General features: G+C 38.2%; 1 protein-coding gene across 1 annotated transcript; it reads left to right on the top strand.

Annotated features, from left to right (window-relative positions):
* Positions 1 to 41,569: 41,569 nt before the first annotated feature.
* Positions 41,570 to 82,303, top strand: LOC127807398 (calcium-transporting ATPase 1). The gene is made up of 7 exons (XM_052345216.1): positions 41,570 to 42,171; positions 69,289 to 69,343; positions 69,428 to 71,367; positions 79,595 to 79,753; positions 80,595 to 80,766; positions 80,877 to 81,175; positions 81,661 to 82,303. Exons 1-7 carry the CDS (start codon positions 41,995 to 41,997, stop codon positions 81,907 to 81,909), a joined length of 3,051 nt encoding a protein of 1,016 aa, XP_052201176.1. The 5' UTR covers positions 41,570 to 41,994; the 3' UTR covers positions 81,910 to 82,303.
* Positions 82,304 to 144,179: the final 61,876 nt, after the last annotated feature.

The raw sequence follows: 144,179 nt of genomic DNA, 5'->3' as shown, positions 1-144,179 counted from the left end.
TTTTCCCAATTAAAGTTAGGATTTTAACTAGGGGTGTGCAATGGTCAGGTTGGACGGTTTAAAAAGTGTTTTTCAAACCAAACCAATAATGATAGTTTAGCTATTTCTCAAATCATAATTAAACCATTATGTGCTTAAATCCACCCAAACTATAACTTTGTGATTTGGGTAGTTTGAAAGAACATAGCATAATGATAGTTAGTGTGTGTTATGTGTCATAGATAATATAGAGTTGCATGATAATTAATTGTCAATGAACATGAGAAAAAGAAAGTAAATAAAAATTATTCAATCATGTGTAAGAAGTATGCCAAGATACAAAGACTCTTCAATTCTTAAAATTATCTTAATATATCACTAATAGTTAGTTTGTAATGCAAATCATATTTATAATTTAAAATTGTGATTTTCTTGCTTATATGACAATTAATTAGAATTCCTAACTTTATGACTAAATAGAAATTTTAAACAATAAAACATCGTGTTTTATTGGGGTGGCCAATTAGTTTTGTGATTTGCCAAAGCACAAAAGTTAAACCAAATCACCTTGACTTGGTTTTAAAATTGTCAAACTATAATTGACCAAAGGGGCGAAGGCAAGATATTTAAGTAGGGGGCAAACAATGATGACAAACAACGTAAAACTTAAAGTTATACAATAATTATTCATATTGATAAAAAAATATTATAATATAATGTCAAAATATTATATCAAACATCATTATAGTATTTCTACATAAATCCAAACACATGTTTTCCAAAAAAATTCTTTAGTTTCAAAAGCAAAAATATTATACTTACATTTAAGTCTTCACAAAATTATAGATGCTTTCACCGAGTCTTCATATTTTGAAACCGCTGCATAATTTTTTCATTGTCAATTGTATCAAATGTTTCATTTTCAATACAAGTAACCAAACAATCATTCATCAATTGATCACCAATTCGACTGCGGAAATGATTCTTAACGAGATTCATGGTTGAGAAAGCTCTTTCAATAGTTGTAGTAGCAACAGGAAGAATTAAAGCTAACTTCACAAGCATATACACCAATGGATATACAATATTCTTTTTCATTTGGACTAATTTCTTGCAAAACCACCAATCCTGTTAACTTTTAAAAATTCATTATCAGACCGGATATCAATTATATAAGTTTCCAACTGATTCTTAAGTCACATAAGATCAACTTTAGAAAATTCTAATAAATAAAACTGAGTAAGACGAACCAACTTATCGTTGTAAAAAACATGAAAAGAGTTATTTGGATTCAAACATGCCACACAAAGAAGTAACTCAGTATGTCTCTGTGAAACAATTGTTGAGCTCATGAAGTTGTTTGTCTATCATCCAATAAAAAAGTTCAACTCTATAATGATGCATATTAGAATGATGTTCAGGCCCCAAAACAACATAAACATCATCCATGTTCAGAATTACAATCCATGTTTTTCACAAAAAGATGAAAGCTTATCAAGTAACAATTCCCATCCATTATCTCTCATTATTTGTAAACGTTGTTTGGCTAATTTAACCAATATCATAGCATTTACAATATCCTGATATTTTCTTTGCAATACTTGTGACAACTCATTTTTAATGCCCAAGATATTTTTAATCAAATGCAAGTTGAATATAAACTCTAGAGATTGAATTGAACTCAATAAAGCACAAGTTTCACCTTTTTGCTTTGAACTTGTACCATCTTATTGAATAATTTTCAGTACATCAATAATAGAGGAATATGAAATAATCAAGTTCATCAATGTACCATAATGTGATCCCCACCGTGTATCACCAGATCTTTGGAGACTACTTTCTTGATTTAAACCACGTCGACTTGTAATTTCCCTATTACTCAATGCTTCAATGACTCTTTTTCGCTTGCTTTTCTCTTAAAATATCTTGACGTTTGCACAAACCTTCAACAACATTCATAACATTACTAAGAGAATGGAAAGAAGAGCAATTTGACTATGACTTTTTTTCAACTGCTACAAGAGCCAACTAAAGTTGATGAACAAAACAATAAATATATAAAGCAAATTGATTCTCTCTTAAAATATGAATTTTAAGACCGTTGAATTCTCCCCTCATATTACTAGCTCCATCATAGCCTTGACCACGTAATTTTGACAAACTCAATCCATGCTTTGAGAACAATGATTGTATTGCTGTTTTAAGTGATAATGAAGTTGTGTTAATAACATGAACTATACCAAGAAATAGTTCAATGACACTTTTTTCTTTATTCACATAACGTAATAGAACGATCATTTGCTCTTTGACTACCACATCACGAGACTCATCAACTAAGATAGAAAAGAAATCATCTCCAAGATCATGAATGATTGCATTACTAGTTTCAGTTGCTACCGTATTCAGAATTTCTTTTTGGATATCATGAGCTGTTACTTAAAGATCTTTTTGGAGCATTATTAACACAACATTGTGGATACTTTCATTGTGATCAGCAAAAAATTTTAGAAGTTCCAAAAAGTTACCTTAGTTTAATGAACTTTGGGACTCATTGTGATCACAAAATGTCAATCCTTAAAGCAAAAGAAATCGAACATAGTCTATTGTTGCAGTCAAACGAATTCGATAGTCCTTTCGATCTTGTTCGAATTGTCTAGAATAAAGAGTTTCAATCACATCAGCGAAAGCAAGATCGAAACCTCAATGATATATAATCGACAAATTCCTTTTACAATCAAATAACCAAATCGATGTTTCACATGAAATTGTCAAAATATAACATAACCTCTGAACATCGTAATCATAAACAAAAACCTACGAAAACTAAACATAACGGCTACATCTCGATCACGTGCTTTCCTTTGGCATCACTGTTTTCACCTGGAACGTTTGAATATTCCAGAGATATAATCCAAATTAGATACTGAATCATCTAAGTGAGAGTTCAAAAATATCTTCATTCTCTTTTGTCAGGCAATATACTCGTCCGGTACGAGGTCCTGACATCATGTTTATCTTCCCGAGTTGATCCATCTTTTGTCTTTTCGAACATTCATTAGCGTAGTGACCGGGTTCATTGCACGAGTAGCATGTGATCCCTATTCAATTCCCAATCGGAGGTGCCTCTTTGTTCTTGGGGCAGTCCTTCTTCTTATGTCCTTTTTCTCCGTATGAAAAACACGTGATATACGCTTGAGAATAATTTCTTCTTGGGTGTTCTCTATTGCATCGAGGACACGGTTTACTGTCTTTGAAATTTTTCCCCCTGATTTATGCTCCATGCCTTTCAAATATCTTTTCTTTTCATCAGATCTTATCAGTCTTACACGCAATAGGTTCATCTTAGTGGTCAGAGCCTTGTCCAATGCCTCGTTGTAAGTTCTGATAGTACATGAGTTGAGAGCTTGTTGTAGATCCACCATTAATCCACCCATAAATTTCTGCACCTTCTACCTCTCGTCGGTTTTGTACATAGGTACGTACCTGATCAGTTGGGTAAACTTGACATCATACTGGGACACTGACATTTCTTCCGTCTACCTTAATTTCATAAACTCCTAAGTCTTCTCTTCCCTCCAGCTTTGGGGAAAGTACTTAGCATTGAAAACTTCTTTGAATGCTTCCCAGGTTATTGGCTGAGCTTGTCTCAGCCTTAGATCTTGCGTTGCTTGCCTGAGTGTCCTTTGCAGGGCTTGCTTAATCGATTGCCACCATCTTCCAACTTCTTCTTCTAACATGAATGTGGCATAATTGACGTTCTCCTCATCACTGCATTGCAGATGCTAGAGCAACTTCTCAGTTTGCTCCATCCAGTACTTAGCTACACTAGGGTCATCTCCCACTCTTCCTCTAAATATCGGGGGTCTTTGTCGGTGATATTGATTTAGCACATGGGGGGTGTGCCTTGGTAGCTCGTTTCTTGCTACACAATTCAGCATATTCTCTAGAATCATGTCCATTCGGTCAAGTTTACTCTCACTAGGACCTGGTTGCTCTTCTTGTCATCCATCGCTCACGGCGCAATTTGTCGAACGACTACGGTGATTACTCGTAGCCGAATTCGTAAAACGACTACGGCGACTTCTCTTGGCGTGACTCACAGAGCGACCCCGATGACTGCTACAACTGTTTTCCTCATCTCGTTCATTGAGATCCATGATTCTTCGAGTTTTCACCATCTGAAAAGGAAACACTAACACTTTCTTAGAGGTAACCTCAATTTCGATTTACCTATCATCAGAATCCCTAAAGTCTATTCTTAATAACACCAACCAAACCATCCTAGGTTTCTCATTTCCCTAGGATCCTTGGTTAATACTAAATCATTTTAATACTTGAACCTCAATGATTCATATCACCTATTTACAAACCCAACTTGATAGCAACATTTCAAACTAACCATTAATGACTCAGTCATTCTCAATTTCCATTAGTACCCCGAGTCTCCAATCGGGGTTTTTGCTAGTTTGCTTTGATACCAACTGTAACGCCCCACTTTTCCTAAGCGTGCATTACCTTTAGATTTCTGGAATATATATATATATTTTCAACATCATATGCACAACATAAGTCTCTCGATATACATACCCTCAATATAATCATTTCCTGACAATCCCGATTATATCTTCTCAGCATATCAAATTTAATAATTAATAGACTAAGACAAGAAATATCAATCACAACTGCGAAAGCAAAATCAAAACCTCAATGATATATAATCGACAATTTTTTTTTACAATCGAATAACCAAATCAATGTTTCACTTGAAAATATCAAAATATAACATAACCTCTGAACATCGTAATCATAGACAAGGACCTACGAAAACTAAACATAACGGCTACATCTCGATCACGTCTTTTCCTTTGGCGTCGCTGTTTTCACCTAGAACGTTTAAATATTCCAGGGACGTAATCCAAAGTAGATGTTGAATCATCTAAGTGAGAGTTCAAAAACAATTTCATGATATATGTAAGACAATGAAATAAACCGACATAACTAGACACACCCAAGCCCAAGAGAATCTCATATAATGCTTAACCCATACCACGGGGAAAGAGCAAATCTCTCTAGAGGCAACCAGACCACACTGACATATTGGTATAACATAACCCTAGCTTAAGAAGGGCAACAGCAATGCATGAACCCAGGAATCACCCCGTCATCATTACGTTTCCACTCAAAGGCATTCCGGGTCTCATCAACACAAACCCTGGCCACCAGATGATACTATCCCTGGGTATCCACATTTACTTTGGAAACAATGCTATAGCTCAAAAAAACCTGGGGTGGTGTCCACTCTTAGTCCCGCCACTTGAGTCGACCCGGGGTGGTGTACATTCTCAGCCCCGCCACTTTTAACTAGCAAGGGTGGTGTCCATTCTCAACCCCCGTCATAGGTGGGCATTGATCATTGACACGTTTCCCTAGTGCTATCACTCACGTGCCGTAACACAGGTTGATATCCCAACATCCCACATGAATAATACAAAAGATATGCCAATGCCATAATCACAACATATATCAATGAATTACGAACAACAACATTTCAATGCGCATGCAAAAACATTTTTGGATGAACCATCCACATGAAATCAACCTATCACGGGTCAACCATTTGTATGCAACAAAATCGAGTATAGGGTCGTACCACCCACAATAAATCAAGTTTTAGATAGGAACAAACACAATAACCAAGCTGTAGGTAGAATCAAACAAGTGCTTAGGATAGAACCGCTCACATGCCAAAACCAATTTTTGATAGAAACACTCACAATAAGTCAAAAGTAACAAGAATATGCACAAGAATTGGATTGAACAACTCACATTTGGCTAAATTCAATATTTCTTGAAATACGTGCATGACCTCGATTTTCGTGCTAGAAGCACTATAGTTCAACCTCGAGCCTCAATGATAATGTAGACATCATATGCATTCAAAGGAAAATCAATATCTATTCTCCCATTTTTCTCATAATTTTCCTCTAATTTCTTCATATTTTTCTCTCGATAATTCTAAATAAATACCTCTTCAAGCATTTTTCAAAAATTTTTCTCCAAAAAATTGATAAAATAGTATTTATAAGCCTCTGGAATTTTCTGGAAATTTTTTAGATTTTTCTCCTATTTTCTCCAATTTCCATAATTACTTTTCCTTGAGAAAATTTATTTCTCCTTGATTTCCTTCGAATTTCCTCCATGAAAATCACCAAAACTCATAAAATAAATTTCTTATCCTTCTGGAATTTTCTTAGAATTTTCAAAAACTCCCTCATATTTATTTTCCATTTACCTTTCATTTCAAAAATCCAAAATAATTATGTCATCAAGAAATTTCCAAGATACAAATTCATAAAAATAAACTATTCTTTTTTCCTTAATTTCTGGACATTTTTCCAGAATTTTATTTATTTTAATTCTATTTTTCTTGAATTTCTTCTTTTTAGCATTTAAAAAATACATAAATTACCATCGGTCATCCTCTCCGACGCCGGTACACCGGAAAAATCAAACCGTCGACATCGGGCTGCTCCTCTCCCTTTGTAGATTCCAATGGTACCTCTCTTTGTCAGAAAACATCACCGAAAGCCTTCCAATTTGGCTAAAAACAGTCCGCTTAAGTCACCCGCCACCGAACTCCGACGAACCAAATTGGCCTCCGATTCAAACTCCGATTGACACGAAACTTTCCAGACTAGTTGCCCATAGCCTCACGACCAAAAGCCTCTTATTATATCCTTCAATCCTTCACTCTACAAACTGATTTAAACCCTCACTCAATATGTATACATATATATATATATAGGTGGCCAACTATATAACTGCGAAAACACCCCTTGGCCTATACCACTCCAAAAACTCTCAAGATCTCTAGAATTTCTTCTCACAACTTGGAGAACAAAAACCCCTTATCAAAACGCTCCAATTCCTTCCCAAACTCTCAATTTAAGCCTATGAATTTCGATGGAAACTCTCGACCAAAACTTGGTTATTTATAGCCAAATCTGAGCCTCTCTCAACCAATCACAAGGGCTAATGTGAGCTAGAGACCACCCCCACGCCCATGCAAGGCTTGGCCATGCCCTGGTCTTTGATTTGACGGTGACGATGACGGTGGCAGGTATGGCGGCTATGCCTCAGGCTACAAATTCTAATTTTTTTTTTTAACATGATAAAACACAATATTTTTTATTAAAAACAACTATAACCTATATAAGACATTCTCGGGACGCTCTTCAATAATATATCCTTTCTTTTAAACATCTAAGTTCCGAGGCATTCCCTACCGACAATTTAGTTTTTTAGCTTGAACCGAAACTGTATCGGAAACTAACTCCGATCCAATTTCTTTCGATACTAAAAATCCTATCTCGGGATGTTTAACAATGACATATCATTTTCCTTTCAAATCTCAACCTCGGGACATTCCCTGCAGTTGATTCGGCGACTTATTGTCCTTTCCAGCCACTTTTTGTGTATCTCAAACTCCTCGAAATTACGTGGCAATCTTATGCCAATACAAGGTATTACAACACTCATGGGGCGTCATACATGCTTTTAAAATGTGTCTTTTTTCTTCCAATTTTTGAACCCTGTTGAAACAAAAGATGCATTGTTCGCCAACATACTATCTCATAAGATAACAACACAAACTAAATGTAGTATCTTTTTCAATACTATACTCTAACCAATTATTAAACTCATCAACCCATTCTGGTTGGAAATGATGCCTTGCATTTCCTTATTTTTTTTGTGGAAACTAGTGCCCTCGTGGTTGACATGGACCTCTCAATAAATAGGCTCGTTGAATTTCATCTCTTTTATTAGAATGATAATTAGAAATACTTTTTTGCAATTCTAGATCTATTTCAAGATTGTCTAAATCAACACGTTTATACTTATAATGTTCTCAATCCCCACTTGATTCAGAAATTGAATTTCGCTTTGACCTTTTTTTTTATGAGAAAATTTTTCGTATCTAAATAAAAAATAAATTATTATAATTCATGTAAAGAAATGCTAATGTTGTTATTTAGTTCCTATAGCCTGACACGATCGAATCTCCATAACACTAAGATTAAACTTTTGACCTTGCTCAAACTGCGTGTATATACATATATATCATAGATTTGTACTAAAAAAGTAAAAATAATTACTAATAAAATTAAAAGATTTATTTTCTTATAGATCAGAGTCACTTTCATAGTGAAAATAAGATCAAATTTAAAATCAAACAGTTGGATTTTACAAAATCAATAGTTTATAAATGTAATCTTGAGAGAAAATGAAAATGAGAGAGATTTGGGCAGAAAAATGGAGTTTTGAGAGAGCTTCCAGATTTTCGGTGGGGGGGGGGGGGGGGGGGGGTGAGATAGATTAGTGGGGGGACAAAGAATGTTTTGTTTAAAATTTTGTTTGGGAGAGGGATGGCGCTTTTCAGATTTTATGGGGGGGGGGGGGGTATGAGAGAAAAAATAGGGGTAAAAACATAAAATTAAAATTAAAATAATAATTTTTAGAAAAAATTAATTTGGATTGGTGCCCCCTTGCCCCCAGGGTGGATCCGCCCCTGTTCGACCATTACTTTTGTGAAATCATGTTTTGAGATGGTTTAGTTTGGTTGGTCTGAACTCTTTGTTTGTTTGTTTTTTTTTTTTTTTTTTTTCATAGCTCTTTTTCAAATTTTAAGAGGGTTTTTGAAAATTAAGGTTTCTAGCATAAGAATTTCGTTTTTAGAAATTAAGTTTTCCAACTCTAAAATTAGGATTTCAGAATTTAAGACTATTCCATTTTAGAAAATATTTTTTAATTTTCAACTCTAATTTTATAACTAAGAATGTTCTAATAATTTATATTGTAAAAAATCCTAGCATTCCTTTTAAGAAAATTAAAAAAATTGAGTTTCTATTTTCTATTGGGAGATTCAATTATTCTATGGAAAATTAGAGATAGAAAACCAAAAAAGTATGTATGAAAGTTACCTTTACGACTCGCCGCCGGGGGGGGGGGGGGGGGGGGGGTTGAATTGGGTGTATTCAAACTTTTGTTATTTTTGAAATTTCTAGCATAAATACTGATTTTGAGTGAATTTAAATCTAAACAAAAACAGTTATTGAGGATAATGTATAACCATGATAAAAATTTATGATTATAAATTTCATATTTCTTGAGAAAATATTTATGCTTAAAATTTAAAGACAAAGCTTAAGTTTTGATGTGAAATTGTGTAGCAAGTAAAAATCAAATATAAAGGAAAACAAAAAGCAAACACAAGACACAACATATATGGTGGTTTAGCCAAAATGGATTTAAAACACTCCACTAAATAAATACTTTTTCAAGGGATCAACTATAATCCATACACAACTTCTACAGGTTTAACTAGAATCTTAATTTTTACAAAATAAGTTGGAACCTCAACTTTTCAAGATTAAGTTGGGACCTTTGCTGTAATATTCCAAAAATTTGGAAATAGGTAGTAATAATTAATTTTAGTATTTGAAGATATTTTGAGGTATTTGAAAATTTTGGAGAAATGATTTATTGAGGATTCAAGGTTTAAGGAATATATTTAAGGGTATTAAAGTAATCATATTTATGAATAAAAAGAAATTGGAAAATTTGGATTTAATATTATATTAAAAAAATAATAATAAAAAAAATTAGTAATATGGAGATAAAGAAACTACTCACACGTGAATGCATGGATATAGGCATATAATTAATATATATATATATATACACATATAAGTTATGGTAGTAAAAAAATATATTATATAATAGAAAAGAAATAATTTTATTTAATATTATATCAATATGTTTTAAAAATTGGGAGCATCAGCGTAGGACGCAAGGCCGACTTCAACTTTCATTTAATTTCCTTTAAATTTCAATTACTTTGCAATTAAGTCAATATGTTATGATTAACCTTGGGAATGAAATCAACAATATGTGGAGGAGATTAATTATGAATTATAACAATTAAATTAAAAAGAATTTACCTATAAAAGGGTGGTGGCTTCTGTGGACGTGAAATCTGGGAATAGAAGATGAAGAAAAAATGGGAGGGAAGCAAGGGCCGCGAGCAGTGAAGGAAGGATGAGAGAAAAATGGGGGAAGTTGAAGAAAAATTAGGAGATTTTGGGATTATTTGATGTTAAAGGTAATCAGGTGAGTGGATAAAATTATTTAGAGATATCGTATATATAAATTATGATTTTTTTTCACGGTTAAATTATATAGTTAGATTTAATTAAATTGAGCTATCATCTTATTATTTTATGTAGAACATTTTACTTTACAACGGGAGAGCAAGGAAAGTCAGAATCAGCCAAATAAAGGCAAGCTCCTAACCCTCTCCTCGCGTTATTTATTTCCCCTGAAAGTCTTTGAGGTTTCTTGTACTCTAAACCCTCTCTCACCGTGACTCGGTTCTACGCATAAATAATAATAATCCGCGTAGTAACCATTTTATGACTTTTATTTTATTAATGAGCTTATTGTTGATGGGATAAGCCAAGTAAGGATGTCATAGCGTCTTTTATCTCGACCGTCACGGAGCTTCGTATCGCTCCGCTTCCCTTGGGAATGATGTCGAACCCGTTGGGGTTAGGTTCTTAGAGAAATTGGTTATGGTCAGAATTATGAAAATGTGTTAAAGAGTCTATTATGTATGTTGAGATGGTTTTCTATGAATGAGGAAGAATGAGAATGATGTCATGATGCTATGTGATTATGTACATAAAAAGTTATGGAGAAATGTTGTGTAATGTTAAGTTTAGAGAATCTAAAGTCAATAGTGTTAGTAAGTGTGTCTAAGGGTATGGGTACAAAGCCACTGACTGTTGATCGTGGGTCGTGGCAGTTGATGGCTGGATGTATGGGCGCCAGTCATTGGTTGTTACGATAAGCGCTAGATGGCCAGAAGAGCTGGTACTCCAGATTCCCGTCTTGGTTTGTGCATTTCATGATGTGTGTGCTTCGAGGGGCCGGGTTGCATTCACGTGGGGACATGCTTTGTGTGTGATGGGATGTATGAGCATTTGCATGACCCGGTTGGTCCAAGAGCCAATTTGGGTATCCTAGATGAGCATATGCATTTAGAGCATGTCGCATGTGTGAACTCTTATGTGTGGGCGTAGCAGGGCCTGATGCTTGGTTTATGGGGGCCTTGTCATCACGTTTATGCTACAAAAGCCCTTGCATTTCTTATGTGTTGCATTGCATGATTCTAATGTTACTGTTATTCTGGACGGGAGTACCGTGCCAGGTGTTGGGAGTACCGACTCATGTGAGCTTCGGCTCAGCTTAGATTTTAGCTCGGGGTTGGCCTGAGGGAAGACCAAGATCGTGGAAGTATATGATTATGTGATGTTTGACATGATGAGCACATGAGAATATGATGGGAATCAGGAAAAGTATGTAACAAGTATCAGGAAAAGACAAATGTTGAATGTCAGGAAAAGCCGACCATGTCAGGAAAAGACTGGTCTAAGAGAATGATGAAATGGTAGCCTATGTTAGGCTGCAGCAGGTTTGTATGCGGAACCTGGGTGGCAATGTGTGAGTCATGTGGGTCCCTGATTCCTTATGTGCAGTTAATTTTATGCTATGCATGTAGAAGTAAGATACGTATGGATCATGACATGACGTGATTGCATTGGCATGAATTGCATGGGGTGTTATGGGAAGAGTCCTACCCTAAACCCTCAGCCTTTCTTTTACAAGCTTGCTGAGTCTCGTGACTCATGGTTGTTTTACATCATTCCAGGTCAGCATATCCTGAGATCGCAGGTGCGTTCAGCGGGGTTTGTGTCCAGATCGTCAAGTCATGATAGCAAGTGTAGAGCTCTCTCGAATCTAGGTCCTGGGTATTTTTGTGTAAGATTTATAATTTTGAATTAGATATATGTTATGTAAGCCAGATGGGTTCAAGTGGTGATTGGCTATGTAAAACGATAATGAGATGTTATATAAAAAAATATGATTTTAATAAGGGGTGTATGTGAGTTGTAGTTATATTATTGTTCGGTATCATTTTAGTAATGACCCTCTCACGGATCCTCTATGCTAGCGGAGGTTCCGGGAGGCGAGCCGTTACATCTGCTTTAATAGGTTTAGTAGTAATTAACCTTAGCTTTTATGGAGAAAATAGTAACCCTAGATACCTTCTATGGGATGAAAAAAAACCATTTCATCACTTGGTTGAGAAGAAATAAGAAATAAATCTCACAACAAAAAATATCCCTCAAAGAATAAGAAACAAGTCTCGTGATGGTTTATACAAGAAGAGTGTAAAGAATAAGAATTGAAACACTCCACTCTCTTCATGTTTGCTAGTTTTGAAAGAATTAATGTATGGCACAACCAAATAAAGACTTGAGCTAAATCAAAAAATATAGGCTTTTAGAAGCACTACTTAAGTGGCCATAGTAGCATAATTTGGGTAGGAATCAACAGCTTGATCTCATGTGGCTCATGGCCTTATATAGAAGCTTTAAGTTTCTTTGAATGTCTGTCACCTGCACATCTTAACAACTTCTTTGATTTGACTGATAATAGTCAAATTTGTTATACAAAATATGCATATGTTAAAGAGAAATCATTTTGCACAACATATGTAAGCATATATTTTTTTCCTGTTAAAATAGAAAGTAGTTACATCACATAAAATAATGAAAGAAAACTCAAACAATCGAAACTCCCTATCTGATTATTCTGGGTAATAAGTAGTTAATTATTATATTTTCCAATTTTGTCACATAGATACTTGAGTGAAAAATAATGATTGAGTGAAAAATAATGATACTTGATTGGATTTGGCATATAGTCAAGTGGACTTGAACAACAGTCAATTAAGCACAAGCTTCACTCAATTGTACGAATTCTCAATCGATTACTTCTTAGATTACAAAGACCAACTCTCTATCCAAGCTAATTCACATGACTGGGTCATACTATATACTCAATTACATAATAACATAACATTTACTCGAATAATAAATAGGACAATTGATTATCGTAAATACTTTATAGAAAACATTTGATTGAACAATTTTGGTACTCAATAGAATTATGCTATTACTCAAGTATTAAATACTCAAGTATTAAATACCTAATAGAGACCTGTTCTCTATTCTTTTCAAAGTATTTGACTATCGTATTAAGCCTACTTGATTCAATGAATCAAGATACTCGATTTAGCATATACTTCAGTTGATTACTATCATAGTCTAGAGATTTATGTAGTTTATCTATCACTCATTTGCAAGAATCTTTTAACCAATTTAAGATATAAGCACAATGACTTGATGTAACGACTCGTTATTGGGTTTATGCCATTAATAATATTTTAATTTATTTTTGGTACATTATATATCTTGGCATTATTAAAAATTAAAGAGTGGAGATAATTTATGTGACCTATGAATCAAAAGTAATAAAAGTCTAGCTGATGGGAAATTAATTTAGGTGTAATTCCTAAAGTAAATTTATGAGATATTATGGCTTGAGCATTTAATGTGTATATGTGTGGGTAAATTAGAAATGAAAGGCCCAATAAGTGGAGGTTGAAAATTAAATAAAATGGGTTGAGAATGTAATGAAGTAGGGTTGAGCCAATGTGAAAAAACCCAAAGCAAATGATAGCTAAAGTTTAAATAAAATAATTTTTAATGGGTTGGGCCTAATACATGTGTGGATTGTGTATTTAATTACATTTAAATGGAATGCGTTGGGGCAAGTTAGAAAATAAATTCTTTGGACCTTAAGTGAGTTGGGCTTAATTCATATGTATTGAATTAATGGGTTGAGCTTCAGCCCGTTTGTAAAATGATGTTGTAAATTTTAAAAGGAAACGAAATGAATTGTAAAATGACAATCAAGGGTTTAATAAATGTATTTGAGGAAGGAAAAAGTAAAGGATAATTGTGGAAAAAAGAATATGAAGAATAAAAAAAGGATAAATAAAAATTAAAAGGATGGCAAAAGACTAAAAAGGCATGCGATAATTGTATGTTGTGTGTGTGAGTGAAGGGCATTTTGGAAACAAAAAAAGTGGGAATGGAATCCCACGCCACTTTCCTTTCCTCCCCCATTCTTCTATTTTCTTCTTCTTTCTCTCCTTCTTCTTCTCCCACAACATCTTTTTCTTTATCTTCTTCATTTTCTTCTACTTGTTCCTCCATTTTCATCAAGGTTAAAGCTCCAAGTTGCAGCCTATTTGGATTTACTCAAGGCAAGTTCTCTTTTCTTCTCCATTTCTTTTGTGCAAGTTCTTCTTCATTGTTCCTTTTCATTTTAAGCACATTTTTCTCCTCCATTGCTATAATACCTTCTCTTGATAAAATAGGCCTTTCTTTTTGGTTACAAACATTTTTGTAAAAAATTCTTTAATATTAATGGGTCTTTTTGAGGTGTTCTTTTGGGATTTGATTCACTCCAAAATCCTTCAAGAAATGACATTTTATTGGTTAGATTAGCATGATGTAATTATTTTTGATTTGCATTGCATTCTGTTCGTATTTTTGTTTCTAGGATTTCAAGAGTTGACTTTCATTGTTTCAAGAGTTGACTTTCATCACTTTAAAAGTTGACTTTCCTGTTTTCAAGAGTCGACTTTCACCTTTTCAAGGGTCGACTTTCTAGCTTCTAGGAGTCGACTTTCAGTGCGCATAATTGAATTTTTCGATCCAGAATTGTTGAAAAGTAATCTATCAGTAAATCATAATGAGATAGAGGCTGTAATTCGCATATTAATTACAACATTCTTTTGTTGATTACGTAATCTAAAAATAAGGGGAAAATAGAGCAATGAGTCCATACGTACGAAATGGGCAAGTCTTGCTATTGTTGCATGATGTTATAATTGTATTGAAATGCCTAAGTGTTGCATGATAGATATTTGTGCACTTATTATTTTACGCAATGATTATGTCCACAGGTGAGAAAATGGTATTTTATGAGCGTTTGACGCGGGTTGAGGAGGCCACAAGCCTTGTAACACCCCACATTTTCATGATGTGTTATGTTTTGGGAAATTTGGGACTTATTTTTTTTTTTCATGCTAGATTATATTATTCTCGAAATTCCCTTAAACCTATCTAGTGCCAAGCGAAACAATTCATGCACTTGATTTAAATAAAATTTTATAAAGTGGAAGCTGAAATTGAACCTGATCATAGCATCTCATACATTGATAACTGAACATAGTTCATAATACCAAATTCTCAATACAATACAAATGCTTTTAAAATATACATTCTTGCTATTCATAATATTTGAAATATTCATGCTACAACAAAATGGGGTACAACTTGCTCGTTACTCGACAACTCATGTCGTTACGCATTTTCGATTTTCGTACCATCATTGCAAGTCCCAACTGGAACGTTTGAATATTCCAGGGAAAAAAATCCAATTAGATGATGAACCATCTAAGTAAGGGTAGAAAATGTTTTATCATGTGTGTATGCAACGTCTTACTCATCGTAGGTGTCAACTGCACCTTTCATGCTACCTACCATTTTTACAGCCATCTTTTTCGAAACTGGGGTGTGTAGGGGCACCCTTGGTAAGGTAATAACGCTAGTTCGTACTCCTTACGACTACGATGCGTGTGATCAATGATATCAACGTGTACGTATGTATTTTCATAGCATGTCATGTGCGTAGTCTACGTGATGGATACATATCAGAGGATGTCAATATGATAAAAGCATTCCTGAAGATCGGGGTTAAACATAAACATTTATAACCGCACTAATCTTGTAATAGTACACTTACGTTTTACAATTAAGCTGCTTCGATAAACGTGACGACCTCGATAAACGTGTCAAACGAGTTATTTCCCAACCCTCAGGCCTCAATGGTTCCTAAAACATTGAATTTCTTCCATATTATAAATTTCCTATTTTTCTCATAATTCTCATAATTTCCACTATTTCACCTTATTTCTAAGTCTTATTTCCTCAAAAAAATCATAATAAATACCTAAACCCTTATTTAACCCCATTTTTCTTTATTAATATTCTTAAAATAACATTTCTAGCCTTCTGGAAATTTCTTGTAATTTTTCAGATTAAATTCCTATTTTTCCTTATTTTCATAATAACAAAATCATTTAAATAATTAATTAATTTAGCATTTTTCAGAAAATTTTTCCCAAAATAAGGCATAAATGAAATTCTAGATTTTCTGGAATTTTTTTTTCAAAATTTTTGCAAAACTTTTCCTATTCTATTTTAATTTTTTTTTCTTTTTCCTTTAATTTCCACCTGGCGAGCGCGCGCAGGCCACGTGTCGCCTCCTCACACACTGGTGCGTGCCGCCACGTGCCCGACCCACTTGGTCATCTTCTCCGACAGCCAATTCGCCGCCGGCGAGCCTCATGAGCCCCCAAGCTTCAAAAAAAGCTTCCCTTCCCCCTAAATCCAACCTCCCGAACCCAAATATAGCCTTAGAATTTAGAAAAAACAACAAAAATACCTCGATTTGCTGGTTGAAGCCTCGGCTCCGGCGAAGGTGCGATTTTCCGGCGAGCTTCGTTTCTCCTCTTCCTCTGCTCCGTTGGCCACCAAACGTTCCAGAAATCTTGTCCATGACTCAAGAACTAAAACCCTACTCACTAATCTCTCAAACACTACCCCAATCACCCGCTTTTTTAAGTAAGATTTTCGATGAAAGGGGTTGCTTGAACGCGGCTATTTATAGCCCAAATCGGCCACAAGTTGTCCCATCAAGGGCGGCCACGCGTCCTGAAGACCATCCATTCGGCCATTGTGGCATTAATGCCGCCCTTCTCCCTTTGATAGCTTGTTGTAGGCGCGACCAGAGCATGGCCATTGCGCCTGCTTCGATTTTTTCTTGATTTTTTTTAATTTTATTATATATACATATATGAATTTATACACTTAAAATATTGAAATAAAATTCTAATTTTTAATACCTAAACCTTATGATTTGTGGTATTTTTTACTATGATTATATACTTTATACAATATAAATAAATGTATACATACCTAACCCTATTAAATTTACTGATAAACACTAAAATTCTAATAATTCCACTAGGGTTCAAAATACGAAAATTACGATTATTATTCACGATGTTTTAGGGTATTACAAGCCTGGTAGGAGAGGCTTAAATTTTAAATTGCTTGTTGATTTATTTTCATGATGTATGTATACATGTATGGATGTGGTGGCTTTGGGAGCCATGTGGAAACTTCTTTACTTTTAATACATGTGCATGAGTATAGAAATTAATACATGATATATATGATGATCACGACATGGAATGGGTGGTGAATGGAAACATATGAGTTGTGTCCTACTTACACATTTTTGTAGAGTCATTATTTACTCTATCTTGGTTATTCATGCATTTGATTCTATCTCTCCATGCTATATATATATATATATATATATACTTACTGAGCCTCATGACTCACATTGTTTATTCGTATGTCATTCAAGATAAATGTAAAGCAGTGATTGAGGGTGAGTCCAATGGGGTTAGAGTCTGGCTCTAGAGGTGTATAGAGACATCCCAAACTAGGAGGTGCTCGTTAGTAGTTTTGTTTCGATGAGTGTATGTTGTGAGGAGATCTTATTTTGATATTTACATTAATTAGTGCCCTTGTATAGATTTTGTATAGGTCATGGTGCCAAGATGATGTAAACTAAGGATGATATAAACTTTTATTTTGACTTCCTTTGATATTATCTATGGATATAAATCTAGTGTTGAAATTTTATTGTTTTGTATAATCTTTGTGATGACCTCCTTTCGGATATCCTATATTAGAGGGATTATCTAGGAGTGAGTCTTTACACTTGATGTTTTAGTTCCTTATTTCCAATCGATTGGTGGATGTGATTCACTCGATTTTCTATATAGATACTCAAAAACTATTTGATCACTTGATTGGACAATTTTCAAAGAGACATTTGCAACGGCTCACCTCCCGGAGCCTCTGTGCATTAAGAGGATTCGTGAGAGGGTCATTACTAAAATGATACCGAATAATAACGCAACTACAACTCAAACACCTCCCCTATTTAAACCATACCTTTTTAATCACAAAGCATCTCACAGTCATTCTTACATAAACATTCTTATCGTGAGCCCACCTGGCTTACATAACATATATTTAATTCAAAATTTTATACATTACACAAACACACCCAGGACCTAGATTCGAGAGAGGTCTGCACTTGCTATCACGACTCGATGGTCTGAACCCAAATCCCGCTGAACGTACCTGCTATCATAGACGAATCCTTAACCTGAAATGATGGAAAACAAACATGAGTCGCAAGACTCAGCAAGCTCATGAAAAAAAGGTTACAGGTTTAAGATATGACTCTTCTCATGACACCCCATGCAATTCATGCCAATGCAACCACACCATGTCATGATCCATACGTGCCTTACTTCTACATGCATAACATAAAGTTAACTGCACATAAGGAACCAGGGGCTCACATAAGTCACACATTGGCACCCAGGTCCCGTATACAAACCTGTTGCAGCCTAACATAGGCTACCATTTCATCATTCACTAGGACCCGCCTTTTCCTGACCATGGTCAGCTTTTCCAAACATTCAACGTTTGACTTTTCCTGATACTCATTACATGCTCTTCCTGATACCCATCATACCCTCATATGTTCTTCCTGTCATTCATCACATTATTATATATTTTCGCGATCTTGGTCTTCCCTCGGGCCACCACTGAGCTAATATCTAAGCCAAGCCGAAGCTCACCGAGTCGGTACTCTCGACACCTGGCACGATACTCCCGCCCAGAATAACAATAACAATAGAACCATGCAATGCAACACATAAGAAATGCAATGGCATCTATAGCATAAACGTGATGACGTGGCCCCCCATAAACCAAGCATCAAGCCCTACTATGCTTACATAGGAATACACACATACGGCATGCTCTAAGTGCATATGCTCACCTAGGATACCCAAGTTGGCTCTTAGGCCAACTGAGTTATGCAAATGCTCACGCATCCCATCACACACAAAGCATGTCCCCACGTGAATGCAACCCAGTCCCTATGCAGAGCACACATCATGATATGCACAAGCCAAGGCGAGAATCTGGCAGTACTAGCTCTTCTAGCCCGTCTAGTGCTTATCGTAACAATCGATGACTGGTGCCCATACATCCAGCTATCAACTACCACGACCCATGGTCGACAGACAGCGGCTTTGTACCCCATACCCTTAGACACAATTACTGACACTATTAACTTTATATCTTCTAAACTTAACATTACACAACATTTCTCCATAACTCTTCATGTACATAATCCCATGAACATCATAATACCGTTCTCATTCTCATCTCTTATAAACATGGAAATGAACCACTTACTTTTTCAAATAAACTCTTTAACATAACCCCATAAATCATACAAACTCTTCTAAGAACCTAACCCATCGGGTTTGACATCATTTTCAAGGAAAACGGAGTGATACAAAGCTCCATAACGGTCAAAATAAAAGACACCAAGACGTCATTGTTTAGCTCATTCCATTACCAATAAACTCATTAATAAAATAAAAGTCATAAATTGGATACTACACGGATTATTATTATTTATGTGTAGAACCGAGTCACGGTGAGAGAGGGTTTAAAATATGAAAAATAACGAAGACTCTCATAGGAAATGAAGAACATGAGGAGAGGGTTAAGAGCTTGCCTTGTATTAGCAGATTCCCACCTCCTTGCTCAGTTGTGGCGCAAATTAACAATTTTTACTAATTATACTAAATACTAATACAAAGCCTATACGCGAATCCCCAATAATTTGATTAAATCGATCTAAAATCGAAGCTATTACGGGTATATGAGGTCACTAAAAATTAAAAACTAAAAAAAACTTGCCTTATTTTGCAGATTTTTGGTTTTAAATGCCCATGCACTGCAAAGTAATATTAACACTAAAATAAATCAAAACACAGCCTAAAAATACGATTTAATCCGTAAAAAATGTTTAATACAAGCTAATTAACCTACCTTGCCCTTCAGATTTTCAATTACACGAAATAAAAATCAACTTCTAAAATTTTTCCTCTAATTTCTCCATTCTTTGCGTTTTTCCTTCTCCTGAACGCTCTCTGTTTCCTTTTAATTTAGCTTATATTGAAGCCTTAATTAGTAGCAGAAATTGGCTACAAAGCATGGCCAATTTGGCCATAAAAATCGAGCAGAAATAGAGAATGAGAAGGCAGCAACGCGAGCGCACTAGCGTGCTCCACGTAACAGCTAAGGGCTGCTCATCGCCTTGCCGAAACGACGCCGTTTTGGTGTCCATAGGCTGGAAAAATTCTAGCAAACCCTTCACTTCGTGCACGCACAGCCAGCCTCGAACCCGCGATCGCGCGCGATCGCCTGATCCAGTTGCTCCTTCATACATATAATGCACCCATTTAATTTTATAATGACTTTCGGCCAATTTCACAAATCACTTTTCAGCACCCACCATTGGTCCCTTGACACAATACAATGACAACTCAAGAGGGGGGTGAATTGAGTTTATAGAATATTAGGTCTAATTTTCGTTTATTTTGAAAACTCTTGAATAAACTTTATACATAAAAAATACTTTGATATATGTGTATATTCCACCAATTCCAAGATGAGAATTTAAATGCGCAAGAATCATCAAGAGTAAAAACAGCAAAGCACACAGACATATAGTTGTTCGGCAATCCCACGCCTACTCCACTCTCCTAAGGTATTAACAACCCTTAGGGTTCCACTATTCTCAATCACCCTTAGATTTTACCTTAGCTAACCTCGGAAACTATTACACTTAGATTTTGTAATGGTTCTAGGAAACCAACCAACGACCACAAAGATAAAGTTTGAGTATTACAATTATGTCCACCTTTGGACAACACAATAAAGCACAACAAGATGCAAAGATACAACTGTACTATACAAGATACAACATAGATTATGCAAATACAGTTGACCTCAAGCGGATTTGCAAGATGGCTTTTCGATTCCTTGCTTGCAAGAGCCCAAGAACAAATGAACAGTGTAGATCCGTGAGCTTGAGTGCTTCTTGAATAGGTTTGAAAGATTTGAGCACTTGCTTGCTTTTCTTAAAAGATAGATCTTGAGAGAGCACCTCTTTTTTTTTTATCTGGACAAAAGATATATATATATATATATATGGAACAAGAAGCGAGCAGAGATTGGGCTATAAATCCGAACGTTGGACTAGAACAGTCGACTGTCCTATCCAACAGTCGATTGCAACTTGAAAGGAGTCGACTCTAGGAAAACCTAGAGCCAACTTCCTTTCAAAGGGAGTCGACTGTTGAAACATAGCTCTTGGCTATCTCGACTCTGTAAAACCCAAGCTTCGGCTATATCGACTGTGGATAAGCCCCAATCAACTGGCAAAAGAGGAGTCGATTGTTCCCATACGGGAGTCGACTGTTCCCATATGGGAGTCGACTTTTGGTCCAGAAAATGTGACAAACACTTAAAGAAAATCTATACAAGCTTTATAAAAATGTTGCAATATGAAAAACTATATTAACATTTATATAATACTATAGATAAAATCATGTGAATTAATTAAATAACATTTAGGGGCCTCAAATAGGGTTTTAATACATAAATATGTTTTTGTTATCCATCAAAACTGGAATTAGATTGAATGGAGCAAGTTGGCTCAACATTCTCCCCTTTTTTGGTAATGACAAAAACCTTTACAATATCAAGGAGAAAATATAAAAGCTACTCCCCCTAAATTTTACACTAAAACATTTTTTTAATTTTTTTTTTAAAATAGATTTTTGAAAAAAAACTTGTAGAGAAAGACTTATAGAGTAAAAAAAAATGGACCACTTTAATAGCTCAAGATGCTAATAGCCAAGAAGATATAAACAAGCATACTAAGAAACATTACAATAAGAATTCATGCTTATTAATTTTTTTATAAAAAAAATTACCCTGCATGAATGATATTAGCTTGCTTGGACTTTTTCTCCCCCTTTTTTGTCATGAGAAAAAGGAAATAGAGATTAGAGAGAATAAGTAAGATAAAAAAACAATAAGCATCATATAAAGGAGTATTAACAACCTAATCATTAGATGTTGTACACCGACAACAACAAAAAAAATGTCACATCTCTAGGAGGTAAAAGGGTTTTTGAGAAAGGGAAAAGGGTTTTACATGTAAAAGCTATGTTTTCCAAATAAAACTTAGGGTTTCTAAACATTGTTTTTAGTTTTAAATCAATATATAAGCATACATTGATTTGATATAAATATGGCTATCGTTAAATGTATGATGATTTCAAAAGATGATATAAACTTAGAAATTGAGTGAGGGAAACAAGTATTCTATTAAAAAAGGGTTTTATGGCTTGTTTTTTTGTTTCGAAGAAAACATACCTTGCCATCCTCCCTTGAATTACATTCATTGGTGTTTACTTTTCATCTTCTTGTTTGTGATCTTTATTATCTACCTTTCTCAAACAAACCATCTTCCTCCCCCTTTCCCTTTCTCCCCTCTACCTTGCTCAATATGTTAATCTCTACTGATAAATTGAGTGTTAGCAAACCTTTTTTATTCATTATGTTGGGTGTTTAATCTGTTGCACAACCTCTCATTAGATAGATTTTAATGCTTAACAAACATGGTTTAAATGTTTAAATGAAATCTCAACGGTAAGAAAAAGAAAAATTGAATTAGAAAGTGTAAGAACATGTTTTAGGACACACGTGAATGATTTGAAATGAAATTATAAAGGTTCAAACATGTCTCAATTGAGTAATACATAGGTTAAGTTTGATTTTAACTCATTATAGTCGAGTATCAAATATCATTACTCGAGTAATCTCATTGAATCTTAAGGATTAAAAGCTTGAAGGGTGTGTTAGTGTTAACAAAAAAAATTTAAAGGCTATGAAATGAACTCTCAAGCTTTTACCTTTTTTTATTCTTATAGCCTGATAGAAATTTGAGTGATACTCAAAGTGTTAAAAGAAACAAATCATATATAAAAGACTAAACAAATGAATTAATCGAGTATCTAAACTATAGGAAATATTAATTGAGTATTTTCCCAAGCAAAAATATATTACTTGAGTAACTTAAGCAAATTTCAAGACAAGTGTTATAAAGGCAAAGTCTTGCTCAAGTATTGAAATATATTACTTGAGTATTTTATTAAGAAATCAAGAAGGTTGAAAAAATAATCGGATATCAAACAATGGATCATATGTTAATCGAGTATTGTCTATGGAAATCTAGTTTAGCCTTCATTTGAGGATATTATTAGCGTATCAAAGTTTATTAGTTAAGCAATTGCATTCATAAATTAAGGTGATAAAGTATAAGTAAAAAGTTAGTTGAGTAATGCCTTACCTTATTTGAGTAATATGTAAAGAAACTAAGGCTGCGTTCTCTTTGTTATTTTCAAATCATTTTTAGTTTTCAGTTTTCTAAAATAAAGAAAACTCATTCTCTTTACTGTTTTTAAAAATACATTTTTGAAAACAATAAAAAAAAATTACAAAGAAAACTCAAAACAACAAAAAGTTGTTTTCAGTGTTTTCATCCAAAACAAACTCAAAACTCAAAATACATTTATTTATTTGTATTTTATTATTATAATAGGAAAAAATATTATAAAATTCATTAACTTTAAAATGTATATATTTTTTAATAATATATTAACATTGAATATTTTTAATTTACTGAATAATCAAATTTATTGAATAAAATATTATTAAAAACTTATTTTCAAAAGTTCAAAGAGAACGCGTTTTCTAATTTTCTATTTTGAGAAATAGTTTTTCAAAATGATAAAGAGAACGCATTTTCAATTTTCTAAAAATAGACTATCAAAACAGAAAACTGAAAATAAATTCAAAACTCAAAATTAAAAATTGAAAAGTAAAGAGAATACAACCTAAGAGTTTCATAGTATTAGTGAAGTAATGTTTTACACTACTTGAGTAACCTATAGAGAAATAGAGAGACTCAAAGAATTAGTTGAGAAACATGTATTTATTACTCAAATAACTTGGAGAGAAACAAAGAGGTTAAAAAAATTAGTCGAGTAACATATATTTATTGCTTAGGTAACCTAAACAAAATTTAAAGTGTGTTCAAAACATTACTCAACTAATAGCTATATATTACTCGAGTGAAATGACTTGAGAAACTTTAAATTCAATTTTTTTAACCATTGAGTTGAATTTAATAAAGTCTGAAACAACATTTAATGCTTTCAAATAAAATCTCTAATGCATTTCTCTTTACTATACTTTTAATTTCTTAGAGATTACTAGTTCTAATATGTTTTACTTGCAAATGTAATGTTTTATTTAATCATCTACAAGAAAAAAAGTTGTTATTGTTGATTTGTATCTTAAAAAATGTTGAGAAGGTTTACATATATATATATATATATCCACATTAGTTGCACAAAAAAGATGATGAGAAAAAGAATAGGAGAGTAAGAAAATAGTTGAAAAAGAATAAAGCCTAAGTGATTCTCATCCTTTTCATTCACAAAGAAAGTTCTTCAATCTTATTCATTTATTGTGTTTGTGAGAAAACCTAGAGTATCCTTCTATTTAGGTTGAGGCTATTTTTTAAGGACCCCTAGTATTAAGAGTTTTTCTCTCCATTTGTATATAATTTTTATTTTTTTTAACTTGTAAGCTTATTGTTTTAATCTTGAAAAAACTTTATATGTGAGTTATTGCTTCATCTATTTAAAAAGCATTGTAAAAAGGTTAGTGCTTGATCAATTGAAAAAGCACAAATTAAAGAAGATTAGTGCTTGAGCTTATATAAAAAGCACAAGATCATTGAAGAGTGATTGTATAGAGGATAGTGCTTGCCTCTTCAAAAAAACACTTCAATAGTGGATTTGAAAATCCTTAGTGATGAGTCATGGTAGTGGACATAGGAAATTCTTGAACCACTATAAATACCAATGTCTTCTTTGTTGGCTTTCTTCTTTTTTATTTATCTTTATTATGTACTTTAATTTTGCAATATTTTGTGAAGCTCATTTCACAAATATCTCAAAATTGAATTCTTGATTATTTGTATTTGAGATTTTTGCTTCTTTATTTTACTCACAACATACATAATTTACTCTACAATTAGAAATAAAAGTAAATATTTTAAAAAACTCAATTCACTCCTTTCTTGAGTTGTCTTATTACTTGGGCCAACATTGGGTTCACAAGTTGATCTTAGGATGATGACATTTTTGTTATTTGGGTTGAAAATGTTTGTCTCTCCTAGGCTATGTTTGGGAGAGATTCAATAATAAAATGGAATAAATTATAAACAAGAGAAAAGGAATGAAAAAAAGATGGAATAAAAGTTATCTTTCCTCTAAGTTTAAGATAGGATAATGTTCCTTCCGGACCAACAGGGTTGGCAAGTCTGGTTACAATGGCGACGTAATGTCTCAATCTGGTGAAGGTGGATGGCATCTGCAAGCACTCCGATACATAAGTCAGTGAGGGTTCAAAATAAGAAAGTATGGGTAAGGCTTAGAAAGAGCATACCTTGGCCTGTGATCAGGCTGGTTTATATAAAGATGAAGGTGCCTTGCGTGTCGTCAACAATCGTGGAAGGATAAAAGGTTGAGAGACATGGTAGTGACAGGGAATATCTTTGAGGATCTCGGATTCGATAAAGATTACGGGTTTATGAGCATCAGCATGCCAGTTGCTCGGAGTTGATTGGATCTGTTACTAGCATAAGGATCTCAGCTTATATGGAAAGGCTATCGAGCTTCTTGGGCTGAGCTCTAGTCAGGGGGCTGGGCTCGGTATTAAGCTGTGGGCCCGTGACCCAATATATCAGTACGGTCCAGAGCCCCCCAGGTTGGGTGTTCGCAGGGGCGAGCATCCGAGCTCGAAGTGTAACCGAGGTGGTGGTGAAGCTTTAATTTAAATCAATGTTAAACCGAGTTTGTTGGAGTCGAGCTTGCTAAGGCCGTGCCTAACGAGGACGAGCTTTATATGGCTGAACTCAATAACTCTAAGGGGCATTTTTTGAGTTTTTGACAAATAGCGCACGTGGTGTTGAAATTTGAGGCGTCCGTTTAGGAAGGTGTGACGCTGTGGGCGGACAGGGACTTATTTCACCATTTTACCTTAAAGTGTTTAATGCGTGCCATGTGGCCTGATCTGTAACGACCATCCTCTCGGTGCACAAAGAAGATCCATGAGAGGGTCATTACTTAAATAATACCGAACAATAACACAAGCCAAAACACTCACAACCCTTATTGAAACCATACCTTTTCTTTTACATCATATAACTCATAATAACCATCCTTACTTAACTGTTTACATCATAAGCCTACCTGGGCTTACATAACATACATCCATCTCAAAAATATAAACATTAACCTTAACCCAGGCATTATGACACTTAGGATCTAATTTCGGGAGAACTCTGCACTTGCTATTATGACTTGACGATCTGGACCCAACTCTGTCATACGCACCTACGATCTCAGGATACTCTTACTTGGAATGATGGAAAGCAAACGTTAGTCACAAGACTCAGCAAGCCCTAGAAAGGATGACTGTAGGTTAAAGTCAGAACTGTCCCATAACACCCCATGTAATTCAAATCAACGCAACAACATACCATGCCATGAACCATACATGTTTCTACCTTGAATGCATAACATAAAGTAACTTTGCGCATAAACGGTCCTTGGGACCCACATAAGATACACATTGGCGCCCAAGTCCCACATACAAACCTGTTGCAGCCTTATATAGGTTACCATATCATCATTCCTGACCTGTCTTTTCTTGTCCTTCATAACATGTGTATACCATGAGACCATTCAACCTTAAGTTCGGAACTCGCATTTCCTGGCTAATCTACCGGGTTGTGCCTCGCAATCCACCCATATCATAGCCTTGCACTCCCCGGGTAACCTACCGGGTCCGTGCCATCATCAAAGTCTCTCTCCTCACCATGCAATGCAACACATAAGAAATACAATGGCATCTATAGCATAAACATGATGTCAAGGCCCCCATAAATCATGCATCAGACCATGCTATGCCCACATAAGAATACACACATGCGAAATGCTTCTAAATGCACCGGCTCACCTAGGGAACCCAAATTAGCTCTTAGACCAACCGAGTCAGGCAAATGCTCACACATCCCCTCACATACAAAGCATTTCCCCCAAATGAATGCAACCCAGTCCCTATGCAACACACACATCATGATATGCACAAACTAAAGCGGGAATCAAGTTGTACTAGGTCTTCTAGCCCGTCTAATGCTTATCGAGATAGCCGATGACTAGTGCCTATATATTCAGCCATCAACTGCCATGACCCACGGTCGACAGTCAGTGGCTTTGTACCCCATACCCTTAAGACACACATAAACACTATTAACTTTATATCTTCTAAAATTAGCATCACATAACATATCTCCATAACTCTTCATGTACATAGCCATATAGACATCATGATATTGTTCTCATTCTCGCATTTTCTCAAACATAGAAAGCTATCTCAATACACATTTTACCGATCACCACACTTTTCTCATTAAGACTCTTAAGATAGCCCCATTAAGCCATAATTAACTCTTCCAACAACCTAGCTCCAACGGGTTCGACATCATTCCCAAGGAAGCAAAGCAATACAAGGCTCCGTAATGGACATGCGAGATGACACCAACGCATTATTTGCCTACTTTATTTTGTCACCAATAGACCCACCATTAGCATATAAATCATTGAATGGTTGTCATGCGGATTATTATTATTAATGCTTGGAACCGAGTCACGGTGAGTGAGGGTTTAAAATACAAGAAACCACGAAGACTTTCACAGGAAATAGAGGATATGAGGAGAGGGTTAGGAGCTTGCCTGTAATCGACTGATTCCAGCCTCTTTTGTGCTCCCGTTATGAAGTAAAATGTTTCCTAACAATTAATAAAATTATGGCTTAAATTAATTAAACCCAACCGCATAGAATACATAATCCATTCATATAAAATTTATAATTTAGATATATAGCACTTCTAGTAATTTTACTCACTTATCGGGGTATTTTTAAACGTCGAATAACTCATTAATCCCTAATTTGCTCCCATTTCTTCCCATTCTTTCCTCCATTTCCTGCTGGCTGAGCTCCATCTTCTTCTTCCATTTCTTCCCCTCAATTCTCTTCTTATTCCTCTCGATATGGCCTGAAAAATAGCCAAATTTGGCCTTTAAAATCATAGCAAAACGTTGCTTGGAGTTCAAGGCGCAGTAAGAGGCCTAAGGCCCGCCACGTGGCCCGGTCTGTGACTGCTGTGTCGCCCCCATCGTCTTCGGCAAAATAGCGTCGTTTCGGGCGCCTTAAGGCTGATTAAAAATCAACCAATTTTTCCAGCGTGCATGAGCCTCCCAAGGGATTAAACCCGCGACAGCTGCCTCCCCACGCATGCCAGCAACCACTCACGCCAGCCATCACCTGCAATATGTATATACACCTAAATATATTTATGGTACTTGCGGCCCACTTCTTAAAATCACAGCAGTGCCCCACAACTTCTGAATTTCACTTACACGCTCCACTACTCATTTCTCTTTATTACACTTATACCCTAAAACTTTCAAAAATTCACTAATTTAATTTATTTTATTCTTTGATTAGTTTCATAAATACCCCTAAATAAAATTATTAATTTCCTATTTCCTCAAATAACATAAATAAATGCTTTCTCATAAATCTCCAGATATTCAATAATGACCTCAACACTGGTATTTATAATTATTATCTATCTCCAAATTTCGGGATGTTACATGATCTCCCCCGGTGTTTGGCGATGCTTGATCTCCATCCATTGGATGCGTTGTGCAATGCCTATATAAAGGCTCCTACAGGCCGTTTTTCTGCTTCTCACTTTTGCGACTAATTTTTAAACCCTGGTTTTCGAGAGCTTCGGCATTCTTCCAGCACTCTATCTGTTAGATGCGTGTTACGATGCCTACATAAAGGCTCCTGCAGGCCGTTTTCCTGCTTCTCACTTTTGTGACTAATTTTTGAACCCTAATTTTCGAGAGCTTTGGCATTTTTCCTGCACTCTATCGCTCGTGAGTTTGGGTCAAGTTCCCCTCTTGCTTCTTCTTCCACAGATTTGCTCGTATCCAAAGGTAACTTCACTGAATCAACTATTTTTTATTTCTAATCTCTTTTGCTTTTTGCAGCTTTTTTTTTCCTTTTTATTGAGTGTTGTGACGATTCTGGGGAGGGAATATAGGGATGGGATGTTAGTTCCAAATGATGACAATTATATCCCAAAAGAGGGGTGAATTGGGATTAGGGTTAATTCTTCGATAACTTAAAGATCTATTGTTTGCAGAATACTATGTTTCGAAATATAGAGAAGTGTGTTTCAAAATCAACCTTTCTATTAAGTATGTTTCTAAATATAAATGAGTATGTTTCTAAATCAACTTTTCTGTTAAGTATGTTTCGAAACCTTTCTCTCTGTTTTGCTTATTTCGTAACTTTTGGCTTTTGAAAAATGATTCTTTTGAAAGCTTAAATAATGAGAATAGACAAATAAATTGTAAAGCAAGTGCACATAAGATTTATAGTGGTTCGGCACCCCGCCTAATCCACTATTTTCAAGTTTACCCATTTGAAGGATTTTCAAATACAATCACTTTCACTAGTGATCAACCACAATAAGGGTTTTACCACAGTTCACCCTAAAACCTTGTACAAGATCAGTTTAATGGCTCAACTCGAACCTTGACACACTGAGTTTTGAGGTTTAACTCAAACCTTACGCTACAATAAGTTTTAAGCCTAAACTCAAACCTTATAAACCTTATCCAGATAAATAAACCTTATCTTTTACAACCCAACAGATTGAACACAATAAAATGCCTTACCAAATGGATGCACAAACCTTTTTGGGTTTGAGATGAGGAGATCTAGAAAGATGAGACTCAGTTTTCTTCTCTTTTTCGCACCACAATACACATCAAGGATTGTGTGTATAGATCTTCTTTGAGAGCTTATCAAAACAATGTTGTTCATTTGTGCTTATGTATGTATCTTGTGTCTCTTATATGTGTGTTTTCATGTATATGCTTGTAAGTTCTTCTATTTGTCTTCAAAGAGCTGCTATATATACCAAGAGATAAAGATTTGACTGATTACAGTCGTTAGAGACAAGATATTAAAGTAGGTTTTGAAACACAGCTCATTGGTTACGAAACAACATAATTTTCCTCTATGGTTGCGAAACATACTCCTCAAATTTTGAAACATCCAACATTTACAGCTGGTTTTGCACTCAGAGACAGAATGAGTAGGAGACAATGCTTTATGCTTACTATGATTTTGTTTTGTTCTCCACTTTCAAAATTTTGAAATTGAAATCATAGAGTATTTAGATTAAATAAAAAGTAAACTTTTAAATAGCTTTTGGATGTAAAGAAAATGAAAAGCAAAAGCATCTTGGGTTTTTAAATATTCTGCTGACAGAGTCAGATGTTTCGAAATATGCTATGAAGGTTTCGAAAAATACTTTAAAAACTTATTTCAAAACATATGCAACTCAAATTTTAAATGCTCTGCTAACAGAATTATTAGAGGTTTCGAAACATACCATATAGGTTTCGAAACATATGTTTAAATCTCAAATAGGTTTCGAAATATGACATACAGACTTAACAAACATTGAAACCTTTTCAAAAAGCATTTCCAAACAAGTATAAAAACATGGAAGAATGATGTTTTGCAACATAGAGACTAAGTTTTGAAACATGATGCATGAACTTTGGATTTTTCAAAGATTTAAACATTCGCGCCAAACACTATTAATGCATGTTTCTTTGAGTTGACTTCTGAAGCGGTTGCTGAGCCCGTGGCTGAGCTTGCCCTTGGACCTGCTGGACCCTGACTCATTTCTTCTTTTTCTTTCTATTGTAAATTTTGTAGTATAAGTTGGCATTCTTTCTGTAATTTTGACTTTAATGCAATGGAGAATGTTTCCTTAGCTTGTTGCCTTGTTGATACTATTTGTTTTGTTAGCTGCCTCTCCTCTGTTGCTTTCTGTTTTCTTTCTAAGGGTAAGTCTAAAAACTTAATAATTCTTGTTTAGTGTAAGGCTGAACTGCAATTGATTTTGTGTGCCGGTTTATTTTTGTTGCTTTCTTTTTCTTTCCAAGATTAGGTCGAGTGAGTACGTTTGTTTCTTAGGCGATGATGAGGAGATCGAGATGACTAGAGGTTCACCCGCTAGGATTGGCCTGGGCGTAGGTGAGCTGACTAACTAAGCCTGGCTCGGCAGAGCATAACTTAGAAGATAGGGATGACCCGAGGTCTACCCACCAAGACTGGCTTGGGCATAGGTGGGCGGACTGACCAAGCTTAGCTAAGCAACGCACGACTTTGGAATGTAAGGAAATCGATCCTCAAAACATTTGATTTTTTTGACAAAAGAAGCTCGGTATGGAATGGAATAATATAACATCCGATTTCGTTTAATAGGAAAACCTCAGTGCAGAACCGAATAATATAACATCTGATGTCATTGATAAGAAAACCTCAATATAAAACTGAATAATATAACATTTGATGTTATTGATAAGAAAACCTTGGTGTAAAATCGAATAATATGCCCAATAATAGAACTAAATAAACAATGACATAATCAAAGAATAGATTGAATCTAGATAAGAAACACGAAATCAAACTATAACATAAATTAATTTTAAACCATAGGCAATTCGCGAGGACGATCATGAGATAATTACTTAATTGTTATACTTCCGTAGGTAGGTTGTGTTCTACGACCTCGACAAGGGTTGTCCTGAGAGCTCGACGAGGTGGTAAGCTCCATTGCTGAGGTTGCGAGTGACTCAGTAGGGGCCTTTCTGGTTGGCGCCGAGCTTTCCTTCTCCGGGTTGCTGCCTTGCAATTTCTATCTATCTTAGGACTAGGTCTCATTCCTGAAAACCTCGAGGCCTAACCCCATAATTGTACTTTTAGGCTACCCTTTGCTTAGCTGCTTGTTCTTGGATATTGGTTAAGTCTCATACTTTCTAAAGGAGATCTAGATTAATCCTTTGCTTATTGCCATTGGAATATTCTTGGAAGTGTTGCCTTCAGGGGCTCGGCTCCTCGACTTTCATCGAAATCATTGCTTCCGACCCATAGGTGAGCCTGAAAAGGGTCTCCATCGTTGATGTTTGTATTATGGTATGGTATGACCATAGCACCATAGGGAACTCTTTTACCCATACCCCATTTGCCTGGTTCAATTGCTTCTTGAGCCCGGCGAGGATGACTTTGTTGGCGGCCTTAGTTGGTCCGTTTGCCTGAGGATGCTCGACCGAGGTGAAGTCCTGATGAATGCTGAGCTCCTTACAGCATTCTCGGAACTTTGCATTGGTAAACTGAGTGTCGTTATTGAAAATGATTAAATCGGGTAAGCCGTATCTACAAATAACATTTTTCCAAAATAAACTTTTTAACTTTTTTCTGTCGTAATTGTTGCTAGGGGTTGAACTTCGATCCATTTGGTGAAGTAATCTATGGCCACCACAATGAACTTGAGCTGGCCTGAGGCCAATAGGAAAGGTGCGAGTAGGTCAATCCCCCACTTGTAGAAAAGCCAAGATACATCGAGGCTGTGTAGTTCTTCTGGTAGGGAGTGATGTTAATTCGCATACTTTTGGCACTTATCGCATCTTTTCACATATTTCTGACATTCTTTGTGCATGGTTGGCTAATAGTACCTTGCTCACAGTATTTTTGTTGTTAAGTATTGGCCCCTGATGTGGCTTCCGCAGACCTTTTCATGGACTTCGGACATCATGTAAGTGATTTGCCTCCCATCCACGCACTTGAGAAGTGGCATGGTAAAGCTTCTTTTGTATAGTTGATCCCCGATCATGGTGTAAAGGTTGGTCGTCCTCTTTAACTTCTTGGCCTCCTTCGGGTTGTCGGGTAACACTTCTTCCTTGAAAAACCAAATGATGGGGATTTCTTAGAACCTGGGGTTTACCTCCATGGCATGTACTTCTAAGTTAACAGGTGGTGAATTCAAAGTTTCCTGTATGACCAATTGGTTATTTCCTAGAGCCTTAGTGCTAGCAAGCTTTGAGAGCAAGTTTGCTATTGAATTTTGCTCCCTTGGAATGTATTCAATGTCAAAAGATTTGAACGCTTCGAATAGAATTCGACCTTGTTCAGATACTTGCCAAGCTGGGATCTTTTAACTGAAATTTACCTTTAACTTGATTAGCCACCAATTGTGAATCACTTCTTGCGATTAGCCTAGTGGCTTCAACTTTTTTGGCTAAGCCTAGCCCGGCGATGAGGGCTTCATACTCGGCTTAGTTGTTGCTCACCTTGAAGTTGAAGTGGAGGGACTATTTGATCAAAAGCCTATTTGGTCTCTCCAAGATTATTTTTGCCCTGCTTTGCTCGATGTTTAAGGCTCCGTCAACCAACAAAATCCAAGGGTTACTATCGAAACTTTGAGTAGGTAAAGATAACTCAACATAGAAGTTAGACAGTACCTGAGATTTAATGTGTTTATGGGGTTGGTATTGTTTGTTGAACTCATAAGTTCCACTGACCATACAATCATTATGCCTGAAAGCTCGGGCTTCAGGAACACCTGCCTGATTGGTTGATCGGTTAGCACTGTGATTTGGTGACTCTGGAAATAGGGCCTAGGCTTCTGAGCTGTTGTAACCAGGGCTAGGGCTAGATTTTCTATCTTTTGATATAGGATTTCAAGGCCCTGTAAAACTTTGCTAATGAAATAGATTGGTTGCTGTATTTTCCCGTCTTTTCCTACTAACACCGAGTTGAGCACACCTTTGGAGACGGAGAGGTAGAGCATAAGCTCTTTGCCAGGCTTTGGCTTAGAGAGAATGAGAGGGGTGGTTAGGAAGTGCTTCAACTCTTGGAAATCGGCCTTACATTGTTCCATCCACTGGAACTCAGATGGCTTTTTTAAACATTGGAAGAACGGTTGAGCTTGGTCTGGTGACTTCGAGAGAAAGAGGGAGAGGGCAGCTATTTAGCCTGTTAGTTGTTGGAATTCTTTCACATTGATGGTGCTACACATTTCAAGGATAACTAGGCATTTTGGAGGGTTGGCTTCTATTCCCGGACTTGTGAGCATGAATCTGAGGAACTTTCCAGCTTACACACCAAAAATGCATTTTTTTGGATTCAGCCTCATGTGGTGTCATTGGATTTGCTTGAAGGTCTCGGCCAGATTTGAGCAATGATCTTCGATGTTACGCCCTATTTGATCAGCAAATACCTTGTTCATTAGCTGTTGGTATGTAGCCCTTGCGTTTTTTATTCCAAATGGCATGACCCTGTAAGATAAATTTGTATCATTGGTGATGAAAGCTGTATTTTCTTTGTCATTCGGGTGCGTTTGGATTTGATTGTACGCTGAGTAGGCATCCACAAAGCTAAAATATCTATACCTCGTGGCTTTGTCCACAAGCTGGTCGATATTTGGTAATTGGTAAGAATCCTTTAGATATGCTTTGTTTAGGTTGGTGAAGTCTATACACATTTTCTATTTTCCCAAGGATTTATTCACTATCACCATGTTTGACAACCAGGTGGTAAAATGCATTTTCCTTATGAATCTGGCCTAAAGGAGCTTTGACATATCCTCAGCTACTGCCTGTTGCCTGCCGCATTTTCTCACCCAATTTTGTTTTTCTTTTCGCGATCGGTCTCGCATTAGAATTTATAGCCAACTTATGGCAGATGAAGGACATAACGATACCTGGCATGCTTGTGAGTATCTTGGCAAAAAATTCGACGTTTCGTTGAAGCAACGTGGTTAAATGCTCATTGAGGTCATGGGGAAGCGTGGTGTTGACCCAAGTTATCTGCTCTAGGTGGGGCCCGAAATTCACGGGAATTGGCTCATCCGTGGCTTATGGACAATTGTTTGAGAACTCATTCTATGGATCCATGTAATACACGATATTACATAGTGATGGAAAAGATATAATTTGCAATGATTTTGAAGGACATTGAATGGTTCGGAAAGCCAAAAAAGTTGGTTTCGAGTAATTAATTAATAAAATTTATCGAATCGGCAATATAGAATATCTCGGGACTTGAATGTCTAGGGAAGAGGGTTTGAGATTGGTGAGCATCTTGAGATGAAGCTAATGACGTTGAAAACAATTAGATCGAAAATAATTTTCAGAATAATTTTTATATAAGGCCGAATGGTTGCTTGAACCGAATAGTTATAGGGGACTTTTGGGAAATTGATAAGACTCTAAGGGTGGTCTGGTTTGACGAGTGAGGCAATTTTGAAGTGTTTTCAGGTAGAAAAAAGGTTCCATGTAGGCTCAGGGTTGAGATTGGCCTTTATCGAGTAATTCTTTATAATTAATTTTGAAAAATAAAAATTTTGGGTGGTTTGATGGTATTAATTAAAGGCCTTAGAGTGTCTAAGTGTAAATAATAAGAATTTTTATGTGAAATTTAATGATAGGGTCTAAGTGTAAATAATAAGAATTTTTATGTGTAATTTAATGAGAAATTGAAGGAGAAATGTGCAATATATATATATATATATATTTTTGGCTCGAGGGGGAAGTGAGAAACAGTGCCCCTATGTGTCTCTGAAATTCAGAACACAGAGAGAGGAGGGCTCGGGAGAAGCAGAGGGGCCGAGAGATTGCAGTGAGGAAGGGAGAGATGAGAGATCGGGAGTGAGATGGGCCGGCCGGAGGCGTCCTGAAGCGGCGACGTCACTGGACAGAGGTAGCAATCGACGAGCTGCGGCCATGGCTGTGCGCGATGGAGGTCGGGCGGAGCTGGAGCTGCAGCGGGGGCTGGCGATAGAGACCGGTCGGGGCAGCAGCGGCGGGCGGGAGACGGGGCTATCAGTAGCAGGTGGCGATGGCCATTGGCTGGAAGCGGTGGCGTCGGTGCCAGCAGCCGCAGCAGCAGCAACGCGCAGGCAGTGTGCGGGGGGAAAGCAAGCCGCGGTGGCGGCAGTAGGTGGCCGGCGGTCGCGCAGCAGTCAGCAGCGGCCGGCGGTGGCAAGCAGGCTGGCGGGGGAGGCAGAGGCCAGGGGCGGCCGGTGGCTGTGAGCTTGTAGTGGCCGGACGAACGCGGGGAAGGAGGAGGAAGGAGGAAGAAGATGGGGAAAAGAAAAAGAAAAAACAAAAGAAAATGAAAGAAAATGAAAGATTTGGAAAAATGGGAAAATTGAGGAAAAATGTCGGAAAATTTTAAAAAATTATGGAATTTATTTTGGACCTCAAGTAGTGTGTCAGATGGTCGGAAATGGGATTTTGAGCTCAAGGTGGTAGTCCATGAGACAACACCGATATGGGTGTTTGGCTGAATTTCTCCTCCAGATTGATCGGGGTAAATAAATTATTTCTTTTCGAATTATTTGTATTTTGTGAGATGATGTAGAATAGTGTAATGTGAAGTGATGGTTGGATTGTGCCTGTGGTTGGGGTTGTTTGGAAGTTGTTGTCAGGTGATTTTTATGGTGTATGGCAAAAATTAAGGCTCAGGTTTAATGTTTGATTGTTGGGTTTTGTGTGGCTTCTAGGTTCTACTGAGGAGACAATAATCCTATAAGAGTTTGGAGTTTAGTTAGGCATTTTCGCTCGTGACAGAGATGAGGCTCAGAGATAGGTAAGGGACGACCCCAATGGTGGTGACCTTGCGAATGTTTAGTAAACTTTGATAAATATATGTTGTATGTGGTTGCATGTTGTGCATGTTTTATAGGTGGTCTAGTGAAGTCCTATAGCCATAGGAGAGACTAGATGCATGCTAAGGGTAATTTGGGAGGTTATGCCTCGAATAAGTGGGTTCAGAGGGCAGTGATGTCTCGCCATTCATGCATACATATTTGTTATTGCATCGCATATATTATCTTGTTTACATTCATTTGCACCCTTATTGAGTCTTTATGACTCATGAGGGTTTATCTCGTATTGTAGATGTTGCAAGTCCATAAGTAAGTCGGGATGCCGGGAGAATGATGTGGCGACTAGCGGTGTTACCCGAGTTATATGTTATATATATATATTTGCATGTATTTGCTGGTGTTGCTTGTATATATTTATTCTCGTGATGGAATGTATATGTTGTTGGGCGCTGGAGGGTATCCAATTGGTTATAATCAGTTTAGCGTAGTTGTATTCCGCATAGTGTATGTGAGATTGTGTAGGCTTTTGGTTGGGAGTGGCTTGTTGGTGGAGCCAAGTTTTCGGATCGTGTAAAGATTGAAAAGGTATTTCCCATAAATCCCCAGTACTTAGCGGATGTTTAATGTGCTAGTTTGTGCCTGGGTCACCTTTGGCTTGTTGTGAGGTGAGCTGAAGAAATGTGAAGCTCACTCGGGTTTTGGGTCCCGTTTCGCTGTGTTTCCTTGTCTGTGTTAGGACTGATTCCTCAAGTGAAGTGGAGTGGAGAGAGGGACGGAGCCTAGTGCCCACCTAGGGTGTTTCTTGTTGAAACATAGTCAATTTATTCAGTTATTGGCTTGGTGTGTGAGTAATTCAGTCGATTATTTATTGTTGACGCTCGTAGGTGGGAGCGAATCGTAACAATCCAGCTTGTTCATGTTTATGCTGTGATTTGCAGATTGGTTACTGGTAGTAGTGATTTGGTTGTCGCGGCTCCTCCTGCCAAACGGGCATCGTTGAACTCTCAGGTTGTCGTTGTAGCATCGCCGGGCCTCTTTTTGGTCAGCATGGACCACTTCGACCTCGGTGGTTGAGATTAGGAATTTCATGGCCAGATGTGGAGTAGAACAAGCAACCCAATAGGGCGTTGTAAGGTGTTTGACAATCAACCATCAAGTACTTGACGCCTATTGTTTTAAGTAGCGGAGTTGACCTAAATGTAGTAAGCAATTCAATGTACCCTTTTATGTTCACCTGCTCCCTGAGAAACCGAATAGGTTTCTGTTAAACGACCTCAAATCCTCTTTTGGTATCCATAACTTCTTTAAAGTTGACAAGTATAGTAAGTCGACCAAGCTTCTCTAGTCTATGAAGACCTTCTCGATGACAAAGTTGGCTGCGACCATAGATATTACCATGGGATTGTCTAAGTTCCGGTCGATCCCTACATAATCTTCATCGATGAAAGAGATTTTTGGGTGCCAGGCCATCATTCTCGGCCGATGTTCAGGGCTTCTAATGGTCATCACCGCCCTTAGGTGTCGTCTTCTTGTCGAATTGGAATCTCCTTCGCACATGAAGCCTTGGGAAACTGTGTCGATAACCCCTCGTATTTGTTCTGGGTGGGTTGCCCTGGCTTCATGACCTCCTTTAGGCCTAAGTCTCTTTTGCGGGCTACCGCTTCTCTTCGGGCGTTGGTCATCACGCAGCTCTCTGCTTTGACTTTGCCTCCTATAAACATACTGGAGGAGATGGCCTTCTCTGAACAACTTCTCGATCTGGTCCTTGAGGGCGGTACATTCTTCGGTCGTGTGGCCGAACATGCGATGATAATCACAACGCTTGTTGGTGTCCACATTGGGGTCGGGGTTAGGTTGGGCTCCCACCTCGGGAAGTGGAATTATTCTTGAATTGTAGACTTTTTGGAAAATTCGATCTTTCCTTGTCGTCAGCGGGGTGTAAGCGTCATAGCGCAGCCGGGGTGGCTCGGGACCCCTGGCTGGCTATCTTCACCTCTTGGCTAGCTCTCTTCGCCCATTGGCTCGGTTTTTGTTCTCTCTTCTACAGTCGAGGTCTCTCTCAGGGTGGCAGTGATGCTCTGTGGATGGCCTTAGCTGCGAATTCGATTGTGGCTAGGAGCTATTGCGTCTAGCAACTGACACTTCTTCCACATTTATATAGCCGGTTGCTTGTACCTGGAGTTCGTCAAGGTCAGCGGGAGGCTTCTGAGCCAGAGAATCGGTGAAAGGCCTAGGCTTTAGCCCTGCCATGATGGCTTGTAGGGAGATAGCCAGATTGAGATTCTTGATTTGGATGGCCTCTTGGATAAACTGGCGCTTGAAAGCTCGGAGCGGCTCGTTCTCTCCTTGCTTCAAGTTAATCAGGCTGGCTGAATTTTTATGATGAGCTCGCTTTGGAGAAGTGGATGAGGAAATATGTGGCGAGCTTAGAAAAGTCGTGGATGGAGCCAGGCTCCAGGGTGGAGAATCACAGCAAGGCAGACTTCTTCAGGGTGTTAGGGAAAGCACGTCACATAATCCGATCAGTTCCCCCACTTAACAACATTAAAGAGTTGAACATAGTCAAATGCTCTTGGGGGTTGGAGGTTCCGTTATACAGCTCCAATGTTCCAGGGAGGTAGAATCCTTCTTGCAGGGGCATGAACATAATGAACTTCGAGAAAGGGTGACTGGGTATAAGGATGCTGACGGTGGAGGAGCAGAGGTGTGGATGGCCTGAAGCTGTTGGTGATGGTTGATCTCTGTGTCATCGTCAACCCGCTCATTGTGTTGGTCACGTGTTAACTCGACAACCTGGTCTTGAAGCTATCAGATGGTTTGGAGGAGGGCCTCCATGGTTGCTGGATTCTTTGGCTGATGGTTGACGATTATGTTTGGAATCTCCTGGTTTGGGGTCATGTTGTTGTGGCATTGAGTTCTGTCAACGTTCAGAATCAGCTGACCGTGATTCGTAGGCCCGCAATGAATAAATAAACCGAAATGCAAAGAAGAAGAATAAAATAGAATGTACAGGGGAATTTTTACGTGGTTCGGGCAGAAAGATGCTTATTCCATGACTGTATTCTGGGTATTCCGACAGAGTAATAGTATGTTATTGTTGTTGTTGTTATCTCTTATAATGGTGTTTTTGACCCCTATTTATAGTGATGGGTGTTTACAATTGCATAAATTCAAAAGTGGTAGAATGACATCATGAAGACAATGTCTTTATCAAGTCCATAAAATTGGGAGTGGGCTCCGTATTACCAGGGATCTGGTTTGTATTAGATAAAGTAGGTGGGTCCCTGCCTCCGGTTATTCAGCAACAATGTTGTTATGCGAGCTGAATAGTTTGACCAGCGAGTTGAACGGTTAGGCCAGTGAGTTGTAAGCACTGCTGGGAGCTCGTTGGGCATATCGCTGAGAGCTCGCTGGAAGTCTTGTCGTAAGCTTGTTGGCAGTTCGCTTGATTCCGCGATTCGAGCTCGAGTTTTAACAATGTATGAGCTTGCTCTGATGAGCTCGGACCTATTTGGGTCCAAGCGATTGGGCCAGCCTATTGGATTGAATCTAACCCATAAGAAGTGGTGCGAGAAATATATATAACAAGTTTTGACCATGGATAGTTCGTAGAGAAGACTGTAAGGATTCGATGTGTAGGGTAGGTAAGTTTTATCGAGCTTCACGGTGGGCGCTAAATGTTCCTTTCGGCCTAACAGGGTTGGCAAGTTTAGTTGCAATGGTGGCGGAATGTCGTAGTTAGGCAATGGTAATTGGCCGCTGCAAGCACTTCGACGCTCAAGTTATTGAGGGTTCAAAATAACAGAGTGTGGGCAAGACTTAGAAAGAATATACCTTGGCCTGTGATCAAGCTAGTTTATATGGAGATGAAGGTTCTTTGCATGTCGCTAGTCATCGTGAGAGGATAGAGGGTCGAGATACACGGTAGTGATAGAGATCATCTTCAAGAATTTCGAATTCAATGAAAATTACGGACTAATGAAAATCAGCGTGCGAGTTGCTCGGAGTTGATAGGATCTATTACTGACGCAAGGATCTTGATTTATATGGAAAGACTATTCGAGCTACGTAGGTTGAGCTCTAGCTAGGGGGTTGGGTTTGGTATCAAGCTGTGGGCCCCTAGCCCAATAGATCAGTATGGTCCAAATAAAATGAAAAGTTGTGAAATTGAATGGAAGTAATAGATAGGAAAATTTATCACATGGCCTTTGAGAGAGTTTTGGTAATGAAATGAATTATAAATGGGTAAAAGAAAATAAGAAAAATTTTGAAATAAAAGATTATTATTTTTTATTTAAAGAAAGATATAATAAAAAATAATAAATAAGATGAATCTCATTTCAATTTGTAAAAGGTCAAAAGAAATGCTTCCCATCTGGATTCCATTACTAAAGCCTTCTTTAGCAAAAAGAATCCATTTTTATTTTGTTGTCATTTACTATTCAGTTTAATTTTATTACTTTTCACTCTCGTAAATGCATTCTTTGGGATGATATATATATATTTTTTAAATGGAGGGTGCACTTTGACTTTGTTAATTAAAGAAGAAAGTTGTCGGAGATTTAGTAAATTTATTCTGAGTTTTAATAAATTTTAATATTTAATAATTAATTTTAAAATATTAAACTAATTAAAAAATTATAGGTGGTGGGCGGCGGGCGGCGGTCAGTGGAGCAGCCAGCAACTGGTACTTTTAAGTAGGAATAAATTCTACACGTGTCAACGTGATACAGCCGTTTAGTTAAAAAATCATGTTAGGTGTACATATTTTGGTACATTTTGAGTTACAAAAGGACAAAAAGGAGGGAGTGGTGATGACGTTATACTGTTTCTTGTTTAACATGACACAGCTCACAATTTTAATGCTGGTTTGTCAGAGATCAAAGTATCTGACTGAGAGCAGAGAACTCTCTCAGTCCACTCCTCTCTTCAAACCAATCCATCCATTTCCCCTCTCGTTGGCTGCCACAGCGACGATTTACAGAGAAGAAGAATAAGAAAAAGAAGAAGTTTTGCACGGGAAGACTCTCTGTTAACTTTAACTTCAAACAGTTCTCGATCTCTGCTTTTCTGAGAGCTAGCAGCGAATAAAGGAAGGACAATCAGAAATTCGATCTGTGAATATCAGGCTCTTGGAATTCGATTCTTTGCCCGCCATTGCGACTTCGATTGTATGTAAAGAGGAAGCGAGATCGTTGTTGCTGGCCTCTGTCGGAGGAGGTAGGACTACGAGGTTTGGGCGTTTGGTGGTGTAAAGAAAAGGATCGGGAGATGGAGAACTATTTGAAAGAGAACTTTGGGGAGGTGAAACCGAAGAACTCGTCGGAGGAGGCGCTTCAGAGATGGAGGAAGCTCTGTTGGATTGTTAAGAACCGTAAGCGCAGGTTTCGCTTCACTGCCAATCTCTCCAAGCGTTTCGAAGCTCGCGCTATCCAACGCTCCAATCAGGTCTCCCCCCCCCCCCCCCCCCCCCAACTCCGTGTTGGTTTGTGCTTTCTGTTTGGTTTTTGAGAAAGTTCTGAGGAATGAATTCGGTCGTGTGTGTGTCTTTGTTCTATCTTCTTGTTAAATCAGCTGTTGAAACGCAAGGTTTAAACAGTTGCCATTTTTGTGATTTTATGCTGCGTTCAGTGTTCTGAGCATCGCCAGCTTATCAGTTTCTGATTGAATTAGCGTCCTGAAGATTAATATAGAATGTAGACCCTCCACATAATTGTCGAACGGAAGATTGGTTAACTTTCTTGCTTCATCGGAAGCGAAAATAAAAACAGAGCAATTTAATGCTTTTAAACAATAGAAATAAGTCCTTTATATCAAGTTCAATTTGTGTGTGGGTCTATACTCCACTCTTTATTGTTGTTACTCGTAAAAACCAAAAGATTGAAATGGTGGGTGGATCTTCAGGAATTTTTCTGACCTATAATTAAGCAGCTATACTTAACATGTATGAATTGCAGGCTATAGGGTATAGGGATAGATATTGGACACTTAGCCCTATTAAAGTTGTCGCCTATAAATAGGGCCCCCTAATGTATTTGTTGCTTGACCACCAATAATCTGTGAGATGATGTTACTATATTATTGTAGTTGTTTCTCCATATTGTCTGCAAAAGTCAGATAAGTAGAGCCCTTCTTGAGATTATCTTAAATTCTGATTTGGATAACTCAACCCAAAGTACGATAAAGATAGGTTTTTTTTTTTTTTTTTAATTTTTATATTAAACTTAGTGAGTTTAGGATTTATGATCTATCTATTCTGTATTCACTCCATAAAATATAGCTGCCTATCTGATTATTAGATGGCAATGGGGCACATCATTCAAGATGCTGTTTAGAGAGTAGTGAGTTTGGGTGTAACAGGGTTATGGGGTTCTGTGTGTGAGTTTTATATCTTTTGTAACGCAGTATTCACATAGTGGATTTTTGTTCTTCCTTCGTGGATGGACATTGGCAATCTGTCAAAAACTACATTAAATATGCGTGTGTCTAATTTTGATCCTGTGTGGGTGTGATATAATATATTTTGGGCTTGTGTTTGGTGTTTATCCCAATAATTGGTATCAAAATTGATTACCTAATAGTCCTTGGAGTGTGTGTAACTAGTTATTTGGAGTTGTGAGGATTGAGATGGTTTCTAGTTTTGTCAGTGCAAAATCTGTGCTATTGGAGGATTTTGTAGTTTTTCTGTACAAAATTATAAATCGAGTTATCCTATTGTTGTGGGATTGTGGAGGTAAAACTTGAGGCCAAACCACATTAAATTTATGCGTCTCATTTTCTTTTGGTTTTTGTGCATGGTGTGTGTGATCCTATCTTAAGAAGTGTTATCAAGGCCATGAAAATTTTATAAATTGTGAAAAAACATTAAAGAATTTAATTCAACTAAACTCAAGTCAAGCCAGCCTAAGCCTTGAGTTGTGGCTTGCACATTTTGTCTCCATGCAACAAGAAAAGAAGCCATGCGTGGGGTGTTACTGGAAGACTTTAGACTTTTTTTTAGCTCTTAAAGAGAGTCTTAGATTTTTCTAGAAGGTTCTGGAGATTTCTTGATGATACTACACCTTGTACACTCTCTTCTCTTCAGTAATAAGGGCTTCCTATTCAAACTCTTTTGCTCCTCTTGTTTTGTGTGCATTGGCTTTAGGCATTGAAGGCTGACATAGCATTCGTTGAAGTGGTGATAAGCACCAAGTATCGGCATGATAGACTTGGAAGGCCAAGGCCTAGACAACATGATGTTAGAGTAGGTTTGTGAAGGATGTGAACTAGGCATGATGTTAAATGTGACACAGGATGCACACATTGAGAATAACATGAGTAGTATAAACCCCACTAATAAGGCTATAAGGCCTGAAACTATAGCAAACCAAGGGGAAAGGAGATGGCATCTCTAGAGTTATGGATTTCATAATGAAAAATGCTTTGGGGAGCATGGATAACCTGGGGAGAAGATTTATCATGATGTATAGACCCTTAAGTCTAACATGCTAGAGCAACTTGACCAATTCAAAGGAGACCTTGAGTCTACCCTTCTCATCAAGGAGGAGAGGTTAAATTGCGCGAATGTCTTGGAATGCAGGGTCTTGGCTGCTACTAGTGCTCTGCCAGTCCAACTTGCAACCTTAGGACATCTCTTGAGGAGACCTAAGTGTGAACAATGCATATCGCATATTGCAAGCATGATTGGGATGCATGAGACTCGAGGGTTGATTTATACAAGCCAAAGGAGTTTATAGGTTTGAGGGACACTAAGAGGTGGACAACTTCATATGGTAAATGGAACAATATTTTGAGGGCTAGGCTTGGAGGACGAGATAGCCATGGTACACATGCATCCTATTTCTTAACTAAGAATACTACCTTACGGTGGTGATGGAAGCATGTAGGCCTTGAGAAAGGCCTTTGTGTCATATGCGTGTGGGATGACTTAAAGAGGGACTTGAAATCTTGAAAAGGCAATTCTTTCCAAGGAATTCTATGAGGTAAGGGAGAGACTACATAACTTAAGCACAAGACCATCAACCACAATTATGTGAGGGAGTTCACGAAGCTCATGCAACAAATCTTGAACGTGGATCTTGATAACCTCCTTTTTATTAATAGGGTTCAACCTTAGGCTAAATAGGAGCTCCAACGACATGGGGGTCAAAGATATGGATGAAGCCATTGCCACTGTTGAGTCCATTTGGAAGTTCCAACCTTGTGAATCTTATCCCTAGGACAAGTGCTTTTTGAATAGGCATCATGCTTGTTAGCTTTATAGTGTTGTACATAGTTATGTTTCCTTAGTTGTACCTTGTAGCAGTGTTCTAAAAGGCAGCCTAGGTAGCCCCTGGCCACCGCGAATACCTTCAAATTGACCTCTTAGGCGCCCAGCCTGATTAATCAGGCCCGGGTGGCGCCTAGGTGGCTGATGCGGCCAAGGCGACGCCTCTCAGACGTGTTTTTTGTGCTCGATTTTCCCCTCCCTTTTATATCCTCTCCTCTTGTGACTGTGGTTTGGGCTCGTTTGTCGCTCGACTCTATCTCCATCCCAGATCAGATGGATGGATCTAACATCTGACAACCGAATCTGAGTGACGATGATGGAGCAACTGGATCTAGCGATGCTATAGGAAGGAGACGGCGATGGATTAGCGGCAAAGCAGTGGCGATGATGGCCAATTGGCATGGGTTGGCTTGGGTTGTGGTCGCACTATAGTGGACAATGGTAGTGATCACCCTGCTAGGCTCTGATGAGAGCCGAGAATTTGCTAATAACTTTATATATATATATATATATATGCATACTATTATGAAGAAATCTTCTTTTTGGGAAGAATAATACTCTGTCCATTATTCCCTTGAGAATGCTACAAATATATACACAGTGGATTCTAAGAATTCTCCTAAGAATTTTCTTAAACTTTAGAGATTAGATTCCTACTTTGTAGGAATAGATTATAATAACCTTAAATACAAACAAATCTAATAAAAGCAAGATAAGATATAACAGTAATATAAATCAAGATAAATCATAGAGGATAAATTAGCTGATAATGAGCTTAGTAGCTCAGCAACTCGGCCATTAGCTCGGCCTCCATTAGCTCGCCAGATCGGCCTTCCATTAGCTCGCCAGATCGGCCTTCCATTAGCTCATCAGCTCAGCCTACATTAGCTCGCAGATCAGCCTTCCATCAGCTCGCCAGATTGGCCTTTCATTAGCTCATCAGCTCGACCTTTCATTAGCTCGGCAGTTCGACCTCATCAACTCGGCAGCTCGGCCTTCCATCAGCTCGGCCTTCCATCAGCTCGGCCTCCCAACACTCCCCCTCAAGCTGAGGAATAGATACAAGTCATTCCCAGCTTGCCAATTAGTAACTCGAACTCTGGCCTTGCAACAGTTTTTGTAAAAATATCAGCTACTTGATTAGTAGTTGGAATGTAGGATAAGCTGATTCCTCCTTCTTCAATTTCTCTCTTTATAAAACTCCTGTCAATTCTTACATGTTTCATTCGGTCATGCTGAATCGGATTCTTCACAATACTAATAGCAGACTTGCTATCACTATAAACTTCTGTTGGTTGTGATAAGAATATCCCTATCAGTGTTCTAAAAAGCGCTAGGCGCTAGTCGGGCGCCAAGCTTGGGCCTAGCGCCTAGGGCGCCTAGGCGAGGCTTAGGTGGAGCCTAGAAAACTGTTATTTTTTAAATTTTGTAATGTAATTTGATGTTATTTTTAATTAAATCAAAGTTGAAAAGTATTAATAATGCAACATAAACCAATAATAAAAACATCAATATACTATAAGCAAGTAGCAGATTTTTTGCAAATATTATAGAATATATATAATTAATAATAAAAATTAAATATAAATCTAATAATTATATATAAATAGAAAAGAAAATGAAATAAAATAAAAAATAAAAAACATAAAAAACAAACCAGAAACGCAGCAAAAACGCACAACCCACAGAGAGAGAGAGAGAGAGAGAGGTTACGAGTCGACGGAGATGGAGCCTGCCGCGGCGGAGATGGAGCTCGATGGCGAGGACGGGGGCGGGGGCGACAACGCTGAGGCAACGAGGACGAGGAGGATGCGACAGATAAAGAGGCGGTGACGATGAAGCTTGGCGGCGAGGATGGAGCTGGACGCAGTAACGACGGTGAGCTACTGGCGGGCCGATGAAGCTTGGCGACGTTGAGGCAGCAGCGTTGAGGTGAGAAGAGAGTGAAGAGGGGGAGACGCTAACATGTTCGATTTATGATTTAGCAAAAAAAGCCCTAAAAAGCCCTAGGCGCGTTGGCCGACTAGGCGTTCCCTGGGCGCCCAAGCCGGACGTTTACTCGGGCCGGTGCCTAGGAGGCCTGACTAGGGCAATTTTGGGGCGGCCAGCAGCCGCCTAGCGGCTAGGCGGCGCCTAGGCGGGCGCCTAGCCCGATTTTTAGAACACTGATCCCTATGTCCTCCATTATCTTTTCCAACCAAATAACTTCACATATCCCTTAAGCAATGGCACGAAATTCAGCCTCAGCATTGCTTCGAGCCACTACGGATTGCTTTTTGCTTCTCCAAGTAACCACATTACCCCATAGCATGGTGTAATAACCTGAAGTTGACCTGTTATCCTCATGTGAACCAGCCCAATCAGCATCCACAAAACATTTGATTCTTCTTTCATTAGTTTTACTAAACATCAGCCCTTTCCCAGCCATTCCCTTGAGGTATCTTAGAACATGGAACATTGCATTCATATGTTTTTGAGTAGGAGAATGCATGTATTGACTTATGACACTTACTGTATAGGCTATGTTTGGCCTTGTAAGTGACAAATAAATTAATCCACCAACCAACCTTTGGTACCTTTCTTTTTCAACAGGAGTATCTTCTTTTTCTTCGACATTCCAACCCTTTTCTAGAGGTGTACCAGCCGGTCTGCATGCTAACATCCCAGTTTCTTGTAACAAATCAAGTGTGTACTTCCTTTGAGAGATGAATAGCCCTTCTTTACTCTGAGCTACTTCCATTCCTAGAAAGTATCTCATGACTCCTAGGTCTTTCACTTCAAATTCATTTTTTTTAATTGCTTCTTCAAATTTTCAATTTCCTGTAAGTCGTCACCTGTCACAATAATGTCATCAATATAAACAATTAATATAGCATTTTTACCTTCTACTATAGACTTTATAAACAGGGTATTGTCAGCTTGCCCTTGCTTATATTCCAAATGATTGAGAGTCATGCTAAATTTCTTAAACCAAGCCCATGAAGATTGCTTTAATCCATATAGGGATTTCTTTAATTTGCACACATTTCCACTGCCAATTTCCTGTTCAAATCCTGGGGGTATTCTCATATATATCTCCTCATCCAAGTCACCATTCAAAAAGGCATTTTTAATATCAAATTGAAATAGAGGCTAATCAAGATTAACAACAAGAGAAATTAATACCCAAATTGAGTTGAGTTTGGCCATAGGAGCAAAAGTCTCCTCATAGTCAATCCCATATGTTTGAGTAAACTCTTGTGCAACCAATCTTGCCTTGTATCTTTCAACACTTCCATCTGCATTATGTTTTACTGTGAAAACCCATCTACAACCAACCATCCTTTTGTTTGAAAGTAGTTTAACAATCTCCCATGTGTTATTTTTCTCCAAGGCACTCGTCTCTTCCATAGTTGCAACTTTCCACTTAGGATCACTCATAGCCTCTTGAATATTCTTTGGAATGACATTGCCGTTAATACTTGCAACAAATCCCTTGTACTGAGGAGATAACTTAGCATAAGTCAAGTGATTAGACATAGGATACTTGACACGAGATCTTACCCCCTTCCTTAGAGCAATAGGCATAGCCCAATCCAAATTATCACTGCTGGTAGACTCATTCTCAATGTTGTTTTCTGATAGACCAGCATTTGAAAGAGCAATAGGCATAGCCCAATCCAAATTATCACTGCTGGTAGACTCATTCTCAATGTTGTTTTCTGATAGACCAGCATTTGAAAGTGATGATTGGTTTTGTTGTCCCTCAGGATAGGCCTTTGAACGTCTAGAATACACTTGCAGAGGATTTTTAGCAGCTGAATATGGAGTTGGAACATGAGGTTCAGTTGTAGTTTCTGGCTGAGAGGATGGCAGAGAAGATGGATTAGGAGAAATAGGAGAAGAGCTTGAAGGATCTGCCCTTATGCTTTCGGAACTTGAAGGCCTAACTTGTGGAGAGGCCAGAAATTCTCCCCCCTGAGAGCATAAGGGCAGAGGAGCATCAAGGAAAGGAAATAGGATTAGGATCCGGGAAGGATGGAGATGCAGCAACTGAAACTGGTGAGGGGTAAAATGATTGGTCTTCATAGAATGTGACATCGGTGGAGACTAAGAATTGTCTTCTGAGAGGGTTATAGCATTTATAACCTTTTTGGGAGGGAGAGTACCCAATAAAGATACATTTAAGGGCCTTGGAGTCTAACTTTGTACGGTTAAGCTGATTATTGTGAACATACCACCGGGCAGCCGAAAATTTTTGATGGAAGAGAATGTAAATGGCTAACAGTTGGGTAGAGAGAACAAAGGACAGCAAGAGGGGTCTGAAAATTTAGGGTCTTTGAGGGAAGTCTATCGATCAAATATGCAGCTGTAAGTACTGCTTCCCCCCAATAGAAATGTGGAACATGGGTGGTGAACATCATAACGCGAGCCATTTCTAGAAGATGACGGTTTTTTCTTTTTGTTACACCATTTTGCTGTGGTGTGTATGGATAAGAGTTTTGATGTAAAATGCCATGTTCGGATAAATAATTGGTAAAGTCATGAGAGAAATATTCTTGACCATTATCAGTACTAAGAATTTGGATGGAAGTTTGAAACATATTTAAGATGAGTTTATGAAATTTCTTAAAAATGTTGCAAGCTTTAGATTTTTCCCTCATAAGATACACTCAACATGTCCTAGAATGATCATCAATAAAGATTATAAACCACTTAGAACCAGAAATATTAGGGGTTTTAGATGGTTCCCAAATATCACTATGAATTAAATGGAATGGTTTAGATGGCTTATATGATTGAATTGGATGAGAAGAACGAGACTGTTTGTCAGTGGTACACTGTTCACATGAGAAAGTTTGATTTTTATTGATGAAAAAATGTGGATATAAGAATTTAAGATAAGGAAAACTTGGGTGACCTAAACGATTATGCCACAACAAAATCTTGGCATTGGTTGTGGTTGTCAAAACAGCCTTATTTGTAGAAGAAAAAATCCTATTCTCTGTCAAATAATAAAGCCCATCCTTAGCTTTAGCATTGCCAATCGTCGTCCTCGATACTTAGTCCTGAAATAAGCAATATGAAGGAAAGAAGGTCACACAACAATTCATATCTTGAGTAATCTTATGGATTGACAGTAAATTGCATCTTAAACCAAGAACATGTAGAACTGATTTAAGTTTTAAACCAGAAATACAAACTGTTCCATGTCCTTTGGCTAGAGAGGTGGTACAATCAGCCATTGAAATGTTTATAGAGTTGTCACCCGGGGTGTATTCTGTCATTGAAATGGCTGAACATGCCATATGGTCGGAAGCACCCGTATCTACTATCCATGTATTCTTAGAGAGTTTGCTGGAACTTGGAAAGTAATGGGGATTACCTTGTAAAGCAATAGCCGCCATGGGAGGACTTGGAGAGGATATACCTTGATTCAACAGCTTATACAAGGTTTGAATTTGCTCCTTTGATAGGTTAAGGCTGGTACTGCTTCCTGCTTCCTTTGGTGCATCAACTATGTAGGCAGTCCTTCCACTCTCCTTCTTTCCTCTTGGCTTCTAATTAGCTGGTTTCCCATGAATTTTCCAACATGTTTCTTTGGTATGATATGGCCTTTTACAGTGGTCACACCACTGCATCTCTCGTCCTAGATTCCTTGGTTGACTCTTTTCTTGTTTAAAACTTGCTAAAGCAAAATTTTGGTGAGTTAAAGGGGACTCACCTTGCTGATTTAGCATTACCTTTCTTCGGCTTTCCTCTTTTTGAACCTCAGCAAAAACTTCTCGAAGTGAAGGCAGAGGTTTTGTACCCAAGATTCTGCCTCTTACTTCATCCAAATCATGGTTAAGGCCATGTAGGAAATCAAACACCTGATCCTTCTCGATCATCTTACTATATTTTGTACTATCCGCAGAACATTCCCAATTAATGGTGTGAAACAGATCCATCTCATGCCAAAGTTCAACCAAAACATTAAAGTAATCCATAACATTTAGATTACCTTGTCGTGTGGTCCTAATGGCAGATCTAATCTCAAAGCATTGAGATGAGTTCTCCAAATCTGAGTACATATCTTGGACCAAATCCCATATCTCCTTTGCGGTTTTATAGAATAGGTAAGTTCTTCCTATTCTAGGCTCCATCGAATTGATCAGACAGGCCATTATGGTGGAATTCTCGGCTTCCCAGGTACCATATGTGGCTGCTGTGCTCGATGGAGAAGGAGTAGAGCTTGTTAAGTAACCAGCCTTGCCTTTTCCCTTGATAACCAGCATAATTGACTGAAACCATTCCCTAAAGTTACTCCCATTCAACTTATGGTGAGTAATCTGTATAGGATAATGATCAATTGAGTTGTTGGAAAGAGACGGATTGATCAGAGAACTTGTGGCAGAAGCCTCGGTTAGAGTGGAATTAGGTTGAGTATCAACCATTGATGAAACATGGTGTAGATTGATGAAGCAAGGTGTGGACGGAAAAATAGAATAGCGGTTGCTTTAGGATCGAAGAGCAGGCTCTAATACCATGAAGAAATCTTCTTTTTGGGAAGAATAATACTCCGTCCATTATTTCCTTGAGAATGCCACAAATATATATAGTGGATCCTAAGAATTCTCCTAAACTTTAGAGATTTGATTCCTACTTTGTAGGACTAGATTACAACAACCTTAATACAAACAAATCTAATAAAAGCAAGATAAGATATAACAGTAATATAAATCAAGATAAATCATAGAGGATAAATTAGCCGATAATGAGCTTTGTAGCTCGGCAACTTGGCCTCCATCAGCTTGCCAGATCGGCCTTCCATTAGCTCGGAAGCTCGGCCTCATCAGCTCGGCCTTTCATTAGCTCGGTAGTTCGGCCTCATTAGCTCGGCAGCTCCGCCTTCCATCAGCTCGGCCTCCCAACATATTATACATATAATATCTGTTTATAACTTTATATATGAACAGAATTTAACACCTAACTAAACTGTTAGGTTGAAGAGAACTTAGGAAAAAATATCCCACGTTATCATGTATTGAGCCATAGGCCAATCTCTTATACAAAAGGTTTCCTACTTAATTTAGAACTACCTAGCTTCAAACACTATAAAGATATACCCATTCTAAGATACTTATACTACTTTATATTATCTCTATTATTTAGGTAACTTATCTTCACAATCTTATCTCTTATAATTTTTTCGCTTATCTAAGAACTCTCTTCTTCTTCTTTATCCTCATCATCTCGACTTTATCTCTATCTTCATCTCTTTCTTTTGTAGCACGTTAATAACCTTTTCTTCTTTATCATAAGCATACATATTCCTAACAATATATATATGATTTGTTTATATATATATGAACATATATGTATGTATGTGTATTTGAGATAATATAAATTTTATTTAAATAATTTTTTATGCACTGCCTAGGCGGCCTTGGTGCTAGGCCCCAGCCTGGCACTCGACTAGCACCTAGTGTGTTTTAGAACACTGCCTTGTAGAACTGTATACATATACACATAATTATAAATAAAATAATCACACTTTTCTTTCCTCAAAATACGGTACCAGAGCCAAGTTACGCCAATGTTACAAAACCCCAACCCTAATCTTTAGTCAACCAATATCTTCACCGTCCATTACTAGTCCCTTAGACCAATGACCTTTAGATTTGCGTTTGCCTCAGTTAGTCATGGTCTCATGTTGATTTTCCTTCAAATTTGGTTTAGGTTTGCTTTTGTTGGTTTGGGTTTGTTATCATTGTTGCTTAAGCTTTGATTTGCCATTTAGTTTGTGAGATATGGCATCATCCAATCCTAGTGCATTAAATCGTAGAGTGGTGAGTTCATCTTCTCCTATAATTATACCTGTGATCGTGCCATTGTTTTTTGGTATTCTTTCCATTATATCTAAAAAATTGAATGACAAGAATTGTTTATCATGGTCAACTTCTATTTGCATGTGGTTTCAAGGACACAGTCTGAATGACCATTCGACTACGAAGCTCTCTAACATTGCTAAATTTGATAGGACTCTATGGGATTGTGTGGATGCATAGTTGGTTATATTGTTGTGCAGTTGATAGATGTAAATTTAATCCTTCTATTTTCGTGTCTGAGAATTGTTTTGTCCATCATCTTTCCCCTGGTCGTGATAAATTGTCTCCTCGCTTGATTAACGTGTGTTTCTGTGTTACTTTCATCTTTAGAAAGGTTACAAGTGCTACTCACCCAATCTTGGTAGATACTCTCTCTTTTGATGTCACCTTCTTCAAGTCTGCTCCCTTTTTCTCTTCTTCATATGTTTCTTCTTTCTCTCTTCATGAGGTTCTTCATGTCCCATCTTTTCCTTCTCTAGTCCCAATCCATTTTCTTGTTCTTGCCCTCTCTTTATACTTATCAATGCCGTTTTAAGCAGCCATCAACGCCTCTTGTAGTACCTCCACCTCCATCTATTGTAGATGATGATGGTCCATTAAATGGTGCTAGTTACTGTGCTAGCTAACACGAGTTGGGATCTTGTTCCTCTCCTTCTGGGAAAGTCTACCGTTGGTTGTCTACGAGTGTTTATTGTGAAGGTTGGCCTAGATGGCACCTTTGATTGCTTGAAAGCCTGGTTGGTTATAAAAGGCTATACTCAGATTTTTGGACTTGATTATGATGATGCATTCTCTCTAGTGGCTAAGATTGCTTTTGTTTGTGTATTTCTTGCTATGGCCGCTATTTAGAAGTGGCATTTTTATTAGCTGGATATCAAGAATGCTTTTCTTCATGGTAATCTTCAAGAGGAGGTGTATATGGAGCAACCACTTGGGTTTGTTTCTTAGGGGGAGTCTAGATTGTTATGTCACTTGAGAAAATGTCATGATCGTCCCTTAATAGCGAGAATTTTAATTTCTTTTGCATTGTAAGTTTCTATTTTGCTTTACTGCTTTCATTTTCTGGTTATTATTATAATTCCTAGAATCAGTTTGTTAGCTAAGATTCCCCATGTGGAAGGGGGGGGGGGGGGGTTGAGGATCGCCTATGGATGCCGCCAACCAGTTATATCATCCCCAGGACTCTCTTGGAGAGGCATCGAATATGAACTCTAAATTCTGATTTCTATCCATCTTCTCTTCTTCTTGATCTTCCTTCTCTTCTTCCTAACTTTCTCTCTCAATCTTCCCCATTTCTTTGTTAACGCTGATTACATCTCCTCAATACCATTTGGATTGAGTGTCATCCACATTCGTGACATTAATTGGTATAAGAGCCACCGGTTCTTGGCCAAAACTCTCTTGCATCTAGAACGATGGCGGATGGTACCCGCATGAAGAGCCTGGAGACGTAGCTCCAGCAAGTCAGCTCAACTGTGGCGGATTTCCAAAATCGAGCCGATCAACTGGAGTTAGGAGCTACCCGGAATCATGAGGCGATCATGGCAATGGATTGCAAGTTGGAGAGTTCCATGGAGGGATTGGAACGAAGGTTAGATGTTTCGATCGCGAGGGTGCGAGATGAACTAGGAGCTCAAATGCAGCAGTTCATGGTGATGTTTACTCACCAGAACCATCACCATGAACTCGATAAGGTTATCCCCTGACTTTCCTCCTGGGGGGAGAAATGAGCCAATTCTGCAAGGAAATAGAATGAACTGGGGAATTGGGACCTTTGAAATTGAGGTTACCTCGGAGGAAAAGTTGGAGAGGATGTTGGGTAGGGACAGGGTAGAACCACCCAATCATCATCATTCGGGGTACCCTATGCCTCGGATGGAGATTTCGACATTTGAGGGAGTTAATCCCCGTTGGTGGTTAAGGAAATTCGAGAGGCTGTTCGAGTGGTACAACATACCGAGGGTATCCCTACCTACTGGTTATTTCAATGAAACAGTGGATGCGTGGTTCCAAGGGTGTCTTAGTGTGAGAAGGGAGTATACATGGGGATGAGGAATTCTCTGAAAAGTTATGCTAGAGATTTAGAGAAAGGAGCATGATGGATACTATAGAGGAATTCAACAAACTCAAGCAAGTAGGAAGTGTAGAATCCTATTTGCAAAAGTTTGAGGAGTTAAGGTCATTCATGATCCGCCACAACCCCCACCTGTCAGAAGCTTATTTCGTGTCAAGCTTCATGAGTGGCCTTAGTGAACAATTGCGGCCAATGGTGAAAATGATGAGGCCAAGAACAGTGGAACAGAACTCGAAGAGTACCCGATTACAAGAAACATTGGTAGAGGCGATGATGAAGAAACAGAGGCAGCAACAACGAGGAATAGTTCCGGGCACATCTAATGTGCGGGTTGGGGGGGGGGGGGGGAACTACAACTGGAAAGTGATGAAGGGAAAATAAGTAGGGGGATCAAGTTCAGTACCATATAGGGAACAATTGAGAGAACAAAGGAGGTTGGCGGGCCTCTGTTTTTGTTATGGAGATAAATACTATCAGGGACACCAATGTAAAAGGCAAATCCTCCTATTAGAGGGTGATGAGGAGGAGGATCAAGGAGAGACAAGGGAATTGAATCTTGAGGAGGACGATAGGGAGGACAATGGGGAAATTTCGATTCACGCTCTGAAGGGGGTAGCTAATAATAAGATTATGAAGGTGGAGGGTCGAGCTAATGGGTGTAACTTGATGATTCTAATCGACAGTGGGAGTTCCCTCAACTTTCTTGATGAAAGCACAGCTAAGAGACTTGAATGTCAACCCACGAGAACCTACTCTTGAGTGTGACGGTGGCAAATGGGGGTAGGGTGTTGAGCAAATTGGCTTGTAATGGTTTTGGCTGGGAAATGTAAGGAGAGATGTTTGAGGCAGACCTAAGACTCCTGCAACTTGGAGGCTGTGATGTTGTCCTAGGTGTAGATTGGATGAAAGGGGTGAGCCCCATAAGCTTTGATTTTAATAGAATGAAGGTTTCCTTTGAAAAGGAAGGGAAAATGATGACTTTGATAAGAGGGAAGGAAACGAGTAGTTGCAAAATGATCAATGGAAGAAGGCTGCAGAGGATGTTAAAAGGGAAGTGGAACCAGTTGGCACACTTATTCTGGATTGTGGTCATCGACGAGGCCAAAGAAGGACAGAAGGCACAAGGAGAGATGTTCCTGACAATTAGCACATCTCAAGATATGGCTGACCAGGTATATTACTTAGACCTTCTTAATACATTGCTAGTAGAGTATGAGGATCTATTATTGGAACCTACATCCCTTCCCCCTACCAGAGTTCATGACCACACAATCAACCTCAAACCTAACATAGAACTAGTTAACATCCGGTCTTACTGATACCCCCCTGTCCAAAAGAATAAAATTGAAAGAATGGTTAGGGATATGCTTCAACAATCCATAATCCATCCTAGCCAAAGTCGTTTTGCTTCCCCAGTTTTATTAGTAAAAAAGAAGTATAGAACATGGCGGTTTTGTGTGGATTATCGCCAACTAAATGCCTTAATCATCAAAGATAAGTTTCCCATACCCCTTGTTGAGGACCTTTTGGATGAATTATACAATGCCCAATTCTTTTCTAAGCTGGACCTACGTTCAGGGTATCACCAAATTCGAATGAAACCAGAGGATATCCCAAAAACAGCCTTTAGAATCCACCATGAGCATTTTGAATTCTTAGTGATGCCCTTTGGACTCACCAATGCCCTCGACCACCTTCCAATCTCTCATGAATCGTATCTTCGAGCCTTACCTTCGCGAGTTTATACTTGTATTCTTTGATGATATACTTATCTATAGCCCCACCTTCGACCAACACTTAACTCACCTAAAAATCACTTTTGATATCCTCAAATCTAACCATCTTTTTATTAAGAAGTCTAAGTGTGCTTTTAGTCAAGGGCAAGTGGAGTATTTGGACCATATCATATCTAAAGAAGGGGTCAGTACTGACCCGAGAAAGGTAGAGTCTATGGTAGCTTGGCCAAGGCCTAATTCAGTAAAGGCTCTGAGGGGATTTTTGGGATTAACTGGTTACTACAGGTGGTTTGTGAAGGGTTACGGGGCCATCAACAAGCCTTTGACAGACTTATTAAGGAAGGGAGGGTTTGATTGGGGACAAACTGTAGAGGAAGCTCTGGCTAAGTTGAAAGAAGCTATGAGTAATGTGCCGGTCTTAAGGCTACCAGACTTTAGCAAACCCTTCATCCTAGAGACAGATGCAAGTGGAACGGGTATTGGGGCAGTGTTTGCTCAAGAGGGAAGGCCCTTGGCTTTTTTAAGTCAGGCCTTGAGCCCTAAGCATTTGGAGCTTAGTATTTATGAAAAGGAGTTTATAGCTATTTTGATGGCGGTGGACAAGTGGAGGCATTACTTGGAAGGGGGAAAATTCATATTCAAAACCGATCATGAAAGCCTAAAGTTCATATTACAACAGAAACTTCAAACCCAGTTGCAAAAAAAAGGTATGTCCAAATTGATGGGGCTGGATTATACCATATAATATAGGAAATGGAAGGAAAATACAGCTGCTGATGCACTATCAAGGTGCCACGAGGAAGGAAGTGTGGCAGCCATATCCCAGGTGGTCCCGGAATGGTACAATGAGGTGATTGATAGCTATGGGGAGGATACAAAAATAAAGGGGTTGTTAGAAAAATTGACAATGGGGAGCTATGAGGAAGGAGGATATACCTTGAGTGGGGGACTGTTGAGACGTCACGGAAGATTGGTGATTGGGGATGATACCGGGCTTAAGAATAAGATCATGTAATCCTTGCATGAATCTCCGTTAGGGGGGGCACTCTGGGGTGTAGAACACTTACTTGCGTGTTAAAAGGTTGTTTCATTGGCCAGGGATGAAGGCTGAAATTGGAAGATATGTGTTGTCCTGTGACACTTGCAAGAGGTGCAAGTCTGAAAACGTAGCCTATCCCGGACTGCTATAGCCATTACCCATCCCCAACCAAGCTTGGACAAGCATGTTAATGGATTTTGTGAAAGGGCTACTGAAATCGGAGGGAAGGGATGGTATACTGGTAGTAGTAGATTGATTGACCAAATTTGCTCATTTCATAGGGCTAACTCACCCTTATACCGCTCAAGAGGTAGCCCGGGTCTTCCTGGACCGAGTGGTTAAGTTGTATGGGACCCCTAAGTACATTATCTTAGATCGGGATAGGATTTTTACAAGTCTGATGTGGCAGGAACTCATGAAGGCCTTGGGAACCAAGCTAAGCATGTCTACCACCTACCACCCTCAATCAGACGAGAAAATGGAGAGAGTAAACCAAAGTTTGGAAACCTATTTGAGGTGAGTTTGCCTCTTACAACCCAAGGAGTGGCAGCGATGGTTGTCCCTAGCTCGATGGTGGTATAATACCAACCACCATTCCTCTATCAAAATGTCACCATTCGAGGCCCTATTTGGATATCAACCACCAACCTTGCCGGCTGTTGAAAGAGAATCCAATGTAGTAACAGTGGAAGAATACCTACAACAACGAAGACGGGTAACTCAACAGCTTAAGCAAGAGTTGGCATCGGCTAGGAGTAGGATAAAGCAAGTAGTCGATCGAAAGAGAAGTGAGAGAGAGTTTGCGGTGGGAGATAATGTGTATTTGAGACTGTGGTATCCACATCTCAAGTCAATCACTAAGGGAAAGGTGACTAAACTCAACCCTAAGTACTTTGGTCCATTTGCCATAGAAGCTAAAGTAGGACCGGTGGCATATTGTCTAAAGCTACCGGAGGGGACCCAGTTTCATCCAGTATTTCATGTGTCCCTTCTCAAGGAATCCGTGGGAACTCAACCAGTAAGCAAAGCCCTACCTACATTCCCTAAAGAAGCCACCAGTGTGGTGGAACCAGAGACTAAATTCGAGAGGAGGGTGGTGTACAAGCAGGGAGCTCCGCTGATTCAAGTGTTAGTCAAGTGGCGTGGTAGCTCTTCGGATTGCAGCACTTGGGAGTACCTCCCAGATCTCCTAAAACAATTTCCTAGAACGACCAGTCTTCTTAGCATTTCTTGAGGACAAGAAATTGGTTAAGGAGAGGGAAATTGTCACGATCGTCCCTTAATGGTAGGAATTTTAATTTCTTTTGCATTGTAATTTTTTGTTTTGCTTTACTGCTTTCATTTTCTGGTTATTATTTTAATTCCTAGAATTAGTGTGTTAGCTAAGATTCCCCACGTGTGGGGGGGGGGGGGGCGGGGCTAGAATAGGAACCGTTGGGGGGGGGGGGGGGTGAGGATCGCCTATGGACGTGGCCACCCAGCTATATCAGCCCCAGGACTCTTTTGGAGAGGCATCGAATATGAATTCTAAATTTTGATTTCTATCTATCTTCTCTTCTTCTTGATCTTCCTTCTCTTCTTCCTAACTTTCTCTCCCAATCTTCCCCATTTCTCTGTTAATGCTGATTACATCTCCTCAACAACATCTGGATTGAGAGTGTAATCCTATTGTCACCCACATTCGTGACAAAAAATCCTTATATGGTCTAAAGTAGTCTCCCTAGGGTTAGTTTGGTCACTTCAGTTCTATCATCCAATCTTTTGGTATGACTAGTAGTGAAGTTGATCATTTTTCTTTTTATCACCATTCTATTGGTGGAGTAATACTCTTGGTGATGTATGTAGATGATATCGTTATTACAAACAATGATGAGGTTGGTGTTGGGTAGTTGAAGACTCGTTCTTACTCTCATCTTTTGACCAAGGATTTGGGTAGGTTGAAGTATTTCCTTGACATTAAGGTAGCTTAATTTTATATGGCGTGTGCATCTCTCAACAGAAGTATGCGTTGGATATTTTGGAGGAGATTGGTATGCTTGATTCCCAACCTATAGATATGCCTATGGACCCTAATGTCAAGCTTGTACCAAGATAGGGGAGCCATTGGAGGATCCTTATCAATATAGGAGATTGGTTGGGATGCTTAATTACCTTAGCATTACAAGACTTGACATCTCTTTTGTTATTAGTGTGGTGAGTCAGTTCTTGGACATCTCTTGTGGTAGTCACTGGCATGCTTTAATGCGTATCTTGAGGCACATTAAGAGTGCTCCTAGTAGAGGCTTGTTTGAGAATAAAGACATAATTAGGTTGTTGGATATACCAATGCAGATTAGGTTGGTTGTCTTGCAGATTGGTGCTATACCTTGGGCTATTGTATCTTAGTTGGAGGTAATTTAATGTCTTGGAAGAGCAAGAAACAAAGTATTGTAGCTAGATCTAGCGTTGAAGCAAAGTACCATCCCATGGCTTTAGCCACTTGTGAGTTGGTTTAGCTCAAGTGACTTCTTAAGGAGTTGAGATTTGGAGATTCAAGGTCTATGCAACTTATTTGTGATAATCAAACAACTTTTCATATTACTTCTAATCCAGTATTTTATGAGTGTAAACATATAGAGATAGACTCTCGCTTTATGAGACATAAGTTGATTTATGGAAAGATTAGTACATCATTTGTTGGCTTTGATGATTAGCTGGCTAATCTTCTTACAAAGGCATTACGGGGTCCACGACTTGACTACATTTGTACCAAGCTAGGCACATATGATGTATATGTGCCTGCTTGAGGAGGAGTGTTAGCTTTATAGTGTTGTACATTGTTATGTGTTTTTCTTAGTCATATCTTGTAGAATAGTATATATATACCTAGTTATGAATAAAATAATCACACTTTTCTTTTCCTTGAAGCAATACTAAATGCGACGGAGATAAGAGCAAGGAACCACGAAAGGATGAAGGCATGCCTCACTATTAAGGCAAGTCTCATAGGAGGGACTACATGGAAAAGAAGAAATCCTATGTGCCAAAGTTTGGATGCTATATTTGCAAGGGTCAACACCCTATGAGGGAGTAGCCGAAGTTTAGCTCATTGGCAACCTTGGTTGAAAAGCAAGAGGTCCAGGGGATCAAGGGAAGGGAAGGAGCATGTTGGTTCCTTATAGCTTCTCAAAGCTTTGATGGCCAAGCTTATGCCACAAGTAGTAAAGAGCAAAATATTCATGTATGTTGAAGTATTAGCAAACGAGGAGGCCAATGCTAGCCATGTCAACGTTAGAGTTATTTGCAACTTCATTACCATAGAGGAAGCCAAGAGGGTTGTCTCAAGGGTGACTATGAGTAGGAGGAGGGGGTTGAAGATTGTCACCACCAATCCTAAGCCATTTGTGGTGTTAGCTCATAGGGTAGATGTTGGAGAGTCCTAAGTGAAATAGGAGTGTTACAAAGAGATAAAGAAGACTGCTAAAGTGCTGGAAAGATAAGCAGAAAGTTTGAAGATTGAAACTCTTAGAAATCAGGAGAAATAATAGGACTAGATTTGATTGTTATCTTTTATTGTTTATTACTTAAGTTCTGTTATAGTTTATCTTATTGCTGTATATTATCTCCTAAATATTAGGATTAGATAGTTTAGAATTTGTATAAATAGATGTCTATTCATTGAATCAATTAACAAGTTTGAGTTCTACAAACTTAGTTGAAGTTCTCGGGTGTTATACCCTTAGAACAAAATCTGTTCATGGTATCAGAGCTCGGCTCTATCTAGCCTCACGATCCAAGACAGATGGATCCGCAAGGCCGTGGGAATATAGCTCCAATTGCAGCGGAGTCATTTGATAGTTCGGCTCTTCAACAATCCTCAATTCCAGCGACTATGGTGTCTCACAACACGCTGTCATTGGACAACAATACCTTGCAAATCACCCAACATAGGTTAAACGGGAGAAACTTTAGAGAATGGTTTCAATCCGTAACCTTGGTGATAAAAGGCAAGGGAAAATATGGCTACCTAACCAGGGCAATTCCAACACCACCAGAAGATTCAGGAGATTATCAAAGATGGGAGGTAGAAAATTCAATCTTGATGGCTTGGATCATCAACTCTATGGAGCCAAAGATAGGTCGACCCTATCTTTTCTATAAAACGACAAAGGAAATTTGGGAGGCTGTTCAAGAAATCTATTTCGATCTTGAAAATACAACCCAATGCTTCGAGGTTAGAGCTGCAATTCGGACTACCAAGCAAGGCAGCCTCGGCGCGACAGAATACTATAACAACCTAATGGAGTTATGGCAAGAGATGGATCTGTTTTATGATCCTAACTGGAAGTGTGCAGAAGACAGCCAAAAGCATAGCAAGATGCTGGAAAAGGAGAGAATTTTTTATTTCCTCCAAGGGCTCAATCCAGATTTGGATGAGGTAAGAGGCAGACTTCTAGGCACTAAACCATTACCATCCCTTCGAGAAGTGTTTGCAGAGGTAAGGCGGGAGGAGAGCAGAAAAAGAGTAATGCTGCCATCTGCAATGGAACATAACTCAGGATTAGCCCTTACTACTACAAAGAGGGAAGATAATTCTAAGGAGAAGCAATGGTGTGAGCACTGCAACTGACCCTATCACACCAAAAGTACCTGCTGGAAGTTGCATGGAAAACCCCCAAACTGGAAACCTAGGCCTAAGAAGGAGAAAGAGAGATGAGCCTATGCAACAACAAGTGCTCCTACTAGTGAAAACAAAACAGGTATGAGTCTAACTCATGATCAGCTTGAGTTTCTACAAAAGCTATTACAAAACTCTCATATTACAAGGGAATTGGAGGATGTTGCACCAGGTCACTCAGCATCTATGGCACAAAAAGGTAATCAGCCTTTGTCTTTGACCACTAGAAAGATAAATAAGGATTGTTGGGTGGTAAGATACCGGAGCATCCGATCATATGATCGGATCTACTACCACACTTGATATTTTTCAGATTGAAGAAAAGGGGCTAAATATTTTGATGGCTAATGGAACACAATCATTGGTAAAAGGAAAGGGAAGTGTTTATGTGGTTGATTTATTGCTCAAATCAGTGTTATATGTGCCAAACTTAGAATATAGTCTGTTATCAGTGAGCAAATTAACAAAAGACTTGGATTGCATTGTGACATTTTTTCCTTCATATTGTGTTTTTCAGGACCGACTCTCGGGAAAGATGATTGGCAGTGCTGAGGAGAGGGATGGACTTTATTGGCTTTCCAATAACAAGAATTCTCCTAGTCAAGTTCCACATAGGTTTTCTCTTACAGCTAGCTTAGATTCTGAAATTTTATTATGGCATAGACGTCTTGGTCATCCTAGTTTTCCATATTTGAAACGCTTGTACCCCAATTTATTTATCAATAAAGAAAAGTTGGTACTCAAGTGTGATCATTGCATTCTTGCCAAACAAACTCATAACACTTATCAACCAAACCCATATACTCCACCTAAACCATTCCATTTGATTCATAGTGATATATAGGGCCCAGCTAGAATTCCAAACTTAAATGGTGCAAGATGGTTCATAACATTCATTGATGATCATACAAGGTTATGCTGGGTATACCTAATGAAAGAAAAATCCGAGGCATGTGCCATTTTTCAGATTTTTCATAAACTCATTTTGAATGTTTTTCAGTCCTCCATTTGCATTTTTAGGACTGACAATGGTCGAGAATTCTTTTCTTATCCATTCACCCAATATCTAACTACCAATGGGATCTTTCACCAAAGTACTTGTCCTTACACCCCTCAACAAAATGGAATAGCTGAAAGAAAAAATCGACACCTACTTGAAGTGGCTAGATCCCTTATGTTCACAAGTTCCGTTCCAAATAGATATTGGGGGGAGGCAGTCTTAACAGCCGCTTATCTCATCAATAGGCTGCCTTCCAAAGTCCTAAAATACCAAACCCCCTTGCACAACCTTACATCTATCTTTCCTCATGTTCGGTTTCTAAACAATCTTCCTCCCAAAGTATTTGGATGTGTAGTATATGTCTACCAAACCAGTCCAAATCGTCATAAACTTGAACCAAGAGCCTTAAAGTGTATATTCATTGGGTATCCTCCTACTCAAAAGGGTTATAAGTGCTTTTGTCCAACATCACAAAAAGTTATTATCTCATGTGATGTAACCTTTGTGGAGAATGAGTTATACTACTCAAATACCACACCTCAAATGAAGGACAACCATTGGGATCCTACTATTCCTATGCCCATTTTATTTCCAATCCTTCAACCCATTCCTAATAATGATTCAAATCCAACAACTGCTGCTGATTGTCCTCAGCCAGCCTCGTTTGAGCCTTCCTCCCTCTCATGAATCTCTAAACCTAGTTGGACCTATGAAAACTGATATAAAAGAAGACTTGAACATGGAAAAACCAATAAAAGTCTATTCAAGATGAGGTAAAAGTTCAGCTCCTTAACTCAGCCAATTGTTAGAATCGAGGGAAGGTCCAGCAACTGAGGGAGAAAATAATGCTGCAAACAGTGAGTTAGATCTTCCTATTGCTATAAGAAAGGGCATCAGATCATGTGTGAAACATCCAATTTCCAATTACTTGACATATTCCAGGTTATCTCCTAAATTCAGGACCTTCATTACTACTTTGGATGGAGTGAGTATACCTCGAAACATCCAAGAAGCCCTAGCTGATTCTAAATGGAAGGAGGCAGTGATGGAAGAAATAAGGGCACTCAAAGGCAATCACACATGGGAAGTGGTTGATAGTTCGAAAAATAAGAAGATCATTGGCTGCAAATGGGTGTTTACAGTTAAATACAACTCAGATGGAAGTGTGGACAGATATAAGGCTAGGCTTGTTGCCCAATGTTACTCTCAAATCTATGGAATAGATTATGAAGAAACCTTTGCTCCGGTTGCTAAATTAAACTCCATTAGAGTATTATTGTCTATTGCTGTGAATTTAGATTGGGAGCTATTTCAATTTGATATCAAGATTGCATTTCTAAATGGAGAATTAGAAGAAGAAGTGTATATGAAAATTCCACCTGGGTTTGAGAAAGAAGAGAGGATTGGCAAGGTATGTAAGCTTCATAAATCTTTTTATGGTTTAAAGCAATCTCCTAGAGCATGGTTTAAGAAATTCAGCTCTACTTTGACTCAATTCGGTTACGCACAAGGGAAGGCTGACCACACTTTATTTATTAAACATACCAATGGAAAAAGTTGCATTTTGATTGTGTATGTAGATGATATAATTGTTACAGGGGATGATGTTCAAGAAATTGCAGCCCTAAAACAGAAGCTAAAGGCAGAATTTGTGCTAAAAGACTTGGGAACAATGAAGTATTTTTTGGGGATGGAAATTGCAAGGAGTAAAGAAGGTAGGATAATATCTCAAAGAAAATATACTCTTGATCTTCTAAGAGATACAGGAATGATTGGATGCAAACCAAGATACACTCCTCTAAAAAGAAATTGGAAATATGTGAAAAGAGATAATGATCCTCAGGTGGATAAGGAAAGGTATCAAAGACTAGTTGGAAGACTAATCTATTTGTCTTTAACTCGGCCATACATAGCTTATTCTGTGAGCATCATAAGCCAATTTATGCATGCTCCAACACAACAACATATGGCAACTGTATACCACATTTTGAGGTACTTGAAAGGAACACCAGGTAAGGGATTATTGTTTCAAAAGAGTAATGAAAGGGGGGCTGAAGGATATTCTGATGCAGATTGGGCAGGATCAGGTGATGGACAGTCGGTCTATATCAGGTTTTTGCACAAAATTGTGGGGCAACCTAGTCACATGGAGAAACAAAAAACAATTTGTAGTGGCAAGAAACAGTGTTGAGGCAGAATTCAGGGCCATTGCCCAAGGAATTTGTGAGCTAATTTGGTTAGTAAGATTAATGGAGGATCTACAACTACCTCTAACAAAGCCAACAAGGCTTTACAGTGATAGTAAATCAGCTATATGTATTGTTAATAATCCAGTACAACATGATAGAATGAAACATGTCAGGATTGACCGAAGTTTCATCCAATGGGAAATTGAAGAAGGAGACATCAAATTGACATATATCCCTACAGCAGAATAGGAAGCGGATGTGCTCACCAAATCCATGACAAGATTAAGTTTTGAGACTCTCATTAATAAGGTAGGAATGAGAGATATCTATTCCTTAGCTTGAGGGGGGGTGTTGGAGAGTCCTAAGTGAAATAAGAGGGTTACAAAAAGATAAAGAAGACTGCTAAAGTGTTGGAAAGATAAGCAGAAAGTTTGAAGATTGAAACTCCTAGAAATCAGGAGAAATTATAGGAGTAGATTTGATTGTTATCTTTTATTGTTTATTACTTAAGTTCTGTTAAAGTTTATCTTATTGTTGTATATTATCTCCTAAATATTAGGATTAGATAGCTTAGAACTTGTATAAATAGATGTCTATTCATTGAATCAATTAACAAGTTTGAATTCTACAAACTTAGTTGAAGTTCTTGGGTGTTATACCCTTAGAACAAAATCTGTTCAGTAGAGATACAACTTGGTGCATGAAAGGGAACAACAATAGATTTCTCAATGGCACATATGGATGACTTCAAGGTGGTGTATGGCATGGAGTTCAGACATTAGATAAATGTGGTTGATGTGGGACAGTAGGAAAAATTGCAGAAAGTAAGGAAGAAGTAGAAGTTTGAGTAAAGAAGTAAAGCCAAGAGAGAAGAAAAGAAGAGAAAGAATAGCTAATAGAGGAAATCAATACCAATATATTCAATAATCAAGAGTTGAATAAAAAGTTGTATCATGAGCCTTATTTAAAGGCCAAAATTATATCTAATTATAGTATGATTAGGAATCTAAATTGTAATATGATTCCTATCTAAATCCTATAATTTCTATAATCATCTAAAAATGGAAACAAATCAAAATCCTAATCTAATTCTAAATCTAATCTTTAAAATTAAAATAGGAAACAACATCAAAGTATGATTCTAATCTCTAAATCCAATATAACTCTATTGTCTAAACGATAATGATAAATTAAACAAGATAAATCAATCCCTATCAATGGTACCAATACCTTATTATGACTCAATGTTCATTATGGGAAAAAAATCTCTTTGATGGTGCCTACCACTACTAGACCCAATCCATTGTTGATGATGCAAGAAAGAGATACCATTGAAGTCATTGAATAAGGAACCACTTAGGCTAGAGGTGGATAATAAGAGTGAGCTTGAACTTGAAGCCAAGCCACCCAAGCCACCTGCTAGTGCCCCGAAGGTTGTTAGCCATGAGCAAGATAGGGGGAGATACCATTAGCTGAATTAGAGAGGAGTCGACATGATCCCATGGATAAAAAAGATATTAGAGCTCTTAAGGAGAGTAGGATTTTAGCACCTTTAAGAGGAAGATGGGCTTCTTTATACCAAATAAAGGCACATATACATACCTAAATGGGATAATCTAAGGAGAAGGCTCATTTAGGAGTATTGCAATATTACCTAGGACAAAGACACACCTCTTCATCTCTTGAGTTAGCATATTATTGACTATAGATGAGGAATGAAGTTGAGCTCTATATGAAGACCTATTTGGTATACCAATAGGATAAGATGGAGACTCAAATCACCTAGGAGTTTGTTGGAACCTTGTCTACACTAGAGTGCCCTTGGGAAAGCATATCCCTAGACTTTATTTTAGCCTCTACCAAGGTGTGGTTGTGGATAAAATTTAAAGTATGGCACCTTCATCCCAACCACTACAAATATCATGATAAAGGAGGCGACCAAACTACTCTATAAAAATGTGGTGAAGTCTTGGGGGTTGCTAAAGGCTATCATCAACAAAAGGGGACTCCTAGCCCCCTTCTTCATGAGACAACTATGGATAGAAGGTAACTGGAGAATTAAGCCTTGGGGCTGGCACTTGCAAGATAAGGGTTAAGATTGCCTGGGGCACTCCTAGAATCAGCCTCCAGTGCTTAAGTCAATAATGTATTTGATAGAAATAATTGACAAAAAACTAAGGAAAATAAAGAAAAGCATGAGAATTATAGAGTTACCGACACCGAGATTTCATGAGATCAGATTGTGGATATGAAGATTTGACCTGAATTGTGTGACAAGATGATCATCTTGTAGGTTGCGAGGGGCCTTTATTTACGGACTGAAGAATTCTGGTCTTGCTAGAACTCTAAAGTGTAATTAACTAATGACTGGGATGATCTTGTTTCCTTTATAAGGCTTGTCTTCTAAGGGTTCGTTTGGTTTGTGGAGAGGATATCACAGGATAAGCAATCAAGGATTGATTGCTTATCCTGAACCCCCCCCCCCCCCCCCCTCTTGGATTAAGTTATCCTTCGTTCGTGTGATTCAAACTCCCATCCCATTTATTATCCCACATTCATAAAAACAAACCAAACACGAGATAATTTTTATCTGCCAATTTATCCTATTCTATCCACTGAACCAAATGAACCCTAATTAGATTCAATCCTCTTGATATATAGGGTTTTGTCTTGATTGAATAATGTAGATAATCATAATCTCATTAGGATTTGACTTTATTTAGAGATAGAATATGTTAAAGAATATCTTATGGCATAATTATCTACTAATATTAACTATATCTCCACACAGGTTGTTGATCGAGCTTGACTAGGATTGTAGGCCCCAACCATGTGTCAATTGTCCCAAATTTTTTGACATCATCACCAACCCCTACAAATTAGCATGATAAAGGAGGTGACCAAACTATTTTTTAAAAATGTGGTGAAATCCTAGAGGTTGCTAAAGGCTATCATCAACAAAAGGGGAGTCCCCCCCTTCTTCATGGGACGAACATGGACAGAGCTATTAAAGCTCCTAGGGTCTGACCTTCTCTTAAGGCTAGTTCTCTACAAGCTTCTACCCCAAATTGATAGATAGACTGAGGCACTTTGTCTCTACCAGGTCTAGCAAAATTTCTGGACATGGCATAACTCTCCTACAACCTATTGAGGAGTGAATGCATGGGGAAAAGTCTATTTGAGGTGGCGACTAGGCAACAATCACTCACATTCCCAACCTTTTCTACCTCCTACTATGGAAGAGACGAGTGCCTATCATATAGCAGGCTACAATTGGCTGTGTACCTAGTGGCAACATTGGGACACTTGCCTCTACTATTGAGCCAGTTACAGAATGCTGTTTCATTCTTCTACTTTGACTAAGGTCATATTTTCTTTTTTAGGGGACTGATATATGTCTTTCTTTTTTGTCTTAACCTAAATTATTCCTATCCTTCGCTTCCCCAGCACTATTCTTAATTTTACAACTCATTAATATAATTTACTGCATTGTACTTGCAGTTTTCTAACTCTTTTATTGCAACTACTACAGAAATTCATGTGGGATTGAACTTCAGTGGCCATGTTTTCAACGTCAGAAACAGCATATGAATTATAGTTATACTATATCAAAAGATTAACATAACACTTAATGATAAACTTGCCTTGTAAATTTTTTTGTCTGGGACAATCTCAGCACCCTTTTAGAGAACAAGAAGCTCATATTTTCTTTCTGGCTCTCATATTTATAATTTAATCTTCAATGTTGTAGGAGAAGTTCAGAGTAGCAGTGTTGGTTTCGCAAGCTGCCCTACAATTTATCCATGGTAAGAATCATAGGAATTTTCTAAATTGTCAATGTTCCAATGTTATGTTTTTACTCATGTGGATTTTCAAATGAATGCTTCCAGGTATAACTTACTCTGTACCAGAGGAAGTCAAAGCTGCGGGTTTCCAAATTTGTGCTGATGAGTTAGGATCCATTGTTGAGTGCCATAATGTTAAGAAGCTGAGAGATCATGGTGGAGTTGAGGGCATTGCAGACAAGCTCTCCACCTCAACAACCAATGGTATTTCTACTTCTGTGGATTCACTGAGCCGAAGAAAAGAAATTTATGGGATTAATAAATTTACTGAAAGTCCACCCAAGGGATTCTGGGTTTTTGTGTGGGAAGCCCTTCAGGATACAACACTCACGATTCTTGTTGTTTGTGCCTTTATATCTCTAATTGTTGGCATAGCAATGGAAGGATGGCCTAAGGGTGCCCATGATGGACTTGGTATTGTTGCAAGCATCCTGTTGGTTGTATTTGTTACTGCTACAAGTGATTATAAGCAATCTTTACAATTCAAGGATTTGGATAAGGAGAAGAAAAAGATTACAGTTCAGGTCACTAGAAATGGATACAGGCAAAAGATCTCAATGTATGACTTACTTGCTGGTGATATTGTTCACCTTGCTGTAGGAGATCAGGTCCCAGCTGATGGACTATTCATTTCAGGATTTTCTTTGTTGATAAATGAATCTTGTTTAACAGGAGAGTGTGAGCCAATAAATGTGACTGCTAATAATCCTTTTCTGCTATCTGGAACTAAAGTTCAGGATGGGTCAGGCAAAATGCTTGTTACTACTGTTGGGATGAGAACACAGTGGGGAAAACTGATTGCTACTCTCAGTGAAGGGGGAGATGACGAAACCCCACTGCAAGTTAAACTGAATGGAGTGGCAACCATTATTGGGAAAATAGGCTTGTTCTTTGCTGTCATTACATTTTCTGTTTTGGTTCAAGGCTTCTTTAGTCATAAGCTGCAAGAAGGGTCCCACTGGAGTTGGTCGGGAGAGGATGCCTTGGAAATTCTGGAATACTTTGCTATTGCAGTTACAATTGTTGTGGTTGCTGTTCCTGAGGGACTGCCTTTAGCTGTGACATTGAGCCTTGCTTTTGCCATGAAGAAGATGATGAATGACAAGGCACTTGTTCGCCATCTTTCTGCTTGTGAGACTATGGGTTCTGCCACTAGTATTTGCAGCGACAAGACAGGAACACTAACCACTAACCACATGAGTGTTGTGAAAGCATGCATTTGTGGGAAAATCGTGGAAATTGATAGCTTTGCAGAGACTTCAACATTTTGCTCTAGGATTTCTGATCCTGCATTGAGAGTACTAATTCAGTCCATATTTAACAACACTGGAGGAGAGATCATTAAGAATGAAGACAACAAAATTGAAGTCCTGGGAACTCCCACTGAAACAGCTCTATTAGAATTTGGGCTGTTGCTTGGTGGGGATTTTCAAGCTGAACGACAAGAATCAAAACTTTTGAAAGTTGAGCCATTCAATTCTCTGAAGAAACGGATGGGAGTAGTTTTAGAGCTTCCTGGAGGAGGTTTACGGGCCCACTGCAAAGGTGCTTCTGAAATAATTTTGGCTGCATGTGACAGGTATATAGACTCTAACAGTAAGGTGGTTCCTCTGGACAAGGCATCCTTCAATCATCACAAGGATACAATTGAACAATTTGCCAATGAAGCTCTACGAACCTTATGCCTTGCTTATAAGGAATTGGGAAATGAGTTTTCTGCTGAAAGTCCTATTCCCTTTGAGGGGTATACTTGTATAGGAATTGTAGGAATTAAAGATCCAGTTCGGCCAGGAGTCAAGGAAGCTGTTGCAATCTGTAAGTCTGCAGGCATCACGTTGCGGATGGTTACAGGAGACAACATAAACACTGCGAAGGCAATTGCTAGGGAATGTGGTATCCTGACTGATAAGGGCATAGCTATTGAAGGTCCAGAATTTCGCATGAAGAGTGAGGAGGAGTTGCATGAGCTTATTCCAAAAGTTCAGGTGCTTCTACGTTTGTACCATTCTATCTTCATCTAGGGTTTATTGGAAACAAATCTAGGGTTTAATTGATTTTGAAAGCCCTAGGGTTTGGAATGCAACATCCAACAGCCGTAGGTGATGGGACCACTTAGCCATATAATTCTTTTGAAGCTTATTATTGAATCAATGCCTGAAAAAGGTGTATGGTGTCTGCTTTATGCAGAACCTGGAAAATCTTCATTTGCGAGGTTAAAATCTGGTACATTTCCACATAATGATTTTATTTATTCTCCCAATCCGATAAAGGCTAACCCTAGGAAATTCATCTGTGCATGTTGCCATGTGAAATTCAAGAGAAAGAGGAAAGCAGCCGTCCATGACTATTTCTAGAATGTTAGGGCTTTTAGAAGTTTGTAAATTCTGTAGTTTCCTAAGTCTATTTTGAATAGTTTCCTAATTTCAAATTAGGATGCTTTCCTAATGTATCTTGTTGTAATCTTTCCTATGTTGTAAATATTCAACCCTATAACTAGGGCTGTATGTTAAGGAAATTCCACAAGGTTTTCTGTTCATTCTTACATGGTATTAGAGCCTTGCTTCTAAATTTGTTCCAGCCTTCATTACACTCCAGCACTTTGTGCTCCTTTCTGGCCTTCTTTGCCATCCCTTAGTCGTTAGTGCCCTTGACTCCTGATTGCTATTCTACCTTCATTGCACTACCTTACTCCATCTACCTCACCAAATATGTCTGAAATTTCCAAGAATGCTCCATCTATGACCTCAGGAGAGACTAATTCATTTGATACTCCAATGGGAGGTTTGCCTACCAACGATCTACTCAGGATGCATCAATTTTACCGTTTGGATGGATAGAATTACCTACAGTGGGCTCAGTTGGTGAAGACCTTCCTAAAAGGAAGAGGAAAGCTAAGTCACTTAACAGCTTCAGGCCCCAAGGCATTCGATCTCGGATTTCTAGCTTGCGATATAGAAGATTCCATGATCATGTCATGGCTATGGAATGCTTTGTAAAAACTATATGTTTTCGTCCACTGCTAAGACATTTGGGAGACAGTTAGGCGTACTTACTCTAAAGTCTAGGATGCTAAAATTGAGTAGCACTAAGCAAGGGGCCTTAATAGTCATTGAATATTACAACAAGATGAATGGGTATTGGCTGGAACTTGACCACTACCAAGACATTAAAATGGTATGTTGTGAAGATGCAGCCACCCTTAATTCTGTACTTGAAAGGGATAGAATTGTGGAGTTTTTGGCCGAACTCAATGTCGAGTATGACTAGGGGAGGGGTTAAGTCCTTGGAAGATAAAAGCTTCCATCTCTCAATGAAGTATTTTTTGTTGTTTAAAGTGAGGAGAATAGGAGAATAGCCATGCTGGGTGAGACTAGTTTTGAAGGGTCAGCCATGTTAACTAATAAAGGAGAAGGATCAAAGTTCAGACCCCAACAAGGGAAGTTTGTGGGTCATCCAAGTCACAAGGGAAAGAAGGTTTGTGGTGCTCCTACTGTAAGAAACCTGAACATACTCGAGAGACTTGCTTCAAGCTGTATGGGAAGGAGGTCGTGCTGCAAAAATTAGGGGGTTTCAGAAATTTACCCTCTAAGAATCAAGCCTATCTTTCCAACAAGCATGAAGGGGTTACAGAGAAGGCAAAATCTATGGTTGGACTAGAGTTCAACCAGCTAAATGCTGATGAAATCAGCAAACTTAAGGTGTTCCTGAAAACCATCCAGGATGGATCATACTCTTTTGCCCAAAAAGGTAACCTTCAAGGTAACACTTTCATTCTAATTATCTTATTGCCTCAAAAACTGCTAAGGATGACATATGGATTCTAGACTCAGGGGCTACAGACCACATGTCCCATAATCCCACTGTTTTTGACACCTATAAGCCTCTTGAAACTCCTAAACAGATCATCATTGCCAATGGGACATGTATTCTTGTAAAGGGTAAGGGCAGGGTCACTCTTAGCCCTACTCTTCCTGTCAATCAAGTTTTGCATGTTCCTAACTAGTTAACCAACTTGATTTTTGTCCATCAAATTACTAAGGATCTCAATTGTTGTATTATTTTTTCCCCTCATACTTGTGAATTTTAGGAAATGGACACGAGAATGATGATTGGTGTTGCTGAGGAGTGGAATGGGTTGTATGTTCTAAAGAGGAAGAATTTGTTGCCTAAAGGGATTCAACCTAAGCTAGCCTTCACATCTCAGTCTCCTAAAACCCTTACACACATCTAGCTTCATCACTATCGACTGGGACACCCTCCTTTTTCATTATTGAAAACTATGTTTCCTTGATTTATTCAAACATTTAAATCCTAGTACTTTGCATTGTGATGTATGTGAAATTTCAAAGCATTATCGAGTCTCCTATCCTATTAGCAATAAACTGTCTTCTCATCCTTAATTCATTCTGATGTTTGGGGGCCATCTAGGATTTTCAATTGTTTTGGGGCTAGATAGTTCATCTCTTTTATAGATGATTGCATTAGAATGACTTGGGTATTTCTTCTAAAGGACAAGCCTGTTATTAGTACTATTTTGCCTCACTTTTATACAATGATCTTGACTAAATTTGGCTCTCTTATTCAGAAATTTAGGACAAATAATGCAAGAGATTATTTTAACCAACACTTGCATTAATTTTTTTAGCAAAAAAGGGTTATCCATGAGTCTTCCTGCATCAACACTCAACAAAATGGAGTGGCTGAGAGGAAGATGAGACACCTCCTAAATGTCACTAGAACTCTCCACCATCATCATATCCCTAAGAATTTCTAGGGAGAGGCAGTTCTCACAACAGCCTACCTGATCAATAGAGTGCCTTCTAAACTCCTTGGTCATCAAAGACCTATCCAGTGTTTTTCATCCCATTTTCCTGACATCAGTCTACATAATTCTATTCCTCTTAAAGTCTTCGGCTGTGTAGCCTTTGTTCACATTCCTAAGCAAAATAGGGACAAGTTGGACCCTAGGGCTCTTCGCTGTATCTTCCTTGGCTATTCACCTACCCAAAAAGACTATAAATGCTATCATCCTTCTAGTAGAAAATTCGTTGTTTCTAAAGATGTGACATTTGTTGAGTCTCAACCATTTTTTGGCTCTTCTCACCTTGGTCCCAAGGTGAGAATATCAACAAATGGGTGCCCAAGGGAGTTCCCTTCCTAGTCTGGACTTAGTCCCTCTCGAGACATTAGAACCTACTAGATCTGAGCCTATCTCTGATCCTTTTGATCATATCTCACATTTTCCTAGTGATCAAAACCTTCCTGACCAAGCAGGTAAAACTGAGGTTTCATCCTCAGTAAGGTTCAAAGACTCTCATTTTGTGTACCACAGAAGACAACAACCTATTCTTCAACCTTAGCAAGGATTAGCATCTGATTCCCAACCAGGTACTGAAATGATTCAATCCTCACATCTTTTTAATTCTAACCCAAATGATTTGGATATCCCTATTGCCATCAGGAAAGGGGTTAGTGCATCTTTTAGCCAACTACATCTCCTATCACAAACTATCCCAAAAGCATAAAAGCTTTGTGACTGCCCTAGATACCATTGTCATCCCTAAATCAATGGATGAGGCTTTAAAGGATAAAAAATGGAAGCTAGTCATGCAGGAGGAAATGAGAGCACTGGAGAAACATAACACATGGGATCTAGTGCCTGGACCAAAGGGGGTGGTTCCAATGGGCTGTAGATGGATTTTCAATGTAAACTATATATAATGCAAATGGGTCTTTGGAAAGGTACAAGGCCCGATTAGTGGATAAGGGCTACACACAAATATATGGGATTGATTATTTGGAGACTTTTGCTCCAGTAGTCAAGATGACCATTGTGAGGATCCTCTTATATATCCCTAGCAGCTTGCTATGGATGGCATCTACAACAGCTAGATGTGAAGAATGTATTTCTTCATGGTGATTTAGAAGAAGAGGTGTTCATGGAACTGTCACTAGGTTTCAAGAAAGGAAAAGCAGATGAAGTGTGTAAGTTGAAAAAGGCTCCCTATGGCGTCAAGTAGTCACTGAGAGCCTGGTTTGATAGGTTCTCTAAAGCCATGAAGCACATGGGATACCAGCAAAGTAGGAGGGACTGCGCTATCTTTTTCAAGCACTGATTAAAGGGAAAGGTGACTACATTACTAGTCTACGTGGATGACATTATTGTAACAAAGGATGACATTATTGTAACAAAGGATGACATGGAAGAACAGAAGGGTCTAAGAAGCAAGCTAGCTCAGAATTTTGAAATCAAAGACTTGGGATCACTTAAATACTTCTTGGGAATAGAAGTGGCCTACTCCAAAGCAGGTATTTTCCTATCCCAACGCAAGTATATATTGGACTCTCTAAAAGAAACAGGTTTGTTGGGAGGAAAAGGAGTTTACACTCTAGTGGAACCTACTACTAAATTAGGAAGAGATGCCAGTAGTCAACCGGTGAATAAAGGGAGGTATCAAAGGTTGGTAGATCGGTTAATTTGCTTGTCACACACAAAGTTAGATATTGCCTATGCAATGAGCTTGGTAAGCTAGTTTATGTGTAATCCTACTGAGGATCATATGCAGACTGTGAGAAGAATATTGTGCTACTTAAAAAACAACCCCATGTAGAGGAATTTTATTCAAATAATGTGGTACTTTGGACATACAAGGCTATACAAATGCAGATTATGCTAGATCTCTAATTGATAAAAGGTCTACTACTAGATATTGTGTGTTTTTAGGTGGGAATTTGGTCTCTTGGCGAAGTAAGAAGTAGAGTATAATGGCAAGGTCAAGTGCTAAAGCTGAATTTAGGGCTATGGCTCTCGGTCTATGTGAATTGCTATGGCTAAGGATTGTTCTAGAAGATCTGAAGATTGCTGTTAATGAGCCAATTAGGTTATTTTGTGATAACCAATCCATCATAAGCATTGCTCATAATCCTGTGTAGCATGGCATGACTAAGCACATTGAGATTGACCAACATTTTATAAAGAAGAAGCTTGAGAAAGGTATAATTCAAATACCTTATGTTCCATCTGAGAAACAGGTGGCTGAGCATCTAACAAAAGGATTGACTACTAGAAGATTTGAAAACCTAGTATGCATGTAATACCTGAGAATTTTCAAAGGGCTCAAGTATAATTTATCTTGGGCATAAGTAAAATTTTCAGAAGATTAAGGCTATAACGTAATTTTTGGTATAGTTATGAGTGACTGAATCGACTGCAGGGAGTGCCTTAGAGCCTAGATTCCGAAGAAAAATGATATGGCATTGAAAGAAATCGGATTAGAAATAGTTTTCAGTACAGTTGTGATTCAAGCTGAAAAATTGAATGACCGTAAAGGACTTCCGAGAAGTCAACGGAACCTTGAGAAGGTTAACATTTTGCATAAGGAACAACTCTTAAGTGGTTTCAGTAGGAAACAAAAGGGTTTACGATCAAAACGTAAATTCGGGCCTAAGTGTAAATTTCTAATTTTGCCCGAGAGAGGCCTAAAGGACATGTTTTCGGAATCTTTGGGGATAAAACGAAAAGTTTTGAACTCGTGGATCGTAATGGATATATTGAAAGACTCGGGGGTTTCAAGGAAAGGGGCTAAAATGCAATTAGAATAGAAGTTGGGATGAAAGTGAAATTTTGCAAAATCTGGTAGTGTGAACATTGCCATGGCCGGTTGGCCTTTCCCATAGCCGATTTTGGCTGAGGGAGGCTGCTAGAAGGGTCCCAGGGGCTCTAGGAGTAGGCCTAAGGCCATCATGGCTGGTCATTGGTCGAAAATTGGCTACGGGGATGGCCGATTGGACTGTTTTTTGGTCGTAGAGTCGCCGGAAAAATTAAAGGTTTGTTGGGTCAAATCACAGCTATAGCAGGGCATGGTGAGGCCATTTAATGGCCGTGATGATGATAGGGAGCAAGGACTTGACAGGATTGGACATTTCAAAGCTCGAATTTGGATATAAATAAAGGTCGAAGGGGGCCGAGCATTTCTTAAGTTTGAAGCTTAAAATTCGTGTGTTTGAGAGAGATTCGAAGGAAATGGATAAAGGGCTTTTGTTCCCTAAGTCGAGAGGAAGATTTCTGGAGAGTTTGGTGCATTTTGGTGCACATTTTAAGTTGTTTCGAGGCTTGGCCAGAGTACGAGGCGATCGTCGAAGCCAGATCTTCAATCGGTCGGTCAGAGGCCTTCTGGAGGTGCTTTCAAGCCAAGAGATGCACCATGGTGATTGATGCGATGAGAACAAAATGGGATGAAAAACCAGTATTGCCAGTGTGCCGGCACTAGAGAAGATGATCGGCGTGTGGGTTATACACGTTGGTCATCACCCGCAGCCCACTCGCCTGGCGCGTGGCCGAGGGGTAAGTGTTGGAATTTTTTTTAATATTTTTTTAAAATTATTTTATGATTTATGGTAGAGAAAAATTTGAAAAAATACTTGAGTAGGTATTTATTTTGGAATTACCAAAGAGAAAATAGGAAGAAAATGAGAAGAAATTATGGAGAAATTATGAAAAATAGATATTGATATTCTTTTGAATAAATATAATGTCTAGGGATTTTTGAGGCTCAATATTAAGTATTTGTGTGGTTATTGAGGCTTGGCACAGAAATCGAGGGAAGACATGCATATCGAGGAAGCTTGAGGGGCTAAGTTAAGGTGAGTGGTTTTCCCCAAAAGCTTGTCCATGTTATGTTTTGCCATATTGAGCATGATGGTTGCTAAAGCATATATGCATATCTTGTCATATTTGTACATATATTATTGCATCGACAGTCGTGATTTTTCCTTGGCATGATATTGTTGGCATATCGATATTTGTGTCGGGATGGGATGTTGCCTTGATAGTGTAGTCGTAATTCTCTAAGGGTATTGTTGGAACAACGTTAGGAATATCCCGTAAGCAGGTCGAGATTACTGCTTAGGGTTCCGTGCCGAGTTGGTTTGCCCGAAAAATTACACTAGGGCGTATGTTTGTTCATGTGATTGCATCATGCATTCACGTATTTGTTTTTAAACCTTCACTAGAACTAGAAGATTCGTCTTCTAATTGGGCTATGCCCCTGGAATATTCAAACGTTCTAGTTGAGATTTGCAATATGGGTAGGGAAGTGATTGAGATGTGACGGCACGTGATGACGTGTCCGATAGATTTGGCGAGTCAGTCCTGTATTTTGCTTCTTCATGAAGATTCAAGGTATGTTTTCAGTCATGTTGAGAAACTTATATCCCGTTGAGGATCAGCCTTGTAAATGTAAGAATGTTATGTATTGCGAATGACGTTTGAGAAATTGATCATGTAATACTATTATGATTCGATGTTATTTGAGGTATCATTTGATTATGTTGAGGTAATTCGTTGTTATCTTTGAGAAATGAGTTTCCATGTATTTAGTTTAGAATATGGTGATGTTTAAACTATGGTAGGATTTCTATGTTAAGAATAAAGTGAATTCGGTTATGTACCATATCATGTTTTGATTTAGCTTCCGCATTTGTAATGATGTGTTGGGGGATTTTCTTTAGAATACGGTACTTGAGGTGTTACAAAATGTGTCGTATGAAGAGAATGTATATTTTTAGGTTGAGTTCTAGTATAGTGACACGCCTTTGAGAAGGCGGGGTGTTACAATGCAAGTTGAGAATAATTAATATTCATTCACCAGCTTGAGGGGAGAGTGTTATCGTGTGAAATTTAAGAGAAAGAGGAAAGCAGCCGTCCACGACTATTTCTAGAATGTTAGGGTTTTTAGAAGTTTCTAAATTCTGTAGTTTCCTAATTCTGTTTTGGATAGTTTCCTAATTTCAAATTAGGATACTTTCCTAATGTGTCTTCTTGTAATCTTCCTAAGTTGTAAATATTCAACCCTATAACTAGGGTTGTATGTTAATGAAATTCCATAAGGTTTCCGTACATTCTTACAGTGCCTATACCATTTCTCCTGGTTTAGAGTTATTACAGTTATGGATCACAATAGCCATGTATTTCTTTCCTTTAAAATTTTGAGAAAAGCAATGTCTGGGCTATTTTCAAGATTGGCACACAGAATCAATTAGTGCAACAGCATTTATGATAGTAGGAAAACATATTCAGTGTATGTTCCAAAACATGCCATTCCTACTTTTGAAAATTATCATATGATGTTGGTTGTAATGCACCCACTCATTGAATATTGAGCTGAAATTCATACAGTAACTACACCTTTTATTATATTTCTTCTTGTCTAGGTAATGGCTCGATCTTCACCAATGGATAAACATGCCCTTGTGAAACACATACGAACAACATTTGAAGAAGTTGTTGCAGTCACTGGAGATGGTACAAATGATGCTCCTGCACTTCATGAAGCAGATATTGGGCTGGCTATGGGCATTGCTGGAACCGAGGTTATAATTAACTTCCGCTGCTTTATTTTTACCCTAGTCCAAGATTAGACTCCTTTTTGCTGATTTCCTTACCTAATAGATATTTTCTGTTTGCCATCTCCCCGACACCAACTGCATAGTCCAACAAGCATGGGTTTGACCTGAGAGATGGGTTGGCATGGGGATAATGTCTGTTTGAGTCTCAATAAAATGCCTATTTTTCTCAAAACTTGTGGCTTCATTCAATCTGAAAATTATTCTCACTTGTCGAAGTCTAATATTGAAAGATAGAAAAATATATCATCAAGGAAGTGCCCAACTGTATTTTGTACCATTTGCTAATGAGAACAAATATTTTATTCTTTACTTTAAAGTACTATTTGATTATGCTCCTGGTTCTATGTTTTTAAGGGATTAGTTCTCATGTTCCTCAGGTTAGTGAAAAATTTGGAATTTAAGGAAATTAGACTAAAATGAAACTTTAGGGCTGTTTTACAGAGTTTTTAGTTTGGTTCTCATTTTAAGGGATTCGTACGGAGACACAAACTACTTTGTTTCTGCCTGTCAATCCCTGTTGTTTTCTATAACAAACTTTCACCACTGATGATTAATTCTGAAATCAATAGATGTTTATTATTTTTTTGGCACATTTTTTGTCCACCTGTTCCAATTCTTTTTCTATTGAAGTTCTCACTTTATTTAGAATATTCCACACTTGTGAAATCTACAGAAAATTTATTCATTTCATGGCACATTTTTGGTCCATTTGTTCCAATTCTTTTCTATAGTTCTCAAATTCTCGAGATTTATTTTACACTTATGAAATCTATAGAAAATGTTTTGAGTTGTTTTCTCTTCCTAGGTGGCTAAAGAGAGTGCTGATGTCATAATTCTGGATGACAACTTCTCTACAATCGTAACTGTGGTCAAATGGGGACGTTCGGTTTACATAAATATTCAAAAATTTGTTCAGTTTCAGCTGACAGTGAATGTGGTTGCCTTAATTGTCAACTTTTCTTCAGCTTGTTTGACAGGTAAATAGACTGGTCTTAATTAAACTTACCTGACAGATTTCTTTAAACATCTCGTTGCTCATTATGCTGTCCGTTTTCTTCCATTTTGTGTATTCTTATTATCCTTTCAGGAAGTGCTCCCCTTACTGCTGTTCAGCTTCTGTGGGTCAACATGATAATGGACACGCTAGGAGCGCTTGCACTAGCAACTGAACCTCCTAATGATGAATTGATGAAGCGACCACCAGTTGGAAGGAAAGGAAACTTCATCAGTAATGTTATGTGGAGGAATGTATTGGGCCAGTCTTTTTATCAGTTTGCCATAATATGGTATCTTCAAACAGAAGGAAAAAGAATCTTCAACCTTGATGGTCCCGAATCTGATCTGGTTCTTAACACACTCATTTTTAACACTTTCGTCTTTTGTCAGGTAATTTTTCATATTTTATGACATTTTTTAAATTTAGTTGAATTTCTTGATGCTGTTCATGTTTGCTTCTACAATTGTGTACGGTGCTTGTATAATATCAAACCAATAGCAATGCTTCTTTTGCATTTTGTTGAACCACACTAATGCTAAAATTAGTGGTGGCACAAAATTAAACACATCCCACGGAGCTAATGGAACCCTCTTTTGAGGTGGTTCTTTTCCCTTAAATATTCTGAAGCTTAAGCTTAAGCTATTAAATAAATAAGACCACTTTTCCTGCCTTTTTGAGTAAAAATGGAAGTTCCGGTTCATGAAAATTTATACCAGTCGGGTCTGATGGGATAACAATTGGCTGATGTGCAAACTCTTATAGCTACTATTTGCTGGATCTAAATCAATAAATTCTGAGTCTCTTCTAATTTGAAATCTAATCTACCAAGTATCGTATGGTACGTAATGGCACAATGCTGCTTTTATTTCTGCAGGTATTCAACGAGATCAGCTCGAGAGAAATGGAAAAGATAAACGTCTTCAAAGGCATGCTGAATAGCTATGTGTTTGTGGCCGTGATTACATGCACAGTCGTCTTCCAAATTATTATTGTCGAATTCTTAGGCAGCTTTGCAAACACTTGCCCCCTCAGTTTGCCGCAGTGGTTTTTCAGCATTTCCCTGGGATTCCTTGGCATGCCCATTGCTGCTGCCATAAAGATGATCCCAGTGGGCTCAGCATAAGCCCCAGGAGAAGAAGCAAATAGGCACTTGCTTGCTGTTTTCCATACCATTTCTTATACATCAGAGGTGCAGCCTCGCAAATTCTCTAGGGCTGAAGATCTCCCTACATTTGTTGCTGCTCAAGGTTCAGCTTTGCTGTAAACATCTTTAGGCTTATTCTTGAAAGTTTCTCTCAGGCATTCTAACAGAAAACTAGAAGCTCCTTCTTGGTTACTCGTACATTAGAATGGTTAGAGAAGGGTCTGCTGCTCCCCCTGTTTTTATTGTTTGATGTTTCATTTCAATAGTATTTTCTTTTTGTTACTATTTGAGTCATTGTGTATGAAAAATTAAGGTACCAAACATTTATTTTATTTTATTTATCTACAAAGATTAGACGTGTTCATGTGTCGTTTATAGTTTCTTTATTGTGTAACTTAGTTTTCGCACAAATTATTTAGGGGGGATTAGGTGAATTCCCGCTAAACGAAGTGATGGGTGCAATTAGAATTGTCAGCAAAAGGCGGTTTTGTTCTACCCACCCACGGGCATGCTACCATTGGTTGAGCACTAATTTCTCATTTCGGAGCCAAAATGACGTCGTCTACTATCTTTATCAGAACCCTTGTGAGTTTATTCTCTCTTTCTCCTTCCCTCCCTGATGCGGCCCTCTGGACTGGTCATTGAGCTCCGCTAGTGAAATCCGATCTCTCTCCGCTGATGAAATTCAAGATTTGATTTCAGCTGCTCCCCAATCAAAACAAATCTCTCTCATTTGCACCATTTCAACCGTCAGAGGTACTTTCAAATTCCTACTCTTTACCATTTTTCCTTTTACTTTCTCCAAATACGATGAGAAGAAACCAACCCTAGTTCTTCAATCTGGTGCATCTAAGCAGAATCTAAGATGAGTATCTTCTTGATTACATGATAAAAAAAAATTAATTCATGTTTGGAAAATATTCATTTAATGAGGACATGCTGGTTTTGATGGTTTCTCATTTGGTTTGGATATGCATTTTTGCTCACTAGTATGGGAAAAAAGTTCTCTGTTGAACCAAATGATAACTTTATTTATAGAATTGTTCACTCTTTATAAAATGTCGTGACTTTTCAAATAGTCACAGTCATAACTACCTACCTTGATACCTTTCCATGTAAAGTTGTAACTATTAAAGTAGTCACCAATATACCTAATCCTTCTTTATAGAGCTATATCATAATTGTGACTATTGAATATAGTTATCAAGTAACTAGTCCTTGATAAAGAGTTGTAGCTTTTAAGAATAACCACCAAACTAATTAGTACTTAGTTATTCAATAATCTTAACTACCCCTCATGAAAAGTTGTAACTATTTTGAATAGTCACTTTGATAGTTCAAAGTTAATGAATAACCATTCATATCTTTTCATTAATAAATGACTTTTTGAAAATTAATTCTTTAATTTTGAAAATTGTTGTCCTTGATTTTGATGCTTAATATAAAACATATGCTTAAATATGAAAACATGTTGTTAATCGAGTAATAGTAATCAATAATCGATTAACATACGTTTTACTCGAGTAAAGTTTAATTTTAATTGAGTAATTATGTTTACCAAAGTCAATTTTAAGTAACTTTTAAACATTACTCGAATATTAAATATTATTAATCGAGTAAAATATGTTAGGATTTAAAGATCCAATCAAATTTAATGTACTTACTACTAAACATAATTGAGTAACCATTTTTCAATTCAAGTCAAGAAATATTTGAGTTGAGTAACGAGTATCTTATTTGACTAAGTTATCCTTTTAATCGAAGTAAGATCAAAATACTAAAGAAATTAATCAATTACTAACTTGCATTACTTGAATAAGAATGGAATAATTTTAATTGAATAACCAAAGAGTTAATTGAGTAAATGATATATTACTCAAGTAATATATATTTTAATCAAGTAAAAATTTTTAAACATAATAACAAGTCTCTGTATTTGAAATTTTAATAGACTAAGAAGTTATTTTTAATTGAGTAACATTTACCTTATTTGAATAACAAAATATTTTAATCGAGTAATAAATTTTGGACAAAATGACAAGTCTCTTTGCTCAAATTTTTAATCTACTAAAAAGTTATCCTTAATCGAGTAATGCCTTAATCGAATAACATAAAAGTTTAATCAAGTAATAATTATTAGACAAAATGTTAGTCTTTGTACTCGAATTATTAATTGACTAAGAAAATTTTTTTAATCGAGTAATAATATGATTTAGTCAAGTGTCAAAATTGATTAATTGAGTAACATTTTAAAGTTATAAGTGGTTAACAAATTAATCAACTAAGAAACGCTTATAATGGAGTAACATCATTTTTAATCGAGTAACAAACCTTTTTAGTCGAGTAATGACTCATGCATCTAATAATCTTAATTGAGTAAGATTATTTAGTAGTCGAATAATGTTTATCTTAATCGACTAATTGTTAGAACCACTCAAGTCATGTTGTATCTCACTCGAGTAACAGTCTACTTTACTTGACTAATGTTCTATGAAAATTCAAATTTATAGCTATTATAGACCGTGTTAAATGCGAACAGTTCTCAATTTTCAAACAATCATATTTTCATTAAATTCTATTTGATTGTTCTTTCATGCAAATTGTGTTTGAATTTATTACTAACCGTTGGAATAGCAAGAAAGAATAATGTTCTTGTAAGTTACAGGTATCATGCTTTTACCCATTGGACAAACTGTTAAATGCATTAAAGAGGGAAAAGGTATAAATACTAGAGAGAGACTCAAGAATAACATAATGTTAATTTGAACATATTCAATTAAAGTCTCGAACTCAAAGCTCTTCAAGTTATATCTTTTATATTGTTTTTTCAGATAGTGCTTGTATTTGATATATCCTTTTATTCTTTGATCCAAAAGTGAGAAGCCTCATTTATCTTTGAGTGCAATGTTGTTTAACTTTTCTGAGTGATTTTACTTGAAAAACTCCTAGCTTGTTAAGCTAAAGGGTTAATTAAGCCATAAAAAACACACTATAAAGGTTTTAGTTGCTCTTGGGAAAAGTTGTGTATAGGTTCAAACTTAGCCTTGTAAAAGTCAATATAATAAGTGGTTGAAAATTCTTAACAAGGAATTAAGGTAGTGAAGTAGGCAATTGGGGTCGAACCACTATAAATTATTGTATGCTGCATTATTACTTTGTTTTATATAAGTAAGTTTTAAATTTAGGGTGACCTTAATTCATCTCCCCTACTTAATTCTCCTAGATAGCGGAATGAGCCACTTCACAACTGAATCGAGAAAAAAATCAAGCTTAATGGCAAGAACAAGGTCTACCATGGTAAATAATTACAACAACAAAGAAGGTGAAGCTGTTAGGGTAAGAATAAGTTCTCCTAAAGAATATCCTTCCGTAGCTTTTCTAAGACAAATTCTCTAGTACAACTCTCTCGAAGTTCTATTTAGCTTTCAAAGGCTTTGCCGCCAAGCCTCGTAGGGGCTGTTGCCAACAAGACCCCCGTTTAGACTCAACGTAGTACATCATTAATTGAGTTAAGCAACATAAATGGCTCTTACAAGATCACAATAGCAAAGAGAAGGATTCGTAAGATCCGAAACAAGTCATTTCAAACAATAGAGAATTCATCTCAAAGCACTTTCCCTTGTTGATTCTTTGGGACAACTTTCATTGGGCCTACATTAAGTCTTCCCGAGCAAATACTTAGCGATCTGGAGACCACCCCATAGGTTCTCCCAGGTAACTCCCCTGGACAAGTTTCACCAGCATTCAGTTTATGAGAAAAAATAGACACCCTAAAGGGGAGTGAATTGGGTTTTTAAAAACTTTTCTTGATTTTAAAGAATCTTTGAATATAATAGTTTAAACTTTTCAAACTATGAACATTAATGCTTTAGATATATTCTTGACAGAAAATGATATGAAATAAATGTAAGATAAATTCAATACAAGTGAACTTATCCTTTTTAAGATTTAGAAAGCTTTTGATAAAGAATTAGAATTGATCTCAAATTTTGCTAAAAAATAACTCTTACTGAAAATAGAATGAAAGTGATGAAATAAAAGAGATGCGACAATGCAGCACACAAGAAAGAATATAGTGGTTTGGCTCAACCAGCCAACTCCACTCCCTTGGCTCCTCAACAAGGATTTCAACAATCCACCATAGCTTTTGCAGGCCCAGGTATAACCTCAAATTTTAACAGATGCAACTATAACCTCTGCTTTTTATTAGTTTAGTAGTAACCAATGACAAAACACAGCTTTTACAAGGAGCAACTGAAACCTCTTACACTTTGTTTTTTAAGGGATTAAGCACCAACCACAAAAAGATAAAAGAAGTTCACAATTTAGACACCTTGAGAAGCTTTTACTAGATAGAGAACAAACAAGAAGATTAGTTTTTCACAAAGAAAAGAGAGATGAAAAGAAAATTAAGATAAAAACACATGCACTCTCTTTCTTTTTCTTATAAAGCATGAATGCTTTGATGTCACTTTTCTTGAGAATGATTGTAGAAGAAATTAGCTTAGCATCAATACTTCTTCTTGAAGCTCATCTTCCTTTTATAGCCTTCCTTGCCACATAACTGTAGCTTTTTGTCCAATGGATAAAACTTGAAAGATAATCAAGATATATTATATTCTATTTAATCCCAATAGTTAGATATTTAATTTATGCTCAATAGATGATTTGAAAGCCTTTTTGTAACGGATAGAATCGAATTTGTCACTTTTTTAAATGTCTCTGACGGGTAGTTTTTAAGCTTTAGCACACTCTTTACTTGAGCATATTTGGCCTTTACTCGACTATCATTTGTCTTTACTCGAGTAAGCTCTGACTATAATCGATTATACTCAACAGCTACTCGATTATACAGAGACATGAATTAAATATTCAACTATCACTTACAAATAGTCGATTATATATCAACTTTTACTCAATTGCACATGAAAAATATTCAATTGAAAAAGAATAAAACCTTATAATCTTTGTTCAAGCAAAATTACTCGACTATTGAATAGAGATACTCAACTAATATAAGATTTTACTTGATTTTGCTAAACTCTTAGTCGATTAAAAAGGTATAACACTTGACTATAACCTTGATATGTCACTTGATTATTTTTTATATACCCGAAACTTGCAATAAATATTCGATTACTAAGACCATTTACTTGAGTGATATTCAAACATACTCGATTTATTCTTTGCCTTACTCGACTATCCTTCAATTAATATATATTATTTTTGAATATCATCATCAAAACAACATCTAAGTAAATGACAAAAACATTAAGCTCAAAAATATGAAACGCAAGTGTTGTTTGTGAAAGTTGGATTGGTTACATAGAAAGCCTTAGAAGATAAGAGATATTTTAAAGCACATGGATTTGAGAATAAGTTGAGAACAATATATGTTACTCAACTAAAGACTTCATTTTTCTAGATTCAAATAAGAATTGTTTTACTAGGCTCATACATTAATGTAACATAAAGATGCATCATACTTATTCATAATAACTTTATGAAATATGCTCACATGAAATATTCATAAGTCAAATAACTCACCATTATTTGACTGAAATAAAACACATAGAGGATTGCAAATATGTTGAGCACAATATATGTTACCCAATAGTAAAACACAACATATATCACAAAGATGCACTAGCTTGATCATCACGATATCTCATTTTTATTTATAAAAAATGAGAACTCATATAGACTAAACAAAGCATACATGATTTCTATTCTATAAGCTCTAAGCCATTATACACATATATTATTAATGCATATTTTGAGTAATTCTTGAAAGATAGAAACTTTAGAATTCTATTACTCAAATGCATTGAACTTGGAACATTTATTCAACTTGAAAAGTTCTTCAAGAGATCCTTCTTAAATTTTAGGACTTGAGAACTTTAGGAAATTAGGCTTTATGATTTGAAACTTAGAATCACTTGCTTAAGCATATATACATTTACTTGAGGGCAAAGATGATTGAAATCCAATAAAACACATTGCTCCTAGAATTGAGAAAATGCATCCACATATTTTGAGTACTTAAAATATTTCCCAATCTTAAGTTTACTCTAAACATTTTGAGGTCCACATGACACTCATGCAATATGGATACTTAACATATCCCTTGAAATCTTAGAGCAACACATTAACATATCAAGCATATTGATAATTAAGAAACAAAAACAAGATTAATCACAAATAAAACATATTAAAGTTATTAACACAACCTTAATATAGGACAATTTAAATTCTACAAATTAAAACTCAAGAACCATCTCTTGAGTATATGATCACTTACTTAAACATTAGATATAAAACATAGAACACATTACTCTTGAACTTTGAGTAATGCCACCACATAAAATACTCAGCATATCAAGAGTTCCACAAATCACTCATGCATTATCTTTAGGATGACCCTAAAGAGAGAAGCATATTAAAAAGACATATGGCTAAAACAAGTTTAACACATACAAGAAATTAATAAATAAATCATATTAAAAGATAAATCTATCATGGTTCCTTGACCTTATATATTCTCAAGGAAACTTTCATAGATAAGATAATTTCTAAAACATATTAATAAGCCTATCAAAACATAAGAGGATATTAAAGTTTTAGCATAATGCAGTCATCATCAAAACATTCATAACATAAAGCTCAACATGGTCGATGGAGACCTCTTCCTAGACAACGGAAGCATCCTTCCACAACTCTCTACTCCTATCAGATCCTATGATGCACACTTCTCGAGGCACACCATTATTCTAGGAAGGAATGGTCAAGCTCCTACTAGAATCTTGGGACTGTCGAGAGGAATAACGTCGCAAACTCTCTCTCTTTTAGAATATTGAGAACTCAAAAGAAGTTATGAAAAGCTCAAGAAAAGCCACGAGGAGCGCACAAAGGCACTTAAGACCTTGCAAGTTTCCTATAGGTTGGCCTGTCTACTACTAAGTTGCCACAATTAGTAAGGCGTTTGGCTTTAAGAGGAAGTGAGCCTCACTCACCACATTGAGACAATCACATTCATCACCTCAAATCCCTCAAGGGCTACATCTCCATACATCCATCCTTGAAAAGGAGTACAAGGAAAAGTGAAGGCAAATCGGGAAGGTTATAGCCCATGATGAAGCACCTAGTGAAATCGCATCACAAACTCTCTTTGAGGTGGTGAGGAAGATTGTCGAGGAAATTCTCGAATAGGAGAAACTTTCTTTTTCTCTCAACAATGCCTGTTAGAGAAGAATGTCTTTCATGGTTGATTGTTGAAGTAACTACTCCCTCAGCGATTTGAATTGATTTAACTACCTATCTACTTTGGAAGGGGGAATCCTACTCAACATGTACAACAATCTGAATACCTCACATTCCTCCATGGATGGGATGATGCCACAATGTGCCATGTATTCCCCTTGACCCTAGTGGACCACGCTTATGATTGGTTCTGGGAACTTCCTAAATGGCCAATTTCCTCATATGATTAGTTGTAGTAGGAGTTTCTCATGGCCTTTACCATAAATGCCCCTAGAAAAAAAAAATTCCACTTTTTTGCTTAGCATTTGTTAAGAACCAAATGAGACATTGAGTCAATACGTCGATTGCTTCAAAAATGCCCTCCTAGAAGTTCATGAAATACAAGTTGGTATGGTTGTCGTGGCTCTTTTACAGGGAATAACATTTATCCTACTAAGGTAATCTTTGGCACTTGATCAACCTACATCAGCTGACCTTTTGCTACATGCTAACAAATTCATGGTGCACGAGAGAGAGAGAGAGAGACTAGTGTGAGTCTTGGTCCACTTAGGGGGAAAGTTCAAAAGACTAACAGGATCATTAGAGTGAAGTTTCAAACCTTCACACCCCTCTCAAAATCCCTTATCACCATACTCTTCATTTTAGGACCCATGGCGTTGATTCACTTTCACCCCCCTTAAGAAATCTTGAGGAAAAAACCTGAATGCCTTTTTATGAATTCCATAAATGCTCAAGTAACTCAACCGAGGAATGTCGTGGCTTAAGAAATCCGCTAGAATATGTTAGAATTGTCTAGCAATAGCACAACACACCCAAGAGGGGGGTGAATTGTGAAAGTAAAGCAGGATCGCTACGGGGCAAACAGTGTAGTTCAAAATTTTTGAACTTACCCCGATCCCGGTGATTGGATCAATGTCGAAATTAAATTATTCACAAACAAATAAATAAATCTAACCTTTAGATTATCGAGTCGTTTGCGGATTCGAGCCGTCCAAGCGTCCGGCCTCTAACTCGTGATACGCGGCACGTGTCTGTTGGTAAGGAGAGCGGAATAAGAGTGCTAACTCCTTCTCCTTTTCGTGGCTTGTGTATGGACAGAAAAAGAACACCCTCGTTTCGTATTGATGCCAAAAGAAACGGGGAAGAGTGAGTGGCAATACGTTTTTTCAACTCTTGAAAAATGACACCAAAAACCCCTGTAGTTTGGGCAACCCATAAAGGGATATTTATAGTGAAATATCCTAGGGTTTCTAAAACCCTAATGGATTGGGTTAGCCCATTTATTCTAATTTAATTAGAATATTAAGTGGGCTTATTCTAGTCCAACTAGAAATATAATTAAATGGCCCAAATCCTTTTATAGGTTTAAATAAAATATTTTGGCCTAAATCTAATTCAAGCCCAAATATAATATTTAATATTTAGCCCAAATCCAATTTAGTCCAAATATAATATTTAATTTAATATTTGGCCCAAATCAAATTTAGTCCAAATATTAACTTAAGCCCAAATATATTTTATTTCCTATTTGTCACTCCAACAAATAGAAAATTATTAAATTAGAAACTCCTTGTTAATTTAATTAATTGCCATTTTAAGAAACTCTTTCCATTATGACGACTTCTCGTCATATTGACGTCATTACGTCTCTTTGTTCTTTTTCCGTGAGAACCTATGACGGCACAACTTCTTGCCGAAGTGTCCCACTTAACCATACGTCCATTCTCTTAATTTAAGCTAGGGACCGTGCCTATTGCGTATGACTCATTAGGCTTCCGAATATGTTGGCAATGTGTCGGTACGAACACATAAGACAAGATTGGCCTCTAGCAAGGCATAATGTCTACCCAATTATTCAGAAGGATTCATAATCCGCAAATAATCTTTCACGAGCATGGTTACCGTGTAATACGATCTTCTCGTCAATTTATCTTATGTGATCTCAAGTATGGCGATGTGTTGCTTGATTATGATCACATGAGTTTTTCTTCGGTTATTCGGATATCTTCACTTAATAGAAAGTGAATCAATAACTCCTTATTGATCTCTTTCACCATGGCAATAGATTTAAAGTGAATATCGACCGAAGGCGCCTTAGATACATTATCCTCTATCAAGGGATAGACGAGTCCCATCTTGGCTATGCACCAATCTTCATAAGCCTCACGATATACCCAACGATCGCCCACATGCAGCCTTTGTCTAGGCCCATCGAAACGATGTCAAAGTATACCGGTCTTCTTATGAGATGACCGTGATAACCTCAGGTCCAAGGATTAGTTACACCCATCTCGTATGAGAATACCATCAATATATAACCAAAATGGATTCTCATGGCGAGTCATGTCCAGTGACACGTTCTCTAACATTGGTCACCTGTGTACTTGTCTAGGCATCCCCATGCCTATGGGTGTGAGACCCCTATTGCTATCACATAGAAAAAACATAGCACATACAAGTCTTACCGCAATTGTCAATGTCCATTCTTGACATTGCTACGACTTGGGATGTTTAATGATGTCTAGAAACTGTGATGCATCATCTCACATCTTTATAGATTAATCGCAATATACATCATATGGATTTCTATTTAGTTTTATTCGGTTATTACAATAATAACAAGAAACTAATAGAATGACTTCTTGTGAAATTGAACAACTCTTTATTCAAATAATAAACATGATTACAATTGTCAGTGTACAACATGCCCAATCTGATTGGGTCTAGAGCACTTACACTAATAAATTGGGTGTTTAAGAATTTAAAAGAAAATTGAGGTTTTCAAAGATAAATCACAAAATAATGAAATGTAAACAAAAACTCAATCAAAATAATGCTAGAGACACAAAAATTTTAGAATGATTTGGGTAAACCCAACCTAATCCACTACTATAGCTCTCTACTAAGAATTTCCAAATCCACTAAAACCTTATACTTTACCAAGTAGGCCTTCTGGCATAAACCGTTAGGAAATACAACCTCCTACTTATACACAAGTAGACCTTCTAGCTCACAAAGTAGAAAATATAAGAATGATATATGTAACAGCCCACCTCGTTGGGCGTGCCACTATAAGGGATTACTAGGATTTCTTTTTCCATGCATCGTTTGGCACACGCGATGTTTCAAAGAACAATCTTCACATGCTCACGAAACCCCAGAAAACCCCAGTCATGCGCGTTTAACTAATAAGATCATTAGACTTAAGCTAAACAAGGCATAATATTACGTAACAGATAAAAATATTACTGAATATCACAAAATACTACAATCGTTCATACATAGCGTCTTCCCATCAAATAAGAATTACATAACTTCAAAAGTGTAAACTACGACTGTCATGCTCGTTATTCCATCAGCTCTAACTGACCATGTCCTCGCCCTTGTCGCAACCCTTGTTTGGAACGTTTAAATGTTCCAGGGGCATAAGCTAGATTAGATGCTGAATCATCTAGGTGATGGCATAAAAACAGTTTACAAAATGCATGTATGTTCATGAGCATGGCATATACAAATGACACAACACGTCAATTTGAGAAATCTCCCAAGCATACTCAATCTCTCGTGGAAAAGCCATTCCACACACCGTTAGGATTGACCTTGTCACGACATACTTAATCACCGGGTGCCCAATAAGGTCACCCGATGTCTAAGATTAACCATACCCCATTCTCAAAAGACCCCATCTCATCCCCCCAGACATTATAATAATGACATGATTTTAGATATAACAATGTCATGAAAAACCCACATGCCATGCATTTTATAAACATAGTCAGTTGATGCAATATTCAAGAAACTCGATATGCATAATATGCTAATAAATCAAGAGTAATTCCAACAAAGCATTTATATAAAACCAAATTAAGCTTTTGGGATAGAACCACTCACCTTAACTTAGGCTCTCAGGCTTTCTCGGTATGTGTGCATTGACCTCAAAATGCACGTTTGAATAATTTCCTGGTTTCGGCATGCTCCTCAAGGAAATTACAGAACTTATAAAATAATTTGCATTACAATACCAAGAAAGCCCCTAATTAGAGATTTTTGATGTAATTGTATGGTTTTAGCATGCCGAAACCATACAATTACATCAAAACCACGTTAGCCTCTAATTAGAGATTTTTGGCATTGGTTGAAATTGATTTTCATTATGGTGCATATAGAACTTATAAAATAATTTAGGTGCACCAAGAACAAAAATTTTCAATATAAGAATAATATTATTTTTCATCATAAAAACAAAAACATCAAAGGCAAAACAACAATCTCTCCCTTTTTTATGATGACAAAACTACTATGAAATATCCAAAATTCTCCCCCCTTTTTGTCATAATTCAAAAATGACATATTGCAAAAATATTGAAAAGATTTTACCATTGGTAAATGTGGAAATTGGGTAAAACAACAATTTAAGAATAACTTGGGGTAAGATAAAACTTTTAAAACTCCCCCTTAATCATTGCATACATCAAGGATTTAAAAATAATTGACATTATAACTCCCTCTTAATTTGAAAAATATGATTGATATATTTTTGAAAGACTTTTGCAATCAAAATCATAAAGGTAAACTCATGATTCAAAATCGTAAAAAAATCACCATAAACATGCAGAGTTGAGGGATAGAAATTGAAAGAAATAATAGGTACCCAAGAAGAGGGTGATGTCACGACCCGATTTCTAATAGGTCCTGACCGACACTAATCCCTAAACCCAATGGCCCCATCGTGGATTAGTAAGCCTCTTCTTTAGTTTGATTTGCTATAAGCATCAATAATACCAACAAAATATAGAGACATGAATTAAAACACTATATCAACTTCTCACAAGAATCTCAACATCTCATATACAACAACTACAAAAGAATGAATCCTGTTGTCATAATTACATATACAGTCCCATATTGCGGGCTTTTGGCACAAATGTGTACGAAAAAAAAATAAAGTACAAAGAAAAGACTCATCAACAAGTGTGCGTCTCCACAGAACATCCTATATCATATCAAGAATCAAATAGGTCTGACATCATACCAGAAGATCTGCTGGACTAGTAATCAAAAGAAGAATCTCCTGAAAATATATATTTTTTTAAAAAAATGTGAGTCTTGTGGACTCACGAGTATGCCACGCCTACTAGGAAAGTATACAATAACATAATAGTAAGATGAATAACGAGTATATGTACCATAAGTTTACATAATTTGAGGTTTAAAAGAAAAACATAGTGCAGGAAAAGTAGGTGCCTAAAGACAACCCCCATAAGTTGCTCACCTAACCACCTAAGTCTCCTATACTTTTATATGTGATGCATGCACTGATTTTGAGGACCCACTAGTAGAAACTGGCCTAGCACCTATACACACATGCACACAAGCACATATATTTGCACATACATCATCATCATCATCATCACACTATATCATCATAATAGCCCACATGATAGCAGTGTTGAAACATACTATCCGTGTCTCTCATGGCCTTGGCATGCCAAGCCTCACAGTACCATGATCTTTTCCTGCTGTGAGTCTCCAGGAAATCTACTAGATAGTCCTCTAATAATAATGCAAATGATACCCTTCTTGATGCACAAGTCATAACTATTTATCATTTTATGTGATGCCTAAAATACACCATATCATTCAATATTTCACATTCTCAAGATAAGAAATCGGTTAGGGTATCATTTATAATCTTTTATGCTTATGTCTCTCCTAATAGGATGAAATTATTTTATGCATTTAAGAAACATTTTAAAAGTATTCTTTTCTATGATCCGCATATAAAAAAAAATCATGTACGAGTTATGCATGGAACAATATATATGTGCACAATATAAGGTAAACATAATATATCCTGTTTACTTGCCACAAAAGGAATGACTCAAGTCCGAGCCTGAGTAGAAGATTGAGCGAAATCTTAAGAATCTAAACCTTCTCGACCTTATCGGGCCACCTCGATATTCGCGCCTTGCCTCAAGATAGGTCAATATTCTCGATTTGCGTGCTAACCTCAAAATTTGCACAAGTCACTTCAATTCAAGCATCAAAGCACCCTAATCATCATATTTATTTAAATAAGTATTAAAACCTATTTTTCATAATTTCTTGCATTTGCTTTATTTTTCTCTTTATTTCTTCCTTTTTTTTCTCAATAAATCCAAACTAAATATTCTACGAATATTGTCTCAAATATTTATCTATAACAATTCATAAAATAATATTCCTGAATTTCTAAAATTTTCTAAGAAATTTTACTCACCTTGATTTAGCCTCTCAGGCTTCCTCGGCATGTGTGCTTTATCTTTAAAATGCGTGCCTGAATAATTTTCTGGCTTTGGAATACTCCTCTAGCCCCAAAATAATTCCCAAGATTATTTTGACATCTTTTAGAATTTTTTTTCCATTTTTCTCTATTTTTTTTTCAAATTTTCTATTTCTTTCTTTTCTTTTCTTCTTCTTCTTCTTTCTTCTTCCTCTTCCAATGCAAAGGGCCTGCGCGTGAACTGCCATGGCAGTGCGCACAGCCTGTCGACCACCTACCGCTGTCGGCCTCCTTCATCGACGGTTGCAGACTTCTCTAGCTTTTCTGATTCGCCAAATGCTCAAATGGAGAGCAAGTGTTGCAGACTTGCCCCTCACACGCACAGACAGCCTTGGGAGCCTTTTGAAAGTAAAGCAAGATCGCTACGGGGTAAACAACGCAGTTCAAAATTTTTGAACTTACCCCGATCCTGGCGATTGGATTAACGTCGAAATTAAATCATTTACAAACAAATAAATAAATCTAACCTTTAGATTATCAAGTCGTTCGCGGATTCGAGCCGTCCAAGCATCCAGCCTCTAACTCGTGGTACGCGGCACGCGTCCGTTGGCAAGGAGAGCAGAATAGGAGTGCTAGCTCTTTCTCCTTTGCGCGGCTTGTGTATGGATGGTAAAAGAACGCCCACGTTTCAAATTGATGCCAAAAAGAAATGGGGAAGAGTGAACAGCAATGCGTTTTTCAACTCTTGAAAAACGACACCAAAAACCCCATAATTTTGGGCAACCCATAAAGGGATATTTATAGTGAAATATCTAGGGTTTCTAAAACCCTAATGGATTGAGCTAGCCCATTAATTCTAATTTAATTAGAATATTAAATGGGCTTATTCTAGTCCAACTAGAAATATAATTAAATGGCTCAAATCTAATTCAAGCCCAAATATAATATTTAATATTTAGCCCAAATCTAATTTAGTCCAAATATAATATTTAATATTTGGCTCAAATCTAATTTAATCCAAATATAATATTTATTTTAATATCTGGCCCAAATCCAATTTAGTCCAAATATAATATTTAATTTAATATTTGGCCCAAATCTAATTTAGTCCAAATATTAACTTAAGCCCAAATATATTTTATTTTCTATTTGCCACTCCAACAAATAGAAAATTATTAAATTAGAAACTGCTTCCTAATTTAATCAATTGTCATTTTAGGAAACTCTTTCCATTATGACGACTCCTCGTCATATCGACGTCATTACGTCTATTTGTTCTTTTTTCGTGAGAACCTATGACGGTACAACTTCTTGCCGAAGTGTCCCACTTAACCATACGTCCACTCTCCTAGTTTAAGTCAGGGATCGTGCCTATTGCGTATGACTCATTAGGCTTTTGAATATGTTGGCAATGTGTCGGTACAAACACATAAGACAAGATTGGCCTCTAGCAAGGCATCATGCCTACCCAATTATTCAGAAGGATTCATAATTCGCAAATAACCTTTCACGAGCATGGTTACCGTGTAATTCGATCCTCTCGTCAATGTATCTTATGTGATCTCAAGTATGGCGATGTGTTGCTTGATAACGATCACATGAGTTTTCTTTGATCTTCTAGATATCTTCACTTAATTAGAAAGTAAATCAATAACTCCTTATTGATCTCTTTCAACATGGCCATGGATTTAAAATGAATATCGATCGAAGTCGCCTTAGATACATCATCCTCTATCAAGGGATAGACGAGTCCCATCTTGGCTATGCATCCATTTCCATAAGCCTCACGATATACCCAACGATCGCCCACGTGCAGCATTTATCTAGGCCCATCGAAACGATGTCAAAGCATATCGGTCTTCTTATGAGATGACCGTGACAACCTCAGGTCCAAGGATTAGTTACACCCATCTCGTATGAGAATACCATCAACATATAACCAAAATGGATTCTCATGGCGAGTCATGTCCAGTGACACGTTCTCCAACATTGGTCACCTATGTACTTGTCTAGGCATCCCCATGCCTATGGGTGTGAGACCCCCATTGCTATCACATAGCAAAAACATAGCACATACAAGTCTTACTGCAATTGTCAATGTCCATTCTTGACATTGCTACGACTTGGGACGTTTAATGATGTCTAAAAACTGTGATGCATCATCTCACATCTTTATAGATTATTCACAGTATACATCATATGGACTTCTATCTAGTTTCATTCGGTTATTACAATAATAACAAGAAACTAATAGAATGACTTCTTGTAAATTTGAACAACTCCTTATTCAAATAATAAACATGATTACAATTGTCAGTGTACAACATGCCCAATCTGATTGGGTCTAGAGCACCTACACTAACACCTTTCACGCGTGCATTCTTTTGTCCCTTCTTGCCATCACACGAGCGCGCGCGCGCATGCACACACACACACACATATATGTATTATATAATATGTATATTACACAATTAATTCCTCCACTTCTCATTAATTAAACTTGAGGTTTTATTAATTACACTTCAACCCTCCAACGCCATAATTATTTATCATCAAGCCACTCAAAATATCGATTTCTTCAAAATTAATAATCGATATTTACTCGATAAAGACCAATTTTGCCTAGTGTCCTCACCGAGCTATTGATTCATCTTAAAACCATCTCAGGGTTAATCGTTACGAAAAACTGGAGTCCTCTCAAGGTTCCGATGACTTCCTGGAAGTCCCTTACGATAATTCAATTTTTCAGCCTAAATCATAGCTACATTTTTGCTGTACCAAAAATCGTCTCAATTATGATTTATTTTAATATCATAAATTCTACATCGGAACGCTCATCGATACCATATCATTTTCCATTAAACACTTGCACTCTGGGGCATTCCTTACAGTCGATTCAGTATTTATAACCATAAAAAATTATACCTAAGCTCCTAATCTTTTAATAATTTCACCTATGGCCCACGTTAAAATTAATCTTGAGCCATTTTGAAAATCTGGGATATTACAGGTGAATTGAATTTTCAAAAACTGTTTACATTTAAAGGCTTTTATACAAAGAATATTGTTTAACCCTTTAAAAGCTTTTGAAAACTAGTGATAAAAGTATCTATTGAAAGATTTAACTTTATTTGATTTAGAAAATAATGATGTGAGATTGTTTGAGAGAAAATGAGATTTTCAAGATCAATTTTAAAACAAATATTGTAAATTGTTTTAAAATAACACTTGACTTTAAATTAACAAAAAGAAATGAACATTGTAGCACATCAAATTTTATAGTGGTTCGACTCAACTAGCCTATTACACTTCCTTGGTTCCTCACCAAGGATTTTAACAATCCAATATAGCTTTTTCAAGATCAGCTTAAACCTCAACTTTTGACAAGTGTTGTCAGGGCTTACTCTTGGATTTACCCGCTAGCATAGGAAGTCTGAGAGAAGGTCTATTCAAAATGGGCACATATGTAAAAAGATTTCAAAATAATCCATTCATCATTTCTCATTAACCACAAGCCAAAATAAAGGGCTACATCATTCTCTACATACATTGGGCCTGCCACCCACACAATTTCAAAGTAAAAGAGCAATAAACTAACTACAAAATAAATCTTCTGCATCGCCCACAAAACAACACCCTTGGATCTTGAGGCTGGGATATCTCTGTACACAATCTAATTTTGGGCTCTAGCCCCACTGGAACATCCTCAACAATTGTCTTTCCCTTACCTAAAATCACAAGAATAAGCAAGGTGCGTCACAAGGCTCAACAAGTATGTATACAACAAATGAAGCAATAGAATTAATGCATGGATAGACCAAAATAGAGTACACCCAACTCCCTGAATACAAATAAGAATCACTTATTAAATCCCCATCATTATGATCATCCCCATGCCACCATCATTATGCATCTCATGTAACATTTCATTTCTCATAAATACATAGATTGTCATGCATCACATTGGCCATCAAGGCCTTTCATTCACATGCATGTATACATATATATATATATATATAAATCAATCAACCACTCATTTGGCTTGAGCATTGCCTATCGGACTTATGGCCACCTTAATCCACGTCAGGCGCTCCTTTAGGATATCCTTTTCTCACCCTGCGGTACATAGCCTCCGTGCAAAATAATAGGTGTGCAAATAATAATAATTATGTTATGCATCACACATGAAATCCCATGATCATGCCATCCATGTACGTGTTATGAAAATTCCCCAACATGATTCAAGAAATATGCCAAGAAAAAGTTTATGAATTCTAGATTATGGCACAAAAATCACATTTCAATTTGGATAACATCACATGGAGTTACGCCCTAATTACCAGAGCATTTTCGAACTACAAATAGAAAACTCTGATTCAAATTGGTAATTCATGGCCTCTATCTGGATCAATTCTTGTCCAAATTATCCAAATTATACACCAAATTGAAGCCTTTCGAGTCTAGTTTACAAAGCACCAAATGGTTCATGAATCAGACATCTACACAAAAGGTTATGCCCCAAAGAGTACAAGGTGCGCAATTTGACCAAAGGCTGATACGACTAAGTGACTTAGGTAAATCAAAGTTCAACTTCGGTCGACCAAAGTTGGACAAAATGCAAAATTTTGAGCTTCAATTTATCGAAATCTAACTTAGGTCAACCGAAATTGGGCAAAAAGCTGACTCTTGAGTTCGATCGATTGAAATTCAACTTAGGTCAACCGAAGATGGGCAAAAAGCTAACCCATAATCTTAGGTCGACCGAACCCTCGACCGAGGATATCCACAAGCTACTAGATGACTTAGGTCAACCGAAGCGAGAACTTCAGTGGATTAAAGTTACAACTTTAGTTGATTGAAGTTACAACAAAGCTGAAAAATAACAAACACACCCAAACTCCCAAGATAGTTTTCTTAAGGTTTCCTAACCCCCAATGTGCCATTCCTTGAATGAAAATGGGATGAATTAAACCCCATGGAGACTTGTAATGAGACTCAATGACATCTTAAGAAAAATTCTTAAAAATTCAACAAGTTGAAAGAAAAACCCATAAACTACAAAAATGGTTTTCAAGGTTACAATAAGAACAAACCCATGATCATTACTACAAAAGAGACATTTCAGCCTGAAAGTAAAGCAAGATCGCTACGGGGCAAGCAGCGTAGTTCAAAACTTTGAACCTTACCCCGATCCCGGCGATTGGATCAACGTCGAAATTAAACAATCACATACATAATAAAATAAATCTAACCTTTAGATTTTGAGTCGTTTGCGGATTTGAGCCGTCCAAGTGTCCGGCCTCTAACTTGTGATACGCGGCGCGCGTCCGTTGGCGAGGAGAGCGGAATGGGAGTGCTAGCTCCTTCTCCTAACAAGGCTTATGAATGGACGGGAAAATAATTGATTTTCAACTCTTGAAAACCAACAAAATAAGAGGCATAATTTGGGCATCCCATAAAGGGCTATTTATAATGAAGCAACCTCCTAGGGTTTTTCCAAACCCTAGGGGACATGGATTGGGCTAGCCCATTAATCCTAGTCCAACTAGAAATTAAAGTGGCCCAAATTCATTTATAAATATGTGGCCCAAATCTAATTCAAGCCCAAATAATTAATATTTAATATTTGGCCCAAATCTTATTTAGCCCAAATATAATATTTATTATTTAATATTTGACCCAAATCTAATTTAGCTCAAATATTTAATTTAATTTAATATTTGGCCCAAATACTTTATTTGGCCCAAGCATTAAATTAAGCCCAAATTATTAAATTAGAAACTTCTTTCTAATTTAATCATTAAGTTAGAAACTACTTTCTAATTTAATCAATTACTATTTTAGGAAACTTTTTCCTTTATGACGACCCCTCGTCATATCGACGTCATTTCGTCTGTTTGTTCTTTTCCCGTGAGAACCTACGACGGCACAACTTCTTGCCGAAGTGTCCCACTTAACCATACGTCCGCTTTCCTAGTTTAAGCCAGGGACCGTGCCTATTGCGTATGACTCATTAGGCTTCCGAATATGTTGGCAATGTGCCGGTACGAACACATAAGACAAGATTGGCCTCTAGCAAGGCGTCATGCCTACCCAATTATTCAGAAGGATTCATAATCCGCAAATAACCTTTCACGACCATGGTTACCGTGTAATACGATCCTCTCGTCAATGTATCATATGTGATCTCAAGTTGGCAATGTGTTGCTTGATTATGATTCACATAAGTATTTCTTCGGTTATCCGGATATCTTCACTTAATAGAAAGTGAATCAATAACTCCTTATTGATCTCTTTCACCATGGCCATGGATTTAAAGTGAATATCCACCGAAGGCGCCTTAGATACATCATCCTCTATCAAGGGACAGACGAGTCCCATCTTGATTATGCACCCATCTCCATAAGCCTCACGATATGCCCAACGATCGCCCACGTGCAGCCTTTATCTAGGCCCATCGAAACGATGTCAAAGCATACCGGTCTTCTTATGAGATGACCGTGACAACCTCAGGTCCAAGGATTAGTTACACCCATCTCGTATGAGAATACCATCAACATATAACCAAAATGGATTCTCATGGCGAGTCATGTCCAGTGACATGTTCTCCAACATTGGTCACCTATGTACTCGTCTAGGCATCCCCATGCCTATGGGTGTGAGACCCCCATTGCTATCACATAGCAAAAACATAGCACATACAAGTCTTACCGCAATTGTCAATGTCCATTCTTGACATTGCTATGACTTGGGACGTTTAATGATGTCTATAAACTGTGATGCATCATCTCACATCTTTATAGATTATTCACAGTATACATCATATGGACTTCTATCTAGTTTCATTCGGTTATTACAATAATAACAAGAAACTAATAGAATGACTTCTTGTGAATTTGAATAACTCCTTATTCAAATAATAACATGATTACAATTGTCAGTGTACAACATGCCCAATCTGATTGGGTCTAGAGCACCTACACTAACAATCTCCCACTTGCACTAGAGCCAATCACTCATGTATCTTATACCTGGTGATCGAACATGACTTTCATGTTTCTCCTGGGATAGAGCTTTAGTTAAGAGATCTACGACGTTGTCATCCGTCGACACTTTCTCTATATATGTCACCATAGCTGATAATCTCCATTATCATATGGTGATATCGCAATACAAATTTGGTCCGTTGATGAGACCGTGGTTCCTTCGCTTACGCGATGGCTCCATTGTTGTCCCAATAACTGTTATTGGATCAACAATGCTGGACACCACTTTCAGTTCATCAATGAACTTATGGATCCATACAACCTCCTTAGCTGCTTCGAAGGTTATTATGTATTCGACTTCAGTTGTTAAATCTGCCACTATCTCTTGTTGGAACTCTTCCAACTCATGGCCCAGCCATATAGGCAGAATATGAATTTCGACTGTACGTGATTTAAAATCATCATGGTCAAATTGGAAACTGGCATCCATGAACCCCTTCATGGTATGCTCTTATTCTCCATATGGCAAAAAACATCTCTTTAGTGCTTCACAAGTACTTAAGAATGTTTTTCACAGCAATCCAGTGTTTCTCACCTAGATCAGCTTGATATCTACTACATATGCTCAAAGTATATGCGATATCAGGCCTCGTACATAACATGGCATACATGATCGAGCCAATAGCCAAGGCATATTGCGCTCGACTCATCCTATCTCTCTCATCTTGTGTCTTCAAACACATAGCCTTGGAGAGATGTATTCCATGTGACATGGGAAGACTTTTCCTCCTAGAATCTTCCATGCTAAACCTCTTTAGCACCTTGTCAATGTACGCGCTATGGGAGAGTGCTAGCAACCTCCTGGATCTATCTCTATAGATCCTTATTCCCAGAATATAGGCTGCTTCTCCCAAATTCTTCATGGAGAAAATATTTTGAAAGCCATATTTTAACTAATTGCATCATGGGAACACCATTCCCTATGAGCAATATATTGTCCACATATAGGACTAAAAGGACTACCACGCTCCCACTAACCTTCTTGTAAACACAAGGATCAACTTCCCTTTTGTGAAAAATCAAACTTTTTGATCTTTTCATCAAAACATTGATTCTAACTCCGGGATGCTTGCCTTAGTCCATAAATGGACCTTTGCAAGTTGCAAATCTTATTTGCATGTTTATGAGTAACAAAACCGTCAGGCTGTGTCATATACACATCCTCGACCAAGTTTCCTTTAAGGAAAGCTATTTTGTCATTCATCTGTCATAACCCAGAGTCAATGTCAGACATTGCCTCATCATAGGTAGTAGGCTCATCGTTCACAACCAGAAGCACATCTCCATGTGCCGAGATGAGAAATCCATATCTCTCTTGCTCGCGATGAACCCTCATCGACCTATGAGGTTCTTGTGTAGAAGGTTGGGGAGTTGACACAACTTCTTGTGTTTGACCTTTCTCGGGTTCCTGGAGGGGAGTATTTGTTTGTGGTTCGCCTCGAATCTTATTCGAGCTTAACATTCCTCCCACTAGCCACAGCATCTAAGAATTCCTTCTCAAGGAATACCACATGCTTGGCAACAAAACACCTTTTGTTCACATGGGTGATAAAAGTAATATCCACTTGGATATCCCACAAACAGATATCTCGTCGATTTGGGTTGTAGCTTATTACTGTCAACACGTTTAACATAAATTTGACAACCCCAAATCTTAAGGAAAGACAAATTTGGCTTCTTTCCTTTCCATATCTTATATGGAGTCTAAGTAACTGATTTACTTGGAACCCTGTTCAAAACAAAGATCGCGATGAGGAGTGCGTATCCCCAAAATGAAATAGGGAGTTCAGCGCGACTCATCATGGACTAGACCATGTCCAACAAGGTCCTATTCCTCTTTTAGACACACCGTTCATCTATGATGTTCTAGGTGGAGTCCATTGTGAGAGAATCACATTCTACTTCAGATGATCTAGAAACTCACTGTTCAAGTATTCACCATCTCGATCTGATCAAAGTACTTTGATACCTTTCCCAGTTTGTTTCTCTACTTCAAATCTGAATTCCTTGAACTTTTCAAAAGCTTCTGATTTGTGTTTCATGAGATACACATAACCAAAACGTGATCTATCATCAGTAAAGGTTATGAAGTAGACATACCCACCTCGAGCCTGGGTGGACATGGGCCCACACACATCAGTGTGCACAAGCTCTAGCACTTCTGTGGCCCTCTCTCCCTTTCCTTTAAAAGGAGATTTAGTCATCTTACCAAGTAAACAAGATTCGCAAGCACCATATGATTCATAATCAAATGTGCTAAGGTATCCATTTTTATACAAATTGGATATGCGAGTCTCATTTATATGGCCAAGGCGACAATGCCATAAATAAGTGCTATTTAAATCACCTGATTTCAGTCGCTTAATATTTATGTTATTAATAGAAGTATCAACATCAAGAATATACAAACCGTTACATATTGTTGCTTTACCATAAAACAACTCATTTTTATAAAATGAACAACTATTGTTCTTAAATAAAAATGAAAATCCATCTTTGTCCAAACAAGAAATAGAAATAATATTCCTAGTCAAACTAGGAATAAAGTAACAGTTATGTAAATCTAACACAAGCCATGTGGATAATGTCAATAAATAGGTCCCTACAACTAATGGAACAACTTTTGATCCATTTACCACGTGTAGGTACACTTCTCCTATTATTAATCTCCTCGTACTCCTAAGCTCATACACGAAGGTGTAAGTATGAGCATTAGATCCAGTATCTAATACTCATGTGGACTGATCAGAAGTAAATAGATTAATTCCAATAACATAAATACCTGAAGTGCCTTGAGTAGAACTCTTCTTACTCTACACTTCTCGATTTATCACAGTGGAGATAGATTGCATCCTTTTTGCCTTTTGGGTTTTAGTCTTCTAGACTCTTCCACATTACGCTATAGAAGAACTCTTCTTCCTTTTTGGCTTTCTTACTCTTGGGCTTACCCTTGTGTGCCTTGGGCCTTTCAACTAAGAGAACACTTCTCTTGGCCTATAATCAATTTTAGGCTTGGTCTCCCTTAGTATGGACAGCAACTCTCTAAGAGTCTTATCCATAACTTTTAGGGAGGGACTATAAAAGCAAATCTAAGGTAAGTTTCAGCATCCATACCCAAGTTCAGCTCTAGCAACCTATTGATAAAACATATCATCTCCATGGCATGCTTCTCAACAGATGGTCCTTGAGCCTAGCCATGATCTCATAGGCATCATAACTCTTATGTGGCGACCTATGTTTCGGGGTCATGGCAGCCAAGACGATATATCAAGCGATGATCATATCACCCATGTGCATCGTCCAGGCCTAATGTGCTATTATTTCTTTAACTGGTGGCTTCATAAGAAGATAGCTCTTTATCACATAAAGAATCTTATCATACATGAGGACTATCCTCAAGATGATCTCCCAGTCAGAGAAATTAGTCCGTTGAAGGTATTATTGCCCTCGAGTATCGATCTTATCGACATGTTTCCAGACATTCTGGATCAACAACTGAATAGAGATATATTGAATTACGAAATCATAAATTGCAAGAAGTAACATTTTATGATTGCTCCCACTATTTTCTACGAGTTTGCCACCCTCTAGACATAACTCGGGAAATCCCGTTGGAAGATTTCCTAGCAGGCTAGGATCCCATCTCCCCTCGCACAACCTTGAGTGACTCAACAAATTGTGTTAGGATCGATTAGGTAGGTACTTGCTACCAATTGCATCTCCATGCAACTCCTAGATTCATTGGGTTGACAACTCCTTGTCAAGCACATCTTATGTGACTCCCAATCTTTGCCTCCATACTCAGTAAGGCCTTGAGTGACTCAACAAACCCCACTTTTCTAGTTAAGTCAGACCCATCATTCAGGGACATCTCATGGCCCATGAAGCATAGGAATCATAGGTGACACATGACCTTGAGTGACTCAACAAATCAAGTGCCAGCTAGAAACCTAATGCTTCATAATGATGGAAGGCAAGTTGGCTTAATATTAATGAGGGATTTATTATTTATTTATTTAGGTCTCATCACATGCAATTAATCAAATTAATAATGCATAATAAACGACTCAAACCGGTGTATGGTATGGATAACTACGGCTAGTCCCCTCGAGCCATAGAAGAGAAGCTAGCGGGTCAAACCTAGGTGAAGAATCACATCTTGCTTCATAAACACATTCTTCAAGCCTTCATTGGTCTTCGAATCTTGTCTTCAATTTGGCTCCATCTCTTGTTCTTCATACAAACTACAACTATCACTACTTTATTCTATTCTACATACATTACATAGAATCAGAAACCCCGAGTTACATTCGGGGGGAGTGAGATGAGAAGAGAATGTACATCAGAGTATAAGAGAGGCAGGACACGCAGGCCCTATTTCAAAAACCAAATTTACAAGCATTCATTCCCAACATAAAATAAATGGTCGACTCGATCCATACCATACACCCATGCAATCAATCTAATTGATTCATTTAGATTATGTTAATTAATTGTCGCATTTATTTCAATCTTAATGAAACGCTTTCAATAAATTGAAAAATTTGTATGATTTTGGAAAAACAAAATTGTTTTAATTGTGTTGGGCTTGGGCTCCATCCATTAGTCTAACTAACAAGGCTCAACAGGCCTTGGATCAACCAATGTATGTCAAACATACATTAGCAGCCCAATAATTAATAAATAACCCAATTATTGGCCCTGACCCATTTTTAATCACGGCCCATTAGTGTCATACACTCATGGATCGGGAAAAATAATAAAATTAGCCAAACAATTTGGCCGGGCCCCACCAAAGAGAACGGAACGCACTGGGCCACTGAAGGGTCGGCCCGGATGCTTCACGGGGACCCCCGGGAACAGTCAAACCGAAGCTTGAGGGAGCGGGAGGAGTCGGGAGGCGGCCAAGTAGCCCAAAGGGCAAGGGGGCGCGGCTGGGCCGCATGGGGCGGGCCTGGGCCGCGCCGGGCGCGCGCTGGCCGCGCCTGGGCGCGCTGGGCGCGGTTGGGCCGCGCCTGGCGCGCCCGGCCGCGCGGCAGGGGCCGCTGGGGGGGCGAGCGCGGCCCACTGGGGCCGCGCGGGGCGCGCAAAGGCCGCGCGGCTCGGCCGCGCCCGCGCGCGGGTCGCGGGTCGAACCCGCGGGTCGCGCCCGCGCCCGCGCCCGGCCGCGCGATGCTCGCGCGCGGGCCGCTTGCGGCGCCTGCGCGCGCGCGCGGCCGCGCTTGGGGCCGCCTTGCGCGCGCGCGGCCGCGGCTGGGGCCGCCTGTGCGCGCCATGCGCGCGCGCGGCCGCGCCCCAGTGCGCAGGGCCGCGCCTGGCCGGGCCCGCGCGCGCTGGGCACGGCCTGGGCGCGCGCCCAGGCCGCCCCAGGCCGTGCCCAGCGCGCGCGGGCCCTGCTCGGCCGCGTCTTTCGACGCCCCGGTGCATCCGTATGCACCCCGAATCCCGTTTTTTCCCTTTTTCGTGTCATACACGATCTTTTGCCCTTCACCCAAAAACGTTTTGCAATCCAAAAATACAAACGCAACAATCATTTAATTATTTCACAAATAACAACATAACCGAATCCGCACGTAAGGAATTGAAATATTTCGACGATGGCTCTGATACCACTGAAAGTAAAGCAAGATCGCTACGGGGCAAGCAGCGTAGTTCAAAACTTTGAACCTTACCCCGATCCCGGCGATTGGATCAACGTCGAAATTAAACAATCACATACATAATAAAATAAATCTAACCTTTAGATTTTGAGTCGTTTGCGGATTTGAGCCGTCCAAGTGTCCGGCCTCTAACTTGTGATACGCGGCGCGCGTCCGTTGGCGAGGAGAGCGGAATGGGAGTGCTAGCTCCTTCTCCTAACAAGGCTTATGAATGGACGGGAAAATAATTGATTTTCAACTCTTGAAAACCAACAAAATAAGAGGCATAATTTGGGCATCCCATAAAGGGCTATTTATAATGAAGCAACCTCCTAGGGTTTTTCCAAACCCTAGGGGACATGGATTGGGCTAGCCCATTAATCCTAGTCCAACTAGAAATTAAAGTGGCCCAAATTCATTTATAAATATGTGGCCCAAATCTAATTCAAGCCCAAATAATTAATATTTAATATTTGGCCCAAATCTTATTTAGCCCAAATATAATATTTATTATTTAATATTTGACCCAAATCTAATTTAGCTCAAATATTTAATTTAATTTAATATTTGGCCCAAATACTTTATTTGGCCCAAGCATTAAATTAAGCCCAAATTATTAAATTAGAAACTTCTTTCTAATTTAATCATTAAGTTAGAAACTACTTTCTAATTTAATCAATTACTATTTTAGGAAACTTTTTCCTTTATGACGACCCCTCGTCATATCGACGTCATTTCGTCTGTTTGTTCTTTTCCCGTGAGAACCTACGACGGCACAACTTCTTGCCGAAGTGTCCCACTTAACCATACGTCCGCTTTCCTAGTTTAAGCCAGGGACCGTGCCTATTGCGTATGACTCATTAGGCTTCCGAATATGTTGGCAATGTGCCGGTACGAACACATAAGACAAGATTGGCCTCTAGCAAGGCGTCATGCCTACCCAATTATTCAGAAGGATTCATAATCCGCAAATAACCTTTCACGACCATGGTTACCGTGTAATACGATCCTCTCGTCAATGTATCATATGTGATCTCAAGTTGGCAATGTGTTGCTTGATTATGATTCACATAAGTATTTCTTCGGTTATCCGGATATCTTCACTTAATAGAAAGTGAATCAATAACTCCTTATTGATCTCTTTCACCATGGCCATGGATTTAAAGTGAATATCCACCGAAGGCGCCTTAGATACATCATCCTCTATCAAGGGACAGACGAGTCCCATCTTGATTATGCACCCATCTCCATAAGCCTCACGATATGCCCAACGATCGCCCACGTGCAGCCTTTATCTAGGCCCATCGAAACGATGTCAAAGCATACCGGTCTTCTTATGAGATGACCGTGACAACCTCAGGTCCAAGGATTAGTTACACCCATCTCGTATGAGAATACCATCAACATATAACCAAAATGGATTCTCATGGCGAGTCATGTCCAGTGACATGTTCTCCAACATTGGTCACCTATGTACTCGTCTAGGCATCCCCATGCCTATGGGTGTGAGACCCCCATTGCTATCACATAGCAAAAACATAGCACATACAAGTCTTACCGCAATTGTCAATGTCCATTCTTGACATTGCTATGACTTGGGACGTTTAATGATGTCTATAAACTGTGATGCATCATCTCACATCTTTATAGATTATTCACAGTATACATCATATGGACTTCTATCTAGTTTCATTCGGTTATTACAATAATAACAAGAAACTAATAGAATGACTTCTTGTGAATTTGAATAACTCCTTATTCAAATAATAACATGATTACAATTGTCAGTGTACAACATGCCCAATCTGATTGGGTCTAGAGCACCTACACTAACAATCTCCCACTTGCACTAGAGCCAATCACTCATGTATCTTATACCTGGTGATCGAACATGACTTTCATGTTTCTCCTGGGATAGAGCTTTAGTTAAGAGATCTACGACGTTGTCATCCGTCGACACTTTCTCTATATATGTCACCATAGCTGATAATCTCCATTATCATATGGTGATATCGCAATACAAATTTGGTCCGTTGATGAGACCGTGGTTCCTTCGCTTACGCGATGGCTCCATTGTTGTCCCAATAACTGTTATTGGATCAACAATGCTGGACACCACTTTCAGTTCATCAATGAACTTATGGATCCATACAACCTCCTTAGCTGCTTCGAAGGTTATTATGTATTCGACTTCAGTTGTTAAATCTGCCACTATCTCTTGTTGGAACTCTTCCAACTCATGGCCCAGCCATATAGGCAGAATATGAATTTCGACTGTACGTGATTTAAAATCATCATGGTCAAATTGGAAACTGGCATCCATGAACCCCTTCATGGTATGCTCTTATTCTCCATATGGCAAAAAACATCTCTTTAGTGCTTCACAAGTACTTAAGAATGTTTTTCACAGCAATCCAGTGTTTCTCACCTAGATCAGCTTGATATCTACTACATATGCTCAAAGTATATGCGATATCAGGCCTCGTACATAACATGGCATACATGATCGAGCCAATAGCCAAGGCATATTGCGCTCGACTCATCCTATCTCTCTCATCTTGTGTCTTCAAACACATAGCCTTGGAGAGATGTATTCCATGTGACATGGGAAGACTTTTCCTCCTAGAATCTTCCATGCTAAACCTCTTTAGCACCTTGTCAATGTACGCGCTATGGGAGAGTGCTAGCAACCTCCTGGATCTATCTCTATAGATCCTTATTCCCAGAATATAGGCTGCTTCTCCCAAATTCTTCATGGAGAAAATATTTTGAAAGCCATATTTTAACTAATTGCATCATGGGAACACCATTCCCTATGAGCAATATATTGTCCACATATAGGACTAAAAGGACTACCACGCTCCCACTAACCTTCTTGTAAACACAAGGATCAACTTCCCTTTTGTGAAAAATCAAACTTTTTGATCTTTTCATCAAAACATTGATTCTAACTCCGGGATGCTTGCCTTAGTCCATAAATGGACCTTTGCAAGTTGCAAATCTTATTTGCATGTTTATGAGTAACAAAACCGTCAGGCTGTGTCATATACACATCCTCGACCAAGTTTCCTTTAAGGAAAGCTATTTTGTCATTCATCTGTCATAACCCAGAGTCAATGTCAGACATTGCCTCATCATAGGTAGTAGGCTCATCGTTCACAACCAGAAGCACATCTCCATGTGCCGAGATGAGAAATCCATATCTCTCTTGCTCGCGATGAACCCTCATCGACCTATGAGGTTCTTGTGTAGAAGGTTGGGGAGTTGACACAACTTCTTGTGTTTGACCTTTCTCGGGTTCCTGGAGGGGAGTATTTGTTTGTGGTTCGCCTCGAATCTTATTCGAGCTTAACATTCCTCCCACTAGCCACAGCATCTAAGAATTCCTTCTCAAGGAATACCACATGCTTGGCAACAAAACACCTTTTGTTCACATGGGTGATAAAAGTAATATCCACTTGGATATCCCACAAACAGATATCTCGTCGATTTGGGTTGTAGCTTATTACTGTCAACACGTTTAACATAAATTTGACAACCCCAAATCTTAAGGAAAGACAAATTTGGCTTCTTTCCTTTCCATATCTTATATGGAGTCTAAGTAACTGATTTACTTGGAACCCTGTTCAAAACAAAGATCGCGATGAGGAGTGCGTATCCCCAAAATGAAATAGGGAGTTCAGCGCGACTCATCATGGACTAGACCATGTCCAACAAGGTCCTATTCCTCTTTTAGACACACCGTTCATCTATGATGTTCTAGGTGGAGTCCATTGTGAGAGAATCACATTCTACTTCAGATGATCTAGAAACTCACTGTTCAAGTATTCACCATCTCGATCTGATCAAAGTACTTTGATACCTTTCCCAGTTTGTTTCTCTACTTCAAATCTGAATTCCTTGAACTTTTCAAAAGCTTCTGATTTGTGTTTCATGAGATACACATAACCAAAACGTGATCTATCATCAGTAAAGGTTATGAAGTAGACATACCCACCTCGAGCCTGGGTGGACATGGGCCCACACACATCAGTGTGCACAAGCTCTAGCACTTCTGTGGCCCTCTCTCCCTTTCCTTTAAAAGGAGATTTAGTCATCTTACCAAGTAAACAAGATTCGCAAGCACCATATGATTCATAATCAAATGTGCTAAGGTATCCATTTTTATACAAATTGGATATGCGAGTCTCATTTATATGGCCAAGGCGACAATGCCATAAATAAGTGCTATTTAAATCACCTGATTTCAGTCGCTTAATATTTATGTTATTAATAGAAGTATCAACATCAAGAATATACAAACCGTTACATATTGTTGCTTTACCATAAAACAACTCATTTTTATAAAATGAACAACTATTGTTCTTAAATAAAAATGAAAATCCATCTTTGTCCAAACAAGAAATAGAAATAATATTCCTAGTCAAACTAGGAATAAAGTAACAGTTATGTAAATCTAACACAAGCCATGTGGATAATGTCAATAAATAGGTCCCTACAACTAATGGAACAACTTTTGATCCATTTACCACGTGTAGGTACACTTCTCCTATTATTAATCTCCTCGTACTCCTAAGCTCATACACGAAGGTGTAAGTATGAGCATTAGATCCAGTATCTAATACTCATGTGGACTGATCAGAAGTAAATAGATTAATTCCAATAACATAAATACCTGAAGTGCCTTGAGTAGAACTCTTCTTACTCTACACTTCTCGATTTATCACAGTGGAGATAGATTGCATCCTTTTTGCCTTTTGGGTTTTAGTCTTCTAGACTCTTCCACATTACGCTATAGAAGAACTCTTCTTCCTTTTTGGCTTTCTTACTCTTGGGCTTACCCTTGTGTGCCTTGGGCCTTTCAACTAAGAGAACACTTCTCTTGGCCTATAATCAATTTTAGGCTTGGTCTCCCTTAGTATGGACAGCAACTCTCTAAGAGTCTTATCCATAACTTTTAGGGAGGGACTATAAAAGCAAATCTAAGGTAAGTTTCAGCATCCATACCCAAGTTCAGCTCTAGCAACCTATTGATAAAACATATCATCTCCATGGCATGCTTCTCAACAGATGGTCCTTGAGCCTAGCCATGATCTCATAGGCATCATAACTCTTATGTGGCGACCTATGTTTCGGGGTCATGGCAGCCAAGACGATATATCAAGCGATGATCATATCACCCATGTGCATCGTCCAGGCCTAATGTGCTATTATTTCTTTAACTGGTGGCTTCATAAGAAGATAGCTCTTTATCACATAAAGAATCTTATCATACATGAGGACTATCCTCAAGATGATCTCCCAGTCAGAGAAATTAGTCCGTTGAAGGTATTATTGCCCTCGAGTATCGATCTTATCGACATGTTTCCAGACATTCTGGATCAACAACTGAATAGAGATATATTGAATTACGAAATCATAAATTGCAAGAAGTAACATTTTATGATTGCTCCCACTATTTTCTACGAGTTTGCCACCCTCTAGACATAACTCGGGAAATCCCGTTGGAAGATTTCCTAGCAGGCTAGGATCCCATCTCCCCTCGCACAACCTTGAGTGACTCAACAAATTGTGTTAGGATCGATTAGGTAGGTACTTGCTACCAATTGCATCTCCATGCAACTCCTAGATTCATTGGGTTGACAACTCCTTGTCAAGCACATCTTATGTGACTCCCAATCTTTGCCTCCATACTCAGTAAGGCCTTGAGTGACTCAACAAACCCCACTTTTCTAGTTAAGTCAGACCCATCATTCAGGGACATCTCATGGCCCATGAAGCATAGGAATCATAGGTGACACATGACCTTGAGTGACTCAACAAATCAAGTGCCAGCTAGAAACCTAATGCTTCATAATGATGGAAGGCAAGTTGGCTTAATATTAATGAGGGATTTATTATTTATTTATTTAGGTCTCATCACATGCAATTAATCAAATTAATAATGCATAATAAACGACTCAAACCGGTGTATGGTATGGATAACTACGGCTAGTCCCCTCGAGCCATAGAAGAGAAGCTAGCGGGTCAAACCTAGGTGAAGAATCACATCTTGCTTCATAAACACATTCTTCAAGCCTTCATTGGTCTTCGAATCTTGTCTTCAATTTGGCTCCATCTCTTGTTCTTCATACAAACTACAACTATCACTACTTTATTCTATTCTACATACATTACATAGAATCAGAAACCCCGAGTTACATTCGGGGGGAGTGAGATGAGAAGAGAATGTACATCAGAGTATAAGAGAGGCAGGACACGCAGGCCCTATTTCAAAAACCAAATTTACAAGCATTCATTCCCAACATAAAATAAATGGTCGACTCGATCCATACCATACACCCATGCAATCAATCTAATTGATTCATTTAGATTATGTTAATTAATTGTCGCATTTATTTCAATCTTAATGAAACGCTTTCAATAAATTGAAAAATTTGTATGATTTTGGAAAAACAAAATTGTTTTAATTGTGTTGGGCTTGGGCTCCATCCATTAGTCTAACTAACAAGGCTCAACAGGCCTTGGATCAACCAATGTATGTCAAACATACATTAGCAGCCCAATAATTAATAAATAACCCAATTATTGGCCCTGACCCATTTTTAATCACGGCCCATTAGTGTCATACACTCATGGATCGGGAAAAATAATAAAATTAGCCAAACAATTTGGCCGGGCCCCACCAAAGAGAACGGAACGCACTGGGCCACTGAAGGGTCGGCCCGGATGCTTCACGGGGACCCCCGGGAACAGTCAAACCGAAGCTTGAGGGAGCGGGAGGAGTCGGGAGGCGGCCAAGTAGCCCAAAGGGCAAGGGGGCGCGGCTGGGCCGCATGGGGCGGGCCTGGGCCGCGCCGGGCGCGCGCTGGCCGCGCCTGGGCGCGCTGGGCGCGGTTGGGCCGCGCCTGGCGCGCCCGGCCGCGCGGCAGGGGCCGCTGGGGGGGCGAGCGCGGCCCACTGGGGCCGCGCGGGGCGCGCAAAGGCCGCGCGGCTCGGCCGCGCCCGCGCGCGGGTCGCGGGTCGAACCCGCGGGTCGCGCCCGCGCCCGCGCCCGGCCGCGCGATGCTCGCGCGCGGGCCGCTTGCGGCGCCTGCGCGCGCGCGCGGCCGCGCTTGGGGCCGCCTTGCGCGCGCGCGGCCGCGGCTGGGGCCGCCTGTGCGCGCCATGCGCGCGCGCGGCCGCGCCCCAGTGCGCAGGGCCGCGCCTGGCCGGGCCCGCGCGCGCTGGGCACGGCCTGGGCGCGCGCCCAGGCCGCCCCAGGCCGTGCCCAGCGCGCGCGGGCCCTGCTCGGCCGCGTCTTTCGACGCCCCGGTGCATCCGTATGCACCCCGAATCCCGTTTTTCCCTTTTTCGTGTCATACACGATCTTTTGCCCTTCACCCAAAAACGTTTTGCAATCCAAAAATACAAACGCAACAATCATTTAATTATTTCACAAATAACAACATAACCGAATCCGCACGTAAGGAATTGAAATATTTCGACGATGGCTCTGATACCACTGAAAGTAAAGCAAGATCGCTACGGGGCAAGCAGCGTAGTTCAAAACTTTGAACCTTACCCCGATCCCGGCGATTGGATCAACGTCGAAATTAAACAATCACATACATAATAAAATAAATCTAACCTTTAGATTTTGAGTCGTTTGCGGATTTGAGCCGTCCAAGTGTCCGGCCTCTAACTTGTGATACGCGGCGCGCGTCCGTTGGCGAGGAGAGCGGAATGGGAGTGCTAGCTCCTTCTCCTAACAAGGCTTATGAATGGACGGGAAAATAATTGATTTTCAACTCTTGAAAACCAACAAAATAAGAGGCATAATTTGGGCATCCCATAAAGGGCTATTTATAATGAAGCAACCTCCTAGGGTTTTTCCAAACCCTAGGGGACATGGATTGGGCTAGCCCATTAATCCTAGTCCAACTAGAAATTAAAGTGGCCCAAATTCATTTATAAATATGTGGCCCAAATCTAATTCAAGCCCAAATAATTAATATTTAATATTTGGCCCAAATCTTATTTAGCCCAAATATAATATTTATTATTTAATATTTGACCCAAATCTAATTTAGCTCAAATATTTAATTTAATTTAATATTTGGCCCAAATACTTTATTTGGCCCAAGCATTAAATTAAGCCCAAATTATTAAATTAGAAACTTCTTTCTAATTTAATCATTAAGTTAGAAACTACTTTCTAATTTAATCAATTACTATTTTAGGAAACTTTTTCCTTTATGACGACCCCTCGTCATATCGACGTCATTTCGTCTGTTTGTTCTTTTCCCGTGAGAACCTACGACGGCACAACTTCTTGCCGAAGTGTCCCACTTAACCATACGTCCGCTTTCCTAGTTTAAGCCAGGGACCGTGCCTATTGCGTATGACTCATTAGGCTTCCGAATATGTTGGCAATGTGCCGGTACGAACACATAAGACAAGATTGGCCTCTAGCAAGGCGTCATGCCTACCCAATTATTCAGAAGGATTCATAATCCGCAAATAACCTTTCACGACCATGGTTACCGTGTAATACGATCCTCTCGTCAATGTATCATATGTGATCTCAAGTTGGCAATGTGTTGCTTGATTATGATTCACATAAGTATTTCTTCGGTTATCCGGATATCTTCACTTAATAGAAAGTGAATCAATAACTCCTTATTGATCTCTTTCACCATGGCCATGGATTTAAAGTGAATATCCACCGAAGGCGCCTTAGATACATCATCCTCTATCAAGGGACAGACGAGTCCCATCTTGATTATGCACCCATCTCCATAAGCCTCACGATATGCCCAACGATCGCCCACGTGCAGCCTTTATCTAGGCCCATCGAAACGATGTCAAAGCATACCGGTCTTCTTATGAGATGACCGTGACAACCTCAGGTCCAAGGATTAGTTACACCCATCTCGTATGAGAATACCATCAACATATAACCAAAATGGATTCTCATGGCGAGTCATGTCCAGTGACATGTTCTCCAACATTGGTCACCTATGTACTCGTCTAGGCATCCCCATGCCTATGGGTGTGAGACCCCCATTGCTATCACATAGCAAAAACATAGCACATACAAGTCTTACCGCAATTGTCAATGTCCATTCTTGACATTGCTATGACTTGGGACGTTTAATGATGTCTATAAACTGTGATGCATCATCTCACATCTTTATAGATTATTCACAGTATACATCATATGGACTTCTATCTAGTTTCATTCGGTTATTACAATAATAACAAGAAACTAATAGAATGACTTCTTGTGAATTTGAATAACTCCTTATTCAAATAATAACATGATTACAATTGTCAGTGTACAACATGCCCAATCTGATTGGGTCTAGAGCACCTACACTAACACAGCCATCATTTAGAAGAGATAGATATTGGAGGCTTGCTTGAAAGAAGGAGGGTGGGAACTTGCCTTTGAAGCTTGAACCAAGGAGAAGAAGAAGCAACCTGCTAGAGGTAGAAATCTACCTTCTTAAAGCTCTAATACAAAGAACAATGGAAGAAGAAGAAGAAAATGGAGGAGAAGAAGAAGATGTCAGGAGAGAGATGGAGATGAAGTGAAGAAAAAGAAACAAGACAAGAAGAGGGAGGGGGTATGGCATTCACGTTTGCCCCCAACTGCTCCCATCACCCCTTTTTCCCAATCCACATTTTCCCTTCAATTGCACACACACACACATACATAAGCCCAAGCCTATTTTGGTCTTTACCATTTCATTTCCTTTGTTTAAATCTCCACTTATATTATACATGGCCCAAGCCCAAATCCATTAGCCCAGCTCACATTAGCCCAAAGGGTTTAACTCTCCAACTCATCAGCATACACAACATTGGATATTCACATATGTTAATTCACTTACAATTTATTTATTTTTTTTTTCTAAAATAATATTTTCCTTAATTCTGGCCTTTTTTTCAACACACAAGATATTTTCAACATGGTTAATTTGAATGATGCCCGAGATGCAACACGTATAATAAGATATTAATAACCACCTTAGACCCACTAACGAGTGGTTATAGGTGCAGCTGTAACCTCTACTTTTCAATGACTCAGCGATAACCTATTACAAACAACTTTTATAAGGAGCAACCAAAACCTCTTACACTGTGTTTTTTATAGGCTCAAGCACTAACCACAAAAGATAAGTGAAGAATATAAATCAAGCACTTTGAGAAGCTATTACAAATTGAAGTCAAGTAATAAAGGTAGCTTCTCATAGATAATAGAGAGATTTAAAGATTAAAAAGATGAGCACTCTTTCTCTTATTGAAGATGAAAACTTGAAGAATCTTTTTGGCTCAAGGCAGTAGTAGAAAGTATTAGACCATCATCCTTATTTCTTTATCTTCTTCTCCTTTTATACTTGCTATCAAGGGATTGAAATCTACAAGTACAACCTTATTTTTCCATAAAATAATTATTAAAATATTTAAAAATCAAAATAAAAGAATTAGGTAAAATTTAGAGCCATTTTGGAGCCTTAACGGTTAAAACTGTGCATTAAAAACACTTACAACGACTAGTTTAATGGCTATAAATTTCAATTTTAGCACAAAAAGATTGTTTTTGGCCTTACTCGAGTAAATTTGATCTTTACTCAACTATTGATGCTTATTAGTCAAGTAAGTTTTATCTGCACTCGATTATACTTGACATATACTTGATTATTTTTGTTTGGCACAACCCACAGAGATATGCATAAGATACTTGATTATATATCAACTTTTACTCAATTACAAATGAAAAATACTCGATTAAAAGATAATAAAACTACATATTTTCTGTTCAAGAAAAATCACTTGAGTATGGAATCAAAATACTTGACTAATACAAGTTTTTACTCGATTAAAAAGGAATAACACTCGATTATAACTTTGATCACTCGATTACTTTTGATATAACCAAAACTTGCAATAAATACTCGAATATTGAGAGCATTTACTCGAGTAAATTGATGAAATCAAGTAGAATAAATGCTCTCAATAAAAGGAATACACTATTGAGATGTATGAATACAAATGTAAGCTCAAATTATTTTCTTCTAGTCTATTAACCTTCTCCCTTGCTTCCTTGAGCTGTATTTTTAGGCTTATCCAAAACTTGAAAAAAAACTAGTCGTTTTGAACCATTGGAGCCTTTAAAACTAACCGTTAAAGTGATATGGGATGAAAATGGTCAACATGCTCAAAGAAATGGTTAACCAAAAGGAAAAAAATGGTCGATAGGGATGAGAAATGGTCAATCGAAAATGATGCAGTAGCGGTAGACCCAACATGACCGAGAGCTTACATAAAAATAGTTGACATAAAGGAGAAAAATGATCAACATGCTTGGAAAGTCAGTCGACACTTTAAGAGAAAACGGTTGACATGCTGGCCTTCAAAATTAAAACAAGGATTTGACATGCTGACTAATTTTGATGTATCAAATATAAAAGATTCTTTTAATAATAAAAATTTGTTTTTCCAAACCAAATGCCATCAAGAGATTTGAGAATGATGGTGCATATAGAACTTATAAAATAATTTAGGTTCACAAAGAACAAAATTTTTTAACATAAGAATAATATTTTTTTTCATCATCAAAACCAAAACATCAAAGGAAAAAAAATAGAATATTTGGTTTGTAGGGGTGAGCTTGATTAGTTTATCCTCAACCATCCAGGACAATCTTAAGCCTTCACAAAAAGGCTAGGGATGGGTCATTAAAACAAGCCCCCACACTCGGTTGAAGTGAAGCGAAGACAAGCGGTCATAGGAGGAAAGGAGCATCCGACAAGTTCTAGATCTTTTCTTAAATGTAAATACTTACATATACCCATGTATTATTGTGTGCGTAGGTGAGATGCATTAAATTGCATAAACAAAATGTGTATGTAAAAAGGAAAATAATAGAATATGTTATGATGCCTCTGCGAATCTAGGCAAGATGCTTCAAACCGCGTAAATAAAATACATATGTCCAAAGAAAGTCATAGAAGTAGGTAAGATACACCAAACTGCACAAACAAAAAACATTCCTATTCTAAATTCTGGTGGACATAGACAAGGCATGTCAAACCGCATAAAGAAAATGCCCATATAACAACTACATTCCTACCGGTGTAGGAGAAATGATTTCGAACCACGTTAACAAAAGCATATATATAATTATCTTTTTGTGAATGTAGGAGAAATGAATCCAAAACACATCAACAAAATCATTTATATAAAATTATCTTTTCATGGATATAGGCGAGATGTACTGAATCTCGTCAATAAAAACATTTATGTAAAAAACTATCATATCATCATGATCATCACCATCATCATATAAAAGACTATCCCCCTCTTGTATTTCCATTGCAGATGTAGGCAAGCTCAAACAGCACAAACGAAACTCTTATAATCTCATTGTGGATGTAGGTAAGCTTAAACCATGCAAACAAAACTCTTGGTACTCTCATCACAGATGTGGGCAAGTCTAAACCTCATGAACAAAAAACATACACGAGCAAGGATCCTCATGGATATAGGTGAAATGAATCTAAACCACTTTAACAAAAGCATTCATACAAAATCATACCCCCTTGGTCGGAGGCTAGGGGACTCGAACCATGTAAAAATAAAAATACTCCACCATGAGGTGAGAAACAAAGATAACAGATTCCAATATGAAGGAGTGCCTTATGTAACAAAGAATTTCAAATGCTCAATGACATGTTCCTTGTCATCGATGTATTCTTTCTTTATAGCACAACCTACACCCCTATTGTATCCATGCAGATGTAGGTGAAATGCATTGAAACGCATAAACAAAAACACATGTACCAAAAAGCAATAGTGGATGAGGTGTGTGCGTATGCATGATGCATGCAACTAACATTTGTTGCTTCCCATTATACATATATATAAAGTCAACGGCTCATTCTGAGGCAAAAAGTCTCCAATAACTCATTTCAAGGCTAAAAGTCCTCAACAACTCATTTCGAGACAAAAACGTATTACTATGCTCTGGCCATCTGAGCTCTTCCTCAATGGGTGAATCTAGGAAGAAGCGATTCACCTAGATTCTATGTCATTATCGGGCTTGAGATTAAGACCTAGTAAAGGACTTAGGTAATGGTTTCTTGCCCCAATTTTTGACAAATTTAACATGTTAATAGCAAGATCTTTGTCATTCTTCGAGAGTTGAGACATGGGTATGTGACATCCTAAACCCTCGCCATTCCTTGGTTTGAGGTATAACAGACTGCTACACAAACTCCTTGCCTCACTCTAGCTTGAGGTACAAAATCATGTGATGCAAAAAGATACATCAACCTCTAAAGGTATGCCTAAAAAACATCGCTTATATTCTGCATTCTAGAACTCTTATGCTAAATAATTCTAAAGTCATGTACATCTATGACTAACACTATTTTACCCAAGTGAAGCCTGGCCTCTCTTTGATCCTAAACTAGGGAGCCGACATTATTGTGTTACTTTGACAAGAGAATTCAACCATCCAGGTGGTTGCGTTTCGCACACCATAACTCATCTTCAAACATAAGGTATGTTACCTAAAGCTATTTTCTATGCTTACCTATGCCTTAATTACATGGATTGGAAGGCTTAAGGAAGAGCGTGTTTCAAATTATCAAGTGCTAGGTACCACTACCTAGCTTTGTTTTATATAGTTATCTATTTTCCTATCTTATTGCATGCATTTTCATACACACACATATGACCACCAGACGAAATGCATAAGACACATACGCATAAGCCATACACAATAAACACGATAAACATAAGGTTTATAAACAAAAATTCTCATTTCATTGATATGTTAAGGATTACATCATAATTCATACATGAAATGAGAAAAAAAAAGATTACATTGGAAAATAAAAGGCCTACTTTATTGGAATTTAAGGAGGTGCCTTGGATTTCTTGGGAGCTGTGAGGGAAGCCCTGAGTTGGCCTTTAACTTGGCCCTCCTCAAGGGGTTTCAGGACTACAATATCTATCTCTCAAAGAGCCTCAATCATCTCTTGCTCAATGTTGACCACTAAAAAATGTGGACTCCACGACCTTGACAAATTGGGAAGGTCATCCATGAGAGTAGAGTCTAGGTAATCTTTAGGATCACAAGGATCTGGGTCATATTGTCGCCAATCTAGAACCTCCATCCTAGAAACCTCGTTAGTATAAATGAGTTGGGGGAATGACTCCCCGAGATGTTGCGACTCTAAAAGGATATGGGCCATGTAAAACCCATATTTTATAAAGCCTAGATAGTACACTTCCTTTCTCTTATAACAATCCTTAAAGAGTCAATATTCTTTCATGGCCTATGAACAAATGGCCATCACGTCTACCCTCTCAAGCTTGTGTTGTGCCTCTCAAAGGCAGTATTGAAGATATGAACTCTAATCATGAGCTTGCACTAACACCCCTATGGTCTGGTTATGGTCTTAGGAGAGGGCTGTGTATAATACTTGAAGTTCATCAAATGCATTTTGCCTCTCCTCGTCCACACGCCTTATTTTAAATATTTCATTTTCCATTTCAATATTGCAGACTTGATTATGGGCCCCATCAAGGTCACAGATTTGGGTCAAAAGATGTCGTCGTTCTCATATTTGATCCTCTCTCTCATCTACCCATATCGAAGTCTCGGCTTCAGGTCATTCCATATGGGCACGATTTTTTGCATTAGCGACTACCATCACCTGTACGCTCTAGAAAGACACAACAGAATGTTAAGGGTCAAAGTTAAAGCTAACACACATAATTAATAGTGAGACTTTGACAAAAGCTAAGATCTTTACCTCAATTATCAAGCACTCAACCCTATCCATGTCCCTAGGTGCTTGACAAACAAATCTTCGCTAATCACGGGGCAAGACCATTGAATATATGAGTCTTGCCTCTATCCCAGATTCAGTCACTGTGTTTGTGCCCAATAACCCAAGGAAAGTTAAAAAAATTTCACCATGGTGCTATCGATCGTCTTCTAATGTCATTTAGCCTTACATGGAAGGTAAGCTTGGAAAAATAGGATGCATTGAAGGCTGCTCAAAATCTAACAGTCTTCTCTCACGATGCTCTAACTTGTAAGGTGGCTGGTAAGTAGCTTGATTTTGTTGCTAGTTCTTCTCTATGATTGTTGTGTCAAGTCGCGATGATGCCTCCTCCTTCAATGCTGCCTGGAATGTCTCTTGGAAAGTGGTGTCCAGGAGGGATGAAGGAGGTAAATCCCTTACCAACCAATAGGATCAGCTTGATGGTTGAGGGGACTTGGGTAGAGTTGGCAATTGAATCAACAGCAGTTGACTTGACAAATAAGCTTCATCTTGATTACCGACCCACTTCTTTTTGCTTCATCTCACCAAAGGGATTTCAACTTCCCCTTGGCCTTTAGAAGCTTCTTGTTGCTGCTACTATTGTTGTTTTTGTAATTGCAATTATTGTTGTTGCAACTCTCACTCATGAGCCTCACGAGCCAACCTTTTCTTCTTTCTCACCCTCGCCATGGCTCGGAAGCGCTCCATTTCTGCAAACACATTAACAAAGCACCATTAGTACTCATGCACGAGAAAACACAAAAGTGTAAACAACAAATAAAAATAAACACTTAGAAAAGAAGGAAAAAAGGGGAAGGTAAACACCCTCAGGGTCTGCCTCCTACTCATCCTCTTCTTTTTCTTCTTTTTCTTTTTCTCGAGGATTAGCCCCTCAGGGTCTTCCTTGAAGGTTCGCCTTCATCTTCTATTACAAAATAGTTGAGGCCCCTCAAACGATTATTAGTGAGAATATCAAAGAGGATGACCGGCCCTCCTCTTAGTAACTAATCAACGACATCGCGATTTGCCCCAATTACCAACCTGACATCTAGTGGCTTAATTGCATCTCTCCTTCTCACCTCCTTATGCACCAAAATCGAGAGCCCACCAAGTTAATGGTGGTCTTAATTACCACTATCCACTAAGTCTCAAAGTGATCTAACTTAGGCCCATTGGTTGAATATGGAGTCATTACTCCTCGACTTTTTTAATCCCAAGAAATCTTTCAACCCTTTTACAAATCTTAGGATGAAGAAGAAACTAAGAAACTCAATGGTCGGCCCTACACCTCATTCTTTGCAAAGAATGTAGAAGCCAACCAACTGAGCCCACCTAATGGGATGCAACTGGGTTGGGACAAATTTATTCTCTTGTAAGAATTGCATCCCCAATAGGTAAATGAGGAACCTCAAACCTATCCTTAAACTATCTTTATGGATGGTGACACATACCCCTTCAATTTGTGAGGTATTTTCCTTCTTATATGTTTTTCTCAAAAGTGACCAGTAAGGTATTTCGAAGTCCTTCCTTGGCTTCTCCACATCCCTAGTGCGAAGGACGAAAGGCTAGCCTTTGGAACTCAATGCTCCTTCATTTCTTGCATCCCTATAACTATGGAAAAACTTAATCCTTGCTATCTAATTAACTTAATTGGAGAGTTTGAAAGTTCTTCTAGAACTGCTCCTTCGAGATAAGTTCTTTGGGGCAAGTTCTTCCATACGACTGGTGAGGTTTCTTCCTTGAAATCAAATGGTGCAAGGTGATCGCAGGAGTTCTCAAGACCAGGTGCAAGAGAAGTTCTTCAAGATGCCTTGGGTGCACAAGAGTTTCAAGGTACAACGCAGGTAGAAAGTGGGGACTGGTGGGAGGGCCCCCCTATTAATAGACCGCCACCTGGGAGATGACCTGACACATAATGATTACACATACTTGTTAGAATGCACCAATGCTTAGTGTATCATGCAAGGGGTTTGGATAGTTTTCAAAACTTTTTCAAAAACTTAATAAAAATGCAATGGAAAGGAAAGAAACTCCCTTGCAAAACTCAGTACAAGTAGCCATATGCTATATAAAAACATCAAATGAAACATGAAAGTAAATGTTACCTCATGCACGTTAGGATATTGTCAGTTACTTAACTGATGCACCAAGACCCAAACTCTTTCGTCTCCTGCAAGCTCCCATAAACCATCTCTTCTCCAATCCTTGTCTGCTCCAGTACTTGCACTTTGGCCGACCATGCCAACCCCCATAACAATAGGGTTCCAAGGTAGTTGGCTGCGCTTAACCTTGTGCATTTATTTCAAACAAACACATACAAAATAAACAAAGAAGAAACAAGCATACAGGCATAAGGCGTTTATACTCGCCAGTGTACGAGTGTGCGCTGTAGCACAAATTAATTTTTTGGGTAAGTCCAGGTCGATTCACTGGGAGATCAAAACAGAAATGAAATGCGACGAAAGATTTTTATGCGCTGAATGGGTTTGTCAGACCAGTCCAGCTGAACGATTTTTTTTTTCAAGATTAAAAAGATGATGTTTGTGTATGGAAGGCAATCTTGGGACAAAGCAATTTATGTGCCAACCCACTGATTTACCAAAGAGATATCAAAATACTTAACATCGACGGATTAAAATTGAGGCTATGCAGTTAACTATATTCCAAAGTGATGATAGCTCTAAGTTAAGCACTTTCCATACATGACATGAGAAAGTCTGGATTAAGAAACTATCATAAATCAAAATACACTTAACTTACCTTGAGATTCTGCCAATAATCACAACTCAAGATAATGATAATTCTAAGTTAAGCACTCTCCATACATGGCATGAGAGAGTCTAGATTAAGTAATTACCATAAATTGGATTGCAATTAATGAATAGAGATCAATAATTCAGATTAATCAAATGAGTTTAGGTGTGAAAAAATTTCCAATTTAAGTAACCCCCATACATGGCATGGAGACTCTAATTTAGGATCATGCTTCAATCCAAAACCATAGATTTAATTTACACACTGCTCAATTAAAATCAACTTACTGTTAATTCATTACAGTTCGGCTCTCTTGGGCAAGCAGTGGCACTGGACACAGTCTTTGCCTTGGCCCAAGTTTAAGCTTAGCCACACATCTCCACTATTCAATACAAAAACAAAGGTTATATTGCGGTATTTAAATGACTGAAATTAAAGTTGCAAAATGTAAATATGTGAGCAGAAATGTAAATGCAAATAACTTAAATGAAATAGAACAGTGTATTGAAAGAAAAAAATGAAAAAGTGCATTGAACGGAAACAAAAAGAACAAATCAAAGAAAAACAAGAAGAACAATGCTAGTTGCCCCCTTATTCTTGCAGAAATGGCGGATGGGGGTCTTCTTTTCTTATGTTGATGATGGATATATATATGTATATATTCATCTTTTGCAAATGGCCATCGTCAAAGAAGAAATTACGTCGCATGCCACCACGTTCATTTGCGTATGCTCTGACAAAATATTGCGTGCTAAAGCTGATGTGTGCCTGCTGATTCCACGAGCTGGGCTGCTCTTTGGGCTTGATTAAATTGTTGAATTCGGTCTCCAAGCCCACTAATTCATGCTACAAGCAATTGAGGATATTATTAATATATTATATATGTTATGCATCACGCATGCTACTTCCAATTCAAGTGAACATATGTTATATATTATATATTATATATGCTTTTATGGTATATTATAAGGCATGCATGCATGTATATGTGTGGAATATATATATGTTTTATATTTATATATATTATAATATATTATATTATATTTATTTTATTATTACTATTTTTTTATATATTATATATATTTTTATATTAATTTTTTAAACCTGCATATAACCACAAGTTGCATATAAATATTCAATTAAAACCAATTTTAAGATTAAACTAAGGGTATAAATATAATAAAATTTTAACATTTTTGAGCATCAATCAGTAGTCCACACCTAGGCCACAATGGAACGCTTTACCTCACCCACATGCTAGAAAGTCCAGTCGAAGGTGATTCTGAGCTATGCTTGGTTCTTCTCGGATGTAAACTGTCATCTCATGACCAGGAAGTCAACAAGAAGATAAAAGGAACAAGGAGAAGAGAAATAGCGATGGAGCAAGAAGAAGAGTAATGAAGAGCAGAGAAGCTAAGAGCTTATGCTTTCTTTTTTCTTAAAGAGACACAAAAGAGAGAATGGCGAAGGCGTGAAGACCAAGCGGGATCTTCCTCTCTTTTTGTCTCCCTCTTCTTTCTCCTTCATAAATGCATTTGAGAATGCATTCATTAGCATCCCGATAGAGCATTAAATGGTATGTTGATGAAAACGATAAAAGAATGGCACGCGAAATCAAATCCCACGCCTAGAAACTGTCGACTGTTTAAGATAATTGTTTAACCATTTCAGCCAAATGGCCAACTGTTCAAGAAGCACTATCAACTATTTCATTCCTTTCATTCCAAGTTTCCATAAATTGCATTAAGGCCAGTCATTAAATCTTAATGGAACCAAGACCTCCCATGAACTCTTAATAGCATGTCAGTTAACTTTTAACGATCCCTATTAACTCTTACCAGTTTGTTGATCCATTTGTTAACTCTTAACAAGACATCCATCATCATCATTAATTCTTAATGATGACTGAGAACACATTACAGCTAGGAATCATTAATCCAATGCATTATATAGTTTGTGTGTGACCTTCTAGGTTCACAGCCATGTAGCAATTAGCACACGTCAAACTCTATAACGCCAATTGAACACTTTAATCTACTATGAGAAACTCTCAATTTTCTTAGAGCTCCTTGAAAGGTCCTGAGTAACCTCTAGCATAATGTTAGGATGATCCTAATAGTAACGAAGTCAATACTTCAAGTAAACCTATTAGGGCTTTTAATTACTATTATAATCCTTTCACTAACTAACATCCAATCATGTGAGAGATATGGACTAATTAAACTCATAGGACTCAATAGTTATGCCAAGATTCAATATGGTGTGATCGAGATGACACATCGGAACTCCTTCAAACATTGAAAATTCCTTTCTGATCATGCATACTTTGGCTAGGGGTTTTCCAACCACAACTAATTGAGATCGCATAGGATGTTCACATCATGCCAAAGGTCAATAGATTCCCATTAACGAACACTTACCTCCATACACCACTACAAAGATACCACACAGAGAGCATTCCTACCTCTCACACCAAATGGTTTTTCTCAACGAAAAATCTCCAACAATAATGCACAAGACAACCATGTCACCTTCGGTCTAAGGACCAGATACATAATTGAAAGCCATTAATAGATCATTAATCATCTCAACCATCTGATTTAATACAAGCGTCACATTCAGTAGATGTTCATCTAACACCTACCCAAATGTCTACTATTTGCATCTCATGCAATATGGTATGTGACTCACCATCTTTTATCATTAGTATCTCATACTAATGAAAGGTAGTAGCCCATGTGCTAGTCCATAATCAATTAATCATAGTCCCCTTCTAAGAAATCTTTGGACTAGCAATAATTTTAAGAAATACTGAGTTATAGATCTTTGTCACATATTCTTAATAGTTTAAGAATAAGATCATCAGGAAATCTAAAGACTCATTCATATACAATTGAAGATCTATAAATGAAGGTATAACAATTTTATTGATTGCAAGATTATTAAATAAGTATCCCTGTTACATACTATATGTCATCTAAATTTAACATTAGTGCATACAACATTAACAACACGTGCCTTTCCTGGAATGATAACACTCACACTCCACTAGGATAACTCACTCCTATCTTCTCCTAGAGAATAGAAGCACATGACCAAAGCAACTAGTGACTTCTCCGAGACAACTTCCCTACTCTCAAGGTACTCTTCCATTTGACTTTTAGTCAAAGACAAAAGTGGGAAGCCATTGTTGTAGCCTGTCCCTTAGGGGGAACTCTCTTAGGAGAATAAGTTCTCAACTTTCCTAGAAGTTCTCATTTTTTTTTTCTTTGATATCGAATATCCAATAACAATGAAAACCAATATATATATATATATTCACATCACCATTTATTATATTACATATACTATTCACATTAGGGTTTATCAGCCCGTACATCTTAATCAATAATCAACAACATTTAAAAACACACCACCAAATTTTTTCTCTTCTCAATATCTTTTGGTTAGGATTCTGTACACATACTAACCCAGAACTCGATCTGATAGACTCGCCTCTTTTCTCTACTTTATCTTTACCTAAAATGACATAGAGTAATAAAGTGAGCCACAAGGCTCAGCAAGTTTATCTATGAAACAATGGTAATAGCTGAATTAAAGACATGAATGACGAAGAGTGTCTATAATAGATACCTTACTTCTAATACCAATGTTTTCCAACCATTTAACTAGAATGGAAAGGTTTTCCCATAATAATTATATGACCTTTTTCCCATAATTCAATATAATATTATGTCTCTTATCCACATTTTTAATAACATTATGAGATCATTTCATTTCTCGCTCACAACATGTGAAATCAATCAATGCATAATTATACCATGTGCCAATGCATGACCATATCAATATATAAATCACATAATGTGGATCCTCTCCACCCTCGCTCTGGTTTGGACCAGGCAGGCATGATAAATCCCTCGGCCAGGTAATCACCTGCCAAGCATGCAACGTGGACCTATGTCCACCCCCGCCTTGGCTATAACTAGTCGAGCATACAGAGTCTAAGCTCTCCCAAATGGCAAGTGCCACCAGCTTGGTTTGGATATCCTTTTCCTCTATGCGGAATACATCGCCACGCAAAATAATAAGTCCACTAAAGTGTGTATATAATGCTGATGCATATGAACACAACTTGTAATGTAATGTAATGCACATGATATTTTTATTTCCCACATCTCGCCATTTCATTATAGATGCACAATTAAATTTCATATGTTATCAATATTCCAGACATTACTCACACTTCTCCATAAGCAAACTCATCGTTATTACAATATTGTATGTCCCCATCATATTTATGGCCCCTATGGCATTCAACTTTGGTAAATAATCATATTAATGCTTTGTAAGATTCCCACATTTTTGTATGAGCCCCATATAGGCATATGTATTCTTTACCACTTCACCATATGATTGTAAGTGTTGTCCCTTTTCATACCCACTAGTACCCTAGTTTATTGGATGGATACTAATATTTGATAATATTGATATTGGGGCAACATTAGAAAGCCCTAATGATTCAGACAAAATCTAAGCAAGACATCACCAAAATCTTGCATAACTGAACCTTAACCAAGAAATACGTCATTCCTTAAGAGAGATAGGGTGAATTGGACCCTATTTGGCTTCCAAAGAAGATTCAACATGAATTCAATATTACCACAAGGCTAACAAAGTAAGGGAATAGGCACGAATCATGATTTCATCCAAGGAAAGGGTAGACCATACAAAGAGAATTCAATAGGCACAATTTCCAAATTTCTCGATTTCAAGCAAGCATTTCAAAGGGAACTCACAATTTCAAAACTTGGCCAAATAGCCCAAATATTATACTGGTTGTGTCATTGAATTCCTGAGTGCCCACCTAGGGGTATTTCGATCATTAGGCACCTAAGGGCATTTTGGTCATTAGGCGTTTAGGGGTATTTTGGTCATTAAGCCAAGGCGAGTGAATCCCAAAAGTGGTCCCGAGCTGAGACATGCTTCCCAAGAAGAAATCGCAATTAAATAACCAAAGACGCATGAGCAATGGCTAAAGTGTAATTAGGCTAAACTTAGGGAAAGGGTGGAAATGTAATAAGGGAGAAATCCAAGGGGTATAAAGTGAGAAGAAAACAAAGGAGAATGGGGGGCACTATTCATCTCCTTCTGCTCTCCCGTGCTCTCTCTCCCCCTCTCTATTTCTCTCATTCTTCCCTCTCTAAGAGAAATCTTCCTTTCTAGGAGAGGCTTCTTCCCTCTTGGAGAGGTTTTTTCTTTCTCTCCGAGAGGAGGCCATGTTTTCTCTCGGAGAGGGCGTCATCCCTTGGAAGCCAGTAGGACCCCAACAACATTCCCAAAAGCTCTTCGTCTCTCTCTTTCTCTCGGCATAATTAGCTCTCTCCCTCCCGAAGAGGAGCTATTTTCTTTCGGCGACTGTGCTTTCTCTCTCGAAGAGAGCAGCACCTCTCCGTGGCTTCCCTCAGAAAGTAGCCTGGCTCTCAATAGCCATGGTGAGGCTCTCTTTCGGTAAGACCCTCACCGCTGTAGCTCTCTCCCTCTCGGAAGCTCCTCTCTCCGTAGCAACCCTTCCGCAAGGAGCAGCATGCCCCTCGGGCATAATTGTAGCACTCTCAACAAGGCGGTCCATGGTGAAAGCTTCTCTCGACGAGACAAGAGCATCCCCCGGAGGCAATGGCTTCTCTCGGGAAGGCTTCTTCTCGAGAGTTCTCTGCGGCGACCAGCTTCTCTGGGGGAAGAAGCCTTCCCGAGAGGCTTCTCTCCTTCCCTCTTTGTTTCTTCCTGCAACTATAATTTATATATATATGTATAGTATGTACATTAATATGCTCACGTGATGGCCATAGATGCGATCTTATGGAGTGGGATGGGATTATATAATAAGCTAAGGTTGATATGTAATGTGTAAAGTACATGTGTATATATGTATATGTGGGCATGCAGCTTTGGCCAGGGACATAGTCACGAGACATTATATACAATGTTAGAGGATATATATAATGTGTATATGGTTTCGCATGTGATATCCCTGTAAGATGTAATATAGTGTGTTGGCGTCCATGAAATGCGACGTATTCTCTAAGGGAACAATGATTAGGTGAGGTTCACCTTGAGGCATCTTTCATTAAGCCTGGAGTTGCATCCGGGCAGGTCCCTTAGGGGCCGAGACCTGCTTCGGCAGCCCACCATGAGGCCCACCTTCTCTCAGAGAACCCCCTAGGCTGTCCAGCTCCATGGGAGGGATTCCTCTTAAGCCCGTCCGAATGCTACTAACATGCAAGTATGTCCTTAGTTCCCTGTGATAGTACCAGGATTGACCCTCTCCCATTAGGAAAGGTATAACTGTCCCTTATTCAATATTAGCATGCTTTACTTGTTTGTTGAGTTGTGTTCTTATCGATACTAACTTAAGCATCGGAGGGCATATGTTGGCGAGGGATCCTCGCGTGCCTTATAACTCATTCTTGTGAGCGCATATATGCCTCAAGCACTCAGGAGGTCAGTCCTGAGCGATACCGAAGGTGCCCTCAAAGACGCCTACGACTCCGTTCAGTACATCGAGGACCGAGGCTACCCAACCCCTATCTCCACTAGCAGGCTCTTATCAGCTGTCCACCTCACTCTGCCTCGACTCCAACCTTCCTACTTTACAATTTTTTATTATCGTAGTTTTTTAGCTACAACAATTGGTTCCATCTGTGGGAAACGGACAAGAAGCTAAAATCTACAAGGAAGACAGCCAAGTCTGCCGACGTTAGATATCAGTTAGTAATATAAGAAGAGCTAAAGACTTGAGAGGGCACAAAGGCAGTCAGTTAAAGAAAGATATGTCGAATAAATGACCCCTAAGAAGAAGTGAAAAGCCAACTTAAAGTTTGCAGCATATGATCATCAGCAACTAGGGCACCGAGGACGACCCAGTATTGAGCCTTTGAGGGAGGGGCTCATCTTATGCTTCAGAGGTATGAAGAGCCATAAGGCTGTGGAAGTGACATCTGGCATCTAAGCTTGAAGTGGCTCTTGATTTTCTAGAGGAGTTCGAGTTATGGAGATCTCCTAAAGGTAAGTGTGGAAGCAGTAATGAGGAGTCGTCGATGCCATTTGCGATGACAAGTCAAGAACTTTTCACCCCAAGGACAAAGGAAATGAAGCCTTTCAGTATGGAAGACATGAAAAGACGGTGGAACATTATATTGCTGTTGCATCGGTCGATGTTAAGTCTCAGCCTTTCGCGGCTATTTGATTAGGTAACCGTGCTGCTATATGTCAAGCTTTAAATCAGATTGCTGGTGCCATCGCGGATTACAACATATCTATAGCTCTCAACAGAAGTCACAAAGCCAGTTTCTAGAAGAGCTTCTTTGCCTGAGATAGTATTTTAATTGCTCTAAGAACGCTACTATGGAAGCTCCCAATCTGCGAGTCGACATGACAAATCCGTTCTTGGCCAGCGATTGTCCTGATGAGTTTGATCGTTCGGGTCAACAGATGTTTTGAGCAAATGGAGACTTCAAGCATGATGAAATCAAATTGAGTAATGGACAAGCTGAAAGGAATTGGATCTGTATGAGTTTGACAAGTTAGGCCACGATTTGACCAACGGTAGGGGTAAAAGCCAGCGTGTGGAGAGAAGCCAGTTCAGCACGACTACAGGGACAAAGGCAATTGAAACAAGGATAGCCAAAGAAAGGATGATGCGTCGGACAATCCCAAGAAAATAGCAGTTGAACTACTTGGGAGTGAACCCGTGCAATCTTGGCAGGCGAAAGTGTGGCAAGGATGCCCACGGCAGATTTTAAGTGGACAGCGTGTTAGCGTCACAAAAGGGCATATGATGGTATCTTTGCAATCCTTATCGTAATTCTCAAGCATCTTATGAGAAGCATCCCTACCTGCTCACCCACTCATTTCCTTGCAAGCATGCTCACCCAAGACAACAAATGTGCTGCACAAATGAAGATATGGAATCCTCTCAGTGAGAAAAGAAATAGACGGGTCCAAGTTGTAAAGAAAAATTACTCAGATCTAGTCATAGAAGAGGAGGCTACCGAGGCACCCAATCAAATCTTCTTCGAATGAACAAGAGCAATTTATTAACACCTCGGGATTTCTCCTTCGTCTTTCCTATTGTAATCATCAAGTGTCTCATTGACTAAATCCCACACTGGAGGCGATCCTTACAACGAGAAAGTTCATCCTTAAACATTCTAAGGGCGGGACTTGGTGTTTTGAAAAATGGCTATCATGAGCGCACTAAGAAAGAAAGAAGAGAAGTTTTGGTTGAGCCGGGAAAGGCCTTACAGAGTTACAAAATGCTGGGACCTGACGCGTGCGTGTTACAGACGTTGTTAAGAGAGGCAACGAGTAGAATGTCAGGGGTGGTACATCTCGAGGAGTACCTCCCAATTTTGGGACGAATTGTATTTTCTTTTTAAAGTTTTATCATATACTGTAACTTTTCAAAAAATAAATAAAAGAATATACCCCCTTTGTATTCCTGTGGGTTAAGGTGATCTTATAAGATGAACCATGTAAATTCCCTGTGCATCATATATATGTATATATATAGCTACCATAAAATGCGACACAAGAACTATAGCACGAAGACAGGATGGGCAGTGATGCTCCCAAACTCAACGAAGGTATATCAGTTAAGGTAAGGAAAAGTTCAAGTCTTGAAAGGTTTGGCCTGACAAATTGTAATCTGTCACTAAGACCATGTGCCCTCCTAGAATCCTGAGTACGTTCCGATGCCATGCCTGCAGGCTAACCTGGATCCCTTGCTTGAGTCCGGTGATAAGCGCCCGAGCTAACCTTGACTCCTTGGCGGATCCGGTGCTAAGCCTCCCAGTATACTTGGAATAACCAATGGTAATTCAGTGGGTAGTGATAGGTCTAACCTAGATCCCTTGCATCGGACAATCCCAAAAAGGGCCTAATGGGATTGCAGGCAACCTTCCCAAATAGGCCTACTTAGTTGTGATCAGTTGCGATGGCCTGATCCTTCCTAGACTCTCAGATGCATTTTGACGCCATGCGCACAGGTTAACTTAGATCCCTTGCGTGAGTCCAGTGCTAGGCATGCGTGCCAGCCTTAACTCTTTGATTGATCTGGTGTTAAGCCTACCAGCAAACTTGAAACCTCCGATAGAAGTTCGATAGAGGACCTTAGACTGAACCCAGATCCTCTATGATTGACATGTTTGGGAAGGAAAATCAAGCAATGAAGATACGAGCAGTCTCCAAATTGCAAATATAGGCAAGGTATGCCGAATCGCTGAAACAAAATATCAATATGAGTATTCTCTTGTTGCGAATGTAGGCCAATCATGCCGAACCGTCGAAATAAAATATCGATGTGGCTATCCCCTTTAGCGCATATGCATACCTCTGATATTCCCATCAAGGAATTCTTAATGTGAAAGTAAGCAAGGTATGCTTAGCCCTATAAATTGCTTCATTAATGATACTCTTTGTGTATTCGATGTAAGATCTAGTGCAAGTGTCACGACTTGAGTGCAAATGCAGAAAAATAACAGAGCTACCTGGTATAGCGACAATATGCCAGCAGAGTAAAGGTAAGCCCACATCTTAAGAGGTTCGGTTCGACAAATTGTAATCTGGTGGTAAGACCCCAGACTCACCTAAATTCCTGGATGTCTTCCGATGCTATGCCTCCAAGCTAACTTGGATCCCTTGCATGAATCCGGTGCTAAGCTTACGAGCTAACCTTGACTCCTCGGTAGATCCGACGCAAAGCCTCCCAGCAAACTTGGGACGACCAGTGGTAATTCAAAGAAAGGTCCTAGGTCTAACCTAGATTCCTTGCCTCTGACGAACTCGAAGAAGCGACTTGGAAGAAAAGGTGCTCGACCCTACCTTCTCAAACGAGCCCGCCTAGTGGCGATCTGGCGTGATGGCCTCGAACCTTCCTGGATTCCTGAACGTGTTCCAATGCTATGCCCGCAGGCTAACCTGGATCCCTTGCATGAGTGCGGTGCTAAGCTTACGAGCTAACCTTGACGCCTTGATAGATCAGGTGCAAAGCCTCCCTATAAACTTAGAACATTCAGTGGAAATTTAGCCATGGATCTCGAGCCAAACACAGATCCCTTGCGACAAACAAGTCTGAGAAAAGAATGAAGAAATGCCAAGCGCAATGAGGATTTAGCGTATGTCCTGAATTCCTGGATGTGTTTCGATGCCATGCCGGTAGGCTAACCTGAATTCCTTGCGTGAGTTCGGTGCTAAGCTCACGAGCTAGCCTTAACTCCTTGGTAGATCCGACACAAAGCCTCCCGGGAAACTTGGAACAACCGGCGGCAATTCAAAGATAGGTCCCGAGTGTAACACCCCGCCTTACACGGGCGCGTCACTATAAGGGAATCCCCGGGAATCTCCTTTTTTTTTTTTTTTTTTTAAGTCTACTACATGCAGTGCCATGGGTACGGTCTTCACATGCAGATGTAACACCCGTCACATACAATGGCCGGCGCCCGCGGTGACTTCAAGAACAAACTTCACATGCAGGTAAAAATCTCGAGAACCTCAGTCTTGCCCATTTAACCTACAAGATCAATAGTCTTAAAACTAAATGAGATACAATATAACGCAGCAGATTAAATAATATCAAAAAGTCGTGGCCTTCCACGAGTTTCTTACAAGGTGTTCCCACACCGAAATATGGATTACATGTAACACCCCCTTTCCTAGATCTGCCTTAGAGAAGAGGTGCTACGAGAAAAAGAAAATAAACTGACTGATAAACTGAATTCTGATACCAATACTGTATATGTCAATTAACTGTAATAAAACTCTGAGTCAACAAAAACTGAAATCATAAACTGCATCTAAGGGAAATCCCTAAACTGGAATATAAAATAAACCTAAACTGATCAAACGCTAACTAATAAACTGACAACTCCCAGACATCTTTGGTCTTGAGTGGCTCCATGTACACACATTACTGGACACTACTGCTAGGCCCCACATCTGGTACTCCCCCGCTAGGACCTGGAATGGTGAAGAGTACAAGGTGAGCTACAAAGCTCAGCAAGTAATAAACTGGAAAGGAAAAACTGAAACTGAATCGAGAAATATCGATACTGATTAAAACTTACTGAACTTGTACTGAGAGATGTAATAATCACTGGATGGTATTATAAGATGTAATGCACATAAACTGTAAACTAAATGCAGGTATGCAGCTTTGGCACGTAGGCCCACATAAGTGTAATACATACCTTGGCTAATCTGAATCCTGCATACACAAAAATTATAAGCACATACTGTGGGCAATATGCCCCTAGCTCCTTGGTCGACAACAGGCGAGCAAAACAAAACTGAAAATTAAACTGGTGGGATCCCCGTGGACAAGCCGCCTGGCGCGCTTAATGCAATGCTGTGCACATATATATGCTGGCACACAATATGTAATGCTCCATATAAAATCGTGCCAAATGTTCATACCACAAATGTATGCACATAATCTCACAAATAATGCTAACCATGTCATAATAATATACTAAACATGTAATCTAATATTCAATGTATTAGAATACAAAGATTCCATGAACTATGTATTATGGCATGGGCATGATTAGCTCAATATAATCTGGCATTTAAATTCAATAGGTGTATTGACTATTTTATCGAAGTTAAACTTGAATTGGACTTTCTGGAAGCCTACTTTAAATTCTGAGGAGACCCATCAGATACTAGAAAAAAGTCATATGGATACTCTGAAGGGTATTTGGATAATCTGGGATAAAGGCTTTCGGATACTAAAAGAGACAACTTTAAGAAAACACGAAATTCGGGACAAATTGTTACCCTTTCGTATTTTAGCCATAACTCTCTGCTCTGAACTCTGATTGAGCTAATTCAAATTGATATGGAAAGAAAAGAGGAAGAAATACAACTTTCATGTTTTTCATTTTGCGAGATTCAGGCTCCATAAAGGTCAAAATTGGCCCGCAAGAGAACAAAAGCTTTCTGGAATGCTGAGTGGACAGATTGATACCCTTTTGTATTTTTGCCATAACTCTCGGTTCTGAACTCCGATTTATCTGATTCAAATTGATATTGAAATATGAGAGGAATACCTAAAACTTTAATGTTTGATTTTTTCTAGATTCGGGCTCCATCAAGGTCAAAATTGGCCCGAAAAAGAACAAAAACTCAAAGAGACAACTTTAAGAAAACATAGAATTCGGAACAGATTGATACCCTTTCGTATTTTTGACATAAATCTCTCTTCTCAACTCAGATTTAACTGATTAAAATTGATGTAGAAATAAAATAGGAAGACCTAAAACTTTTATGTTTTGAAGTTTCCAAGATTCAGGCTCCATCAAGGTCAAAATTGGCCCGTAAGAGAACAAAAACTTTCTGGAATGCTGGGTGGACAGATTGATACCCTTTCATATTTTGGCCAAAAATCTCTCTTATGAACTCCGATTGAGATGATTCAAATTTATATGGAAAGATAAGAGGAATCCCTACAACTTTTATGTTTTGAAGTTTCCGAGATTCGGGCTCCATCAAGGTCAAAATTGGCCCATAAGAGAATAAAAATATTCTGGAATGCTGGGTATCCGAATACTGAATTCTTGTATCCGGATACCTTCATCTTCCAAACCCAAAAACGAGACACGGACAGAGACGCCATGGATTCAATTTAAAGCTAAATAACAACACCATTCCGAAAGAAATCTTGGGAAAACAAGTCCCAATTGGTAAGAAACAATCATATGAATGAACAACGGATTAAAACTTGAAGAATCAAAGATAAAGATCCAATGAATAATCTGATCATGCAAACTGTTACGCTGATATATATGTATGTAAAAATTGATCTGCAATTCAATATAGATCCTACAAAAGTTGAGTTTGATTGCTACACATGCTCCCGTAAGAATGATTTACAAGGAGAAGAACTTGCCTTTTGATTTGATCAATCAACCGATGAAGACCAATGGATGGAACTTGGATGAACTCTAGGCTTCTTCAATTTGTTTTCTTTGTTCTTCACGGTGTGACTCTATGCTAGAGTTTAAAGGCTTATATATATGTATATATAAGTAGGAAATACAACCCTAAATCCCATAACTCACACTCCTTTAGTAATTAGGAGACTATAATTTAATCCCTCTTCTCGCAAGGATTTTTCCAACATAATAACTCTTAATTAAATAATTTAATTCTAATTAACAAACCTCTAAAAGACTGCCATGTCCTTATATTAAATCCTCACAATTTAATAAGAATCTAATGCTAATTAAATATTATTTTCTCAAATAAAATCTCAATTGCCACATTAAGTAATTAACTCGCAATATCTTAAACTGAAAATTAATGAAATAAATTAATCAATGCTAAATAAATACTAAACCCTCTGATGGGTCGTTACATTACAAACTACCAAATGATAATAGCATTTTCATAGAACTATTCATACATATCCCAAAATAAATACTAACGCCTCCAAAATGATACAATAACTATCAAACTAAACACCGTTGGCCCCACCGGCCGTGTTCTCGACCTCGCAATAGTCCATAGCTGGAACGTTGAATGTTCCAGGGGCATAACCCAGGTTAGATGATGAAACATCTAAGTGATGGCATGAAACAGTTTATAATGCATGAAAGACATATGAGCATGGCATATATAGACAAAACGACAACATGCAACACGTCTAACTTGAGAAATCTCCCTGACATACTCAACCTCCTGTGGAAAATCCATTCCACACACCATTGGGGTTGACCTTGCCATGACATACATAATCCTTGAGTGCCCTACCGTGTCACTCGATCATCAGGATTAACTTTGCCTCATTCTCAAGAAGACCCCATCCCGTCCCATACGGACCTAACAATGACACGAAATCGACACCCGATGAAATGAAAATCACACGCCATGCACCGACTCTTTTATAAGTTTAAAACAGTTGATGAAATATACCACATGTTCAATATGTAAAGGATGTCACAAGTACATAAGAGAAATGCCTTTACAAAACAATCCAAGTTCTGGAGGGTATAATTGCTCACTAGAACTGATTTAATCATGTGTAGCCTAAGTTCAGGATGGTAAAATCGCTTTCCTAAACCCACTACTGATGTTCTACCCTTGTGCTTAGTTTTGATGATGAAAAACATATGTTATTAAATCCCTAAGTCGTGAATCAAGGTGGTGGCTTTCAACAAAAATCAATTTCAAGTGCATTGTTAAAATGAAAACCAAAAAGATTTATGATTTTCTATTTTAGTTAGAGATTTGCAAAGTCAAGTTTTTAGTCTTAAAAGAATCTCCTAAAATGATTTTCAAATTAGCTTTGAAGTCGTTGGTCAACATAGAGCTAAAATTGTTCTAAGGCAAAAGACAAACTTGAACATAAATGTGTTTGATGAAAATTCAATCCTAAGTATGAAAAATCATTTATGTTAATCTCATTCTTCAGAATAAGCTTTCATATTTTGAAGCATGCATGAAAGGTTTTGGTTTGAAACTTAATCGTATGAAAAAATCCTTTAGTTCATGCATCATGTTTTGAAACTCGTTTTGATAACGCTTCAATATTTTTCTAAGTCTAGAAGACTAGCACCTTATAAGGAGACATATATGAAAATGTTTCCTTTTTAGAAAACTAACTCCCGGTAATTCAATAGCTAACATTCATTAGTGATAAAATGATTTTTAACGAATTTTTCAAGAAATAGAAAGTGTATATCTTGGAGGTGGTAAAATCGCAAAATCCTAAGTTCCTACTAAAATCCAAATTCTACTTTTTTATTCTTATGGATTTTGATTTTTTAGATATTTTTATTGAATCCAAATGGGGGGTACTTTCTTATTTACATTTATGTATTAAAGTAAATGGAAGGTAAAATATAAATTAAACAAAATGAGAGAAATGTAAATATGTTGTAATGTTTTCAAAATTCATTCTGTTGAAAATCTTCTTCATCTGTCGACTGTGTGCTTCAATCTGTCGACTATGCATAAGGATAGTCGACTATGCTTCTTCAATCTGTCGACTATATCTTGCATCTGTCGACTATTTTTGTGTCTGTCGACTATTGTGAAAGGATAGTCGACTATGCTATTTCATCTGTCGACTATTTTTGTTCTATAAATTCAAAATTTTCTTCACATTTTTGCAATAGTCGACTATGCATATGTATCTGTCGACTATGGGATTTTTGTGTTATAAGATAGTCGACTATGCTTTTCTGTCTGTCGACTATGGCTAGTTTTATTTGATAAAATAGTCGACTAACCTATTTGATCTGTCGACTATGTGTTTCACAGAAACTTACAACGGCTAGTTTTTCAATCTCCAACGGCTAGTTTCTCATTCTCCAACGGTCACAAACGACTTCATTTCTCTTCAATCTTGTGGGAAGCTTATATATACATATCAAGGAGATCAAGAGAAGGCTAATGGACGGGAATGAATTAATTTGAGCTTACTATTACTCGTTTGTATTTACAGTGATTGTGCTTCAATTTTTTTCTCTCTTCAAGGCTTTGATTTTAACTTGTATTAATTCATTCAAGCCTTGTTTTTATTGTGAGAGAACTTGTAACTAAGAGTGCCCACTCTTAGCATCTCGTTTACATTTGTATCACTTTTACTTTCCTAGCTTTGTGCTAGAAGACTTGCTCGTTAAAGCAAGTGGCTGTAATTCCTAGCTAGGTGCTAGAGGGCTTGCTTGTATAAGCAAGAGGTTGTAATTCCTAGTCTTGGACTAGAGGACCTACTTGGTTTAAGTAGGGGGTTTTAGTGGATGGTTTAAAAAATCCTTAGTGAGGAGCTAAGGTAGTGGATTAGGCTTGGTTAAGCCGAACCACTATAAATCCTTGTGTTTTCTTATGCTTGTGTTCTTTGATATATTTATCTTTCCAAGCATTTCATTATTCCTCCTCGGTTCTCATATTTATCTTTGTTCATTTGTCATTTTTATGGTTTACGCTTTAAAACTCTAAATCCTCAATCTGTATCAAAAAGTTTTTATATTGATGTTCTATCATTTAAGTTTTTAAAATAACCAATTCACCCCCCCTCTGAAGGATCATAACGAGGATACATAGCATGCAACGGAAGCGTTTTTAAATAAAAACTTTCCTCGTATTGATTAGAATCTAGGAAACTTACTTTTCCTACGGATTACCGGACGGAATGAAGCGACAGGCGGAGGATGGGCGGGAGCTTCTTCTCGTGGTGGAGACGACGGCTGTCCTGCAATCCTTCGGCTCCTTCGCATCAGAACTTGAAGGCTCTCTTTCGATCTTCCAAGGTATGACTCAAAACTCGTGGCCTCTCTTTCGGTGAAGAAGAGTAAAAATCGACTTAGATGAAAAACAACCAAGGAGAGAATATATAGGGAGAACCCTAGGGTTAAAACCCTAGTGGGCCAAACCCTAATGGGCCAAGTCCATTTAATTAATTTTCTAATTGGGTTAGCCCAATTAATTAATTAAAAAGTAATGAACTATTATTTTATTCTAGCCCAATTAATTATGGACCATTCTGAATAAAATAATTCTCTCTCAATGTAATTCACCCAACAAGCCAAATGTATTAAATAATACATGAGTTATATCGAGCTACCCCGGGGACCAAAAGACAAATTATTCACGGCTACTAAAATGACCAAAATATCCCTACTACCTAGTAGCTATATTTTGTCATTCTAAGTGTTCCAACTATCACCATATGGTAACACTGACCCCACGAATAATTTTGCATATGCAATGTCTTTGACCTACTAGTGTAATGACGAAAATACCCCTCTGCGTAACACCCATCATTTAGAAAGGAATAATGTACTAACACCCCTCTAAATGATTTCTACCATCCTTAGATCACTAGTCCAATAATCCGTGACTACTCGAATGTACTTGGTTATCACTTGGAGCTACCCAGAAGCACACACTCTTAAGTCACGTTCCCAGGGCCCTGGATTATTTGATTATTCTTGGACAATCACAAGGGGGTGAATCACAGAAACTATCTTGTATTAGTCTGTCTTAGCTAATTAGAAACCATACTCCCAACTCAAAAGGTTATTGATCTTTGATAGACCTCACCTACAGTGAATCTAAGAATATAGCTCTAGGTTCACTAGACCACCAACTAATACTCAAGTATTAGAGTACTCGTCCACGTAGTAGCAGTGATAGACTAGCTCCATGATAATTAGTACTTTGTCATTAGCTTCTATCATAGGTCCACTCTACGCATTCCAAATGCGCTTGTACAATTAGAGTAAACGGACTGTTTACTGGCTAAGGCAAGCCATCCTCCATTAGGATCTATTGTACAATGATCTTATTATGATAGAATGCCCAGTTCTATCAAAAGATCAAGATTAATATTTTCTTACTTATTAAGTACCCATGATTCATGCCTAACTGTGAAGAACGACCCATCACATGAATCACTTACTTAATAGCATGGACACTTTTCCAACAATTAAATGCAAATAATATATGTGCCACAAACTGACTAAAAGAAACATCATTACCATAAATTAAACAAAACGTGTCTTTAGGGCATACATTTCCAACACCCTCTTAGTGTGTGCCATAGAACCTACCTGTTCTAACAACTACACACACTCCAACATATTTTCAAGACAAGGTAAGACTAGAATCAAACCACTCACCTGAATGCATTCGGAATGCCTCGATCCTCGTGTAATGCCTTGATTTGCATGCCAAATCATAAACACTTAAACTTACACTCAACCTCGAGCCACAACACTTCCTAAACACCATATTTAATTAAGGAAGCAGTAAAATCAATTTTCCTCAATTTTTCCATTATTTCCTCTATTTTTCTCCTATTTTTCACCTCGATAATTCAAAAATAATTATCTTCTCGAACATTTTTCCAAATATTTCAACATGATAAATCCTAAAATAAATCAATAAAAATTCTAGAAGAAGAAATACCAAATTTTCCCTTGTCACGTGCCCTCACGCTCTTGGCGCATGGGTGCAAGTGGTGTGTGGCGCGTGCAACCACGCGCCACCTTCTTCTCCAAATTTTCGGCCACCGACGACGACTCCAATGACCGATCTGAAGGTACCCCCTGCAAGCCCTTGACAAGTCGATCACAACCATACAAATTTCTGGCCGAAAGGCCACCGGAAGATGCCCCTAACAAGCAGTTACAGGTCCGACGAGGCGGACCTCCTTGCATTTTTCGGTGAGCCTCGAACTAACTTCAAACGAACACCAAACTGCACCAAATGCTCCAGATTTTCTCCCTTTCACACAAGGATCATAAGCCCTCTATCCACTCCCTTTGATTCATCCTCAATAGTGAGCAATTTGAGTGTAAAGTCTCGGCCAAAACCTAGCTATTTATAAGCAATTTTTGGCCATTTTTTCACCAATCAACAGCTTAGGCTTGGCCTCCAAGCTTCCTAGCGCTGTATACAG

The sequence above is a fragment of the Diospyros lotus genome, chromosome 8 (genome assembly GCF_014633365.1).
Source record: "Diospyros lotus cultivar Yz01 chromosome 8, ASM1463336v1, whole genome shotgun sequence".
In the NCBI taxonomy this organism is placed as follows: domain Eukaryota; kingdom Viridiplantae; phylum Streptophyta; class Magnoliopsida; order Ericales; family Ebenaceae; genus Diospyros; species Diospyros lotus.
Note: the sequence above shows the minus strand (reverse complement) of the source record. Positions and strands in the feature narration are given on the sequence as shown.

Bases quoted from the DNA above. Each gene is read 5' to 3' on its own strand.
- LOC127807398 (XM_052345216.1), top strand. From the start codon at position 41,995: ATGGAGAACTATTTGAAAGAGAACTTTGGGGAGGTGAAACCGAAGAAC. The intron at 69,344-69,427 runs GTAAGAATCATA...GAATGCTTCCAG, and splicing joins TGCCCTACAATTTATCCATG to GTATAACTTACTCTGTACCA. The intron at 71,368-79,594 runs GTGCTTCTACGT...CTTCTTGTCTAG, and splicing joins AGCTTATTCCAAAAGTTCAG to GTAATGGCTCGATCTTCACC.